Source organism: Uloborus diversus, chromosome 10, assembly GCF_026930045.1.
Source record: "Uloborus diversus isolate 005 chromosome 10, Udiv.v.3.1, whole genome shotgun sequence".
NCBI lineage: Eukaryota > Metazoa > Arthropoda > Arachnida > Araneae > Uloboridae > Uloborus > Uloborus diversus.
The window spans coordinates 113731814-113875992 of NC_072740.1; the positions used below are offsets into that span (position 1 = coordinate 113731814).

Here is a 144179-nt window from a genome sequence, read left to right on the forward strand (position 1 = left end):
GCTTTTGGTTTTAAAATGCATTTCTCCAGTTTTTGCATCTATTGCAAACAAGTCCGCAATATTTTAATCTATAGTTTCAGTTACAAAAAAAAAAAAAAAAAAACTTTGTCTTTGGAGCAGAAATTGAAGGTCCAGGACTAATATCTTCTGTCTCTTCGTCAACATCAGAAGATGAGTCCACAGTCAAGTTGTTATCGTCAAAGGTTTTTGAATTGTTCAGAAAATACCGAAACTCGTGAAACCAGAAAAGCTTCATATTGTATATGTTCAAAATCAAAAATTCTGTCCAATAAAATTTGTTTGAAGTAAATTCACATTGAGATCGGAGAGAGAGAGAGAGAGAGGTTCGTTTACGATTAAAATGTGTGTGTGTGTGTGTGCGTGTGAGGTCTTTCTCATTTTTTTTTCACCAAATGAAAACAAGCTTGAAATTTTAGAAATTTTTGGATCGTTATAACCGATTCTCTAGTATTTGGAGATGGTTACAAGCGTCTGAAATGGCATTAACGATATACGACCGCAGTTCGGACCATTTAAAAGGTTCACTAAATCCCGGGTTCGCTATAGCGGGTTTCAATTGTATTTCACAACTTAATGTTTCTATTTCCAATGAAAACAGTTATTTGTTGATGTAAAGGTCCAGAACCATAACGCCGATTCTGCGATTTTTCCGAAAAGGGGGAAAATCTTGAAATTGCTGCCCCTACCCATCTTTCTTTTTTTATACTCCATTTCAACGAAAAAAAACTACCCCAGAAATAGGGTGGATTTGCCATCCCTCAGTAGTTTTCGAATAGATTATCTTGAGAATTCAAAGCAGTTGAAACTTAATTTTGGACGTTATATTAGAATGAACGATTCAGTTTGGACGTTTTAACGGATATTAAAATACTCTTATGCAGCATTGTAACATAAAATTGAAAATTAAAACGAGCTGATGTGTGCATCACATGACTTCCTTTTAATCCAATTTAATGTCATTTTCTCATTATTGGCAGTTTTAATATGATTCAATTGTTTACTCTCTAAATATCACCAACAATGGCCAAATTTAAACCAGATTTAAAAAAAAAAAAATAATCGTCAAATATGTCGCCAAGTTGGCGACAAAACTTGGCGACAAAAAGACTGGCGATATATCGCGAAGTGTCTGCCATATTATAACACCACTTGAGTTTACATCGAAATTAACAATGATTCCCCCCCCAAAAGGGGCGAAAGACCCCCTTTGGAACATCCGAATGCAACCAAAAGGGAAGGTGCACAACTAGACCCCACTGGGAGTCTACGTACCGAATTTCAACTTTCTAGGACATTCCGTTCTTGAGTTATGCGACATACATGCACACATACACACATACGCACATACGCACATACAGACGTCACGAGAAAACTCGTTGTAATTAACTCGGAGATCGTCAAAATGGATATTTCGCGTGTCTGTACGTTCCTAGGCACATATCCACGTGTGGTCGGGTTGAAAAAAAAAACTCAACATTCGTTTGGGGGTGAGCAAAATGGAAATTAAGGCCGATTTTTGGGTGAAATTTTTTTCGCGAATACAATACTTCCTTTTTTGTAAAAGGAAGTAAAAAAGAAAAAAAAAACAACGTTTCTTTTCTTATTTTACCAGTTTCTCATTGATTCGGAATTAACATTTATCATACAGTGTAAAAATAATTTATCGTTTGTAAATATGACTAAAAACGTGTATTTTCTTGTTCATTTGCGTATAGGGACCTTTCGCTACATCAGCGACCGACCGTAATTCTCTATTTTTTCCTAGCACAAAAAATATTCCTCTCTCTGTCTCCAAAACATTCGTTTCCTCTGTATTATTGAAGCAGATACAATTTCTGAGAATACTACTAGTACTTAGAATCAGATGCTCTCTCGTGCCTCATGTTCAACTTGGCTCTAGAAAAAGCAGTTCGAGACTCAGAATTAAATCCTTTCGGAACTATCCTACAAAGAACAGTCCTAATGCTTGCTTTTGCGGATGACATTGATATTATTGGGCAAACTAAGCAAGCGGTTGTTGAAACTTTTATCTGGCTTGAGAATGCAGCAGGTAATTTGGGTTTAACCATCAATGAAAATAAAATTAAATTTATGATTGCCTCAAACAGAAATGTGGATAAATCCCTCTGAAGGTAAATAACTACACATTTGAGAATGTTAAGCAGTTTAAATACTTGGGCACGATGATCTCAAGCTGCAATGACCTATATATTGAGATTTAAAACAGGCTATCCGTGGCTAACAGGTGCTTCTATGGCCTTAAAAACGAATTAAATTCAAATTACATCAGCATTAAAACTAAAATTATTCTATATAAAACGTTGATAAGAACTGCTATCCTGTATGAGAGCGAATGTTGGGCTCTCAACAGGGCAGAAGAAGAGCTTTTATTGATTTTTGAGAGAAAATTTTTGGACCAATAAAACAAGATTGTTGGAAAACAACTGTTGGAGAAGAGCTTATAACTATGAAATCTACAAAAAGTATGGTGAACCTAACATCTTAAAAAGGTTTTAAAGGTGTCTTGCATTAGGTGGCTGGGCCACATATTTCGATATGCAGATGCATTCCCCACAAAAAGAGTCACCTTCTCCAACATTGAAAGAAAACGCCGAAGAGGGAGACCCCCTGTCAGGTGGCTGGATGGGGTGGTAAAAGATTTAGAAGTAGTAGGAGTGAACCGATGGAGGGCCATTGAACGGGATAGGGTTGGGTGGGAAAGACTTCAAGAGAAGGTCTTGGCATGCAACAGGATGTAGCACCAGCGAAGAAGAAGGAGGAGATAGGGTTGCAAACACCAGGGCCGTGTCCAAGGGGAGGGTTTTAGGAGTTAAACCCCTCCCATCGGGACTAAAATAATAAGCCAAATGAAGAAAATGTATAGTTAACTTTAATTAATTTCAATTTGAAAGTTTAGTGTTCTTAATAAAATGAACAAAATGAAGGAAAAAAACTTTTTCTCTGAAGTTTTTCTGCAATTTACGACTTTTAGAGCTTTACCAACTGGAATAATATTCTGGAAAAACTATTGTTGAAGAATATTTCAGTGTAGTTTGTGTCTGCAATAAGCTCTTTATTGCTTCGTTTATCAAGCATTATTCCAGAACATAAAACCTGATATACATGCTGCATTATAAAATAATCTGTGTACAGTTTTTCACACAAACTGCAATATGCCGCATAGTAAACAAATTTAATTTTAAAAAGAAAAGTAGAAAGTTTTTCAAGAAACGAACAGGTTTTAATTAAAAAGAAGCTGTAAAATGAAGGCATACTGCTGTCACTTTGCAGTCAGAATTATCCTTGGAGGGCAGGGAGGGGTCACTGCAGTCCTTCAGATATCGAAATGCCATAGTAGGATCGGCATTTTAAGTAAAAAACCTGAAGCCTGTGAGGGATTGAAATCTCCCTTCCCCCCCTCCTCGCTTGAGTAAAGATTTAGAAGCTTTAAAACCCCTCCCTTTTTGAGAATCTGGACACGGGCCTGTCAAACACAGACACACTGACAGACGCCCACAGAAATTAATAGTATAGACTAGAGGGCTCCGCCCTGGTGACCTCGCTAGCCAACCCGTACGCACCTGCAGTTGCTCAATACCGCATGCGGCGGGTGGCAATTGATGATTTTAATGCGTTTACCCATGGATGTCATGTAAACTGTTCTATCAATTCATATCTCTTTTTTCTTAAGATTTAGAAGGATGAGACAGTGCGGAATGGCTTCCCTGGATGTCCTGTAGCCAACGGTACCAGTATTGACCTAGTAGATATTGACAGTCCTGAGTGTTACAGACTCACAGATTTTAATAGTAGGGGACTGTGGGGAAAAGTGAAGTAGCGGGGCAAAGTGAAGTGGTGAAATAATTACTATGCTTTTTAGCGCCACCTGTCTAGCAATATCTCAACTTTTTTATAACTCATGTAGTCTATTCCAGTCAAGAAGAAATTATCTTTGAAAATCAAAAAATATGATTATACGAGCAATTTTCAAAAATTGATACTCATGCTGTAATATTTTAATGTAAGTCAAAAAATTAATTTTGTTATTATTAAATGATAAAGTGCTTGTTACTAACATTTTAAATATTTAATGAGACCTACCAATATTCAGTGCAGAATTAATTTGTTTAATGTTAAGCCTATTTGTGTTTTAAAGGCTTTGTACTGTTCATCAAGTGCATGCAGGGCAAAGTGAAATAGCTCATTTCATTTGCTAATTCAATCTTTAGTAAAATCACTTACGTATTCATTTATTAATTATTTCATTTGCATTCCTTCCTTTATTAATTCCTTTATTTATTCATTCTTTCACTTATTTTCTTATTCATTCACTATTTTATTCGCTCATTTATCTTTTCTCACATATTGACTTATTTTATTTTATTTATTTATTAGTTTATTGTTTCATTTCCTTTTTATTTATTCATAAATTCTTTTGTTCAAAAATTCATCTGATATCTTTAATAATCGAATAGAAAATATTTCAGTACAAAAATATTTTATTTCTCACTTGCCCCATGAAAAAAATAAGTCAAAAATTACCACCTTTTTTTCGGAGGTACAAATTTAGTGTCAAAAATAATAAATAATGTTTCAATGCAAGTTATATTATAATATATATTGCTCTTTCTTTATGTGCCGTAATTTTCAGAACAAATTTCCATCTTGTTCATTTTGAGAAAAGTAAGTTATCCCAACTATTTCACTTTGCCCCACATTCCCCTACATATAGAATATAGATGAATCTAAAGAACTTATTTATTAACGAGGAAGTGTTCTTGAGACATAGGGAAGCTCTCTGCACAGTCAATCTGAAAACAAGTTTCAAAAACAAAATTTCACAAGGAAGTTTACAGACGTGTTCAGATTTTAGAATTTTTTTATAAGCAAACCACAAACGACTTCTTTTTTTTTTTCATTAAATAAAGTTCTAAAACTTAATTTCTAATTATTGAAATTAAAAGTAAAAATTTGACTCATCTTCTATTCATTTCAAAGATTTTGCTTAGTATTTGATTATTTTATGCGTGACCACTTTACCCCACCTCACCCTATATGTGATTGTGCGTGTATTTGGGGAACAGAAAGTACTCGCGTTTTTTCCCCTTCAAACAAATGAATTTTTCATAAGGTTTTTTTTTTTTTTAAATCAAAAACGAGATTCAATTTTTATTATTTCATAGATTTATTTTTAACTAGCTCCATTGCCGGCTTTGCTCGGTCCACCTTGAAAATAAAAATTGTGTCAAGTGACGTATATTCAACAATCAGGTATAAATAAATAAATAAATAAATAAACATCCTGCAAAATCCCCATCCCCACCCTAACAATGACGACAGATATTAAAATATTTTCAAGAAATTAAATCGAGAAAGATGGATTCAAAAAGCGTAACGATGGAAACACAAAATGAAATAAGTTTGAGAAATTAAAATGTGAAAGAAAATTGTTAACAATTTGAATGGAAATGAGATTTTTTGAACTTGCTTTAAAAATGCTTGTTACTTTTTTTCCTTTCGAGATAGGAGCTTATTTCTTCGACCTTGGGTCGAAAAGAATCTGGAGTAAAAAATATCGCTTTTTCCAATGGTGTCAAAAAGAAAACTGTCAGACAATTCTTTCACTTTTTATTGATAGATTTAATAAAGAAAGTAGTGCCTAAATTTCAGCTTAGCCTAAAATAATTCGAGCTAAAAACGCAAATAACTCCCGCCGTAATTAAGTTAGAGCATTGAAACAAATTGCGTAGAACGCGGAAAATTTTAACCTTTCCAACGATACGTAATATTAATATATGCAAGTAATTTTTCACCCCCATATTTGGGAATTTATGTGAAAATTGGGCCTAAATTAACAGAAAAGCCTAAAAAAAAAAAAAAAAAAAGAACTATTCATCGATTTTTTTTTCGAACGGGTCTGCAAACCTTTACGGTGCTAAAAGAAAGATACTTTGAAAATTTCAGTGAAATCGGCCGGGTTGTTCTCGAGTTTTGCGCGTTTAAACAAACAGACGCTTTTTGGAGACTTCATTTTATACTATGTAGAGATGAATAGTGAACGGTACTGGAAAGGCGACGAATGCGACAATGACTTTTTTTTCCATGTTCTTCGTATTTAGTTATGTTTGACTTTTATCAATTTGTCAATTTCTCTGCCATTTGAAATAAATATTTTTAAAAAAATTAATGAACAATATTGGTAACACTCGTTATCAAGAACTTTTTGCCATCTTGTGTTTCAGTCAAAAGAAATAAGCTTATTATGAATGAAAAGACGTCCGACAAAAGCCTTTGTCGGCTGCCTTTTCATCCATAAACTCATTTCTTTTGCATTGAAAAAGACGTTCCTTGTAACGCCGAAACACGTGTCTGCAGTAATCTGCAATTTGTGCTATTTGACGTTGTTATTTCTTATTTTGTTATAAGAGCTATAATTGCAAGCTGTTTTCTCTGAATTGAAGCATGCTTGTATTATCTGTAAAAAAAATATAGATTTAAAGAAAATGATGAGATTTAGCCGCTTTATAGCGTAAAACGCATGTATCCCCTTAGCTCAAATTTTCAACCATTCATAAATGCTTTTCTTCTCTGTTTTTTTAACTTTGTTAATGCAAGCTAAAATAACTTAACTTCGCTGTACATCAAAATATCATTTGCTACTTTTCTTGCCGACACTATAAATATAGACACAGAACAGAATTAATGTATATATTATTAATGTTGGGTAATGAAAATGTTTAAGTAAAAATTTGAATATATTTTCATTTAATGTATTTCTGTATATGTACAGGTACACATATACACAGGGTGTCTCATTTTAACCTGCAAATACCTCTATTTTCGCAACCGTTAGTCTTAGATGCATACTTTCAATTTAAAAAATGTTCAAAATCAGATGCAGAGTTAAGATATTGAAAGTTTAAAGCAAAAATAAAAAAGGATTCAAAAAATGCAAAATTTAACTTTTTATACGGGCCCTAGGTCCCCTCCTATATTCAGGGAAATAATCTCCATTGAAAAATAATTCCAACACAAAACGTTTGACATTAGTACGACCAATATTCACCGATCACCGAGACATGAAACGCAGCGTTTTGTGACTTACACCACTTTACACTCGCCGTCAATAACAACTTTTGGAGGAAAATATAGCTGTTAACAAGCGTCTAAAATTATATGTGTGCATGAAGTGTGGTTTTTCTAATTGATTGTGGTTTTGCAGTGTGTTATTGCGCATCATGGCATTACATTTTCGTTTTTTTTTTTTTTTTTTTTGAATAGCAAGGAAAAATATAAATACTTTGTTTTTTTACTTCGACATCCTGTCAATCTTCTGAAAGGGCGATAAGTTCCAATCTCAGCTTTTATATGGTCCCTTAAAACTTTGAACTCGAATATCTCCTTGAGTTTTGGTCGCATAAATGTCAAATTTTTTGTGTTGTTTTGTTATCTTTCAATGGAGATTATTTCCCTAAATATAAGTTAGGGGACCCAGGACCCGTATAAAAAGATACATTTTGTATTTTTTTGACTCATTTTAATTTTTGCTTCAACTCTGCATCTGATTTTAAACATTTTTGCAATTGGCAGTATGCATCTAGGAAAAAAGATGGTTGCGAAAATAGATGTCTTGCAGGTTAAAACGGAACACCCTACATATGAATGCCATATAACAAATCTGAAAAAGAAAAGAGAACTTTCAGAGCTAAATCTCACAATTTGCAAACAAAAAAAAAAAGAAAATCTCCGCAAAAAATTTGATTCAACATTTTACAAAAATCCTACTTTACTCAAAATTAATCGCTGATTGATGATTTGACTAATTTAGATAGTTTTTATTGTTTTAATCTGAACAACAACAAAAAAAAAGCTGCTGACTTTTGTCTTTTTTTTAATAGTAAAACTTTTATGTAAAATTACGTTTAAAAGATGAAAATAACATGGATTGCATGGATTGTTTATGGCTTCATAATTTTTTATGTTTGTAAAAAAATATATAGCGATTAAATACATTTTATTTCGCAAAAAAAAAAAAAAAAAAAATCAATTTTTCTATGTTTACCAATTTTTCCGAGAAAAAAAAGAAAAAAAAAAGAAAAAGTTTTTTTTTTTCTGCCGCCTCAGAATTTCCGGAAATTTTACATCTCTAACACAGGATCATTGACACAAAAAGGACTCTCACACAAAGGTTGTAATTAAACTCATTGTGAGGGAAAAATCTTTCACCGTGCAAAGAAAGAAGAAAACCTTCGTTCTTTTGTTTATATCATTGACTTTTTTTATTCCCTTAAAATATTTAGCACACAGTTCAAAGAAAGAAAAATTAAATAATGGAGGGTGGGGGTAGATTCGATTGCAAGCGTTCTATGTTACAAAGAATTTGTTTTCAGGCGTATCCGACATCCGATTAAAACTGGTAGGGAATAGAAATGATTGAGATCAGAGGTGAAAGTGAGAAAAAGCCTTAAGTTTTGCTTTCGGAAGCCATTCTTCTGAGATCTAGTCATTCTACACAGCCAGAATTATTTTCTGTACAGTTTTTTTTTTTTTTTTTTTGATTAAAACAGTCTTTATATTTTATATAAACGACTGTAACATGATTTTCACCGTTGTAAAAAACCAAGGCCATTGGGGAACATTTTACACCCAAAACTCCTCTTTCGCAGCGCCAATGCTTCAAAGACAACTTCAACTAAGTTCATACAGCCAGTTTAATTATATACATACAGGGTGTTTCAGTTAAATGTTTCAGAACTTCTACGAGGGTTAGGGGGCATCCCCCCTAAGGGGGGGCATTGCTATATGATGACTCGAAATCATATAGCAATGTAGGGTCGAAAATGTTGTCCTGAAATGGTGATGTACACAGAAGCATCATAAAAAAAAGAGACCGTAAGTAAAAAATCTGTAATTTTACATGAAAAAAAAGCAAAAGCTGCATGGGTCTAAGTAAGATTTCGAAGTTTTTTCCACAGGCCACAATGCACACCTCACATCTTCGCCGCATGCGACTCCGTACAGTCTGGAATACTCCCGGCATATCAAAAATTTCTTGAGTCGGAAAATCTCTTCCGACCCTCCATTGCTGTATGATTTCAGAGTCATCAGGATGCATCTTACCATTCTTAAGAGTTCCGAAACATTTAACTGAAACACCCTGTATATTTCGAATCCCTTGTGCAACCAGAATTTACCTTTTTAGAGGCGAAATTAGCCATAAAAGCTCATACATGTATCTAAATTGCCATGTTAGGATTGGCATTATGTGTTCAAGCCAAGAGTTGGGGGAGTGCCCTCTCCCCTCTCTTTGCCGTACCACTGTTTCAATTAATTACTAAATCTTTGCTCGTAGTTTAAACAAGGTTGTTTTTTTTAGTGAAAAAATTTCTTTAGGCGTGTTGAGCATTTTCGAGGTGGGGAAAAACCATCGCGACACCGAAAGACCGTCATCTCTCCGACATTTGGAATACAGCGCATGCACGGTTTCTCTCTACTCCTTTGCGTGTGATTTTTTAAACAGATTACGAGACTTACGATCGGCATCACGTCAGTTGTAAAGACCAGAACAAGCTGCCGATCGTGAGTTCGGTCCTCATCCTTATATAGTGTTTTTGAAGCGAAAACTTCTTTAGTCGCGCTGGGTATTTTTTGAGATGAAAAAAAAAACTATGTTTCTGATATCGGTAAGGCATTGTGTTTGCCGTTGCCACTCTGCAAATGGACAGCTAATTGGTTTGGTTGCGGTTTATATTTCACCGGAAAAGCCTTAATACGAGAATTTCTGTATGAACATTTATTTATTTATTTTAAAGACGATTTCGCATAGCTTCAAGCTAAAATTGGTAAGAACTTTGATGATTTGCTGATGATTTTGAATGGGGCAACATCAACTTTTTAGATGATAAAAATCTACTGTTACTTGAATTTTTAAATGGTGACTTTAATTTAACGATGTCCAATAATTGCAATTTTAGCACAACGAGACATAAAACTAGTTTTTTGATGCAGTCTTTAAAAGATATTTAAATAGATTAGGATGAAAGTTTTTTATTTCCTATTTTAGTTACCATAAACCTATAGTATCAATTTTGGAATGTAATAATAATAATAATTATAATGATCAGGGCATAAAAAACATGATATTGAATATGAATGATAATATTTGAATTTGAAAAAAAAAAATGGAATTTTTTGATTCAAATCACATTTAAAAAAATTTAAATCTGATTTTTTTTCTACGAACCCCAAATTATCTGCAACGTCTCAAAATTTGAATTTCCCGGCATGCTGGTCAATATCGCGGCATGTCGGCTCTTTTCGGCAAATTGCGTGGAAAGTTCAGTAGGTGCATTGTGTATTATTTTTATGCACGGAAAACTGAATAACACAAACTAAAAATTTATTTTCAAATATTGCCTATATTTGCATCAATATTCATTTTACAAACGAACTGAAATAAACCAACCAAAAGACTAGACTGTAACTGATATTTTGAATCTACAAATTATAAAATTTTAATTTTTGAAACTACAACTAATTTTGAACGAAAATTAAACACACACACACACACTTTGTAGTTTTAAATTTTCACTTCTTTCGGCAGTCCCATGACTGCTTTTTTTTTTTTTTTTTTTTTGACATGGCTTTTATTTAGTTTAGGATTCTTTAAGACTTCAACCAAAAGTTGTGGTTTGTCTGTTTCAAGCCTTTTTTTTTTTGTCTTCAAAGTTAAACACATTTAAAAATATACTTTAAAAGTTTAATTTACGGAAGCTTGTTTTATTTGTTATGATACATTTTTGTGATAAAAATAAACGTAAGAATATTTAATTCCTGTATTCTAGTTGATATTTTGGTTTTCAAGCTAGTGTGTTTGAATAGTTACTTTAAAGAAACAAGAATATTACACAAGGTTAAATCAGATAATATACTTTTAAAAAGAAAGAGTGCAGTTTAAATGGAAACGTAATCTTTATGATAAGAAAAAGTAACTTGTTTCCATATCAGATAAAACGAATTTGGGAAGAATTATAGTTTGTTCAGACAAGACAGATAATTGAAAGTAAACAAAGCCTCCTAAAAGGCACGAACAATAACATTAACATCCACAAGCATTTGATTGTAAAAATACAATAAACACGTTCAGTTATATCCTTAGGAGAGAGTGATGATACGCGATCCCTCAAGAGATTTGCTCCCCCTCTCAAATCTTGAAACTAGTACAATGGTGTAAGAAATTAAGATAATTTTCAACCTTCATCAGTTATCCAGAACTACTGGACCGATTTTAATGAAATTTGTTACGTACATACATTGAAGCAATGCAAAACAAACAACACCATCAAAAATTTAAAATACACATTCATGATCATAAATAACACTCGTTAGAGTCGGATGGCAGGAAACAACGGTTGCAAAATTAGACAAAAAAATGGGTTAATAGGAGATATGGTCCCCTCTAACAGACATATATTCCTTGCAGTGTGACTCCATACTTGAAATGAAGCAGTTTATGGGATCCTGGGGCAATTGTTTCCGCTCGTTCAACAACGCTGTTCTCAGACTATGGATGGTCCCCGAAGGGGTGTTACGAGTTGCTATTGCCCTCCCGAGACCGTCCCAGACATACTCTATAGGGTTGGAGTCGAGAGATCTGCTTGGCCTATCCATCCAGTAAATATCCTCTCCTTCCAGAAATTCGTCGAACAGAAGAGAGCTCTATGGGGCCGTTCTTTAACATCCATAAAAATTAACTCAGGGCTTACAGTGCCCCTCAAGAGGTGAGCATAGGGCTCCAAGACCACATCCGTATACCTCACAACTGTCACAGAACCTCTGTCAAAGACATGGTGGGGTGTGCGGTCATCCAACATGAAGACTGCCCAGGCCGTCAAACCAACACCGTCATAATGGTCAATTTTGCTGATATTGGAGGGCAGGTAGCGGGTTCCTGATTCTATCCATACGAACGCAGGACAATAATAGTTGGTTAAGCAGAACCGGGACCCGTTACCTGCCCTTCAATATCCGCGAAATCGACCATTATGGAGGAGGAGGTTTGATGGTCTGGGCAAGCATAATGTTGGATGGCTGCACACCCCTCCATGTCATTGAGAGACGCTCTGTGATAGTTGCTAGGTATAGGGATGTGGTCTTGGAGCCCTGTGCTCACCTTTTGAGGGGCGCTGTCAGTCCTGAGTTAATTTTAACGGATGTTAACACAAGGCCACATAGAGCTCTTATGGTCGACGAGTTTTCTGAAGGGGAGGATATTCACTGGATGGTTTGACCAAGTATATCTCTAGACTCCAATTCTAAAGAGCATGTCTGGAACGCTCTCGGAAGAGCAATAGCAACTCGCAACACCCCTCCGAGGACCATCCATTGCCTGAGAACAGCATTGTTGAAAGGGTGGAAACAATTCCCCTCGAATCCCATAAACTGCTTCATTTCAAGTATGAAGTCACACTGCAAGGCCTATATGTCTGTTAGAGGGGACCAAACCCCCTACTAACCCATTTTTTTGTTCAATTTTTTTTGAAACCGCTGTTTCATACCATCCGACTGTAACGAGTGTTATTTATGATCATGCGCAGGGCCGTATACAAGGGGGGAGGTCTTAGGATTCCAACCCTCCCCCCCCTCCGAAAAATTCGGTGTAAAATTTAAAAATGTTCGTTTACACTTAAAAATTTCCAGAAAATATTGTTCCAAAACTCCAATGTCTTTCATATGTATATACTATATAACTGTATAAAACGCTTTCATAATAGTTAACCCGACGACTTGAACATTAGCACAAAATTCTTTATAGTTCGTATAATTTATCGAAAATCAGTTCAATATGAAGCTTTTCAAAATAAATTAGCGAAAAGCGAAGTCAGCACCGACTGCAGATAACTGGCGTCAATATTACGATGGCGCCATGAATATATAATGACGGATTGTTGGTAAAATGTCTGTCATATTCGTATTTCTGATACAGACTACCCTCGTATCTAGGTCTCAATCTAGGCAGTAGAAAATAATTGAAACATTTTTGAAGCGTTCTTGTGTCTAAATTGCTTCTAAAGCACTGAAAACAAAAACTAATAAATGCGTTAAAGAATTTCGAGGCTATTTGAGGCAAAACTTTTTTTTTTCAAGTAGATGTGTTTTTCTTGTTCTCAAGTTCAAGGTGCAATCAGTCTTAAACAGGGATCAGTCAGTATATTTACAGTACTAGTTCTCTCTAAAACTTGAGTTGGCTAAATTTAATTTAAATATTCTAAATTAGAAGAAACTTCCTTATAGTGCATTTAGGTAGAAGTGATAGATCAAAAGAGGGTTGCTGTTTGGCTCCAACATTTGCCACTATCATGAACTATTTGTTGGAATGCCTATTCTGTTTGATTATTGTGTTCTATATGATACATGGTCACCCCTAGTGTTAATTCACAGTACCACGATAGCTGAATGGTACGTTTGTGCCATGCTTCTGTCACATATGTTGGCTCCTATGGCAGGGCTGCCAGGAGCCATTTTTAACGGGACAATGCTCGGTCACACACAGCAAGTGTCAGCGGACTTCCTCTTCCACATTATCACCTTCTCTAGACTGCCTGGTTCCCGAATTTGTCACGAATTGGATTGAGCATATCTGGAATCACTTTGGACGGTAAGTTGGACTGCCTACGAGTTACATCGAATTAGTAGAACCTATACAGTAAATGTGGAATGAGATGACGTAGGATATCGTACGAGACTGTTATGTCTCAATGCTCGCCTGTATCCTGCATCGCTACGTACGTTCTTGCTAGAGATGGCTCAACAGGGCGCTAAACCCTCCATTCATTAAAGATTTTTCCAGTAATCAATACTCATTTACTTCAATTTTGTAATCACTTTCTTATATCAATGTTGTCTTCTCATATGTAAAATTTTGTTTTATTCTGAAAACTCCTTCTGGGTGAGGTCGATTATTTATTTATTTATTTATTTATTTTTTGTCACAGAGTGCGGAAGAAAAGTTGAATGATTTTTTTTTCCTTTCACAAAACTCTGAGCAAGAACATTGCGGAAATCGTACACATGATTTATTTTCCTCAGTTATTCCTACATTTTTAGATAACTAAACATTTTCAAATTGATAACTAAACAGAAAATGGATTTTATATGTTTTTAAAGATTAGCTGATTTCTACAAAATAGAAACTACTTTTTTCTTCTTCTAAAGAGCTTATTCGGAAACTAAAAAATATTTGGTTAGATAACGAGATCCATTATAATCTGTTTTTTGTTTTTTTATTAACACAGCGAACATGTTATCAAAAATGAAAATATTTTTTGCACTGAGCTTAGAAATTTCGGATAAAAATGGAACCGAAGAATTTTTTCTTGAGTTAATTAAACTGTTTAAAATGTTAAAAAAAAAAACAGACAACATAATCTAGATTTTTTTTATTTTTTCATACTTAAAATGTCTTGCGATTAGAATTTTCAGTTTTGTTGCTAGAAAATTAAAGAGAGATACCAACCGAAGTGTTAAAATGATTTTTTTTTGTTAAATTTTACCAGGATGTACTGGAGGCAAACTGTTTCAGTGCTGAAACACCAAACGATCTCACTGCGCAACCATTTGTGCTTAGTGCTTTACTCCAAGAACGCAGCAAAAATTATCACAATTTCCATATACATTGCGTGTTTTTGACTCAAAACTTTGTATAGACACCGTTAAGGATAATTAAGGCTATTCATTTGAGATGTCTTTGGATATATGTTCTAAATCCTCATGAAGAATTTAAAAATACGAGTACCCCATTTTTAATTTCTTTTCTCTAGCTCCAACCCACCAATCAACAGTTTTTAGTTGTTAGAAAATAAACAAAATAATATCATGCATGCTTAAAACACTTAGTTTATTTCAGCATCGCAATATTTACTTATACAAATGCACTAAGTACAAGCAGGAGGTTCTATTTATAAATAACAGCTGAACTCCGAGTTACAATTATGAGTTATAGTCGTATCGGCTTGTTTTCAGGCGAATTCCATGTGTGACTCACAGCAGTGGCGGCTCGTGAGTCAATCAAATGCAGATTTCCAAAACATATTTCCAAAATTAGATTTAAAAAAACTCTTACGTCAAACAAGAACAAGTTACTTTTTTAATGCTTCTTACTTTATTTATTTACTTATTTTCAAGTTATTTTTTTTCCTTTGATTCTCTGATTTCTGTGATTTAATAATTATATTTCAAAGCAGTTCATGTGTAGTGATATTAAATTACGTGTACGATTTCATTTGATAACAAAGACGAATCCAAAAATTTTTCAAGGAGGGGAGATGTATTTTTATCACTTCAACACAACATCCAACTTTATTATGATAACAAAGATCTAAAAATAACATATGATTTTGTGTACTTGGGCATTCATTTAGACCCAAAATTAACTTGGAAGAAGCATACTGATACAGCGGTTGATAGAGAATATTCAAGATTAAGGTTACTAAATACCACATAATACGTATCTGATGTACAAATGCAACGGGGGGGGGGGGGGCAGGAGGCGTACCAATAGCTTTTCTTACTAAGAAACAAATAAAGTACAGAAATGTAGCCACTGAGGGGGAGGAAGGAGTAATCTATACTAATAGAGAGTATAAAGCTGAAGAGTTTGTTTGTTTGTTTGAACGCGCTAATCTCAGGAACTACTGTTTCGAATTGGAAAATTCTTTATGTGTAGAATAGTACATTTATTGAGTAAGGCTATAGGTTTTTTTTTTTTTTTTTTTTAAATCAGATTGACCGAAATATTTGTAATTGCAAATTAAATGTTTAATTAATTCATGGAATACACCACCAGCTCAGTCAATTCCAGCCGAGGACTGCAGTTTCGTACTTATTAGCACTCATCAGCCCGGCATAGGAGTAACTGAGCTGGAGGTGGAAAAACTCTTAAGGAAGCCAAGAGTGCCAAACTAACTGGTAGCTAATACAGAATTATCACTGACCAGACGAGTGACCGAAGCAATGGTTCGGTTCAACTCGAATATTAAAGGCAAGGCAGGTATATTCAGTAAGTTACCGCCCTATAGCTAGGGCTAAGGCAGAAATACATGAAATACACCGCCACACAGTGGGGCGAAAACGCCAAAAAGCACTTATATATGTTTCCCCCCCCACCCTAAATTAAACCAATTGAGGATTAATAAATTTGCACAGGCCTACCTCTTAGGCAATCAGAACGGGAATTTTAGAACCCTTCGTCCACTCCAAAGCTGAAGAGAGCATGTAGAAAGTTGAAGAACCATGAGTGCGGGAATTCACAAAAAATGCTTTTAAGCAGTCTAAATTTTTTTTCTTATTAAAGGCGGATATATTTAATTTCTCTTGTGCACAACGATAGTAATAGGACGAAAAAATGAGTAATCGAATTCTCAAACCGAAAATTGGTTTTGACCAGCACCGAAAACTTGGGACTTCAAGGTTATTATTTTTTTTCAAAACACTCTACAAAAAAATGTCCTCTTATGTCCTCTTAGAAATTAATATTAATTAGTCATCCATGGTCTGCAGAAAGACCCCGAAAAAGAATTAATTGCGTAAACCTGCGAACTTTGAACCCTGAGCCCAAACAAATCGATAAAACTCCATAATAACATGCCTGTGTAAACAAACAAGCGAGAGAATTTTAAAAACATTGTTAAGTGCTTTTTGCCGTTTTCGCCCCACTGTGCGCCAGCTCAGTCAATTCCAGCCGAGGACTAATTATTTAGTTCTATGAATTCCTAATAGGCGTTGGGGTAAGTTTAGTTCTTTGAATTCCTAATAGATGGCGGAATAAGTTAACTCATTGAGAGGGCGCTGGCCAAGGATCATAAAAAGAGAGGGGAGACGCCGAAAGCCGCAAACTTGCCACGCGCACTTGTCGCTGCGGACAGAGGCGAGTAAAGGGAAGGGGGAAGAGGGAAAGTTTACTAAAGAAAGCTATGGTATCCAATGTGGAGCACTAGGAAAAGCGTTCAGAAAGAGAAAAAAAGATGTCGCGCTTCCATAATATTTGTTATCGGAGCATAAAATATGCTTTTTTTTTTAAAATCACAAACAATAATGTAAAAAACTTCATACTTAAAGGGGGTGTCTTCTTATTTTTATTCGTTTTTGTTGCTAGTGAATGCATTTTTGGAATGTAGAGTAGTTATTCAATTCCCTCCATTATCACACGTCTTCAGAAGCTCAAATGCACTTAATTTATGATAAACTGTGTCTAAAACAGTGTTTAATTAAAATTAGACGCAGTCTTTCAATAGTGTATAAACACGTAACTTATAAGTTATACTTAAAAATGTGGATTCTTTAAATCTTAAATTTTGAAAGAACTACAGAGTGCCTTAAGTACGGAAAATATCTTTATTATGCACAATAAATGTTGACATATTGAAAGTAAAACAAATGTATGACAAAAATTTTAATTTCTGTAAAACACCCTTAAAATAGCCAAATTTAAATAATTTTTCCATTACATTTTCTTTGTCAAATTGTCTTTAATAAGTTCTGTTCAAAAAAAAAAAAAAAAAAATCTGCATTTAGTTCAAGATTTATATTATATTGCTCAAGTTATTCGCATAAAAAAAGAATTTTTACGCATGTATTTGCACTTTTTTTCTGGAATTTTAGGGCTTGTTTTTTAATTGTGATATATTCGATGTATCATAATATGAATTAGTAACTTTGTACAATGTTTTCCTGCATTTAAAAATCATGATTTGTAAATCACAATTAAAAGCCAAAAGTTTAAAATTCCAGAAATAAAGTGCAAATGTATGCGTAAACCTTAACCACTGCAAATGGATTGAGCAATATGCCTTTTTTGATAGGGTTGGTCGTTTTGCCGGCAAAAGCTTATTTTTGCCAGGACAGTGGCAAAAACAGAAGTTTTTTACATTATTGTTTGTGATTTAAAAAAAAAGCATATTTCATGCTCCGATAACAAAAACTGAAAAATTGCCAGTTATAAAAAGTTACAAAAGAAAAATATAATTTTGTACATAATTTAATTGAAACTTAAATCAAAGCAGAAGATTGAGACTTAACTAGGTTTTCCATTAATATATAAATTTATAATTAAAACAATTTTAAGTAATGCTAATGAAAATAGGTACCGTAAAGTAGGACTATTTGAGCCTCTAGGGGCTACTTGAACCCATGAGAAAAAGTGTCAAATCCGTCCTAGTCCTATATATGAAGTATGAAGTGAAAAGGGGGCGCTTGAAACGAGCGCGAGCACTGAGACCTCAGGTCTATTGTACTGTTCCCGCTTAGACTACTAAAGGAGCCCAGTAACAGAAATAAATTTCAGCAGTTGCCTAACCGAAATTCTAGGCAGTTCCCAGGGGATCTGCATAGTGGTATCCCAAGTGCTCAACTCTTCGCACAGAGTAGAAGCCACATTCACATAGCACATGAATTGACCTTTTTAGCCATATGACATCCTCTACACGAAGGATTGTCGGTAACACCCATCAGATTAAGATGCCTATTAAGAGAGCAGTGTCCAGTTAGTAACCCAACAGACTTCTTGATCTCATTCCTACTCAAATTAAGCAGTTCCTTGGATCTGAGCCAGGGAGGCTGCTGGTTCAGAGTCTTGGTCTGTCTTTGAGAGTCGGACTGAAGACACAGACCATATGATTCATCCATAAGAAGGCAGTGGCGGATCCAGAGGCCTGTTTGGGGGGGGGGGGGATTTTATCCATGGGCGATTGGTCCATAAAAAAATTTGGGGGGGGGGGGGGGGTCAGAGAAGTCACGGGAGGGGGGATGTGGGCAGCGCCCTTATTTATTTATTTATTATTTTATTTTAAATTTTATAAAATTGGGCTATGGTATTTTTGTTGTTGGTTAAATGATCGTCTCAAAAAAAAAAAAAAAAAAAACCTAGGGACACGACCTGAAATCTCGAGACAAATATCAACAGTAGACTTCCTTCTTTCGATTCAAAGCTCCAATTTAATCTTCATCAAAAAACGTGACAAACATTTAAAGTACCCTTATTAAGTCAATTCTTCTTTCTTTAAACACGTGAATCGATCAGCACCAGCATTTTCCAGTCGATCTATAACTTTGAAGTTAGAAAAACGGAGGGGCAGTGCCCCTTTGTTTTTGAAAAGGAGGGGCAGTTGACCCCACGAGCCGCCTATGATTCCATCCCATCCGTTCTCACATGCGCTCAAAAGTATCGGACGCACAAAAGCTATTTCGTTGCGAAGATCATTCATGAGCTTTTAAATTGAGTCTTACAAATAAAGGAAATACATTCCCTTATATCGCCATTTTTTATATATTTTCTCTCATCCTATTATGGAATGAAAAAAAATACCATTCTAATGTAACGTGGGATTTTCAGAGATCGATATGACATGGATTTATGAGGCATTTCTATGAATCTCCTCGGTAATACATTTTTGAATAAAAATAATGTCTAATGATTGCAGAAAAAATGAAAACAAGCAACTACCAAAGTTCACTATAACTACAAATAGCGGCAGTAAAAAACGCGAAACAAAAGTTTAAATAAAGATATATCGAAATAAATCTTGTAACAAAAATTGCTTTTATGATAGAACCAGAAGCAAATAAAGCGGTTAATTTTCGTTATACAAAACATAATTTTCCACTATTTAACCAGTATTAAAATAAATTTAGGATCAAAATAAAACGTTTTAAGTGTAGTTTACTTTTGTTTGAATAAGATTTTACTAGGAAATGCGAAATACAAGAGACAGAAAAGATCTTTTAACAATTAAAAAAAAATTGATCTGTTAAAAAACCATATTCTGTTACAGCATTGTTAAATTACACTTAATCAGTGGCGTAGCAAACTTGGATGTCAACCGGGGTGGTAATCTGGGCTATCACCCCTCACCCCTCCCCATCAACCGAAGGCGAAAAAAAAACCTTATTCAATGTTCGATGAAAGAAACGAAGTTCATACAATATTCATAAACAAAACGAAATTGTGTCCCCCCCCCCGAGAGGGATATCATCCGAAATAAACGTTTCCCTCGTATTGATACCAATGCATTTGGGAGATTATAAAAACATATGCGAATTTCTGTTGGTATTTACATTTTTCCGGAACTCTTACATGCGTTTTTGGGTGTCTCCGCCCTCCCCCGCCCCACTCCATATGAGTACCAGCCGCCTCAAATGCCCTTCTAGTGAGACCAATATGTTTGATGGAAAAAAAATATTTTTTTTTCATGTTGGAAATAAAATTCAGAATTGAAACATCGAAATTTCTCATATTCATTTTAGTGTCACACTCTAGGGGGTGTCACCCGGCTTAGCCCCGCCCTGCAAAATAATTTTTAATATAAATTGAAATGTTGGGGAATTTTTTTTAGAATTGAAGCATTTAAATTTTTCAAAAAAAGTTGAAGATCAATTTCAGGTGCCACCTGGGGCAAACCCATCCGCGCCACCGTAGCAATGCTACTGACTTCATCAACTCACATTTATATATAAAATAATTAAATTTATCAAATAGATAAAGGAGAAAAAAAACCCGTATTTTCATATCAATCAACTAAAAAACCGCAAATTAAGGGAATATGTAATACCCCCCCCCCCTGGAGCAAAAATAAAACGTATGTATGGCACCAGTTATAAATATGCAGGAATGATTACACCTTCGAACGATATAAAACAAACGCTGAGAAGGAAATACGCTTTCAATTTTTAACATTTATCATTTAAATTTTGAGCATAAATGAAAAAAATTTAATGTATAAATTTTGAATTTGAAAAAAATTAGATTATTCTTCAGAAAGTGTTCAAACAAAAACGATTTATTTTGGTATGCAACCTAATAGTAAAAAAAAAAAAACCCCACAAAGTCTGTTGGGGGGGGGCGATCGCCCCAATCGCCCCCCCCCTGTGGATCCGCCACTGTAAGAAGGTTCTTTGCAGTAGTCCTTACTGAATTGTAGGGTTGGCAGAGGGCAGGCTCGGGTGCCATAAATGGTGCATTGGAGCCCTGCTTAGCTAACTGATCTGCCAATTCGTTGCCCACAATGCCATGATGACCAGGAACCCAGTAAAGGGAAACCCTATTACTGCCAGCTAGTCTTACCAGAGCCGTGCATTATGACACTCCCAAACGGTTTTGGTAGAGAAGCAGTCTCGATTGAGAGCTTTCCACACAACTTGGTTATCAGAGAATATTCTGATAACGTTCCCGCTTATGCCTCGCTCTAGGCAGTTATTTACACAAGCCAATATGGCTAAAGTTTCTGCCTTTGGTAAACAGTAGCAAGCTTCCCTAATGAGAAGCACAGATTTGTGTTATAGCTGCTGCAGTATGCACCAGAACCAGTTCCAGATGCAGTTTTGGAACCATCCGTAAACCAGATTTTGTACGCTTTTGCCAATGATATCCTGTACATCCTTCCATTGCTCTCTGGACGGAAACACAATATTATAATTGGCATTAAAGCTGAATTGTTTTAACATCCAGTCTGAAGGCATCATAAAGTAAGGATGCTTACTAGTTTTTGCACACAGTTTATCGAACAGAGACAGGTAATGAGGGAACTTCCAGAGACCCATGAGCTTGAGGCGGTACGCATACAGAATCGCCTCCATTTCCACTTGCTCATATAGTGGAAGTAGGCTAAGAAGAAGCTCAAAGCTATGGGAAGGAGTAGTTCTCATGGCACTAGTGATTGCAATAGTGGTCATCTTTTGTACTTTGGTGAGGCAATCCTCAACCGTTACAGTACATGTTTTACCCCACCAGGCAATTGCCCCATACGTAACCATAGGTACAATTACTACAGTATAAACCCAATGAGCGATTTTTGGTGAAAAACCCCAATTATTACCAATGGCACGCACGCAAGACCAAAAGATCCTCTTGGCCTTATCGGTAATTAGCATTATATTTAGGTGAGGATTCCATGTCAAAGTTTTGTCAAAGATCACACTCGGGAACTTGACCTCACTAGAGTAGGCAAGAGGAGAACCAAAGAACTCAATTATCTGCAAGTCTTTGAGACGTTTTCGAGTGAAGGAAACCAAATAGGTCTTATTGGGATTGACCGTAAGACCTGCCTCCAAACACCACTTTTCAGTTTCCTTAAGGGCAGACCTCATGAGATTTGTAACAGTATCATGGAACTTACCTCTTATAACAAGGGTTGTGTTGTCCGCATAGCCAATGCAGTGCAGACCTCTGCGACGAATTCTTTCCAGAAGTTCATCAACCACCAGGCACCAAAGGAGAGGGGAGAAAACACCCCCTTGTGGGCCGCCACGGCAGTGACTTACCATCATAGTTTTGCCCAGCATGCAAGCTTTTGCCATACGGGTTGTTAGCAGACTATTAACCCAGGTACATATCATGGGATCAATTCCCTTGCGTGCGAGAGAGTTATTAATAGTCTCAGTGGGGACCTTATCAAAAACTCCCTCTATATGTAGAGGAAAGCAGCGACAGCTACTTCTTGTCCATTTACTGCACTATCCAGAGCTGTTGTCAGCTCATAGAGTGCAGTCTCAGTGGACCTTCCAGGCTGACAAGCATGCTGGCACTTAGAAAGAGGATTGGTTTTCAAAACACTATCCCTGATGTGCCTATATCAATCAGTTTCTCCAGGGTTTTTAGGAGAAAAGAGGTTAGACTGATGGCTTTAAAGTCTTTCGCCTCATTGTAGTTTGGCTTACCTGGTTTGGGTATGAAGATTACCTTGCAAGTTCTCCAAGCATAAGGCACATAGCCAAAAACAAGACAGGACCGGTAGATCCTACAAAGATGTGGTGTGATAACATCCACACCTTTCTGCAGGAGAGCAGGTATAATATCATCTGGTCCAGCAGATTTAAATGGCTTGAATGAATTAATGGCCCACACAATCTTACCAGGGGTCACGATTTCACCCGCTAGTTTCCACCTTTCCTTACTATCACGTAAGGAGTGTAGCGGAATATCAGTATTACTTTCGTCTTCTTTAATTATAGAGCCAGGAAAGTGTACCCAAAACATTTCTGTTAAAGTGCTTTCCCTGTTTTCAGTAAAGGAAACAACTTCCTTTTCAATGGAACCCAGTTGACAAAATTTGTCTCAAGAGAGTATTTTCGTGAGTTTAGCAACACGAGAAACGCTGTCCAAATGGCTACAGAACTGTCTCCAGTTATCCTGTTTACTGGTTCTTATTGCCTTATTGTAATAATTGCGAGCTTCATGGTGCGAAGACCAATCGCCCGTTTTCTTGGCCTTATTAAAAAGTATTCTGCAATTCTTTCTTAATCCTCTAAGATTTTTACACCACCAAGAAACTCGTCTAGGTAAACTAGTGGAGATTGCATTGCAATTATGTTGATAAGATTGGAGTATGGATTGTTGAAGTGAATCAACAGCTAGTTCCAAGTCTATCAACGAAGTAAGTTTAAAATTCTTTCCTGCTAATGAGATCCTCAGATCTTCCCGATAGAAATCCCAAGGTGTTCGTTTGGGATCCCGTTCCTCCTGCAGTATGCTTATTAGTGCAGACCTGAAGAAGTCATAAGGATTAGTCTATGGTCAGATAGGGCAATCCGGTCCGACACCTGCCAATAACTTACGCAGTTCAGTGCTATGTCATTACATATCGTTAAATCAATGACTTCACGTCTGTTTCGGGTGATATAGGTAAATTTATTACCTCTGTTGAGAATATTTAGGTTGTTACCTAGCAGGTACTTTAAAAGTTCCTCACCTCTCTTGTTGCAATCACTGCTTCCCCACACAATGTGGTGAGCGTTAACGTCGCAGCTAATAATAAACTTCCCCTAGCATGCACACAGAATTTTACAAAATTCCTGGCTGAGGTCGCTAAAGGAATTTTATCCTCATAGGGTAGATAAGCCGACATGAAACATGCCGAAGCACTATCCTCATTCGTTAAATACTCGAATGGCGACGTTGTCACCGTCAAGAAACTTCGCTAGACAGAGAGCATTCAGGTGCTTGTTAACAATTACGCAGGCTCTCGGTCTACTACAAGTTAGATCATGGAAGAGATTTTCACAGCTACCCAGACCGAGGATTTTCCCATGGTTAATTCAGGTTTCCTGTACTAGGGCAATGTCAATCCTTCCTTCAGTCAAGTCTTCACTCAGAAGAGCAGTAGCAGACTGGCAATGATGAAGGTTAAGCTACGCAACAATGATGCCTGGCACCGCCATTGCTAAGAGCGGGGACCCGCTAAGGGGCAGCTTCTTTGTTTATATGAGTATCCTGTAAGAAGGTCTCATCCGTTAGCGTGACGTCGGAATCTGCATCTGAAACGTCAAAATTTTCCATAAAGTTCGAAATCGAACTGGTAGTGGATTTAGGAGAGTTAGAACCATTATCTTTGCTCTCAATACTTACAGTAGGAGTGGATTCAGATGGTGTCCTAACCACCGAAGTTTCCATCCCTTCCATCTTTGCAGGATCTGGAATATTGCCACTAGCAGGAGTTTCAATAGCCTCCACATTATTCTTGGACTCCAATGAAACATCGAAGTCCTTGGATGAGACAGTTTCTACACAACGAGAATTTTGTGTCTTCGGATCGTGCAGGATCTTACACAGACCCTTGCCAAACCCCCCAACAAACAATGGTCCTATTTAACTCAATGTATAGACTTGAGAAACTTTCTTCATGACAGGTAGCAGTACTAGGTAGAGGCTGGAGCGTGAAACAAAATTTCTGCTATTGCCACCTTTTTCTGATCAAGGTTATGATTGCAAGTTGTATAAACAGTAGTTTTTTGTGTGTGCAAACTTTCATATGTAAGTTCATGGAAACATCTGATATCATCAAGGTCAAGATAGTTTTATGTTTGCATTCCATTTCTTAATAAAATAATAGTGCTTCAACGTTATAGTTATATAATTAACACAGTAACTAATATGAGTTAGTAAAAGTGATTGGTTGCCTTAAAATGGGGTTACTTGAACCCAGCGTTCAAACAGCCCCAAACCACATTTCATCAATAAATTATGTTAAGTAAGGTTTGTAATCTTTTAAAATAAAGAGGTTAGTTCCTATTTATACCCGTTTTTTTGCAGATCTGGGGATAAAAAGGGTTCGAAAGTAAAAGAGAACTCCTTGAAGTAGGAAATATTGCGGATGATTATACCGTAAAAACGATTCAGAAACGTTCCTGGAAAACAATGAGCAGCTGATGTGCCCAATTTCTGCCGGTAAAATACCTTACAAAAACCAGGAATGTTTTCCGCTAAAATTCAGTAACCTTCATGAAATTGTCCCAGAAGCTTCCTGAAAAGTTCAGAAATCATCCTGTTATAAGCCAGTTGTGTCTCTGTAAAACTTTAGAGCAGCGGTTCCCAACCGGGGGTTCACGAGAGGTTTTCAGGAGGTTCGCGAAAAAAATATTGTATTGGCGAAGTTTTAAAACTCCTGCTTTTGATGAAGTCTCATTTTCAGTTTTGGTCTCCTTATCTTAAGAAAGATATTAATGTATTGAAAAGGATTCAAAGGCGGGCTACAAGGCTAATAAATGGACTTTCTCATTTAGAGTATGATTCCAGGCTTAGAAGGCTAAAAATGTAGTCTTGAGCAAAGAAGAGACCGAGGGGTCAGTTGTTTAAATTTATTAAAATGAAAGATGTTACGGGGCTGAAGTTTAGCACTGAAAACAGGAAGGGGTGATTGTTTTAAGCTATTTAAATCTCAGGCTAACATGGATATTAGGAAAAATTATTATTTTAGCAGGGTAGTGGAACCTTGGAACAGCTTACCGAAAGAGGTGGTAATGAGCAAGGGAGTAGATAGTTTTAAGAGGACCAGTGATCTTCACTGGGGATTGTAAATTGACTAGGACCAGTCTTGCTGGGCCCAGAGCCTGTTGCTGGTCGTCACTTCTGTACTTGTATTTATATTTGTATTTCTCTTTTTAACTGCCGCTAAAAACCCTATGGATTTTACTTGTGGTTTTTTTTTCGGGAGGACGGGTCGGAGGGCCGGCGGACCAGTCCGCCCCGGCTCGTAGGGGTTTTCCTCCCTTAAAACAAATTATGAAAACCGATCTTTTTTTCCTAAGGGTATGTTTAATAATTTTTTCATTTATTTTTCGGCATAAAGCAGAATGTAGGACTCACTCCTGAGCACCATGTTCGCAAAAATTTTCTCGTTGTAAAAATATATACATATATATATATATTGGAAGATGGAAGCTTCGTATTTTGCATAGTCAGAGTTGCATCGCAGATCTTCAGTAAAGAACTTTTCTGCATTATTTAACTTAAAGCCCAGTTCGCAGATATAATTATGATTAAAAATGAACTTAAATATGCTTATAAGTAGTATTAATACATATAATTTATATTTATAGGGGGGTAGCAACAAAGTAGTGCAAAATCTCCCTTCAACGTGTAGAAAAAAGCAATTTTGTGACTCGAAATTTAAATTTTGACCTCTTCGGATTTTTTAAAAATTCTCCACTCAAAGCTAAAACGTGGGGACAAATTCCTAAAATGGGGACATTTGGTGGCCTTCGGGTAAATTTACGAAATTTAGCTGCTTCCTCCATGATTCTCTATTACGTACTTCCTTTTACTTTGCAGACTAGCAACTTCTGACCAATGGGAGAAGTGTTTAGGAATGTGTTGTCCAGTAAAATTCTGTTATGTTCTTTAATCGCTGTTAAACAAAAGCACCGTACGTTTTTAACATCTGTTCGACGAACTTGTTAAAAAAAATGTTTGGAGAAGAGATGGTTTGATGTTATCTTTATTATTATAAAATAAAAGTTTTTTATGCTGTTCTTTCTGTACAGTGACATTCTGTGAAAATGATATCAATTCTTCTTTCAAGACTTGTTCTGTAAGTTTTTAGCTATGTTGTTCTTTAAATAAATAGAGCATAATATTGCGCTTCCCTTTTTCGAAAGTTTGTTGCTGTCTATTTATTTATTTTGTTGATACATGTATTTAAAATTACGCGCTGGGATAAAAAAAAAAAAAAAAAAAAAAACTAGTTGAAAATGCTAAGTTTTTAATCTTCATTATTATTGATGAAAACAATGCATTGATTTTACTTTATCTGAGTCGTAAATTTTGCAAATCAGTTATTATTATTATTTTCAGTTATTTTGACTATCGCATTTACTTGTGTAGAAGGTATTGCATTATCAATTAAAGAAATTTAAAGGTACTTTTAGATTATTGTTATAAAATCTGTGACATAATATCTTTATAGAAATAATGTTTTTTTAAGCATATCGTCGCATTAGAGCTACAGTAAACAATGAAACCCAGGAATAACAGTAAGATATCCTACTGGTGCTCTAGGGCGATGATATATTTGTAAAAAATATTAGGGGAGATTAGGGATGGATGGGACACTGGGATGGATGGGACTCCTTCAATTATTCTTAAAATAAACATTGTTATCGATTTCTGACTCTTCCACTAAATGGAGCAACCATAAAACCATGTTTGTTGCTATAAATCATTTTAAATGCAGAGTTCTATGAATGTATACCACAAAAAAGCTATTTTACAACACCAAAAGTAAATAACTACTTTGTTTTCAAGGTAAGTTTTCAATCTTATTTATTGATGTTAACATAATTCTTTTTGCTGTTTTATACACCTAATAATACAGCTTTTATAAAGTAATAGTTAAGTTAAACCTAAAAGTAGCATGCTTCTAGTAACAAGATATTTTACTGAAATGTTGTGTAAAGGGAGGGATGGGACAGTATGGTTTAGGGAGGGATGGGACATCCTTCCCTTTTAATATCTGCAGCTAAATAATTATACTGATTGTCCAAATTTTTTAATATTTTATTTTTGGCATACTATCTTGTTTTGGAATTGAATTGCAGAATAAAAAGGCCATTGAAATTATCAACTTGATATATAAGAATTGTATCAACTTCTATGATTTTTTTCGAAACTAATTTCTTTACATTGAAAGTTTACAGTAGTATGACGAAGTTTTCCTTACTCCTGTAATATTTATCAATGTAATTATTACTTTTATGTACTATATAATATACTTTCAATCAATTGGTTAGCTGTACTTCTTTGTAAGAAGTATAACAGTGGTTTCATTACAGGTTGTTTTCTCATGAAGCACATTATGCGAAGAAAAAACATATTGTTTACAAAAATGTAGTATATTTTTGTAAAACGAAAAATTTTATATTGGAAAATAACATCCAGTTACTCAAATATAAACCATAAAATAAGTACCTTTTTAATGACTAGTGTTAAAGTTTCAGAATAATTTCATTTTGTTTTTCTGATTAGACATTTTAAAACATTAATAAATAAAAATAATTGATGAATGTATTTTATGAACTGAATCGGGCCCTGATAATAAAACTCTAAGAATTTCAATTATGTTGGAAGAGTTGAAAGCAAGGATAATGATGAGACCTTTCAAGTACTCTTTATGAGGAAAAATGAAAAAGGAAACTTTATCTTTCCACAAACAACAGATAGTTCTGTGATTGATAAAATAGACATAATTGCCAAGTTGCTCCCACCAAATATGGTTGGTGGAACTAGTCGAGCACAAAAATTTTTCATTTGATGCTGATTTATTAAAGTATAATGTTAGATAAAATAGATGTTCCCAATGTTCAATAAACCTTACATAAATAAATGACATACTGTCTTTGTCATTTTTCATAATATTTTTGAAAACTATGTATATGTATTTTAACTTCCAAAAATGTCCCATCCCTCCCTTACATGAGGGAGGGATGGGACATTTTTACTGCTATTGTAATTGTCTTCAGAAATGACCATTTTAATAATTACCATGAAATTTATATTTTTTAAATATATTAAAATGTTTCAATTTGTTATTCTGAAACTTTCAGTGTTATACCAGTAGAAAATAATTTATAAGAAATATTTTTGTGAGAAGTGTCCCATCCATCCCTAATCTCCCCTAAATTGTTTAACTAAGAACTTTTGAGAATTTGAAGAGCTCATAATTCTCTTGCATTATTTATTTAAAAAATAGGATATTATGTGTCAATTGTTCAATAATATGCATTTATATTTTTTAGAGGGTTTTTATGGTATGGAACTCGAGAATTGAAAGTTTTCGGTATTGTGACTGATATCTATCTTTTTGAAAAAGTGTGAAACGAAGTGAGATGGAACAAGATAAAAGTTAAAAAGTAACGAATAATCCGAATGAGTTAAAATATAGAGAAAACTCCGCAAATGAGCATTTTATTTGAAATGCATGATTATACAGTAAAGAACCTCTCTATTCCTCATCTAAAAAATAATAAATTGTTCTTGATTAAAGTGAGACAATTACTTACAATTGTATTTCTTAAGCAGGCACCATAGTTCTTCAGTGTGTTGAGTGATATTTTTTTTATTTTGGTACACTTTTTGTAGAAAATTAGTGTTAAGGTTTTAAGTATGATGTTCTATTCAATTCTATTATTTACTTGAAAGTTAAATTTGGGATGCCCCTTTTCTAGTTTGAAAATTTCTGTCTTGAGAATTTTTGCAACTTTCACCCCGATGCAAGGGTGCCCATATGGGGGGGTAAGTGGGGGCTCAAGACCCACACCTAAGAAATGAGAACTTCTTTGCTTTTAATGCTTTTTTCTGTGCAAAAATGTATAAAAATTTCTTTTAATGAATAAGTTATTAAAAATGTCAAATTTTAATATCTCTAATCTGTACTGAAATCGGTTTCCATGGGGAAAATATTCTGCTAAACCATGGGCAAAATTTTTGAGCTGCTCCCCCCCCCCCCTTAAAATTTTGCATATATGGGCGCCCTTGCCCCGATAGATAACTGGAACTGCTTTGAATTATTTTGACTCTTTTCCGAAGTAAAAAGCTACATCTCCATGGTATTTGGCTCTGATATTGCGCTGAATTTATTTTTAGTTGAAGATTACTATGCCAGTTTTTCATCAGTTTTATAGCTATCACATTTTATATTTATCATTTACTATTTACATTTTGTGATGAGTCATATATTGTAATCAGTAACTGCAATACGGGAGAAAACAAAGCAAATACCAACTTTCAATATTTGTTGAAACATGATACAGGAATACCAGTGTTGAAATTTTTTTCTCCGCAGTTAAAAATACACAATTCACAGGTCCCACACAGTTCAGACGGCCAATCTTGGTTTGGGGAAGGGGGAAGAAGAAGCAGTAATAAAATATCAGTGTAGCAAATCCCCTAAGAGCATTGAAGCACCCTCTCAAATGTTATGGATTAGCCTCCAAAATGAAACCCTGTCAAAAGGAATCTAAAACACCCACTCACACACATGAACCATTCCTACCTCTTCCTCATAGGCTTCCCTGCTAACAAGTTTAGTTGAGTAAGTTTTAAAAGAATTAATATAAAGCAACAGTGCAATTAAAAGCTCTAACAAATTATTCATAGAACAAATGCATTTGTGACTATACAGTAAACTCCTGATTATCTGTGGAGTAGGGTGGCACAATTCTGAAGATAAGTGAATTTGTGGATAATTTTCAAAATAGGTAAAAATGATCTAGTGTATGTAATTGCTTAAGAAGATCAAAAACACTCATGCATTTAAACTAGCATAGCCGAAATAATTACAGCGTGTATAAAAATTAATATAAAAGCTAAAAACTGATTGCTCATTACTGCAAATGAATTATATACTAGAGCAAATGGTACAGATCAGGGCTCGAAAATTAGTGCCCAACATGCCCGGAGCTTGTAAAAATTCTGATTGGGCATGATTTTTTTAACCTTCACATGCCCACCTGGGCATGTAATTTTTTAAACAAATATTTCTTTATAAAACTTTATTATTTCATATTTTATTGAAAAATTACTGCTTCCTTACCGAAGCTCAAAATTTATTTCGAGCGGTACTGCTAAAACCATACTTGGACAATCATATTGCATAATTGCTGTCTCCAGTTTGTTGGAAGCGATCTTCCCCTTTATATAATTTAAATTTTATAAATTTTTAATGACTGCATATTATATTATTTAAACTATTAAAATAGTTCTTGGTTCAGATACAAAGCTGTAAAATTAATATTTTGTCTGATTAATTCTATATGGCAAATTCAAATGTTTTTATTAATGTCCAAAAAAGAAAACTGGGCATGTAAAATTTTATTTGGACATGTATTTTTTAGACAAACATGCCTGGCAGAGCATGTAAAATTTTAAAGATTTTGCTAGCCCTGGTACAGATTAACTGAAAGAGATCAAGCTAGGTTATGCCAAAAATGAATAGAGGAGAGGAGAGGAATTTTTTTGAATCAGACTCGACTTTGTGGTCACTCATTTACCCACATGAGTAATGAAAATCTAAAAATCAGTTATGTAGTACATATCTAAAGCAATAAGTAGAGTAGATATAATAAGCAGGTTTCAACTTCTCATGTTTCGATGACCACAGAAATTTTGATATCATTGAAAGCGAGTAAAAAGAAATAGAAATGTCTAAAAAGTTTTTGCACTGATTAAGTAAAAATATGTGCATTTATTCAGTTGATCATCACCGGAAAAAAAAAGAATTAAAATTAAGATTCGAAAGGCTGTAGATAATCGGCCCCCTGGATAAGTGGTTGTCGGATATTCAGGAGTTTACTGTACTTGAAATTCCATTTTTTTGAAATTGCAAAACAGCTAGAAATACTGGTATACTGAAATCATGGGTGAATCCAGGGAGGGGGTGAAAGGCCATGGCCCCCTACCAGAAAATTTCAGGTATAGTTAAATCCTCTTTTTTAGGGCAAAAATGCAAAAAATTTCCCTTATAATGCATACAAGTCTAACAATAAGGAAAACAATGAGAGGAAAGCCATGGCCACACTGAGAAAGTTTCAAAAGTAGTTAAAAACCTTTTTTAGAGCTAAGTATAAAAAAATCCTTATTATTCCTCGAAGTTCCCCTCGCCAGGGAGCCATAAAACCACACTGAGGAAGTTTCAAGTATAGTTTTTCAAACCCTCTTTTCTAGCTTAAGTTGGAAAAAAAAATCACTGTAATTCACTTTAAGTCTAACAAGAATGGAAACAATGCTAGAGGGAGGGTATGGCCACCCCCACAAAAATATCAAGTGTATACCAAATATTTGGGCTCATTTAGCATAATGGGCTCATCTTGTTAGATGTGGTTACTTCTCCCATGCAGGAAAGAAAATGGATATGTGTTAGTAAATGTCCGATAAAATGTTATCCATTTAATGCTTGGGTCATTCCACGTCAAATCAACCACAAAAATGGGATTTTAACACCCACCGTCTCGGAATTTGATAAAACTTGGTATACTTCATCCCTTTATGGTTACAAGCAACCCCCTAATTTTTTTTCTTTCAATATCAATTCGTTTTGATTTTATATCCTTTTGAAATCTGGCGATTTTGCATTTTTTTATCATTTTTGAGACACTCAAACTGAGAAGATGTTGTTTATTAAAAAAATTGTTTCTTGGTAACTAATGCTATAATCTTTTTGAAAATTTTTGCACACAAAGTAAAGACTTTGAACATGTTGATACAAAATATCTTAATAGTTTTAGTTTACATGAGAAATTTTTAAAAAATTACGAAAGTGAAAATTTTAAATTTTTTTTTGTCAAAAAAAGGTGCTGACATAATTCTGAATTTCAACAAGAGGGTCAGCTTTAAAAATCATAATTTTTTTAAAAAATGATCATGAATATGTGTTCTAACTTATCCAATGAAAAACATTAGGGGACTTTGAGGGATTCTGCCCCCCTCCCCCATTCTGAAAAAAAAAGCAGGAAACATCATACAGACAATCTCTTCCATATTCTTAAAAACAGAATTGTCAGCAATTACGACAAAAAATCGAATATACAGTGTGTAGAACATTGAACTCAAATGTAAAAAAAATCTAAGCTTCTTTTTCATTTGAAATAACTTAAAATATGGGGTAGTTCTACCTCAAATCTACCGTAAAAATGGGATTTTAACACGTACCATCTCAGATTTTGATGAAACTTGGTATATTTCCTTATTTTGTGGTAAAAAGCAGCCCCTTAGTTTTTTTTCTTTCAATCTCAATGTATTTTGATATTATAGACTTATCAAATTTTTTGATTTTGCATTTCTTGTCATTTTTAAGACATTCAAACTGAACTGTTGTTTAATAGGAAAAAATTGTTTCTTGGCAACTAATAAATTTACCTTTTTGTAAATTTTCATAAAAAATGCTTAGATTTTGAATATTTTTATTAAAAATATTATAATAATCTTGGTTTATACTAAGAATTTAAAAAAAAATTGGAAAAAGAAAAATTTTGATTTTTTTTTTTTTTTGGTGAAAAAAGCCTTTGTCAAATTTTTAACATCAGGGTCAGTTTTAAAAATCATTTTAACAATGAAAAATGATCATGAGTATGCGTCCTAACTTCCCCTATGAAAAAAGTTATGGGTCTTTTTGGGATTCTGCCCTCCCACCCCTTCAGAAAAAACGAAAGCATCATAGAGAAAAGCTCTTCTATGTCTTTGAAAACAGAGTTCCCAACAATTAATTAAAAAAAAATTAAATATAAAGTGTGTTTAATATTGAAGTCAGACATATAAATTTAATATTCAAGCTTTTTTTTAAATTTGAAATAATTAAAAATTGTTTAAAATATAGACATTCTGAAAATAAGATATCATGAAATTTAAAAGCTACAGACAACAATATCTGCATACAGATTACTGCATTTTAGTTAAGACAAAGGAAAACAAAAATTAAGTCTTAATACCAATTCATAATCATGCAGTTTCTAGCACTTTCAGGATCCCCCCCCCCCCTCCCACCGCCACCCTTATGTTTGAGAAAAATTGCTATAGTGGAACTGTTTTTCATTTTAGTGTTACTGATGTACAGCAACAAATTCATCCTTTTCCTTTCTTGAAATTACAGTTGACACCCCTTAAAATTTAATAGTCTGATTGCTTACTAATAATACGTTCGAAATAAAGTAAATTACCTTCCCCCCTCCCTTCATAGCAAATGAGGAAATAAATTGCATCGCTCATATTCAATGGGTTTTTATATATTTTTTAATGTGAATAAGAAACCAAATTAGTATTTGCAAGGGAAAAAAAACAATATTTGTCCGGATCCCCCCCCCTCCCCCAACATAACTTGCATCTTTTCCTCAACTGCTTTTGGGGGTGTACACTAGTGCAATGCAATTAAGTGCAATAAATAGAATAGAGAAAAGAAATTGGTATAAAATGTGCTAATTCAAACTACAACGGAACCTCCATAACTCGACAAACCAAGGAAACATGAAAAAATTTCGACTTAAGTGGATGTCAACTTACTGGGGTTCCAAAATTTTAATTCCTAAAGAGTTTCTGTGAGAAAAAGTTTTAATATGAAAAAATGTTGGTAGCAAAAATTGAACTAGAATAGCAATTGGGTGCAGACTGATAGGGGGTTCTCGCAAATGTGTGTCAAGTTGGATAGATTTTCAGCCATTGAATTTGCACTGGGCCAACCCTAAGAAAAATAAATGTCCAGTTACAGGGGTTATCAGTGTGTCCAGTTACTGAAGTTTCACTGTATTTAAACAGGAATATTTAGAGTAGAATGTTTATAAATCATTTGTATAAAATAAAAAGTGGCTTTAAACAACATACCGCCCTTCAGGGGCGAATACAGAAAAATCTTTTGGAGAAGGCACGGGAAATTGAACTTTTCTGGGGTAATCTGTTTGATGAGCGGAAAACAAATCCATGTTTCAGTTTGATATTAGATTAATGAAACAAGTAAAAAGCTCTGCGAACTAGAAGTGTCTAGCTTCGAATTTGTCTTTTAATCCGTTCTTTGCCCAGTTGGTTAGAGAAATCATTACTGGACAGATATCAAATTTTTACTTGTATTTGGCCTAGATCTGATTACACATAACACAACAATTAGAATGACATACAGTGGCTCCCAAAAGTGTTCGTACACTTTGAAATTTTTTAGTAAAACCAAAATAACGAGAAACTGAATTCGAATATGAAGTCCAATATTTTATTTATATCATTCCTATGTCATTCTAAATAAAACCCTGTAGTTTTTAAAAAATATTGACGGATCTTCTTTTTGAAATGAGTCAAAAAACGAAAAGCAGAGAAATAATACGCCAAAAAAGTCATCGTACACTCAAACATTTTCGAATGTATTCGTGATTAAAACTATCATATGTCGTTTTTTTTTTTGTTATTTTTGCATTGTGTTGACCCTTAAAAGTCATTTGACTTGAATTTTTTGTTTATTTATTCCTTATTATTGTGCTTATTACTTCAAAATGGCTGGTATTCGTAAAAAACCACAAACACCATTCGAAATTTGAATTTTTTAATCACAGTAGCGCTAAATTGGTTTGAAATGTCTCTAAATTAGTTATTTTATTCCATTCTATAGTAAAGTGCTTGATAAAATGCTATAAAGAAAAGAATCGGACCGAAAATAAGGTAAGAAAAGGTCAACCAGCAAAATTAACAAAGCGTGATCGGAGATTTACAGTTAAAAAATTTATGAAAAATGCACATTTGAGTGCTGTAAAAGTTTCTGCAGAGTTAAATGAAAATTTTTACATGTTTTACGAATGTAAAACACAATTTACGAATACCAGCCATTACTTCAAAATGGCTGGTATTCGTAAAAAAACCACAAACACCATTCGAAATTTGAATTTTTTAATCACAGTAGCGCTAAATTGGTTTGAAATGTCTCTAAATTAGTTATTTTATTCCATTCTATAGTAAAGTGCTTGATAAAATGCTATAAAGAAAAGAATCGGACCGAAAATAAGGTAAGAAAAGGTCAACCAGCAAAATTGACAAAGCGTGATCGGAGATTTACAGTTAAAAAATTTATGAAAAATACACATTTGAGTGCTGTAAAAGTTTCTGCAGAGTTAAATGAAAATTTTTACATTTAATTTTCCCCTAAAATTGTTCGCCAAGTTCTCTGATTAGCTGGATTAAAGGGGACCTCTTCCCGCAGAAATTTGCTTGGCCGTGCGAAAAACAGAAAGCTTACGCTTTTCGTCGCAAAATCAATGATAAATACGCTCAAAACGATTGGGAATTACGTCGTACTTTCATATAAAAATAAATTCAACATTTTTGGTGAAATTGTTGTATAATTGCAAGTAGAAGAAAAAATTAGGAACTTAATCTTATGAACTTAGTTGGACCAGTTAATCAGGACGGTGAAGGAGTTCTTGTGTGAGGGTGCATATCAGCATTAGGACTTGGTAGTTTAGAATTTTTTGATGAAATAATGAATTAAATTGTTCGTTTAAATGTTTTAAAAACCAATTTTAAACTCTTAGCCAAAAATTTGGTTATCGGAAATTACATTGTTTTTTATCAAGATAACGATAAGAAGCACACGGTTTTCAACGTTTGCCTCTAGTGCCTCAAAAATTGTCCTAAAGTTAAGAAAATACCCCTTCAATCTCCAGATTTGAACTTAATGTAACATATTTAGAGATATCTGTAGGCTAGATTACGAAAATACGTTTTTGAAACGAAAATAGAGCTAGAAACAGTAAGACTCGAAGTGTGGTTGAACACTTACTCAGAAATTATGCAAAAAAAAAAGACATAAAAAAGAATGAAATTTATTCCCAGGCGGTTAAAAGGTGTTGTTGATACTGCATGATATTCTACTAATTAATAACTTTATCAAAAGTTAGATTATTCAATAATATATAGACATTTTATAAAGTGTACAAAGACTTTTGTGAGATAAAATTTCCGGCAGTTTTTGGTTTTCGATTTTTAAAAAAATAAGTTTTAATGTTTTTAAAAAACTTTTCATGTAGTTTTGTTAAAAATTGATCATTAATCTTATAATTAAATACCTATTCCGAAATATTAATTCTAACCAATGGATTGGGGCCTATTTCGTTGAAAGTCGTAGGTGTACGAAGACTTTTGGGAGCCACTGTACGTTTTTTCTAATCTTCTTAGTAGGAAAACAGACGTAATTTAGAAGGAATTTAAGAACTATGAGCTGGTATTTATAGGATTTGTAATACTTTGTATTAATTGCTTAGCTATAAACTAGAATTAGATGATTTTTTTTTTAATTTCTATGTTGTCTTAATGCATACTAAACAATAATTTTTAGTATACATAAATTGTTGTAGGAAAATTTCGAATTTCGCGATAACCTGTTTTTATTGTTTATTATTAATTTATTTAATTAACTACTTTCAATTCAAAAAAATCTTGAGCATTAAAATGTTTAAATTTGGGTTCAAACACCAATGTATGTCATTATTCAAATTTTCTTTGATGCTATTAGTAATTAGCTAAGATTGTAAGATTGAGATCGATTTTTTTTCTTTTATCAAAATAAGGGGGGCAAGGGGGCAGAATCCCTCAAAGTCCCCTAAAGATTTTCATTTTATATGTTAGCACACATGTTACTGATCATTTAAAAAAATATATAAATTATTTTAATTTAGACCCTCATGCCAAAAAATTAAAATTTTAAAAATCATTTTTTTATTGAAAATTCTTTAAAATTTTTAGTTTGTTATTTTTTTTTAATTGCTGAATATAAATTTAGATTTTTGATATATTTTTTTCTAAAATGCTTGAAGTCTTAATGTATAATGTGAAAATTTTCAAAAACTTTTTATCTTTAGTTGTTGGGAAATAATTTTTTTTGCAAACAGCTGCAGTTCATTCTGAGAGAACTGTGAATGACAACTAACGCAAAATCTCAAAACTTTGAAGGGTCATAAAATAAAAACTATTTTTAATAGAGAAGAAATACTTTAGGAGGTTACTTAACACTATGAACCATAGAAGTATACAAAGTTTCATTGAAATCTGAGATGGTGGGTGTTGGGGTGTGGTTGAACTGACATGGAATGACCCGCGGGTCATTCCACGTCAAATCAACCACAAAAATGGGATTTTAACACCCACCGTCTCGGAATTTGATAAAACTTGGTATACTTCATCCCTTTATGGTTACAAGCAACCCCCTAATTTTTTTTCTTTCAATATCAATTCGTTTTGATTTTATATCCTTTTGAAATCTGGCGATTTTGCATTTTTTTATCATTTTTGAGACACTCAAACTGAGAAGATGTTGTTTATTAAAAAAATTGTTTCTTGGTAACTAATGCTATAATCTTTTTGAAAATTTTTGCACACAAAGTAAAGACTTTGAACATGTTGATACAAAATATCTTAATAGTTTTAGTTTACATGAGAAATTTTTAAAAAATTACGAAAGTGAAAATTTTAAATTTTTTTTTGTCAAAAAAAGGTGCTGACATAATTCTGAATTTCAACAAGAGGGTCAGCTTTAAAAATCATAATTTTTTTAAAAAATGATCATGAATATGTGTTCTAACTTATCCAATGAAAAACATTAGGGGACTTTGAGGGATTCTGCCCCCCTCCCCCATTCTGAAAAAAAAAGCAGGAAACATCATACAGACAATCTCTTCCATATTCTTAAAAACAGAATTGTCAGCAATTACGACAAAAAATCGAATATACAGTGTGTAGAACATTGAACTCAAATGTAAAAAAAATCTAAGCTTCTTTTTCATTTGAAATAACTTAAAATATGGGGTAGTTCTACCTCAAATCTACCGTAAAAATGGGATTTTAACACGTACCATCTCAGATTTTGATGAAACTTGGTATATTTCCTTATTTTGTGGTAAAAAGCAGCCCCTTAGTTTTTTTTCTTTCAATCTCAATGTATTTTGATATTATAGACTTATCAAATTTTTTGATTTTGCATTTCTTGTCATTTTTAAGACATTCAAACTGAACTGTTGTTTAATAGGAAAAAATTGTTTCTTGGCAACTAATAAATTTACCTTTTTGTAAATTTTCATAAAAAATGCTTAGATTTTGAATATTTTTATTAAAAATATTATAATAATCTTGGTTTATACTAAGAATTTAAAAAAAAATTGGAAAAAGAAAAATTTTGATTTTTTTTTTTTTTTTGGTGAAAAAAGCCTTTGTCAAATTTTTAACATCAGGGTCAGTTTTAAAAATCATTTTAACAATGAAAAATGATCATGAGTATGCGTCCTAACTTCCCCTATGAAAAAAGTTATGGGTCTTTTTGGGATTCTGCCCTCCCACCCCTTCAGAAAAAACGAAAGCATCATAGAGAAAAGCTCTTCTATGTCTTTGAAAACAGAGTTCCCAACAATTAATTAAAAAAAAATTAAATATAAAGTGTGTTTAATATTGAAGTCAGACATATAAATTTAATATTCAAGCTTTTTTTTAAATTTGAAATAATTAAAAATTGTTTAAAATATAGACATTCTGAAAATAAGATATCATGAAATTTAAAAGCTACAGACAACAATATCTGCATACAGATTACTGCATTTTAGTTAAGACAAAGGAAAACAAAAATTAAGTCTTAATACCAATTCATAATCATGCAGTTTCTAGCACTTTCAGGATCCCCCCCCCCTCCCACCGCCACCCTTATGTTTGAGAAAAATTGCTATAGTGGAACTGTTTTTCATTTTAGTGTTACTGATGTACAGCAACAAATTCATCCTTTTCCTTTCTTGAAATTACAGTTGACACCCCTTAAAATTTAATAGTCTGATTGCTTACTAATAATACGTTCGAAATAAAGTAAATTACCTTCCCCCCTCCCTTCATAGCAAATGAGGAAATAAATTGCATCGCTCATATTCAATGGGTTTTTATATATTTTTTAATGTGAATAAGAAACCAAATTAGTATTTGCAAGGGAAAAAAAACAATATTTGTCCGGATCCCCCCCCCTCCCCCAACATAACTTGCATCTTTTCCTCAACTGCTTTTGGGGGTGTACACTAGTGCAATGCAATTAAGTGCAATAAATAGAATAGAGAAAAGAAATTGGTATAAAATGTGCTAATTCAAACTACAACGGAACCTCCATAACTCGACAAACCAAGGAAACATGAAAAAATTTCGACTTAAGTGGATGTCAACTTACTGGGGTTCCAAAATTTTAATTCCTAAAGAGTTTCTGTGAGAAAAAGTTTTAATATGAAAAAATGTTGGTAGCAAAAATTGAACTAGAATAGCAATTGGGTGCAGACTGATAGGGGGTTCTCGCAAATGTGTGTCAAGTTGGATAGATTTTCAGCCATTGAATTTGCACTGGGCCAACCCTAAGAAAAATAAATGTCCAGTTACAGGGGTTATCAGTGTGTCCAGTTACTGAAGTTTCACTGTATTTAAACAGGAATATTTAGAGTAGAATGTTTATAAATCATTTGTATAAAATAAAAAGTGGCTTTAAACAACATACCGCCCTTCAGGGGCGAATACAGAAAAATCTTTTGGAGAAGGCACGGGAAATTGAACTTTTCTGGGGTAATCTGTTTGATGAGCGGAAAACAAATCCATGTTTCAGTTTGATATTAGATTAATGAAACAAGTAAAAAGCTCTGCGAACTAGAAGTGTCTAGCTTCGAATTTGTCTTTTAATCCGTTCTTTGCCCAGTTGGTTAGAGAAATCATTACTGGACAGATATCAAATTTTTACTTGTATTTGGCCTAGATCTGATTACACATAACACAACAATTAGAATGACATACAGTGGCTCCCAAAAGTGTTCGTACACTTTGAAATTTTTTAGTAAAACCAAAATAACGAGAAACTGAATTCGAATATGAAGTCCAATATTTTATTTATATCATTCCTATGTCATTCTAAATAAAACCCTGTAGTTTTTAAAAAATATTGACGGATCTTCTTTTTGAAATGAGTCAAAAAACGAAAAGCAGAGAAATAATACGCCAAAAAAGTCATCGTACACTCAAACATTTTCGAATGTATTCGTGATTAAAACTATCATATGTCGTTTTTTTTTTTGTTATTTTTGCATTGTGTTGACCCTTAAAAGTCATTTGACTTGAATTTTTTGTTTATTTATTCCTTATTATTGTGCTTATTACTTCAAAATGGCTGGTATTCGTAAAAAACCACAAACACCATTCGAAATTTGAATTTTTTAATCACAGTAGCGCTAAATTGGTTTGAAATGTCTCTAAATTAGTTATTTTATTCCATTCTATAGTAAAGTGCTTGATAAAATGCTATAAAGAAAAGAATCGGACCGAAAATAAGGTAAGAAAAGGTCAACCAGCAAAATTAACAAAGCGTGATCGGAGATTTACAGTTAAAAAATTTATGAAAAATGCACATTTGAGTGCTGTAAAAGTTTCTGCAGAGTTAAATGAAAATTTTTACATGTTTTACGAATGTAAAACACAATTTACGAATACCAGCCATTACTTCAAAATGGCTGGTATTCGTAAAAAACCACAAACACCATTCGAAATTTGAATTTTTTAATCACAGTAGCGCTAAATTGGTTTGAAATGTCTCTAAATTAGTTATTTTATTCCATTCTATAGTAAAGTGCTTGATAAAATGCTATAAAGAAAAGAATCGGACCGAAAATAAGGTAAGAAAAGGTCAACCAGCAAAATTGACAAAGCGTGATCGGAGATTTACAGTTAAAAAATTTATGAAAAATACACATTTGAGTGCTGTAAAAGTTTCTGCAGAGTTAAATGAAAATTTTTACATTTAATTTTCCCCTAAAATTGTTCGCCAAGTTCTCTGATTAGCTGGATTAAAGGGGACCTCTTCCCGCAGAAATTTGCTTGGCCGTGCGAAAAACAGAAAGCTTACGCTTTTCGTCGCAAAATCAATGATAAATACGCTCAAAACGATTGGGAATTACGTCGTACTTTCATATAAAAATAAATTCAACATTTTTGGTGAAATTGTTGTATAATTGCAAGTAGAAGAAAAAATTAGGAACTTAATCTTATGAACTTAGTTGGACCAGTTAATCAGGACGGTGAAGGAGTTCTTGTGTGAGGGTGCATATCAGCATTAGGACTTGGTAGTTTAGAATTTTTTGATGAAATAATGAATTAAATTGTTCGTTTAAATGTTTTAAAAACCAATTTTAAACTCTTAGCCAAAAATTTGGTTATCGGAAATTACATTGTTTTTTATCAAGATAACGATAAGAAGCACACGGTTTTCAACGTTTGCCTCTAGTGCCTCAAAAATTGTCCTAAAGTTAAGAAAATACCCCTTCAATCTCCAGATTTGAACTTAATGTAACATATTTAGAGATATCTGTAGGCTAGATTACGAAAATACGTTTTTGAAACGAAAATAGAGCTAGAAACAGTAAGACTCGAAGTGTGGTTGAACACTTACTCAGAAATTATGCAAAAAAAAAAGACATAAAAAAGAATGAAATTTATTCCCAGGCGGTTAAAAGGTGTTGTTGATACTGCATGATATTCTACTAATTAATAACTTTATCAAAAGTTAGATTATTCAATAATATATAGACATTTTATAAAGTGTACAAAGACTTTTGTGAGATAAAATTTCCGGCAGTTTTTGGTTTTCGATTTTTAAAAAAATAAGTTTTAATGTTTTTAAAAAACTTTTCATGTAGTTTTGTTAAAAATTGATCATTAATCTTATAATTAAATACCTATTCCGAAATATTAATTCTAACCAATGGATTGGGGCCTATTTCGTTGAAAGTCGTAGGTGTACGAAGACTTTTGGGAGCCACTGTACGTTTTTTCTAATCTTCTTAGTAGGAAAACAGACGTAATTTAGAAGGAATTTAAGAACTATGAGCTGGTATTTATAGGATTTGTAATACTTTGTATTAATTGCTTAGCTATAAACTAGAATTAGATGATTTTTTTTTTAATTTCTATGTTGTCTTAATGCATACTAAACAATAATTTTTAGTATACATAAATTGTTGTAGGAAAATTTCGAATTTCGCGATAACCTGTTTTTATTGTTTATTATTAATTTATTTAATTAACTACTTTCAATTCAAAAAAATCTTGAGCATTAAAATGTTTAAATTTGGGTTCAAACACCAATGTATGTCATTATTCAAATTTTCTTTGATGCTATTAGTAATTAGCTAAGATTGTAAGATTGAGATCGATTTTTTTTCTTTTATCAAAATAAGGGGGGCAAGGGGGCAGAATCCCTCAAAGTCCCCTAAAGATTTTCATTTTATATGTTAGCACACATGTTACTGATCATTTAAAAAAATATATAAATTATTTTAATTTAGACCCTCATGCCAAAAAATTAAAATTTTAAAAATCATTTTTTTATTGAAAATTCTTTAAAATTTTTAGTTTGTTATTTTTTTTTAATTGCTGAATATAAATTTAGATTTTTGATATATTTTTTTCTAAAATGCTTGAAGTCTTAATGTATAATGTGAAAATTTTCAAAAACTTTTTATCTTTAGTTGTTGGGAAATAATTTTTTTTGCAAACAGCTGCAGTTCATTCTGAGAGAACTGTGAATGACAACTAACGCAAAATCTCAAAACTTTGAAGGGTCATAAAATAAAAACTATTTTTAATAGAGAAGAAATACTTTAGGAGGTTACTTAACACTATGAACCATAGAAGTATACAAAGTTTCATTGAAATCTGAGATGGTGGGTGTTGGGGTGTGGTTGAACTGACATGGAATGACCCGCTTGCGTATTGAAGTTAAAGTTAGATCTAAGTTTTAACCTGGCTTTATGCAGTGCTATGTAATTATTCTTCATTCCCTTTTTAATATAGGACCCTAGAAACCACTCCTCTTCCTCTTGTTAATATTAACAAAAATCCTCAACAAAGCACGTTTTAAAAAATAACTTGTAAAAGTTTCCAGAGGAGGGACCCCACCTCTCCTTTTCACCAAATTCGTTCAAGATCGCTCAAAATTTTGTTTTAAGTGCTTGAGTTTCAAAATATTTCCGGAGCAGAACTCCTTCCACCCTAACATCATTGGAAGTCTTCAAGAATTACATTTCTGGAGCTTCAATTTCGAAAAATTGCTGATCCTCTAAAAGTTATTCATGAATCATGGATTACCTACATTTGCAATTTAAAGAGCTTAATTTTTAAAAAAAAATTTGGGAGTGGACCTTAGAATCTCTTCAACCCCTAACCTTACCAAAGATAGTCTAGAATGCGTTTTTAAGTCTATAAATTAGTAAAATTTTCTGGGATGGGCCTTTTAATCTCTCCTCCCCTTAACATCACCAAAAATCGTCTAAAACAGCCTTTTTAGAGCTACAATTTCGGGGGAGCGTTCCAAACCTCTTCTCCCCTACCATTACCAAACACAATTAGAATGCATCTTCAAGACCACAAATTAGAAAAATTTCTTGGTGTGGGACCTTGAATTTCTCCTCCACGTATCATCACGAAAAGATCATAAAACTGTTTTTGGCTCTACAATGGCAAGAAAAACAATCCGCCGGAGAAAACCCGAACCTCCCCCTTAACATTATTGGAGATAATGTTTGCGTTTCTAAGGTTTTTAATTTCAAAAACATGGGAGGGGGGGGGGGGTCGCACCAGAGCCCTTAATATTACGAATATTGTAATTTAGGAAATTTCAGGGTGTTAAATAAAAGCAACTTAGGCATGCTTAAAGTTTTCTATACCAATGCTCGCAGTATTAGGAACAAGATGGATGAATTGAAGAGCATAGTTATGGATGAGAAGTTGGATGTTATTGGAATTACAGAGACATGGGCTACCGAATATGATGCAGAGTTATTACATATTGCTGGGTATAATTTGTTCAGACAGGATAGAGTAGGTAAAAGAGGTGGTGGGGTTTTATTTTATGTTAGAGACAATTTTATCTGCAATGAATTGGTCATAAATGATAAGCCTACTGATATTGATATGGTTTGGCTGGAGTTGATGAGCAGTAAGGGCAAAAAGCTACGCTTTGGAAACATTTATAGGCCACCTAATTCAAACCAGGGACAAGATGAACAGATGTACCGTATTATAAGTGACATGTCCAGTAAAGGATCCGTTATCATAATGGGGGATTTCAATTTTCCGGGTATTGATTGGAATAATTTTTATCCTGGTAATGGCAAAGAAGAGGAATTTTTAAAAGTAATTGGTGACTGTTTCTTAGATCAAGTTGTAACTCAGGGAACTCGAGAGGAGGCCATTTTGATCTAGTTTTTTGTGACATAGGTAGTTTTGTTCAAGGGTTGAGTGTAGGGGAGCATATTGGAGATAGTGATCATAACAGCATTAGGTTCCGTGTTAAATTTGAAGTGTGCAAAGATGATAATTTTAGGTTTGTGCCCAATTTCAGAAACACCGATTTTGTTGCACTTAGGCAGAGCTTGAAAGAGGTTTTTTCGTCAGGGTTGGAAAATAACGACGTAGATCAGCAGTGGACGGAATTTAAGGATAAACTTGCTAAAACTGTTGGGGACTATGTTCCATTTAGGAGAAAAGGTGTTAGTACCAAAATTTGGCCCATGTGGTTCTCCAGGGAGACTAAAGAAGCTCTTAATTATAAGCAAGCCACTTTTCGTAAGTTTAAAGAAACTGGTCAGAGTGCGGAGAGGCTCCAGTATGGTAAGGCAAGGCGAAATTTTAAGTATTTGGTACGGATTCAGAAAAGGGAATTGGAGCAAAGGCTGGCAGATGACATTGATGGGAACCCTAAGAGGTTTTTTGCTTACGCTAATTCTGGGAAAGCTCGAAACAGTCAAATTGGGCCTTTGGTTGATGAGTATGGAAATTTAATCCAAAACGATAGGGATATTGCAAATGTTCTAAATAACTTTTTTTCCAGTGTGTTTAACGATAACTGTATCTCAACAGTTGACACTAACAAGACACAAGCTATTATACAGCTTGAGGATTTTGTATTTTCCAGGGAGGAGGTCTTATTTCATTTGAAAAAGATTAAAGCAACTAAAGCTCCGGGACCAGATAATATTTATCCAAAAATTTTGGTTGAATGTGCAGATGAATTAGTGGATGTTATTTTGATTATTTTCAATGCTTCTTATAACTCGGGGACGGTGCCAGAGGACTGGAAGCTGGCTAACATAACGCCACTCTTCAAGAAGGGGTCTAAAGGTATTGCTGGGAATTATAGACCTGTAAGTTTGACTTCGGTGATTTGTAAGATTTTCGAAACTTTGATCAAAATTAAGATCATGAAGTTCTTAGAGACTAATAGTCTGTTGACTAGTTTGCAGTATGGTTTCAGGAAAGGTAAATCCTGTACTACTAATTTATTGCATTTCTACGACAAGGTTACCTCAGCTTTAGATAACAAAAAATGTGTGGATGTTGTTTATATTGATTTTCAAAAAGCTTTTGACAAGGTACCGCATGTTGCGCTTCTCAGCAAGTTAGCTGGCATAGGAATAGGAGGAAAAACTTTACTTTGGGTTAGAAATTGGCTCACTGGTAGGAAGCAAAGAGTAGTTGTGAGAGGAAATCATTCTAATTGGAGTGATGTTTTAAGTGGGGTTCCTCAGGGATCAGTTTTAGGGCCTCTTTTGTTTATTATATTTATGAATGACATCAATGAAAATATTTCTGGAAGCATGAATTGTTTTGCTGATGATGTAAAAGTTATGGGGATTGTCGAAAATGAAGAACAAGTAAATCAGCTTCAAGAGGATTTAAATCATATTACGAAGTGGGCAGATAAATGGGGTATGGCAGTTAATGTAGGGAAATGTCAAGTGCTACACTTAGGTCATGGAAATAAGCGTATGAGATATCATTTACAGGGTTCAGTCATAAATCAGGCAGAAAATGTTATGGATCTGGGTATCTTAATAAATCAGGACTTCAAGTTTAGTCAACAGTGCAGTATTGCTAGTAACAAAGCCAACAGAATGCTTGGGTTTATCAATAGATCTATTTCAAACAAATCTAAGAAAGTTCTTCTGCCTTTATATAGGAGTTTAGTAAGACCTCATTTGGAGTACGCTGTTCAGTTTTGGTCGCCTTATCTGAAGAAAGATATTTTTGTATTGGAAAGGGTTCAAAGAAGGGTAACTAAATTAGTAAGGGGACTCTCAGATTTAGATTATGATACCAGACTTAATAGGCTTAACATGTATAGCCTGGAGCAAAGGAGAGTCAGAGGGGACATGATTCAGTTATTTAAATTTATCAAAATGAAAGATGTAAATGGATTAAATTTTTGTGGGGAAAGCAGGACAAGGGGTCATTGTTTTAAGCTATTTAAATCTCAGGCTAACTTGGAAATCAGGAAAAACTACTACTTTAGCAGGGTCGTGGGCACTTGGAATAGCTTACCGGAAGAGACGGTAATGAGCAAGGGGGTGGATAGCTTTAAGAGGGCCATTGATCTTCATTGGGGTCTAATTAATTGACTAGGACCAGCCTAGCTGGGCCCAGAGCCTGTTGCTGGTCGTCACATTTGTATTTGTATTTGAAAGACAGTTAAAAGCATTTCTAAGATTACAAATCAGAAAAAATTCCTCAGATGGGCCCTCAAATCTCTCCTCCCTCTAACATCATCAAAGATCATCTAAAACTGCATTCTTAGAGCTACTATTTTGAAAAATAGACATTAGCGCCACCGAACCTCCCCTCCCCTAACATTACCAAAGATCGACTAAAATGCGTTTTTAAATTCGAGCATTTTCTGGAGGAGAAACCCCTGGATCTCCTTTACTTCAGAGTTAATGTTATATTTATGATTGATTCATATCGGCTTCCTCTTAAATCATAAATCCTATACAGTCGCCTCAGAACACAGTACTGATTACAGGAATACCAATTTGAGACAACGATATATGCACATGTTTGTTAAGAAAAGAGAAAACTTATTGGGAAAGTTACAGCCTTTATGTTAAACTTGCGTTGCCTAGTGAAAATTCCTTAATAAATGCTCTAGTTAAAGGTATTTGTAAAATTCAAAATTTTTTCAAAGCATCATATTTTTCGAAATGACTCCCTCCGAGTATTCTGTCTGGATCCACCCCTGACTTAAATTATTATCAGCTAGGTCAGGGGGTGGTTCCTTGGGTCCAGACTCCTTCCTTTAAGTCCTTGAAATTGGAAAATTAAAAATCATGTTAGGAAGCTTTGTTATTTTTTTTTGTTAAAAAGTTGTTTCTCATCCCTAAGTTATTTTATTGTCCATACATATTGTGAAATCTTCCAAACGGTGTGACCTTGCGAGTGTCTGGATTTGTCTCTGTGTCCACTTTGTGGGAGTGTGTTTGATATGAAACTGACAGCATGCCCGAGACTGGTGAACGACCGCATCTTTTGTTTGGTTGAGTTTGGAGCCATACCTGATAAATAGGAGCAGATGGGATGGCACCTGGCTGACAGTTTACAAAATTGGCATGTCAAGTTCCTGTTCACAGCCTCTGACCACCCGCTCCTTGATGTGGGCCGGCAGTGCCCTTGCAAATGAGGCGCCAATTGATCCTCGAATTCGGGCTTGGCTTTCTGATGCATCCCACCTTTCTTGAAAACACGTGATTGTGTTACAACCAATTCGAAATTTTAAGGGGTCTAAGTTGACAAGACCCTTTTCTTCGAGAGACTCTTGAAAAAATCTGGCTTTGTGAGATTGCTCTGGTACTACTGTTGACCCTAAGACATCACAATATGTTGTAAAATCAAAATCTAGTTATGTTCCCAAACATCAAAACTTGCAATTCTTAATCTGGACATCCTCATTGGGAAGCTTCATGCCATAACTTTAGATGCATGATTGTTAAAATTTACAAATTGGTAAATAATTGCATGATAATAATATATATTCTTTTGTCACTGCTTGATTAATTGTCATGGGAATTTTGTTGTTGTGAAATAAAAAGTAAATTTTTGGTAATTTTTTATTCCATGCATATTGCACATATGAGGCAGTATGAAGCAAAGGTATATTTTTTTCTCTTCATTTTAATATTGGGCTGCTGTACGATTTTGGCCCTTTGTCCATTTCCATTTTCTATCGCAACTGAGAAAGCCCTGCATTTTTGTGTAATATATATTGTTCTGATGCGACAGAGTGGTTAGACGCTGGTCTCTTACACCCAAAGGCGCAGGTTCTATCCTGGTTGCAGTCTGGATTTTTAAGATGCAGAAAATTGACAGCATTCATGTCGTATGATTATGTGGCATGTAAAAGATCCCTCGAGTACTCGTTTGGCATATAGTATCTCTTGGAAAAATTTAATTCCTTGTGCTGTTTCACATCAAAGAGTACTCAGATGCCTCCATCTAGTGTGGAAACTGGGCATTAAAATTCTCATGGCAATGGCATCCCACCGATGGTGGTGCCACGTGAAAGGGTGGTTGCTATGTCGGGGGGATCGCATTAGGTCTGCAAAAGGCAGTACCTCTACTTCAGCCCCATTAAAAAAAATATATTGTTCTGATGTATTCGAGGAAAGAGAGATTTGATGTGTTCAGAAATAGAGGATGTGCTCTTGTACTTCCTGATAGACCAGGGCATTCAAGAGCTTAGCCATTCTCTGGTACAAAATGCTTTACAAAGATATTTTCAACTCCTTCACAAGCATATTTCACACATTGAAAATAGGAAATAAGTTTCAGACATTTAGTCAAGTGCGTTTTCACACTTTTTATTTTAAATTTTTTCATAGTGTAAAATTCAAAAAAGAAACTAGTGGAATTTTTAAAATATTGTATTTATTTACTAAACCCAAAATTTCAAGCATTCTAATTGTTAACAAAATAGTACACCACATCTCTTCTTTCCCCGGTATCTTCCGTTTCGTCCTTAGGAGGTTAGCTTTTAGTGGACACTATAGTGGTTTCTGGTCATCACTGCTGTTATCTATTGTACACCTCCAAATTGAATTTCATATCTCTAATATGTTGCCGAGTTTAGCTCAGTTGTTTCAAGCATCAAAATATTTTGTTACTTTTTGTGGCATTGGGAAGGGGAAGGGGGCTTATCAAATGCAGCTGTTACCAAATACAGCTTGTGCCCAGTGTCATCACAATAGTCAGACCCTGTATCTGCTTATAGACTGCTACCCAATACCTGCATAAAAACCTTTCTGTTTGGCTGTTCTTGTTCGGAATTCTGGGCATACTAAACTACAGAGCATGGCCCTGTGTTTTGTTTTCTCAAGGAAAAATATATTATTGGTGTGAAAACTTCAGTTTTTCTATCCTAGTATGTATGGAAGTGATACTTGAAGTGGTAGCTCTGTAAAAAGCAACATGAAAACAGATATGAGGCACTAAAACTAATCTCAGTGCAACAGCCCAATGGGGACCGAGGGCCTACTGTGCCTATCTCAGTTTCCATGACTGAGAGCTCTGGGTTGCAAGGCAGATGTTCCCATTAAGTGTTAGCCAAATGTAGTGTATCAGTATTTAATCCGAAGCACGCTTGGTACTCATTTTATCTTCCCACTGAAGAGATGAAAGGCTCGAGTCGACCGTGCCCAACCTGAGAATTGAACCCAGATCTGCGGCTTGGAAGCACCAAGCGCTGTCACAGGTGTTCCCAAAGTCCGTTTATTATCATGCATTTTTAGCGTAGTCACCATATTTGGTCATTTGGAAGTAGACAATACTCTTAGTTGAGTAAAAATATGATAACGTGTATAACACGTTCAAATAAAAGCATTAAAAAGAGATAAAAAGCAGCTTAAATGCTTTTATGTGTACATATATATATATATACGTTGTTATATTTTTACTCATTTCATTGTACAAAGTTTTTGACTGCTTCTTTTACAAGACTCTTAATTACCTAGTTTCCAAAAACAGAATTCAATGATTATCGCTAAGCAAACTATTGAAATTGATAAGGCACTATACTCTGCCAAATAAGCCTGGAGTTATCATTAATTTCGGTCAATTAATCTTAAGAAGTTAGCCGTCACGTCATCTTGTTTAGCTGGTACTGGCAGCTGCCTGTGTTGCTATACCAAACTGCATTTTCATTATCTCGTATGTGAAGCAAGGGCGCCAATATGCAAAATTGTAAAGGGGGAGGGGCTCAGACATTTTCCCCATGGGTTAGGAGGGTATTTTCTCCATGGAAACCAATTTCAGGACAGATTCGAGTCATTAAAATATTTCATTTTTAATAACTTATTCATTAAAGGCTGGAGAATAAATGTTTTTATATTTTTGCAAAGAAAAAAATATCAAAAGCAAGGAAGTTCTAATTTCAAGAGGGGGGGGGGGGCTTGAGCCTCCCTATTTGGGTGCCCTTGGTGTAAAGGTGTTTTTGTGAGGTAACACTAAATGAAAATGTAACATCAGTTTTCCGTTTTACTATTGTTATATAAATAATTTCGGTTTTTCCTGTTTTACTATTTATGATGCAAATTTTTCATGATTTGTTTCTGTTAATATGAGTTGAAAACTATTCAGAGTAAAGGTGGTGTATAAGAACTTGTAACATAGCTTAGCAATTAATAGCCTAATGCATTACTACTGCAAAAGATATTTTCTAAAAATGAAATATTTCTCACATGATTAAACTTTTTTGTATCTATTTGCTAATCTTATTCTAACTTTTATCCTTTTCCTTGCTTTTTGTAGTCTTGTCTTTGGAACATTATATCCTGCTTATGCATCATACAAAACTGTAAAGACAAAAAATGTTAAAGATTATGTAAGTCTTCATTTTGTCCATGTTTGTTACAGTAAACAAATTTTTAAAGTGTTAATGTTTTATCTATGTCTCATAAAAGTAACTAGCATTTCCTGATATTTGAATGTTGTAATTTAAAATAATGCTTTTTTTCTTTTCTTAAGAATTAGAATCATAAAACCAATTATGAAGAAGTTGAACTGCATATACTAGCATATAAGTCTAGAAAATTAGTACTAAAATTAAAGTTTAAAGCAGTGACAGCTTTGGGAGTCGGCGACTGCCATCTGCCTTGCGCAGATAGGGCCTCGCAAAATTCTCAGACATTTTACGAAAGTTCCATCTTTTCAATTGAAGCTTTTATTAAATACAACAGACACAAAAGTAATAACAATGATGTGTGAAAGGGAGACTGCGCAGAGCCAGCCTTAGCAGATGCGGGGCCCGATTGGAGAATTTTGTAGTGGCCTTTTACAAAATCGTAGTGCAAATTTGAACAGTGCCTCATCGTCGATTTTTCTGACGTAAACTAACATTTGAAACTGTTGAAATTATTCGTCTTCCTTTAAGTTTCTACATCACGTTTCATTTATTTTATTTTATTTTTTGAAAGAAATCAATGAGTGAAATTTTTTTTAAAAAGAAATCTTTGAATTAAATATATTCAATAGTGAGAACTTTTATTAATCAGCTAATTCTACTCTCCCACCCTCGTTCTATTTCTTTTCTTTTTTCTCTTTTTTCCTAGTTCGTCTAAGAATAAGAAAATGTTCAAAATGCTGCTCCTCTGAACTCCAACACCCCTATGCATATTGAAAGAACTATGAAGCATTTGAAATTTCGTTTCCAGATCTTCAATTTCCCGATATTTCAGCTGAAAGCCCCCAAATACCCAACAACGTTGAAACTCGCTTAAAATTGGGTCTTTGGAGCTTTAGTTTCAAAAATTACTGAGCCTAATATTACAAAATATGGCCTTACAGTCGCGTTTTTAAAGCTTGAAATTCAGAAAATGTTCTGGCAAGGGTCCTCCTACCGCCTTTCTTTCATATTATAAGCAATTAGGTTTATTTAACTACACTAACAAAAAGTTTAACCGGAATGGCTCTTGAATATAAAATATTGCTTAAGTTTTTAGGACCATGATTTCCAAAAATTTTCCAGGAAAAAGCTCCCAGAACCTCCTTCCCGTAGAAATCTTCAAAGTTTGCCTAAAATTCTTCAATTTCGAGAACTAGCGGGGGGGGGGGGGGAGAGAAATTGATTTTGACCTTTTTTTTTTAGGAATCAATCGGGGACAGTCTCTGACCCTAAAGTCAATAAATATGACCTATAATTGCTTTTTTAAGGCTTCAATTTCTAGAAATTTCTGCTGAGACCCCTGTACTTTTCCCCAAACATCAGCAAAGAAAGCCTAAAATGGTGTTTTTAAACTACAAATTTCAAATTTTTTCCCCGGGAGAGCCCCTGGACCCCCCTTTCTATCAAGTCATTTTTTTCTCCTTCAATGTGCCCTCCCCCCACCAAAAAAACTTCTTTTTGATTGCGCTACTTGTTGCGAAATGTTTTTGTCATAGCAATTAAGAAGTGTATTGGTAATTCTAAGTGCCAATAGTTAGTACAAAAGGACAGTTCTCAAAAAGTGGGAGCAAACACAGACCTCAACTTTGAAGCTTCATCGCCAAATAACTTTCATTTTAATTGACTCAAAAATTTTTGAGTTAAATAATAATACTGTATAGAGACAAGAATTGACATAAATTATGGAAAACATGCTCTTCAAATACCCTTTAAAAATATTTTCTTTGCTAAAAGGCACAATTTTGACTTTCAAAATGTTAACTGAGCAAATGTACCATCAAAAAAAATTTTTTTTTTTTAATTATTTCCAAACGTTTTTCAAAAAAAAAAAAAAATAAGGGTATGAATCTGAAACTGGTTAATTTTTTGATAATATTTTCCACAAGTTAAAAAAGTAAAGACAGATTATTTATTTTGTAAACAATTTTAGAAAAAAAGAAAGTTGGAAGTTTCATGTATGTCCAAAAGTTACGATCTGGACAATACTATTATTTGAGTACTAAACATATGATTTATATGTTTTAACGGTATTTTTCAATCCTCAAAATCAATTGTTAATCATTTTAAAGTGTTTTCATATGTTTTTATGCGGTATCTTTGAAGCAAAATCATTTTTCTTAAACATATATGTGAGATGTCCGAATTGCGTTACGATCTAGACGCCAATAATTCTGTCCATTTATTCAATACTATAAATGATCTTCTGTCTTGTAACCTTAATAAAAAAGGCGATTATAATGTTAATTTCTTTAATCCATTGGTATTTTGCACAATTAATACGTTAGGCATTGAACATTACATAAGTAACAGTAGAAACACAAGTTTCAATTGTAATGAATAGTAAACAAAGGCGGCAAAAATCACCAAGCAAACCCCGATTGGCAACAACTCACAGTGTATGATAAGCGAAGGGTTACCAGAGAGGAATTCTGGTTTTTGCCAACAGCGTCGGTTTTGGTCACTTTATCACCTGCGCTGGCAAAATGGATGGGGTTTTTTTTTTTCGGATTCTACGAAACCATAACAAAATTTTAATATTTAAAGACCAGTATATAAAGTCATTCATGTACTTCATAAATCCTCTATTTTTCATTGCAGAATTTAAAAATAGATAAAATATTCACTGGAAAAGTTCAAAAACTGAAACTTTCATCATGATGATGTTCAGAATCTGTTACCTACTGGACAACTGTATGTCCAAAATTTGTTACCCCCAGACCGATCATTAAACTTGCTATTTATTAATTTTTATAAATACCTGCTGTCTTTTTATGTTTGTGTATGATGTTCTAGGTGTACAAGCTATGCAATAAAAGCAAAATTGATTTCCAATTCCAAAATTTTAAAAATGGCTCAAAAGTAACGTTTTTGTTCCCACCTTTTGAGAACTCCCCAAGAACTAATTCTACGAATTCGGTTATTTGTCTGATAAAGTTTTATGATTAAAAAGGCCTCACAAAACTGCATTGCAGACGTCTACTTTTTCTCTCGCGCCGTCACTGGTTTAAAGCAGGGGAGTCAACTTAAATACGTGAGGCTGAATTTCTGAAAATTTTCCCTAAATAATTCTTTGGGGGAAAAAAATCAAAAGTTTGAACATTTCCTAAATTTTTGTCCAATCCTTTTAAACAAACCCTAAAAATGTAAATCTTCAAACATTCTGATTAATTTTTACTTAGTCCGACCATAAAATCTGGACTAAATAGCTTGAAAAATGCCAGATTCGTGAATTTTCCCGACTGTTGCTCAGTTGGAAATTTATGCTCTTTAAAAAATGAAAGTATCATGACTACTACACAAAATTTTATTGACGTTTAATTCAAAATAAAAGTAACAATTAACAAAAATAGTAAAGGACAAAACTAATCCTTAACAAAAATCGTGAGTGCAGAAATGAAGTCTTTTGTGCAAAAGTGTAAAGAAAAAGCATTTTCAGTCCTAAACTTGTTCATTACATTAAATTTTCTTACTTTTCAAATCAAAAGTCACTGCAAAATTTCACACTTCAAAAGTCACTGCATACCTAATTTTTTCTAGGAAGTAGGGACTTGACTCACACACAGGTTTTCAATCCCCCCCCCCCCAACCCTCCCACTTGCACCAATTTTTTCTAAAAGTAGGAGGGTCTACTCATATATACAGTCCTCTTTGACATTTACTTTCAAACTGATACTAATCTAGAATTTAGATTTAGTGTGCCCCCCCCCCCCCCCCGGACCAAAAAAGGGGCAGGGCAGGAACTGATTAAAGCACTTTAATTTAATTAAAAACACACTTTTTGATAGAAATATTTTAATATAAAAGGTGCCTTTAAAGTTTTTTATGTACTAAATGCATGCAAACCCCAAGTAGTTTTTAATAGTAACTATTTTTGTAAATAATGAAAAGCCTTTTACTGTTTAGTTAAAAAATATTAATTACATTAAAAAAATTCAGATTTTTTTTCTAATCAAATTCTTGTGGGTGAAGGAAAAAACAAGGAAGTTACATTTCAAGGGCTGAATTGTGTGAACGTTCACCTTTCAAGAAAAGATACACTATGAAATGATGCATCGAATGTTAACAAATCCTTATATCTGATTATTTCAAGATAAGGAACTGGTTTCTTTAAGTTATTTGATGTATATTAGTACTTCATTCAGGTTAAACACATAGCAGGGTGCTTTCAGATGAGAAAGCACTGTAATCCAATTAAAAGGGATCTTTTTGATAGAAGTTTCATTATATAAAAATTGGTTTATTTACATTTTGGTAATAAATGCATACAAAACTCTTGAACTTTTTAATAATTATTTTTTTAAATTATGAAAAGTTTTTTAATGTTAAGTTTTTAAAATCGTGATAAAATTATTTAAATTTTTATTCTAATCAGAATCTAGTGGAAAAGTGATTTAAAGATGAGAATGATGTTTCAAGACCAGGTTTGTAAATCTATACTTTTTGAAAAATGTTAGCTTTTTTTAATGAAGTTTCTTTGAAATTTCTAAAAAAACAAGGAGAGTACTTCATAGGTGAGATTAAAAGCAGCAGGGTGCAGTGCCCTCCTAATAAAACCTCTGGGAGACACTATACCCAATTATTCTTTTGCTGAGCCATTCAAGTATAATATAATGAACCAAATTTTAAAAAAAGTTGCCTTTTTTTATCCCTCTAGATTCTTAATTCTGTTTAAAACTAAAAGCTTAGTTTTGTTGAATATTTTCCAGTGTTAATTATTGCTAAATAATACCTTGCCAAAACAAATGCAATAAATATTTTGTAGCCTCTTGTTACTGTGACCAAATATGTTTGAGCAATTGGAATTATTATGAAGAGTCATTTCTTTTAACGTCTTGCATACTCCCTGCATTTGGCATAGTAAAATGTGTTTATTTCAAAGTTAGTTGACTTGTCATGGTAGAATCTACCTGCTGAACAATGTTATCAGATAGATTCTTCCTCTCCAAACTCAAAAAAATAAAAAAAATCCAGCACTTTTTTAAATTTTAATATATCTCCCTATTTTTTGATTTCAATAAATTATGCTTGTAAGATGTTCTAATAGTAGAAACAGCATGATGCTGCAATACCTTTGCAGGTTCTTGAGGAGGTCTGCAGGCTTTATGAATTGAAAAGATTTTTTTTTTTTTTTTGCTTTCTGCATTAATCTGTTGAAATTAATGAAAGATACAGTTCAGTATGAAAAAGAAGGAAAAATAAAACAGAAAAAAGGTGGCTGAAGCAATAAAGGGATTCTCAGTGGCTGAAAGGGCAGGGTTGCTATTTTGTGCTTTTTTTTTTTGTAAAAGTCCTTGACGACACCAGAAGAAATTTAACAAAATTGGACAAAATTGATGAAACTAGACAAAATTAAAATCCATCTCTTTTCCATGTGTCTGATAAATAAAAATTATTGCTTTGATGCAAAATATTTATTATATAATTAAACGCAAATGCAATTCTATTGGAATACCTATGGGGGGGGGGGGGAATTACACATTATATAATTAAACTAAAATGATAATATATTAAACATAATGTAATAAATGTTTAAAAAAAAGACGTTAATTAGCTTTTGATGGCACTAATTTTTGGTAAATTTTTGCTGAAAAATTAGTCAAATTCAACAAAATTAGTGTGCAAATGATAATGAACATAATAGCGTTACATCTACAATATTGCTTACTGTCAGAAAAAAAAGTAAATTCTTATAGTATAACTATTTGAAAATAATAAATGTTAATAAATGTATTTAAAAAATGCAAATGCTTTTGCATTAGTATTTATGAATCACATTGAGTCTAATAGATTGTGCAAAAATTGTAAATGTTTGTATCATTGGTTTTATTATTGAATTATTGTTAGCATTTAAAAAATATAGATTTATTATTATTTTTAATTTATATTTGCTTTAAAATACCCTAGGATGCCTCAAGAAATTTTGGTCCAGTTTGCTTTAGATACTAAACCAAAAATGAAAACATACATATTAAATTAAAACTTGTACTATAAGAAAAGAGATCAGCTTTAAATTTATGTTAATGTCCTTGGCAAGCACATGTTTCGTTACAGTGCAATATTTTCATTATTAACTCCAACTTGTTATTTCATCATATGACTTTAGATTTGAGACTCGAAAACTTCAAGACTTCTTGCTATTTAAATTTTGTAAATGTGATCACCAATGTAAAAGCCGTACGACTTATGAGATTGTTAATATTTACAGAAAATGCACATGTTTCATTAATTGCTATTTATGCTTATAAACAAACTATCAATAAGTCATTTCTTATATCTGCCATGGGAAGGTAAAATGCAGTGTCTGCAGAGATGAGATTTTGAGATATTTAAAGAAACAAGTTTTTGGATTCCATAACTAACAATAGGGAAATGTTGAACATTGGAAGCAGAGTTCCCACAGGTTCTTGAAAGTGCTTCATTTCGATAAGCTGTTACAAAGGGTCTTTTAACATGCTTTAGTTTGAGCAAAATTTTTCATTTTCTTGACAAGGTGCTTTCATTTTGATTTTTTATAGCAAGTCCTTAAAAGTTAAAAGTTATCTTTTTTTTTCTCAAATATCTTTTTAATTTCAAAGCCAATTCTTTATTTTTTTACAGAAGTTTTAAATTTCAATTAATTACTAAAGAAAGCTGCTCATCTTTGTTAATGTTTTGATTTTTCCCGTCAAAGTTAGTAATAATTAAATTATTTGATATATTTTTGACTGCAGGAAAACTACCCATCTTTGTTGAGGTTTTTATTTCATTGAACAGTTATTTTGATAATTGTTCAATTACCAGCTTTTATACATCAGCAAGATCAGCAGCTACTCCACATTTTTCAGAGTATCTGTACAATAACAGAAACTCCACTGAGAAGTTATAGTTTTGCTTTGCATGTCTCGTCAAAATTCATGAAACAAGCATCTTCAAGTAATCACGAAAATCCCTCCCCAAAAAAGTCTGACGTTATGTTTATCAGGATTTTTGCTGACATAATTGCTCATCTTTTTCTGGTAACTTGTAATATTATGATTTTTTAATAATGATTTTAAGTTTTTAAACTTTAATAGTATTTTTCATTTAAACTCTTAAAATTCATTTCCACTATAGTCCTAATATTTTCATTCCATTCATCTAAAATAAGTAAAAAAATGAAGTTTCTTTTCTTTTTAAAAAAAAATATGCTGCAATTGTAGAAACTTTCCGGATTTTTCAATTTTTAAAAATATATATATGAATAGTAATGTCTACCATTTGTGTGTGGTATTTATCCCTTTTTTGACTCAAAACCAACAAATAATTCTTTTCAATGGAAATATTTTACATTTAAAACATAAAATGGTCAAAGATTAGTTTTCGAATTGTTAGTTCTGAGGATATTACAAAAATTGAAACTTAGTTTTGGATGTTGTATTGGAATGAACGGTTCAGTTCGGATGCTCTAATGGACAGTAAAATAACATAGCATATCTATGGAATAGGAAATGGGACTTCATGCATTGGTTGCTATAATGAAAGGGTCGCAGTAATAGGAGGTCGTTCTGAAGAGCGTTGACTGTAGTATGATATTACAAATACATTGCTGTGACTTAGAACAGTGGTTTCCTACCCTGGGGGTGATAGTCCCAAAGGGGAGATTTGACACTTAAAGAGGGCGATAAGTTCGTGAGGGGTGATAGAGGACGATTAGTAGTTAAAAGACAGGATAAAGGGAGGGGATTGTCTCCATGCCCCCTACATGACGGGTTTGGAGTGAGGAATGGCTTTTACGGTTTTCAACCGCCACCCCCCTTGAATAGACTGTAAATCTGCCCCTGCACTATTGCATCTAACTCTTAGTTTTAGTGTCTGAAAGGTGTCAAACATTTAAAACTCTCTGTTTTAAAAAGTTCAAGCATTATTGTTTTGTACATCAATTAAAAAATTTTTTATTAAAAAAAAGTTTTTTTTAAGACCTTGAAGCATTTACTTCTTGCTTTCTATTTTAATATGTTGTCGTTTTGCTATATTAATTCTCTTGCTTATGTTTTCAAATATTTACATATGTTTTTTCTTTTCGTTTTTCTAGGTTAAATGGATGATGTACTGGGTAGTGTTTGCTATGTATAAATTTATAGAAATATTTGCTGATATTTTTATTGCTTTCTGGTATGTTTTTAAGGTAATTTTATAATAGCCGAAGGAGAGAAAACTTTCATGTTTTTAATTAGTATGTCTGTTGGTTTATTCTGTAGGTTTCCATTCTATTACGAGTTAAAAATAATGTTCGTTCTTTGGCTTATATGTCCTGCAACAAGAGGATCTTCGTATATTTTCCGAAAGTTGATTAATCCACATTTGAGTAAACATGAGAAGGTAAATACTTAGCAGTTTTAACTTTCATTTTCACTTAATATTGTTATTAATTTACTTGACAAGTGCAAAATTTGTAATCAAAAATAAGTTAAGTAATGTAGACTTTGTTTTCCTGAAATTGCTTTCATATAATTTAAAAAATTTCCCATTCAAGTAAGGGTATGTTTTCTTTCAATTTTTCAATGGGAAAAAAACTCACTTAACAGGAATAAAATTACAATAAAGTTCAATTTTACAGAAGAAAGAACTTTTCTTTAAATTTGCAATATTAATTTTTGAGAATATGCTGTTTGTGTCATCCACACATGAGTTTTACTCTCATCATATTAGCAAAACTAAACTGCACCTAGCGTTAGACTAGTCATAGTAGTATACTGATCTTACTAGTGCAGGGTTTCTGCTACAGTCTCATGTTATGCAAAAATACTACTTCAATTATGAAAATAAAGCAAGGCATTACAGCTTTTTTGCTCAAAAATTAATTGGTAAAAAAAAAACTTGCAATCAGGCAGAGAGAGCGGAAACAAGCATGACGATTTCAACTAATCTTATTACAAATCATACCTAAGATAAAATTAGAAATAACAACATCAAAAAGCTCAAATAGTAGATTACTGTAGACACGTATTTTGGCGTTACAAGGAACGCCTATTTATTTAACTTAAACCTAAGATGTTTGAATTACTAGTAAGTTCAACAATACCTAGTCTCAATGAGCTTTATGTCTACCTAATAAATGCATTATTAAGAGGAGATGACTTATACCATTTGAAAAAACAAACTTGTGTTCTTTCAATGATTATTATTATTATTTTTTTTTTTTTCAAATTGGAAAAAAAAAAAGATAGCTGCTGTGTATTTATTCTTCAAAGATGTCATGGTTGAATTTTGAATTTAAGTTTTCAACTGGAGATGGAACGCATTGAGAATTTAAAAAGATATGTGAACATATTCATTGACTTCCCACATTTTAGCATTTTGTTAAAGCTTTTTTTCTTCTTTAGTTTTTTTTTTTTTTTTTTGCTAAAGAACATTTGAACTTGGCTTAAATCCTGTACTAATGCATGAACACACATAAATAGGTTGGATATACCTAACTAAAATGTAAGAAAGCAAATTTTCTGTGTATGTGTGACCTATGAGCTCTGAATATCCGTGCACACTTAGTGCTTCTATTGCTGACAATTTTCTTTTCTGATGTGCTATTTATTAATCCTTATTTTGCCTTTTCAAAACTGAATTTTAACTGTTTTAAGTTGTAAAAATCTGCAATTTTACATTTTTAGGACAGTCATAAATATTTCATAAGTAGGCATTCTTTTATTTGAAATTTTTTTAATTGATAATTAAAATCTACTTGTAAGTAATGATTAAAATTACCTAGGTAGTTATTTTTGAGATTTAATACCCAAAATGGGTATTTGCCTAGGTTTTCATTTCCAGTGAACTCTATTCACACAAAATACCTACATTTATAGAAAACGAAATTGCAATGCGTGTAAATGTATGTATTGAGTGTATAGAAAAGTGAAGCGTTTGAACCTTTTTTACCCATTTTTAATTTTATAGACATAAAATAATCAACAAAACAAATGTTACATAACATCAAGCATTTTCCCAGCAATATTTCATTTAAATAGCTACCCTTTTTAAGTAACAATGTAACTCCTGACTTTAAAAAATGAAAACAGCTAGGATTTACTAAAAAGAAAAGGAATGTCGAGTTTGACTTTAAAATTAGGATGGTGAAAACTGGAATGAAAGATAGCAAGAATTTAAGGGGGATTTGCATTGCTATTACAAAAATTATTAAACTCTTTACAGGAGCAATCCTGCTTAAAAAATTCTTAAGATAAACATTAAAATAAAAAAAATAAAAGATTTAAATAAATGTAAACTTTACCTGCATTTTGTTTGCTTAGTGTGCCCCCCAGGCATTTTTAGGAAGGTGATTCATCCTGCACCTTTTAAGTTAATCTTTGATCCGCCCTCTTTGCCTCTTTGAAATTCTTATAAAACTTCATCGCAAAAGTAAACTTTTTTTTGAGCAATCACGATTGCTTATTGTTCTCATTTGACTGTCTTTGATGTCCGTGCATTTTTCAACCCCCACCGTCACCTGCAGGCTTGACTTTGTCCTCCAGTAGCCGCTCCTGGTTAGTGGTGTCCATGTCCTACACACATGCAGGCTCATACACATATGCACTCACATATATACACATTCGTGCCTTTAGACACATGCCAACGTGCATACACACAGGTCTACGCATGCACAAAAGCCTACACATACACAACTAATACACACGTCTCCGTTCAAGAGGAGGGGCAGGCTTCGAGGGACAAGAGCCGTGTCTAGAAACAAGTGAGTAGGGTAGTAACCATCGAGTAGGGTCCTGTCGCAACTCGTGATTGCGAAAGATGTAATTTGAATTCAAAATTTCAGAATTCGTATTAATTTTTCCTTTTTTTTAATGTTAAAGATTCATGCTAGTCTGGCTTTGAAACGTAACGTAACTCTCCTCTTTCCAGAATTTAAGTTGAATATAAATCTGATTTTTTAAAAATGCTTTTAGTATAATTTTTTGAAACTAAACATTTCAAAACTTTTCACTGTTTAAAAAAATTACTATCAAAAAATACCTCTGTTTTGTATACATATAGCATACAAAAAAGTAAAATAACACATTTAATTACGAAATTTCTATCGGAAAGTGCCCTTTAAGTTGAGTTAAGGTATCCTTTTCTCTGAAAGCCCCCTGCCCTTTTTTTACTTTAAGTAAACATTACACAACTTAAAATGTATCTTTCTGAAAGTAATTAAAAACACATACATGGATTTATTCAAACATTTCAGTCATACTTGGATTTTTAATTGTCATCTGAATTGTACATGTTTTAGGCTAAGAACTTCATTTATAAATAATCGCTCAATTTTTCGTGTAATAGTTCTTTCATTCATTTCTAGTTCTTATTTCTTTCTTTCTTTCAAATCTCCCCTTCTGAAGTTATTCCAATTACATGTATAAGCTTCCAATTATAAGATGGATGTGTGAGCTTAGCTATTCTGTCAGTTTTTTTTTTCTGTGAATCTAACTGAAAATGCTGAAAGTTTTTTCTTCTGCAGTAACTGATACACTTAAAATATGCTAAGCTTGTTTAACATTAGTTCCTTACAAACTTCTTCACCCTCATGCTTTCTAATTTTTCCTACAATCTTATAATGAACTATGTCTTTACCTGAGAACACTCTAATTTCAAATCCTTCTGACCTTCATAAAGAAAAGGTAAACCATCAAGAAGGTTGACGTGTTTTGAATTATATCCGTGCATCATTGGATTTAAAATCTACAAGATGAATTGGATAAACAATTATTTTTTAGATTGCGAGTAAAAATTTTTAATTCACAATTTTTTTATACTAACAATTTTATCAAGTCTTTCAATAAAAAATAGTATATACTGTATAATACACATGTATGTATCAATTTCCACAATTGCATTTTATTTTGTATTTAGATAAAAATTTATCATTGATTCACTTTTTTCCCCAAAATGTTTTTGGGTTTTTACCCAAGCCTCTGGTAAATACTCTAATAAACACCCAACACATATTTACCTACCCATTGAATATTTTACCCGATCCGCATCACTACCCGCAATACATTGTTAAATTTCTTGCTTCGATTATTTGAAATTAATTAAACTTAGTTGGATGTTCTTGTTCAAAAGGCTCTGTAACTAAGTATATCAATTGTCTTTAAAACTAAAAGTGCATACTCAAATTTCTTTCATTGTACATTTTTATTTGTAATTACCAAAGTATTTGTGTAATCTAGAAACTAGAAGGGAAATCAAGATGGTATGGGATGATGAGACAGAACAAGGTAGCTTTAGATTTCATAAATTATCGTAATTGTGGAATCGCTGAATGGTTAGAAAGAACAAATAGAAATAAAAGTGATTTTATTGTAAAAGTTCAAATTTTTCTATTATATCCAACATTCTTCCGTATTGTAAAAAGTATTTTTGTTGCAGGTTATTGATTCCTATTTAAATTCTCTATGGGATCATGGGTATGATTTCATAAGGAAATTAGGAGCTCAAGGAATGGATTATTTCATTGAACTCTTATCAGAATTTTTACGTAAGGTAGGTGTTGTAAACTTTTGTACATGTGCTAATTATTTTTATATTTGCACAATTTTTGTTTTAACATCTTCAGGCTTGTTGCATGACAGAAAGATACTATCCAATTTCAATTTTCATCTTTTCTTCAATAGCAACTTTTCTGTTTTATAGCATTAATAAAGTATTGAAGCAAAAATGTGGAAAAAGCATAAAGGAACTGAAATTCCTCATTGAGGCTCATTGTGTTATTAGCAGGGTTGGCTTTCTGCCGGCAGAAACTAGTTTTTGCTGTGCCAGTGGCAGAAACTGATTATAACCGGTAAAAACCGGCAGAAACTGGCAAAAACTTAAAAATGTCTTTAATAACTCAAGTAATTAGTAAATGATATTTGTTTAAGTAAACTAAAAAATTAACATCATTTCATCATTTAAAAAAAATAAAATCCCATGCTAGTGCCCTTGATTTAGTTGAAAGGGAACTTTCCAATTGCAGAGGCTCGTAGTATTTGGATTAATTTAACAAAGGATAAAAAATCATACATGGGTGCTTAGGAAAGAGAAGTGACATACAGAATTAAACAGGCATTACTGATTGTAATTTTTGCTTACTTATATGTTTCCTCTAAATTGTTTGTGATTGAAATTATCATGTCATGTGCTTCAAGAAGGAAGTGCCAGAATTTTACTTGCCTAAATTTTGTACCTTAATGTCACAGCTTTACAAAACAAATTAGCCCCATTTCTCAAAACTTATTTTTCCAGTCAAATTTTTACCACAAGCCCAGTTACTACATGGTGGACCAGTTATACAATAGATGAAAGTTTCACGAACATTGCTCGCTCCTTCAATTATGTCTGTTAGCTCTTCTGTTTTCGAATATTCTAAAATTTTTCATTTGTGCGTAGTAAATTGAGAACCTGTTTAGATTTTTGAAACCTCCTTTTCTAAGAGACAATTGCAGGGTCCAAACAATAACATTTGATTTTCAATTGTGATAATTTTGTAATAAAATTACAGTACTTTGTTTAACAATTAATTATTTTTTCTATGCATTTTCTGTTGTATATCAAGAGTTTTTCATTTTGTGAGTTTTTGCCAGTTTCTGCCGCAAAGTGGCAGAAAATAGGTTTTTGCCATGCCGGTTTTAACCGGTTTCTATCGGTGGTTTTAACCGCCTTGGCAGAAACTTGCCAACCCTGGTTATTAGAAGATATTATCCTATTTTAGTAATATGCGAGTTTATGAAACTTGCATCTTCAAATTTTCCAATTTCTCTTCTAATTCTATTTTAAATCATCTTAATTTTGAAGCTACCTTCTAATCTACTGATTAAAAGTTAAAATATTTGCATTAGTAGCTGTTGTTTGCTTTAAAAAAAAATGTAGTTGAATTCACACAATATTATCAACATTAATTTGTTAAACATGTGAAGGAGAGCAAGCTAATCCTTCTCATTCTTTCAAAAAATGGAGTTGTTAAGTAATCTCACTTTAAAAATCGCAAATATTTGAATTTCGAACGTTGAATGTGTCTTAGGTTTGCAATAAAATATAACGGGAAAATTTCTTAAAAAGGAATCAATATTTTCATCACTGTTCAGGATTTTTACCCCTTTCCCATGAGGAGGAAAAATTGTAAAAAAAAAGTCAGAGTCGGACGTTTCAAAATCTAAGTTTTCATATTAACCCATTAATGCCTGACATTTTTTTTTTTCAAAGATTTTTTGTTTACGGGTTGCAAATAGTGTTTAATAGACAGGAAAAATAATTAAAAAAATCTAATGCAAAAAATAAATGTTTTATTAATAACAGAAAAATTGTCCCTAAAAAGGGACGCTAGGCATCAGAGGGTACATGCTTTTTCAACGACAAATATTTTTTTGCCGACGATTTAATACGTGAAAAAAAAAAAAAACTTTCCGACTTTGTCATTTTTTTTGAGTTTGGTGTCAGCAAAATGTAAATACTGCATAATTTGCTCAAATCGATTTCTACTCATTGCAGAACTAATTGCTATGTCGTTGACATCAGTTGATGGACTCCAGTAGAGTCTCCGCTGGAGCAAGCATGCATATCCACTTGTTAATAGGATAGCCAAGAATAAACGCAGCTCCTCTCGCGTTATAGAAGAGTATGTATTGTTTTTTTTGTCGAGCATAGAGGGTGCTCTGAAAAACAAATTCATCCAGTATTTCATCTGTAAAATACTCTTCAAATATTGACACTGGTGTCCATTCAACATTCAAAAAGCTTGGTGTTTCCACATTCCATACATTTTTTTTTTATTGATGGATATATCTTTCTTAACCCAATTTCTTTCTGTATTTTTTTTCTTTATTTTTCTGCGTTTGCTTGGAAGATGCTGCTCAACATCATCACTGTCACTTGACTGACTATCTCCAACACATAATACCTTACCCTGATTAACTTTTCTAATGGTCATTGTAGCAGAAGATTTCAACTGTTGACCTGATAATTGATTAACATCAACTGAGTCATCCGGCCCCCTGTAATCGTCAGTAATTTCACTAACTTGTGAAGGTGGACAAATGCATATATCAGCCTCCTTGAATTCTTTATCATCAGAGAGCTGTTCCAGAAGTGCTAAGGCTTCTTCAAAGTCAGACAAAACAATGAGAAAATCTCAATGAGTTACTGAAGATTATTAACGTCAAAAAATAACTCAGGTTTCAAAGAAGTTAATTTTTGAAACAGTTAGCTTTTCAAATTTACCTAAGTATTTTTCGAAATTGCAGAAAAAATTGTTACTGAAATATCTTTAAAAAAGGTAGTTTTATTATTAATTAGTCTTTTTAATTTTTAAAAATAAAACATATTGCCTATTTTTTAGTCTAAAAACATTTAATAACTTCTTTTGAGGCCAATTTTGAATTCTAAGCAAGAAACTAGCAACGATTCAACAATGCAGCCTTTACTGCCTAGCGTCCCTTTTTAGGGACGCTCTTAAATTGCTATAAAATCCATAAAATTTTTAAAATCTACAAAAATGCAAGAAAAGGTAAACTGAAATATTGATCAAAGTAACATATGTATCAAATACAAATTGATTTACTTGTTAAAAATTTTGAAAACTTACTTTTTTGTTCTTGACATTGTGAACAATGAAATTCTTCACGAAGATCATAACAAAATGGTTACAGAACACACTTAATAACGTTTATGTGCTACCGTCTGCTAGTAACGAATTGAAACAATACTAAAGTAATAAATGAAAACAATTATTGAGTTGAAATGTTAACTTTTGGGAAATTGAGACACAATTTTTGGACCGTCCCTAAAAAGGGACGCTAGGCATTAATGGGTTAACGTATGGCTCTTACTTCTTATTTTCTCTTATTGTGGTGTAAGAAAACAATTTATTTGAGGATCAACCTTCTTATTTAAATTTTTAATAAAAATGGTAGCAGTTCACTAATCTTTTGAGAAAAGTTTTTAAAAAAAAATATGGATATATTTAATATTTTTTATTTATCTATTTTGTTCAGCATTTTTGTGCAGCAATAAAAAGGAACTAGTCAAATATTGACAATGTCTTAAGAAGAAAAAAAAGACTGGAGAACCAAAAATTACAGATACTTTCATGACTTTATATTAACTAGAAATAAATTGTCCCAGATTTTTTGAGTGGTCTTCATAAATGGTTTTTAGAGTTTCTTACTTGCTCGTGGTGAAAATTTGAAAGAATACAGTTTGGCACTAATGGCACTAATGCATTTTTCTCACTGAAGGATAACACTGTGTAACACTTAAACAAAACAAACTGCAGTTGCTGGTTCGGGTTATTAATGTTCGATGTCACAGAAATACAATACAGTACCTTTTATGGATGATTCAGAAAACCTGAAAAAAATTTCCCGATTTTCCTGCCGTTTTTAAAAAACAATTTTTGAAAAAGATGCTTTTCCCCCTAAAATATCTTTAAAGATATGTACACTCTCTTTTGAATACCACATAACACTCACGTATAGTTCGAGAAATTTAGTGCAGAAACAAGATTCAAATTTGGTCGGTTGACTTAAGCAGTGCAAAATTTTTTACTCGGTAAACTTGAAAAGTATGCTCAAAAACTTGATGTTTCTCCTAACATTTCATTCAAATTGAACTAAAATAACAAATAGTTCCCTTCAGAAATGTGCGATTCTTATTCATTTTCTTTGTTTTAAAATTTTATTACCAGATAATAGTGAATAATTATCATTTGATTTTATACTATTTTGCTTTTGAATGTTTCTTTTTTTTATTATTATTTCCAAACTTTAGGCATTTACTTACTGTTTTCTTCTTATTTTGAAATGCAGTATTGTTTATTATTGTAATTTGGTCTTTATAAGTAATCCGCATACAGCTTTTGTTAGTGATCGAGAGAACTAGGAAATTTAGATGTCCGGGATCCTGATGGTCCCGACCATTCCTGAAAATTGCTTCTCTACTGTAATCAATTTTCCAAGAATTAAAATGAATGGATATAGTGGTTTCATGTAAGACTCTCATGGCAATGCAGAAAAACACTGAATTTGTTTTTTTTTTTTTTTGTTTTTAACCACTAAGTAAAAGTTATAGGTTTAAATGTAACCTACATCATTTTCTACATCCTACTACTATACTAAAAAATTTTGAAAGTTCTTTGACAGTGGCTACATAGCCCTAAAGCCTTAAAAGATATTGTTGCACAAAGTTAGTGAATTTGAAGGCATTCCCTGTTTGTTAAGTTTTACTGTAAGGGAGATTTTGTGTAATTTCATTTGAAAACTGGCGTTTTCACTTTTTTTCCTGTTCTAATAGTCTAAAAAATATGCTGTTTTAAATAATAGTAAAAACTGGAACTTTATATCTGAGCACTTGTTATGAAAGATGTTTGCTGTTATCAGTGGCTTGTTTACATTGCCACAATTACCAGAGTATATACAGGGTGTTCAGTTTTAACCTGCAAGACCTTTATTATCGCAACAGTTAATTCTAGGTGTATACTTCCAATTGCAAAAATGTTCAAAATCAGATGCAGAGTTAAGATATTGAAAGTTTAAAGTGAAAATAAAAAGAAAATGTCAAAAAATACAAAATTTAACTTTTTATACAGGCCCCAGTTCCCCTAACTTATATTTAGGGAAATAATCTCCATTGAAAAATAATTCCAACGCAAAAAGTTTGAAATTAGTATGACCAATATTCACTGAGATATGAAACACAGTGTTTTGTGACTTACACCACTTTTCACAGGCTGTCAATAACACCTTTTGGGGGGAAATATAGTGGTTAACAAGTGTTTAAAATTTATATGTGTGCATAGAGTAGTTTTCAAATTGTTGGAAGTTTTGTAGTGTGTTTGTGTGTATCACGGCATAACATTTGTTTTTGAATAGCAATGAAAAATATAACTACTTTGTTTTTCTTTGACGACCTGCCATTCTTCTGAAAGGGTGATAAGTTCCAATATCATCTTCTGTATAGTCCCTGTTAAAACTTTAAACTGGAATATCTCCTTGAGTTTTGGTCACCCAACTGTCAAGTTTTTGTGTCAGTAATAATTTTCAATGGAGATTCTTTCTCTAAATATTAGTTACGGGACCTATGGCCGTATAAAAAAGTTAAATTTGGTACTTTTTGACACATTTTTATTTTTGCTTCAAGCTTTCAATAGCTTAACTCTGCATCTGATTTTGAACATTTTTGCAATTGGAAGTATACATCTAGGACTAACGGTTGCAATAATAAAGGTCTTGCAGGTTAAAATGGAACACCCTGTATGTACCAGGAATAAATAATTCTCCCACTTATTTAGGGAAAAATAGGTCAGTTTTTTGGACCTAATCACATTTAAAACTTACAGAATTAAAAGCTTATTTTAATCCAAACTGCTTCCATGGATAAAGAATGACCTTCTTATATCAAATTCATCCATTGTCTATATACGTGCTCCGTTGGGGGGGGGGGGGGTCTATTAAGGCTTCTTGTGATTTTCTTTTAGTGAGTGAATGAACCTCAGAAGAATCATCTTAAACAATAATTTTTCTATGTTTTATGATTATCATCTATAAAAATTAGTTGCATATCTGCCAAGCAATATATCTTTTATTATCCATGTTAAATAGCTATTATGGCTCTAGGTAATAAAAAACGTGTAGATGTTGTTTGTATTGATTTTCAAAAAGCTTTTGATAAGGTACCACATGTTGCTCTTCTCAGCAAACTAGCTGATATAGGAATAGGAGGGAGAATTTTACTTTGAGGGTGAGGGGAATAATAAGCTGACTGAAATGAAATAAATTAGTTTAAAAGGGAAATCACACATTCTAAATTGAGTGATGCTTTAAATGGGATTCTTCAAAGATCAGTTTTAGGGCCTCATTTGTTTATTTTATTTATATTTTTTATGAATGATGTTCATGCGAATATTTCTGGAAACATGAATTGTTTTGCTAATGTCATCAGTGTTATGGAGATCATAGAAAAGGAGGAAGAAGTGAAGCAGCTTCAAGAGGATTTAGATCATTACTAAGTTGGCAGATAAGTGGGAGATAGTAGTTGATGTTGGTAAACGTCAAGTGCTACATTTAGTTTATGGAAATAAGCGTACAAGTTTTTATTTACAGGGTTCAGTCATTAGTCAGGCATAAAATGTTATTGATCTGGCTGTCTTAATAAATGAGGACTTCAGGTCAAATCAACAGTGCCGCATTGCAAGAGCCAACAGAATGCTTAGGCTTCAATAGATCTATTTCAAACAAATCTAAGAGGTTCTTGTGTCTATGTATAAAAGTTTGGTGAGACCTCATTTGGAGTAAGCTGTTCAGTTTTGGTGTCCTTAATCTCAAGAAAAATATTTTTTTATTGGAAAGAGCTCAAAGAATGGCTAATAGGCAAGTTAGGCAGTTTATAGGTTTTGATTATGGCACCAGACTTAAAAGGCTTAATTTATAGAGCAGCAAAGGAAAGTCAGAGGGGACATGATTCAGTTGTTTAAATGTATCAAAATGAATGATGTGTTGGGGTTAAATTTTTGATAGGAAAGCAGGACAAGGGGTCATTGTTTTAAGCCATTCACATCTCAAGCTAATCTGGAAATTAGGAAAAATTACTGCTTTTGTTACATTTGGAACAGCTTACCAGAAGAGGGAGTAAGGGGTGGATAGCTTTAAGAGGGTCATTGATCTTCACAAAGGACTAATGAACTGAATAGAACTAGCCTAGTCGACTAACAGCCTGTTGCTGGTCGAAACATTTGTATTTGTATAAATATTTACTTAAAAAGTTGTACTTGGTGTCGTTGATTCAAGTTTTGTTTTGTAATTAAATTATTTAATTTTTTCTGGTTTAGGGACATATTACTGCATTAAATCTTTTGCCAAAGGTGACAGAACCAGTTGAAGAACATAATAAGGAAACAGTACAAACTGAAAAAACTATAGAAGAGAAGACTGCGGGTGCAGATATTTTTCGTTAGTAACATTTATATTATTCAGTATTTTAAGCTAAAAATATTAAAAGATGCTTTAAAATCATTTTAATCATTCTTTATAATTATAGAACTCTGAGCTCAATAGCTAAGATGTGAAGAGTGTGTTGAGAATGTCTTAAAACCTCATTGCTCTTAAGTTGTATGTCAGCCTGTTTCATATGACGAATTCTATCAATTTGTCAAATGGTTATTCGCTTGTTCTTTATGTTTACAGTAGACCGACCAGGGAATGAGCACACCACAGGAGATAAACAATTTATAGTATTTTTTAAAAATAAAGTTTCAAAAGATTTTTTCTAGATTAATTGGCTACAACAGCTTTCTTTCTTAAAATTCTGAGCTATCTGACACCTGTTTGGTTACCTTGATTATATATATTTTTTCCCTGAAGAAATTTTTGACTGTGTACGACTTAGCCTCACATTTTCTCTTCTAAAATACTAAGGCTGATTTTATTCATGCTACTACTTTGATAAATATTAATTTTATTTAAAAATTTTATATTTTAGTTCTACAAAAGATAAAGTATGCATTTTTAAACTATGATTTTAATTGTTTCATTAACTGCAGAATGTTTAGATTTTCATGTAGATGGGTGTTCAGTCACTGGTTAGAAAAATTGTGAAAAACCAGGGAAATAACACATGTTCATTCTGGGGTTATTATATTTTGCTGAAAATCAAAGAAAACTGCTTCTTTTTTCACTCCTTTAAATTCATCTTGTACATTAACAGGAGAGTAAATGTCCAGTGACTAAATGTACATGTTTATTTACTGGTATTGCAACTGAATGCTGTTGTTCCAAGTGGGTCAAAGTTCTGTTTGATATATTTGCATCACTCAAAAAATTTGAAAATTGGCCTATATCTCCACAATTTTTTAGACTGGAATAGTTCTAGATGGTTTTATGGAAAATTTGAATTTGTCTCTGACAAATTAAAAGTTTCTGCAATAAAGGATTGCAGTTCTGAAGTGCTAGTACTTCTACACTTTATACAGGGAAGGAAGAATAGGATTCAGGAAATTTTCTAAATTTTTAGGGCTTAACACCTTTGGAAGTATGATGAATCTATTTTGATCAGCTTTGGAAAATGCTTGTGTGTAGATTTTCAGGTAATATATATGTGACCATTTCTTGTGGCCATTGGTTTTTTTCTTTGGCATCAATTATTCCAAGGGTAGAGCAATTTGTTTCTTTCAATGTGCTTAGCTGCTGCATCTCAAGACATAATGTAAGAATTCAGACAAAAATGGTCTGGTACCCACCTCAAAATGTACATGATTAGATATTGGTACCAAATGATCCAAAGGAGAGTTTTTGTCACCAAATCAACCATTTTTAGTTGTTATATTTGACTTTCATCCCTTTAGAAGTAATGAAGCCTTTCGCTGCAGTTCTGGATTGCTTTCAAGCATAACTGATATTGTTCATGAACTTCTAAATTTACAACAAAATCAGAACTTAAACTTGATCAGAGTTAGTTTATTCAAAGACCATAACCATAGATTCAGAAGTCCCGATCTCAACCGCTTCAACTAATTGAGATTTTACTGTTTAGGGGAGGGTGGGGGCACATTGAGATAAAGCTATTTTTAGATTTTTTAATTATAATCTGTAAATGATGCTAAGTACCTATGAATCTGCAGCAATCAACCTTGTGGATTCTGGAATATTTAGTTGTTGCTTGTGTTTGTAATCAAATGATCGATATTTTTCTGATTTCAGGCAAGGAAATTTTTTTTAGTTCTCGCATGGCATCAATTTATAACATTTTCTTTTATGAGTAAAAATTAGATCGCATTCATTGTTCTACCTATGTAACTAATTATCTATCAAAACATTTAGGATAGGCCTTAAACTCCTTAAAATGTTGAATTAGAAGAAGGTGGAGTGGGGTACAGTGAGGCAGTTGTAGTTGGGGGCAGAATGAGACAACCTCACTGTGCCCCATTACTGTTTTTTTCACACAAATTGTTTTTTTAATAACTTTTTTTACATTTATTTTATAGTTTAAAAGTTTCCAACTTGCTGTTTATGTACTTTACAGAAATGTTTATACCATCAAAAATGCAAATGAAACCACGAAAGGCGAAAATAAGGACATTTTCTGATGATTCAATGATAAATTCATTTGTAACTAACTTACTGATTCCAAGTGGCATTTCAGATAAAGTAGATGATAATAATCTGTAAATTATGGATAAAACTGATACAAAAGAGCTGTTATCATAGCAATGAGTGTTTTCTTAGGTTCTTAGAGTTTCAAAGGATATTCAAAAAAAAAAAAAAAAGAAGTGATACTTTTGGAAAAAACTTTTTAGAAGAAGAAAACAGAAAAACAAGAGAAATGAAAAAAAAAAATCAAAAGTATAGAAAAAATGTAGACTTATTTGACACAACTGATGAGGTAGAAAAAATTAAATGGAAGATCTGGTATTTTACCAAACTATGTTAAAGTGTGCAAAAATCTATCTTCTGGGTTTGAAGAGTTATATCGTGAAACACTTGAAGGAGACTTTGTTCTGATAGAATTTACCACCAAGCAGAAATACTTTTATGTTTGAACTACTCTAATGGTAGCTGATAACGATGGAGACTTGAATGTTAGTGTTTGGCGCAAAAATAAAACCACATTGACAATATTTTTGACCATCTGTACCATATGATGCATCCATTCCGAATAAATATATTAAATTGTTGATGATAGCTCTGACGAAAAGAAATGATATAGAGCAAAATCGATCTTTTTTGTGGTTTGAAAATTAAATTTTTGTTTAGATGTACGATGAAATTGGAATCTTCTTTCATTATGATTTAATTTTGATTTTAAACGTTGAACATATTGCGTTCCACTCAACCCTATTTACTATCTCTCTGTGCCTTGTGTGTTGTCTCACTGTGCCCCATATGCTGTCTCACTGTACCTCAAGTGTGGGGCACAGTGAGACAAAATTTTACATTTCTGTTTTTTATAATTATCTCAAAAGTTTGTATACTTAAGCTGAATTACAAATCCACCTTAAATTTTTTTTTATAGAATCAAAGTTTCCAAATTTCTTGAACTTTATATTTATTGTCTCACTGTGCCCCACCCTCCTCTATACCTTTATTCTTTCACCTCTAAAATCATGGGAATATACAATTAACTTAATAGTAGAAATTTGAACATAGCTATAGTTAACAATATAATGTATGCAACAGGTTAGATGAACTGCAACTAAACCTAATACAGCAAAATATTCAAACTTTAGCCAATGTGGAGATTTTTTTTGTTTGATATGTTTTTATCATCACAACCCAAAAGAAATTTGATTACTTGTAATGTGTATCATTTAACTTAATCTTGGTATTTTGGAGAGTTTGAATATTTTATTTGCTTCAGTAATATTGATATTGTGTTTTTTCTTTCTGAATCAAAAACTTACTTTGTTTCAATCATGCACACTCATTTTATTGTGTAAGATTACCAAAGTAAAGATTTTTCAATGTTTTGATTAGTTATACTTATGCAACTTTTTTGTTCTCAATAGATGATGAAGAATTTGATATATTAACATTAGAGAATTCCGAGCTATGTGAAGACATGTCTTCTAATTTATCTGTGTAAGTATAGCAAAGGAATTTATGAATCAGAATAGCCTTGATAAGACTGAGGCTATTAAATCAGTAGGAAAATCATCAAATACACTTAATTTTATTTTATGTTGGCACTATGCTTTATTTTAAACAGTTGGATAGTAAAGCTTTTTAAAATAAAAAAATAAAGTTTAAAAACTTTTCCCTCTTGGATAAATAATAATTACACTGTCTTGAAAAGAGATAAGATGAAATGGGAGATTATGCTTAGTGGTGAGTAAGATCTTTGCCAGGTTAAGGGTTTGAGAACTTAAACACCCTTCTGAGTTTTCATTTTTGTTTAAAACTGCAATAATGTGTTTTATTGTCTGTTTTCTTCTTATAATAGTAAAATTTACATAAAATTTACAGTGAAAACTGTCCTTTATTAACCTGTCATAAAATTAGAAATCATAACGTATAGGGAGAAAATGACTCTTAATAGTTTTAAGATTGAGGGAAGAAAATGAAAAAACCCTCCCAAGATTTTCTTCTGGTTCCATTTATGTTTAGTACCCTGGCTATTTTGTATAATTATACTTTTTAAACTTTTAATCAAACCTGAAAATTTTTTATTTAATTTACTACATTATAAAAATATTTATTCCTGATCTGATGTAAAATCAAGTGTGAAATCTAAAAGCAGTTTTAATTTGTTTCAAAATATAAATTATCTTTCTGAAATTTCACTCAATAAATATACTTTTTGTTAGAATTTTCAAATATTGCATCATAAATAATAGGAGCTTATGTATCAATCAAAGCTAGTGGCTTAGAGGAAGATCTATAAGACTAGAGCAATAAAGTACTAAGTAAAGGTTTAATCATCTGTTCGAATGATAATAATTTATGTCATAACAATGGAAATGCCATGTTTTTGACACAAAATAGTATTTTAATGATAAATAGATTCCATTCTTAAAATAAATATTGATTGATGTACTTGTAAGTAAAAAATATACATATATAAAGTATTTTTGTTCTGATTTTAACTGCATTCTTTCATTGTTCTAAAGGAGTAATTTTCATTCTGTTTGTAGGAAGGACTCAGAAGATTCCGAGTCTGAATCTGAAGAATTTAAATCTGTGAAAAGCCGGCCACTGAAACTACGCACAAGAAGTCAAGTAAAGGTTAGTCTATGAAAGCAAAAAAAAAAAATTAATATTTCAGCTTTGTTGGCTGGGTGGCATATTGGTAAGGTATCAGCCTTCTACACCCTGGTCATGGTTCAGAATTAAACCCCTAGTGCAATTTTACATCAAAAAGAGGCCAGGTACCTCATCTGGTGGAATCTGGGCATCAAATCTATCTGTGTCATTGATATCCATGCCTTAAGGGTGATACATGAAAGACTGGATGCTAAACCAAGGTATCTTTCTAGGTCTTCTAAAGGCTTTGACAACAAACACAGCTTCTAGCAGGGGGAAAAATCAGTTTTTAATTTAGTGTTTAGTTTTTTATCAAGGGGAAACCACTCTTGGAATAATCATTTGTTTTGGTAAAAATAATCTTAATTTTAAGGGAGTATTGATGAAACAACCTTCTGCTTCTATTGTTTTACTGTGTGAAATTTAATATTTTATTCATTGCTTCACAAAATGAAGAAAAATGCCACTGCAAAACATGTCTGCCTGCCTGTGTTAAATGTAGTTCTACTGTATTTCGCAAACATTTTGGCGCCCCCTGTGTAAAGAAAAAATCCTACCTTATCCTAAATATATGCACAACTTTTTAGGATGTGACCTCCAGTTACTTAATTCACCTTTTCTGTATCAGTTTAGTATGTGTACTTCATTATTACAAAATGAGCTGTTGCTTTTTCATAACTATTTTTTAAGTTATAAGTTTTTGTCAAAATGTGTTAGTGAAATGGGCTTATATGCTTCTTTTAAGTCCAAAATCTATCCTTAATATTTGATTTTCTTCTAGAAACTTTTTCTGCTGTTGCAATTTTTTCATCCAAAAATCTATTTCTGAAGCAGACAATAGGACAACATAAACCACCTTTTTATGTCACAGAATTCAATGAAACAAAAGAGATTTTAAAAGTCTTCATGTATGATTAACATTGTTTTACTGATGTGCGTTGATATTTCTAAATTTCTCATGAAATGACAGGGATTGTCAAGGCAGCAATGACATGCAGTCCACCTAAGCAAACCGAGCCTGCTTGGATTGGCGCCATGAAACGCGCTTCTGCCTTAGTTTCATCCCACTGGATAGAAGCTTGGGTTACGTACGTTATCATGGCAACAACAATTCATATTTCTGCTTGGACTAGAAAATCACTCTTCAAGGTATGACGGATGCAAACTGCTTCTACATTTAAATGAATGCAATTGCCTGTTTGGTGATAGTCGGATAATTAAAATTTTATCCCTGACTCCAGTGGATTAACCCTAGGCTCCAGTAGATAGCTTTAATTGTTGACCACTTAGTCAAGTGTAGGAGTTGTCCTAAAATTCCTAAAATTTAAAATTTTGTCCTAAAATTCCTAAAATGTTCATTATTTTATTCCCTACTTGTGCAGAAAAATAAAATTCCATCTAAAAATGAAACTTTTCATGATGAAACGTCTTTATTTTAGGATAAAATGAACTTCATAGATGCTAAGAAATTTTCTCTAAGAAAGGAAAGCGAAAAACCTATGCTGCAACTGCTTTATTTCTGGAGAAGGTAGGAGGGGGGGGGGGGGGTGCAGTTAACCAAAACATATGCTCAATAAAAAGCTGTTTGTTTTATCTATGCTTTAACTTTTGCAGTCATTCCTTTTCTGTGAAAAATATATATAAAAATAAAATAATAAAGAAAATAAAAACAGCTGTGCATCCAATGTTGCAGAAAAAGAGTTTGGGGAAAAGAATAGGTTCTGATATTTTTGGTTTATTTCCCCTTTGAAAAGAAATGAAAAATATGTAAACCTAGGGGGGAGGGGGGTATTCTGTCTTTCTCTCAAATTTAGTAGAGGGGGGGGGAAGAGATGAAAAGTATCATAGCTTATTGAAATAAAATAAATACAGTGTGTTGAGTTAGAACCCAAATATAAACACTTGGTTCAAAAAAATATATAGAGAGAAAAATTTTAAATATGTTCCCCAGGTGGGAAGTGATATTTTTTTTACAGTATAGGTCTGAGCAATAGCTTGTTCTTCCAGTGCAAAGAGTCGGTTTGCTTTGTGTTAACGTTCATTGAAGTTGGATTATTACTTGCACATATGATTTTTAAATTTAGTCACTAACTTTTTACTTTAAAAATGTAAATACTTTTTTTTATCAAAATGCCACGGAAAATGAAATTCGTTTCCTTGTAATTGGAAAAAATGCAGACAACAAGAGCAGCACATGGTGCCGTGCAAAAAAGAATGAACTTAAAGCATTTTGTTCCGCTTGTACATTATCTTTCCAATATTGATAATCAAGGATTTTCTCATTATTGTCTCATGATGATGCGAGACATAAGAGATTGACAAGTAGCTTGAAAAATCAAGCTGTATTTTTAATTCCATTCTTCATCTTCTACTGAAGGCAATGGTTATGAGAAACTGGTTATGATGAAGCAATCGAGAGCTTTTGTTCCAAATTCACTCCAAGATAAAATTTCAAAAGCGGAGGTTTTCTTAGTTTTAGTTGCCGTAAAAAACAAATTTTTCATTTGCATCTTTAAATTATTTATCTGTAATTTTCAGGGATATTTTTGATTCTTAGGTAGCAAAAAATATCAAATTATCTGATAAAAGTTAAGTACATAATAAATTTTAGGTTTGCACCATACTTGAAATCCCTCCTTATTAAGGGTATTTTTTTCATCATTCTTTGTAATTCACTTTCATGAAACAACAAGGCAAGTAAAGAAGCAATTAGACATTTATCTGACTGGTATGTGGTATATATTTCTAGTTCATAATGTGTCACTGTGTTGAAGAATAGGAGATTGAATGCATTCTATTGTAGCAAATATTTTATCATCCTCTAGAAAAATCAAGCTTATATGTTGCATTTAAGTTAAAAAAACTTGATATTTGTTGTTCTAAAAACGTCCTAAAATGTTATCAACATTGTGTCCTAAATTTTTTGAAATCACCACTCTGACCTCTACTTATTCCTTTCTTCATTCTCCTAAAAAGACAGTCTTACCAGGAAAGCAGTTAAGTTATCAGATCCAGTGCAGCCTTGTCAAAATAAAGCATCTTCCTGCATGTCAAACATTTCCAAAAAACATTATCAAATGCAACGGGGCGAGTTTCATTGTCGGAGTCGGACTGATTTTGAGGTAAAGGAGTCGGAATTGTTAGACAACATGCTGACTCCGACTTCGGGCTTCTTTTTTTCTTTCCTTTTCACTGACTTTCCTTGCATTTTTTTAAAAACTGACTACCAATTGGTTCAATTACATGTATAAAAAGATACTAATGAGAAAATAACTGCCATTATGGCAATCAGCTAGCTTGAGTGCTTACCAAACTTTCTGTAGCCGTCCCCTAGTTTGCTTGCTTTTTAATTTAACTAATAGCAACTGTCAGCAAACGGTTTTGTTGCCAAGCATTTTCAAGTAATCACTTTCAAATAAAAATAGAAATATAGTGTTTTGTTCTATCTCAATTATAAAATAGTAAAAGAAAAATAACAAATTAGTAAGTCGAGGCCCGTACCTAAGGTTGAAACGTTTAAGGGTGATCGGCAAATTCAAAAAAGTTCTGGCGCGAAAGCACGAATCCAAAAGATCCGATGAAATAATCTAATGTTTTTTTCTTTATTAAGACTATTTCTATAAGCTTAGTTCTCACTAAAAAATATGGAACAAAATAAGTGTAAGTGATTTCTTGATTACAACACTCAATAATTGCAGTTAATCTTAAAATCTTTATATTAAGGTTAATTCTAAAGCAGCCAATAAAATTTAATTAAAAATTTAGTGAAGAAGAAATATAGGTATAGTAAAAGCTATTCGTACAAATTTGTATACCACCGCATTTTGCGTAAAATTAGCTCCTGACGTATATGTGACCTATTTTCGTTGCAATTTTATTGATAAAATATAATTTAAAATATATTCACGAAAATTTTCAGAATTAAAATATTTATATTTTTTATAAACTCTGAAATTAACTTTGAGTGTCATTTACCAGATGGGTGTCACCCGGGGCAAACCACTCCCTCTCAAGAACTTGGATTTAGAAAAAAGGCTTTTTTTCTCTCAAGTTACAGCTTTCAAAAATTGAAAGCACACGATTTGATCAATATCTATTTGTTAAACATTAAAGGGGGGGGGGGGGCAAATTACAGATAATCCTTTTCAAATTTTTTAAAAGGTATTTTTAAGTCATCTTGATTTTTAACTCGTAACTATTGGAAAATTTGATTTTTAAACTGAATTTCTAACGTTGTATGCATCTTGGGTTTACAATAAAATAAAATGCGAAATTTTCATAAAAAGGAAATAATATTTCAATCTCTGTTTAGAGGTTTTCCCCCTTCCCCTGAAGAGAGAGAGGGAGTTGAAAAAATACAATTAGAAAAAATTAAAAAATCCGGAGTTAGAGTCGGAGTCTGGCGTTTCAAAATCCAGGAGTCGGGGTCGGAGTCGGCCATTTTCCTTCCGACTCCGCAGCCCTGGTCAGGAGCGTTACTCGATCAGTGAATTCGCTATTATATATATTCAGATTAGGCTTGTTGAATTCTCGTGGTTTGCTTGCCAGATGGGAGAAATATGCACGAGATCTCGGTCGATCTACTTGCATGTTTTACTTTTTTTGAGGAACAGAAAATATATACCATATTTATATTTCGTGTCCTTAATGAGCATAAAAATAGCATTTTTTTTTTCAATCACAGGCTTTTGAGAGTTCTTGTTTGTTTTCCAGGTGCTTATTTTTTTCTGTGGTCTTTTTGCAAGTCTCAGTATTTTCTTGAAGTGTATTATCTGGTAGAAACATTGCGCTGTCATAGAACAATGCAAAGTCTGCCATAATGTCTGGTATCCTGATATCCCCGCATTGTTTGCTTCTCATCTTAGAAATACCAATTATCTTTATTTTGGAGAGACTCCTGCTTTACTACTAAATTTCTGGCTTTACCATTATATTTTACTCCCAATTTTTCATTATTCTTATTAATATCCTGATTAATGAAAATTATAACTTTGTGTTCTGAAAATTTTTTGCAACCTTTCTTAAGATTTTACAATCATTTGTTGCTGTATTTTACCATGTGAGATGATGAGCTTTGAGTACCCACTTCACACACACACTATTATTCAAAATTTGTATCTTGTGAGAAATCCCTTGGAATTTTCACCCGAAAATTGACAGTAAGTCGGTAAATTGAAGAAATTGGCCATTAATTGGCCTTTCACGTTTTCTGTCCTCATATCTTTTTAGACCTTCAGTTTTAGAAGAAATGCAGAAATTAATCCAAGCTCGTGAATGTTTATCCCATGATGTTATGTGTATGTCGGAGCTAAAACAAAAATAAATTTTTGGGTCTTTCGACAAGTCGCAAAAATAAGACAAGGGGTAAGAAATAGTCAGTATTTCAAACTTTGAAATTAAATATCTCTGCACCTCTTCTAGCTATACTAAAAACAAAAACACCTTTTTTAAAATGACTTTATATTTGATGAATAATTTTACTTTCAAGTAAATAGTTTTTGCGATATGAAATAAAAATTGAAAGAACGCACTTAAAATCGAAGATGACGGCGCAAGTTTTCTCTGCATGAGACCATATATTGATAGACAGCATGGTAAAAACATGTATCTAATTAAAATTATGTATGAAAAGTGTGTTTTGTTTAAAAAAAAACAGATGGAAGCTGAAATTTTTAGAAGAATTTTGTGTAAAAGGTCTGTGACACCTTTGCTGTCCTCTTTTTTCACAAATGCTGGTTTTAATGTTTCAAACAAAAGGTTTGGATTCCACCAAACTGGAATCCTGATATTATTGATTATGGTAATATTTGAAAGCTAGTGGGATGGACTAGTTTTTGGTAGTTTGCCAGATTTGAATACTTCTAGTGTTTCAACTTCGCTAAAACATTCAACTATCTTGTTGAAAAAAGTCTCATTTTAATTAGGATTTGTCTACCTCATTTCTATTAGGATTTTGTCTGCCTTTTCAGAATATTTTGTATATAAATTTTCCAATAAATTCAGGGTTTTTTTTTTTTTTTTTTTTTTGACTCATTTTCCTTCTATCTACCATAATTTATTTGCAGTTAGGGCTTGGACAAGGTAACAGATGCTTCTCTGCCCCACTTGGGCTCTTCTAGCACCCCCTGCCATTCGGCAGATTAGGTCAAATATATTACTTCAGAGCATTTTTAAGGAACTTTTACTAGGCGACACAAGTTTATCATAAAGGCTGTAACATTCCCAATAATTTTCTTCTTTTCTCATCAAACCTGTGATGTATCGTCGCCTCAAAGTGGTATTTCTGTATGTAGTTTGTTCTGAGGTGACTCTATAGGACTTCTGACTTAAGAGAAAGCTGATATGAACCTAACCGTAAGTACAATATTAACTCCAAAGTAAAGGGGTCCGGGGAAAGTTTCGAATTTATAGTCTTAAAAACACATTTTAGACAATCTTTGGTAATGTTAGAGGAGAAGAGATTTGGTGGCACTCACTTGTCTATTTTTCACAATTGTAGCTCTAAGAATGCAGTTTTAGATGATGTTAGAAGGAGGAGAGATTTGAGGGCCCATCCCAGGAAGTTTTTCTGATTCTGGAATTCTTTGAAATGCATTCTCTCTTTTGTAATATTAAGCGCTTGGGTGCGACCTCCTTCCCCTGCCCATTTTTCGAAATTGAAACCTTCACATAAATTCCCGAATATGGGGATGAAAATTACCCGCTCATATATTAACATTATATATCGTTGGAAATGGCAGATTTTTCTGCTCTATGCAGTTTGTTTCAAATCTCTTACTTAATTACGGTGGGAATTATTTGCGTTAACAACCCGAATTTTTAAAAGCTTCACTGCACTTCAGGCACTACTTGGGTAGGTTACACTTTTAAAATCCTTCGTTTCTTACTTTCTTAAGTATTTTATTTTGTAGCAATCCATAACTCAGCCTTAAAATTGTGAGTTTCCAAGACACAGCCGACAAATTTGAAACATTAAGATAGTATTTCAAGGTTGGGGACAATTGAGAGAACATCGTTAGCACACGTTTAAATAAATGACTGATTTGAAGAACACTAAAAAACATTCAAGAAACCAATTTTCTTCATTTTGCTTGAGGTGTCTAATCATATTTTTGTAAAATATTTAAATTCATTTTTGAATGCATAAATTTGTTTTTTTTCCTGCACTAGGTAGTCTGTGTGAACAAATAGGGACATTACCCACCATATGGGAAAAAATCTATACAAAAAATTGTTTTCATGTTAAATTTGTGATCAGCGTTAAGCTTATTCATAGTGATTTTTTTTCTTAATTTTATTTCATAAATTTTAATGACTCGCTCTAGAAAGAGTTAAGATGTGACTCAATAATAGTATGCTTTATTTAATTATTATGACAAACCTAAATAGTCTTACTTTTTAGGCTTCAACTGCAAGAGGAAGAGGAAGAGGAAGATCAAAATGAAAAATACACCACTTTTAAATTTCTGCTTTAGGACTGTTTCTTTTTTATATTGAAGTATATTTTTTAAAAATGAATTTCTATGTCATGTCTGTTATATGAACTAATTCTCATAGCTAAGAACAGTTTCTTGAAACAGTAAATATTTATGTGTTGACTAGATTTAAATTTTATTGCCTTTAGTTATCAAGTTTTTAAGTTCTTTTGATTGAATATTTCCTTTGTTATGTTATAAGATTCAAGAAATTTATGTTTGTTTCTAGTTTTAATTCCTAAAAAGCAAGCTAGTTATTTTCAAATAACAACTTCAGCTGTTTTTGCATTCGAAACCCCCTATAATATATTGGGAAGGAACATTTGAAAAAATTACTATATTCTACTTGTTTTCAAATGACAAAAGCTATTTTGATACTTATTATGCTTTTGCTATAGCATGTCTTCGATTGTTCTATAATTTTCTGTTTCGCAGTGTAATGTTGTCTATTTTTGTATATTGCATTTCACTTTGCTATTTTGAACCTTCTTTGTGTAGTTAGCAACATATATATTTAGCTAATATTCATGCTCTTTAAGAATACTCATCTTTCACTCATCCCCTTATATTTTCTAGATTTCAATTTCCTATACCTTGGTTGCTGAGACAAAACTTGTGCTAATTTTTTTTTTATACTAAAAATAGCATTAAAATGTTTTTTTAATTTTTTTCCTTTTCTCTCTTTCTTTTGTCAAGTTTTTGCTTGATAGGAGAATTTTACATTTACTTCTGAACATAACCTCACAAAGAAGAACTATTGTTTCCTAAGTGTTTGTGAAAACTGGGTGGTAAAACATATGAAGAGGTGCATCATTTATACCAGCAAGAATAGGAACTATTCTTTCTTCTAATTAGAGCATTTCTTCAAACATTGGTGAAAAAAATGTATACATTAGTAAATGTATTTTCATGGAAATGGATCATTCAGAGGTGAATTGATGCCGGAACACCATTACAGTACTACATTTCAAGAAAAATATTCCCTTTTCACATAAAATTGGTGATGCTCAAGATTCAACTATTTTCGTTGGCATCCTGGTTCTAGAATATGTACGAATATATGTAGACAATGCAAAAAGATGTGCATTAATAATCTTTAAAAAAAAACTGCATTAAAAATATCTTCTGACAAACCCTCTTACTCTTAATCAATGTAAGTATTGATTACTTACATTAATTAAGAGTTGAAGAGTGCATCTCAAAAATAATGTACATTATTAAGATGCACTCTTTATACAAGTGAAAGGGAAGTTTTCAGAAAATTAACCTTATGCAGTATGTATATATAAGACTACTTGTCCCTTCAGTATTCATAGGTTTTCCTCGGATTTTCTTTTCCTTTTTTATTTTTTTTATTGTTTTTTATTTATTTTATTTATTTATTTGGAAATGCTCATTTTAATATTTTATATGATACAAATATACAGTGTCCGTAAAAAAATTGCATCACCTTCACATTTTCACAGCAATGGGATTATGTGAGAAGTTTTGGTCGACCGATTAACGATGAATGTATGTGAAATTCTGCAAAACTTATGAAATAAACATTTAACAGCAGGAATCCGATAATTGTTTACGTAGATCAGGGCTGTTTCCTAGCCAAAGGCGAACTGCTGACCCCATGCTCATTTTTTCCGTTTCTGAACCTGCATGTGAGTTTAGAGAAAAAATACCTAACCCCATGTCAATTTAAGTCTAATGGCAGGATAAAGGTTTTTAAATTGTTACTTACCAGTTTTGCCCTGTGGCACGGAGCAGAATCATCCTGGAAAATGACGTTTGGAACTGAAGTAAAGTGATCCCGGATAGTAGGAAGCAATTTCTCCTCCAAAATGCCAATATACACCTGAGCGTTTACTGTTCCTTGCACAAAGTGAAGCCCACCAACTCCTTGATCAGAAATACATCCCCAAATCATCTGGGATACAGGATGCTTGACTGTGTGTTGAATGCAGTCGGGATGATATTCCTCTCCTTTGCGGCACGGGTGATGCAATTTTTTTTACCACCACTGTAACATATATTCAGTCCGTACTTCTACTAATACATTTAGATTTTTGTAAAAGCTATATAAAGAGAACCTTGTTAACATAGCATATTAATAAGTGAAACTAATCCAAATTTTTAAAAATCTAAGTTAACCTAGATAGATAATGTATAACTTATGGGGATAAAAAAAAAACTTGCTAATTTTGATTTCAAACCAATCAGAGAAAGGAGACGGTAGATAAGTAGATTGTAGATAAGTTTTAATTGCATGATATTGGAATCTAATGGAATACTACATTTTGTTTTAGTGATTTGTAGCTCTTTTTTTTTTAATTTCAAGGGTTTAGTTTATTTATTTATTTATTTTCAATTTTTAAACAACGTACATTATTTTAAAAACTTTTTAGTGATTTGGTTTTGATAATATTGGTAATGACTAGAAGCAGTTAGTTTCTGGTTTGGTATAGGTCAAACAATAAGTTTTTTTTATTGTAGATAACATGCAATTTTGTGAAGTAAATATTTTGTTAATTATTGTTTTACATTTTGTATTTCTGCTAGTTGTTAAAAGTTGCTATTGCTGATCATAAGCATTTTGGTTCAATGCTTGAAAAAAAATTTAGGTATTAGACAAGGGTGATATGTATATAAAGGCAGTCATTTGAGTATTTATAAGTCCTCAAAGTCCATATCAGCTCTTAACCTAAAGTACTTGTTTTAAATTTTTCTCACTGCTTTTTCATTAATTTGCCAAACAATTTGAGAGGGGCTTGAAAAGTCATTAAAAAGCTGATGTTTATGTGAGTTTTAATTGCTTTACACTCATTGGTTTTGCTTTGTTTTTAAAATGCACTATGTTCAGTATTAAGTAGTCAAGTCAATTTTATGTGCCACATAGGCAAAAAATTGATTTTTACTCAATTTTTATCGATATAACTTGCTGTTTTAATAGCATGCTAATGTATTTTCAAACTACCTGTGCAAACATTTGAAAAATCAGGCAACTTAGCAAGGTTTTTTTTTTTTTTAACTAATTCATAAAGCCGTAAAAATATATTTAAATATTTATGGATCTTTCTTCTCTTTTACCATGCATATAATTTCATTTTTTAGAGAATGCCATGAAAAATTATGATATTGAATAAAATGTTTGCTCAATATTATGAGCAGTTTCATGGAACTTCATCAAGTTTCTTTAATATTATTAAAACAAGAACCTAGGAATGACTTTCTACATGCAGTTAGAAAATAAATATCTAAAGAATTGCTTTTTAAAGCATAACTGAAGATAAATGCTCATCTTCTGAATATATGGACCATAGATGTAGGAATAGAGGAACACAGGGAAAAAATTTTTTTAGCTGTCACTGTAACTGTGCCGCCATCTTAGGTGTTGTAAGATACTGAATTCGTCATTTTATTTTATCGTATTTCAAAGGGATTTCACCTTGATCCCGTCTTGTGTAGCATTCAACTGTACTAATTGTCATTCAAAAAAGATTCCAGGACTAATATTTCATAGATAAGTCGACTTTTATATTATTAACACAAATTTCTGTTAGTTGTTTTTGTGAATGAAGTGACATGATGAACATTTACATTATTTACTGATTTATTTGAGTTACTATACCTAAATTTCATCAGTGACTGTTGCAAATTTGATATTAATTGTAAATATGACTCAACTTGATCATTGTTTTTTGTTTTATTGATTTATAGCATAATTATACACTATAATGAAATGACTACTTTGCTGAATGAATTTTGCTCTGTTTAGTAAAGCAATTTATTTCGTTTGTATTTATTTTGATTAGTGTTTTGAAAAAAACATTAATAGGGAAGAAATTCAAAATATTTTGTGGGTTATTATTTCAGTTGTCTGCTATCAACAAAAAAGCTTAAGTAGGAAGTATAGCTGTGCTCTCATTTTACAATTGTTAACATATGATGTGTAACTAAATGCTTTATTTTTTACAGACAAACCTAAAAGAATCTGCCTCCCAACAAATACATTCTTTTAAATCTCAGACATTTGGAATTGTAAACCATAATAATGTTTTGTTCTCTATAATCATTAACTGAGTGTGATAGTTAGATTTAACGGCAGACAATACTTAATTTTAAAAAATATGAAGGGGAAGAAACCATACAATCAATTCTTTTGCTGAAATAAGTCAGACATAAATATTGTATAAATATCATAACTTTAAGAAATTTTAAAACAAACATGGATAATTATAAATTTTTATATGATCATCTATATTTAAAACAAATCTTATTTCATAGATTCATTTACGGAGTGTCAAAATAATTTTCACAGCAGATGTTACTTAAACAAAAATATAATTAGCTGTAGAATAAAATGCTTTCTTTGTAGAATAGAATTATATACAAATAATTTATGTGCATTATATTTTTAGTAAATTGCATTTTAATTAAACATTTAAAAAGAAAAAGCTGAATTTTTACAGGTACATTTGTGTTAGGTCATATTACTTTATATTATTGACGCACATAAACTACTCAATTTGTAGATAAATTAAATTTTAGGACTGACTCTGTGACAATAAATTACTATATTATTTAATGTCACCTTACTAGAGTATGAAAGCTGTATCACAAATCGGCAAAACGCTTGATATTTACGCAGATTTACTAAAAACTTCTCAGTGACAACAGCTTAATTTTGCTACAACATGCAAATACCACACCTGTGCTTAGCACAGCAGAATGACTGATGCAAAAACAAGATGCTTTCTTTTACATTAGAAAGAAAAAACTTTTACATTACAAAAGAAAGAGAAAGAAACTTGAAATGTCAATGATGTATTTCTTTTGTGCAAAACGTTTGAAATAAGTGCAAGTAGTATGAAAGAAGTATTTACAGTAATATATTTTCAGCAATGTAATGCAGCGTTAAAAATCTTTAAATAAAATAAGAAATAATACAGGTCCACTTAATATTTTTGGCATTATTTTTTAATTTCTTGGATGGGAAATAAATACAATCATTATCAATTTAAGAGAAAAAAAATAACCTGCACAAAATTTTCACCTGTCTTACAAGAGTCTCTTTCCCTTTTTTTTGTACACCCAATAAGGCTGCCACTCCTTCACAGTTACTTCAATAGTATCAATGAGAGTAGAGATACACTGTGTTCCCTCCTGTACTTCTACCTCCATGATATGGGCTGATTGAAATGATAGTTGTGCTAGTCAAGAAATTTTCAAACTGAACTGAACAACAATTTAGGTTCCTCTTTAGTTCCTCTATTAACATAAAACTATATGAAACACATAAAGAGAGTAAAATAAAAATGTTCACTGACCGGAACTGCTCTTGAGGTGAGAAATGTTTGACTTTCTTTTAGTAAACCCATTGTTAGCATACAATGACAGTGGTGCACGGGCACCCATATAGGGGGGGGCAAGGGGGGCTAGAGCCCCCCTTTGAAATTAAAACTTCCTTGCTTTTAGTACTTTTCTCTTTGCAAAATGTAAAAACATTTCTTCTCCAGCCAGAAATGAATAAATTATTAAAAATGTCAAATTTTAATGACTAATCTGTCCTGAAATAGATTTCCACGGGGGAAATATTCTGCTAAACCACGGGGGAAATATTTGAGCCCCCCCTTGCCACTTTGCATATGGGCGCCCATGCAGTGGTGCAAGTCATTTAAAGCTACAGCAGAATATCAAAAATCCAAATTAATTAAGAGCACAATTATCTCAGATTTTTTAAAATAGCCAATAAAATGCAGTTTAGAAAAATAGTATGCAATATAATTAAATAAAAGTGGTTATTCAATATGTATGTAAATAACATACAATACAGTACATAACGCTACAATATGTAATTACATTTCTTAATAAAATTTTACTTTAACTCTCATTGTTTACTGAACAAAATGGAAAATTGGTTAACACTTTGTGGGAGTGCGTTCAGATTTTTGATGTTCTTATTTTGGACATTCTACTGTACTTTAAAATGAAAGATGCTAGTAACTGTTAATATTCAAAAAGTACCTTTTATTTAAAAACAATTCTTTTGAAGTAGTTTTTTTTTTTTTTTTAAGATGTTTTCAACAAAACCATCAATTATTTATAAATAAGTTAGGATGTTTCATATATACACCTTTCTTATCATAACCCTTCTATACAGTGGTTTAAATTTAACTTAAATTATAAATGTGCATGTTAATTTGAAGATTAATAAATTAGACATTTTGTTTAATGTAGGGTTTATGGTTTACTTGGACATTTTTTTTATTCATAGCTTTGCTGTTGGATGCAAATAAAATATACCCGTTAGAGAATCTTCTCAGACTACTAGATTTTTTGTGGTCTCAAGCAGTGTTTTACTAATTGTAAAATATATAATTGGATAACATACATGTATGTACTTTTTCATTTTATAGTAGAAAAATGCCTTGTTGTGGCAATATTTTATATTAAGTTATTACTTAAGACAATCTATTGGGTTTATAGTCAGTAGTGTGTATGCAAATTTTTCGCTTTTAAAAATCACAATTTTTGTTGTTTTATTATGTGTTTTTTTTTTTTTTTTTTTCACAATTTGTTTGAAGTTCAAATATAATTGTTTCAATTCCAACAGTTATGCATAAGTATAATAAGGGTAACTTAAATATGAATTGAAATAATTAGTTTTGCAATAACTGCTACCCTGACAACGCCTGTCAGACACAAATTTTCAGTAAAAATTACACATGTTTTGAAGTTTTAAGGATTTTTTAATGAATATTTTCCTGTTTATTGTGAGGCTATAGATTTGCAACATAGATTTCTTAATTGGTGTTTCTGTTTTTTATGAGTTATATGTTCATTCTTCTCTTGATTGTACCAAATGTATTTGTATACCCTTTTTATTTTATACATTTATATGTAACCAACAAATGTGATATTTGTCCTCAAGTGTCGTATAGATATCTATTCCTTTTTACCTTGGATATGAATTGCTCAAAAATTTTATGTAATGTGGAATTGATAAATAAAAAAGTTAATTTACCATACAACTGCTTTTATTTGGAATTTGTATTGAATAATTTGAGAAATATTTAGAAACTGATAAATTATTCTATAAATTAACCAAAAACAATTATTCCGCATGTCATTTTTTTTCTTTAATAAAGATAATAGCATGAAACTCATGCAACCGTCATCACAAGATTGCAGTGTTAGCTCTTTGAGGAATCCTAGTCCTTATAAGATCTAAGTTTTTCTTTTTAAAGTTTTGATTTAGTTTGCTACTCATTTTTATTGAATCTTATTCAACATTTGGATATAAATGCACATATGCTAACTTGTCCTGGTAATTATTCCTTTATAATTTTAAAAACATAAGATTTAATGTGCTTTCAATAATTGTTTTCATTGCTTTTGTACAATGTAACGTTATGTGTTGTTACAGAGATTCTAGGATGTGCATGAGCCAGTTTTGCAGTTAAATACAGGACCAACCTTGATATTTTATTGTAGCAACAATCTAATCTAATGCTAGAAAAAATCAATATTTTGTCATATTGTACAGCTCTTTGAAAGCAATAAAACTTAGACTGAAATAATTTTTAGCGCTGTTGATTTCTAGTGGAGTTAACTATTTCATTTCAATTTATTAGTTTTCTGCTCACCCATTCATTGATCACTATTATTTTCAGTTTGCTTAATATTTTATCCAGTTCTCTCCGAATGGGTTCTTTTGCGTTTAAAAATGGTTTTTTCTTAATGTGTAGACAATTATAGAGACACCACATGCATACATTGCGAGTTGTGTGCTTAGGATTGTTATCTTTATTTTAAAAAAAAAAAATGTTTCCAATACCCAAATTGTGGGGTAAATAAGATTTTAATGCAATTTTTCAACCATCTTTTTAAAATATAATCTCTTCAATAATGGAATGTGGGGCAAAGTGAAATCGTTCATATTACTTACCTTTTCAAACTAAATAAATTCAAAAGTTACTTTGACAATTGCAGTGCATAAAGAACAATGTGTGAAAAATAAAGCTTGTATTGAAATATTATTTTTCATTTTTGGCACTAAATTTGTAGCTTTAAAAAAAATTGGAAAATTTTAACTTTTTTCCCCATTGGCCCGAATTGAAAAATCAATATATTTTTATAATAAAATATTTTTTACTTGTTTTATTAAAAATACTTCTGATCAAAATGAATGAGTAATGTAAGAATGAATAAATTAGTAGATAGTGAAACATTAAACAAATAAATTAATGTATGGGAAAAAACAATGATTGAATGAATAAGAAAATGAGTAAATGAATGAATAAATAAGTGAATTATTTACTGAAGGAATCTGAATGAGTTAATTAATAAATGAATATGTAGGTGGTATAATAAATGATTGAATAAAGTAAAGAAAATTAATTATTTCACTTCTCCCGCATGGACTTGCCTAATTGAGGCAGTAAGAAGCAAAAAGATGTAGGTAGACATTTTCAAGTTTTGAGTAAAACGCGTTTAAAGATATGGTCCTTGGTAGGCTTTCATTAAAATTTTTTTCTAAGTCATGCTGTATAACAGCACCTACTACTAGTACCATCTATGGCCTCAAGACAGAGGAGAGGTTCACCTACATTGAAGAACAGTAAGAGGTGCCTTCTACAGATTGTGGCTAGTATATTTGATCCGGTTGGGTTGAATGCTATGTCTGTTGTGCATGTTCAGTTATTTTTGCTGGAAATTTGGAAACAAGCAATTTATTTGAAAGAAGAATTACCAGAAGACTTGCGAGAAAAATGGGTGAAGTAGTGTGGAGGAACTGACAAAATGAATGAAATAAAAATTCCTTGGCAATGTGTACTGGTAATCTCCAAATTTTTAATTTTGTCACTTACATCCCTTTGCTCTCACTGCCTCGATTGTACGAAGCATTTAAAATAAGAATTCGCTTAATATTAAATAAATAAATACCGCAACAAATGTTAGTAGATCCTCAAATAATGTTTCAAATGTTAATAAGTACTTTTTCATTTTTTATAGCAAAAATAATTTTTAATTACAACAAAATATTACAATATGAGTGTCAATTTTGGAAAATTGCTTGTATTAACATATGCTTTGATCTTTACAGATAATTTTTTTTCTGACTGGAACAGACTATATGTCTTACTACATGGTTAAAATATTGCTTGATTATGATTGGTGTTGCTGAAAACAGTAAATATTTCAGCACTTCATTTTGCCACACTATTTCACATTTCCCTACTTAATATTTAATATTTGAATTTGTTCCGAAAATTTCACTTTTGTCATGGAAGATGAAAATCTAAGTTGTTATTGGATTAATGCACTGCTAGAATGATATTCTTTTGCAATTTATCGCTGGGATTAAAATCTAAATTATATGAAATGTAAATTATATTAATGTAAAAGGAATTTCAGTATCTGGAAAATGGTTGTGTTTATTTCATGGTATTACTTTAGTCTTGAATACAAATTAATTATGAAATATAAATTGCCCTCTCTCATCAAAAGAAATTTATCTTACCAAACTAAAATTAATTTTTGTACTTAAATTATGCAATTTTTACATTTAAACTATTAATTTTATACTAACTATTTTAATAATAAAATTAATTCTTAGTACCTAAGCTATTAAAACCTTTGCTTCTCTGTCTGTGTATATGTGTCTGTTACCCAGACCCTAAAGAGTTCCTATTTTTCGTACTTTTTACTACTCTTCCAACTTATCCCTTTTTACCCCTACTTTTTCCTTTGGCATAGTGCTTCTAATTGTGCATTGATTCTTATTTTTACTATACAACATTGAGCATTTGATTGGTTGACTACTCATGGCATCTGATTGGGGGGGGGGGGCAGAAAAAGACATATGCAAGCATCTGACACCAGGTGCTCAACCCTCATTTGTAATTTCATGAACAATTTCAGTATGAATATTTATGCTGTGTGGTGCTGATTGATAGAAGCTATATTCCTTCCTTATATGCATAGGAAAACTTTTTTTTATCATTGTTTTTGATAAAATGGTTATGTTTGCCATGCATGGATATTTAATTTTTTTTAGAACAAAAAAGTTCGGAAAGGGGCGGGAAAAAAATCACCAAACCAGTGAAATGATATCTGTTTTGGTTGTTTAGAGTTAAAACTGGCTTGTCATTTCAAATTTTCTCCCGGGGAGGGAAGGGGCAAAGGATATATACTCATTGTAAATTTTTTGGGAAAAACAAGAGAAATCACACAAACCAATATGGTAAAACGTAAAGCATAAATTTTCCAAAGCCAGATAGGGGAAAAATCGACTCTGCTGACACCTATAAATGAGGGTGATGCCTAAATAGCACACTTGGCAACCCCAACCCATCAATCAAGCCTTTGTTAATTTCTAAGATATTAAACTGGAAATTAATTTGGAGTTGGGGGATCTACTTGAGTTTTAAGTTTGAAAGTTATAAATTGTGATTTTTTTTTTTTTTTGAAAATTGCAGTGAAACATTAATTGCTCTAAATGTTCATTTTTCATCAAATTTTCAATATTTTAATTTCAAATTTTAATTTTTATATTTCTCTTGTGTGCCATCAATTTTTCTAACAGTTTGTTAAGGTTTGATGGAAAACTTTGTGTGTTATGAGCCAAAAACCTTCAAATGAAATTCATAGTTTTAAAAGACATTCTTATATCTTCAGGAATATCAGTGATAACTTTCTCAAAATTAAATAAAATAATTGTCACCAGTAAGCTAACTAATTTCTGAAATTTACAGCTTATTTCCCACTATTTACAATGGGGGATGATCAAAGCTCTTTGTTTCCCTCAATTGCTGATCTATATGCATGGGTGATTTAATTTTTATTGGAAAATGACAGCCGCAGCATACTTTTTATATGAAAAAAAATTACAAAATAATTGGTTTCTTTTTTTTTCCTCTTGAGAAATCCTTAAAAATGTGAATTTTTGAAAGTGTCTCAATACTTTTGTAATATCAGTGGTTGGAAAAACTACTCTTTTTTTTTTTTTGCGAACTACAACTACTTTATTACAAATGTAGTTAACTACAACTATTTTTTTCAAAATGTTGCAACTACAAACTACTTTTGAAAAGTAGTCGCTACTTTTTAAAAAATAAATAAATGAAAAGCATACACACCGTTTGAGAATTGAACAAAAAAATTCAAGAAGTGGTTTAGATTAATAAATTGGCTCATTTGAATATAGAATATTACTAAGAATTATTTATTATTTCATTCCTTAACTGGGCCAATTTCATTCCAAACATTTTTTACGAATATTCGCTGTGAGAAAAGATTGAAAAAGTTGAAGAACTTCCACCTTCAAGTTTTTAATCCTTAAATGACTGAATATTTTGTTCAAGAAGTGCAAAGAAAGACATACATATACACTGGTGTGCAAAAATTAAGCACAAAGTCGAAATATTAGCATATCAGCTGAACGAAGAGGCAGAGCGGACAGAAAGACCAATAAGAAGATTAAGTAAGGTGATGTATGGTAGCACATGCGCAGATATGCAGGCAGACGTAATGGGGGAGTGTCTGAGTAGTATAAAGCATGTTGTCAGTGTAAGATCAGTATTTCTGGCAAAGAGATTGCACGCCGTATAGCAGTTAAAATCACACCGAGTTGCTGCCTCAGCGAGAAATGGGGAATAATCAATCTGTTAGACGACATCTAGATGCTTTTACCCAAGATCTAATCATTGGGAGAAAATTGGAGGAAGGCCGCAGTGTGACAAGTGTGGCTGCAGAGTTTGGAATTGCTCACAGCATCGTTTCACGACTTTGGAGACAATTTCAAACTACACGAACAGCTATCCGGGGGTTCAGTAGTGGTCGTCCACGAGGAACCACAACCGCAGATGACCGGTATATTGTCTTACAGGCCAGAAGAAACAGGTGACAGACAGCGGGAGAAATTGCTAGACACACGACACAGGCGACTGGACGACCGATATCGCGTTTTACTGTGGCCAGAAGACTGCACGGTGGTGGTCTGTTTGCACGACGCCCTATACGGTGTGTACAACTAACGCCTGCCCATCGGAGAAGGCGTTATCTGTGTTGCCGGGAACACCGGAATATTGAGAGACAATGAATGGGGACGAGTACTCTTTACAGATGAGAGCAGATTCAGTCTGAGTAGCGATTCTCATCGCATACTCATCTGGAGAGAGCGGGGAAGCCGCAATCATCTCTCGAACATCATTGAAAGGGACAGGTATGGAGGTCGCGGTGTTCTTGTTTGGGGAGGCATCATGCTTGGTAGTCGTACAGACATCTTCAACGCAGGTTCAGCCAACGGGACCCGTTATTGTAACGAGATTCTTCTTCCATATGTGCGTCTTTTTAGAGGCGCTATGGGTCCGCAGTTCCTTTTCATAGACGACAATGCACCATGTCATCACACAGTAGCTGCCGAACAGCTCTTAGAGAGTGAGGATATTGAACGTATGAATTGGCCGGCACGATCTCCGGATCTCAATCCCATCGAGCATGTATGGGATTTTCTAGGCAGATGCTTGGCAGCTCGTACCTTACCACCAGTAACGATTCGGGAGCTTCGATTGGCGCTGCAAGACGAATGGGCAGCAATGCCTCAACAACTCATTGACACCCTCATTCTCAGCATGGGCAGACGCTGTGAAACCTGCCTAGCAGTCAGGGGAGATCATATCCCCTACTAAAGACCGGATGTTTCTTGATGGACACCCATCACAGGGATGTTTCGGCCTTCAGTCGCATTGAGCTCCATGCTACTTTTTCAATAAATCTTCTTTTTATCCCTCTGATTTCTCTTTTAGTAAGTGTTGCTTACATTACACATGTCCTTACGTATTGGGAATCTTACGGTATTAAATGTGTTGATTTGGAAAGCTTTTGTACAAAGTTATATTGAAAAAAACAGTCTGGTCCTTAATTTTTGCACACCAGTGTATGTACATAAAATGGATTTAAATGGTGAAAAACATCTTTTAAACAAAGGAGAAAAAAATTTAATTTTCATTATAGGAGTTAATTTTATAGGAGCTTATATTTTGTAGGAACTAGTTAATTGATTTTGAATTTCAAGCTAGTGGTCGGGACCTGAACACCATTTCCTTTCTTACGCTACTGATAAAATGAAATAAGAACAGTTTTCAATTTTACCGAATGACCTCAAAAACTAACAATATTTAATAATTGACTCTTAGTTTGTTGATATATTAACACTCAATTAGTAAAAAAAAAAGAAATAATGAAAATATCCGAAACGGTACTAGTATTTGTAATCAAATATTAATAAATATCCGAAATATGAAACGTAACTAAGAACGCTTACTTTACTTCAATGTGCAATTTTAAACTACAGTGGACTTGCGCTCCGACTTACGCGAAATGGCTAAATAGAGAGCTTTTTTCGAGTAACGAATTTTGAAGCTTACGCAAATTCCTAATCCTGCAACACGAAAGTTTTCAGAAGGGAATCTCAAGACTTAGGTATCACCTTCTTTATTGGGTACTAAATATTAGTTTCGTAAATGGACTTTCCCTTTACCATCAATGGAAGTAAAGTACCCTGCACTGTACTAGTCGAAACATCGCTTTGTTAATTTGCAAATCGCCACTCCGCATGTTTTTCATTTTAAATATGAAGTTGACGAAGAATAATTTCACATAAGCGGGCTTTTAATATGAATTTTTTTAATGGAAGTAAAAATAGAAAGTTTCAGACAACTAAAGAAATTTAAAAATTGTCGAAATGTTTGAACAATTAAAAAGTGAGTCGAATATGATTACTGTATCTTCTATACAGTATTATTGTAATACTGCATTTTATTATTGCTACATACTAGGTGTACCGTCTGTTTAATTTTGTGCTATGCTCTCCCATTGATTTTGTGCATTCGAACCATATTTTTATTCAGTAACAGAGCTTTTATTTAAATACAGTACAATTTCAATTCTCTATGTTTAAATTTGGTAATAGGAAGTTAAGAAATGGGTTAAAACAGTTTGAAGGATGTTTTCAAATGTCTGAAATAATTGGTATGTTCAAAAAAATCGTATAGATACCCTTTTCCACAAAGCAAAATTTCAACCTGCGTGAGAAGTTTTGGAACTCATCCCTCACCTCACCTAAGCTGAGATTGTAAGCCAGCCAAAGCAGTTCAATATCATCCTCTTACATAACATTTACAGTAGCTTCCATATTAGGAGGATATTGGCACAATAATCTCATAGACATCTAAAATGTTCATCCATGGGACAATTTCTGCTCACATAAAACACAAACGTGGTACCACTTGGCAGTTATCGCTTTTTTTTTTTTTTTTTTCTAAGTCATTCTCTGCTCAAGGCATTGGGGATATGTGAACATTCAGTGTTTCACGAGTCTGATTGATGCAAGTTTTACTCACGTTAGACTTCAACTAGTCAAATTGTTTGGAACCTTGTTTTTTTTTTTTTTTTTAACTTGATTTAAAAGTAGTTTCCAGAAATCGCTACAAACTACTTTTTTTTTTTAGCGAATTACTCGCTACTCGTCTTTTTTTAAAAAGTAGTGCGCTACTCTACAACAGTAACGTAACTTCAAATTTTCGGCCCCAACACAAAATCTGACTTTGGGCCCCCTACTAAAAATCGTATATTAATCTACATTTTTTCTAACATTTTTGAGTTTTTCGAACCCACAATTTTTTTAAACAATATGTATTGTTTCAAACAATATGTGATTGTAAGCCATTTTTTTTTGTAACGCAATGAGAAGGGATCAGTGACTCTCTTCATGCAATTTTTCGGTATTGAAGTTTGAAAAACGCAATTTCAAAACATCTTCGATGACATTAAAACAACGGAGTGAGGGGGGGGGGGTATCCCTGAAAATTTTTCTGAAATGAACTTCTAAAAATGTAATAGGCCGTTTTTGGTGAAGTGAGATGAATGGATGAGGTTTGGAACTCTGCTCTGGATTTGTTTTGAATTTCCAAAATAGCGATTTAAAGCTTTCTTCAGCAACGTTTATTTTTTAAAAAGAAAACAATTGGTTTTTCATGATGGAATTTTCGATATCGACACTTCGACCCTAATATTTTAATGTGTTTCAAATACACGCGTCTGTGACTCCTGTAAAAATACTCTTAATGTTCTAGACTGAAATGGTACCGGGGTATTTTTTCCACTTTGTTTGGTCAATAGCAATTGAATTTACTAATTATAAAAAGAAGAAAATAGCAATAAAAGATGGGGAAAAAAACAATCAGTTTTCATAACCTTGATTTATTTTATGTTTTACATTATCATTTTATCAATTACTTTATATTTGTTTTCTTACTTATTCATTCGCTGTTTTTTTTTTATTTAAATTTACTTTTCTACTAATTTGTTTATTTCTTTGAATGTAACTTGGTAGTATTCATTGCTTTTACAAAATATAATGGAACATAGTCTCTAACAATATCTTCATAAGTTATTATATGCATACATGTACAGTTGATATCACGTTTCATGTAATCAAAATTTTCAACAAATTGATGGACAAAATAGTTTTAAAAACTACTTACGATTTTACAAAGAGTTGAAAAGAGGATTTTAGAAAACTAATTTTGGATGACTAGTTAACCATAGTAAAATTAATTTGGTGATTAGTATAGGAGGATCATTTTACTGCAAACAACTTAAACCGAGTAACCACTTATCCGGTAGGCTATTTATTGAGGTTTTACTGTAGTTATAAATAATCCTTTCTATCCACACATAATATCAATTTTTTCTATAATGCAATAGTCAAAATAAAGTCGCTGAACACTTTCTGGTCAAAAGGAATAAAGACTTTTTGTTGCTAGTTTACCAAATAAGTTGTTTTGAGAATATAGAAATATTGGATTATTATTATCATTAAAAGATTTTTAGAAGTGGAATTTATTCAAAAAGAAAACACCTGTTATGAAACGGCATGTTAGGATACAAATCAGAAATCGATTCTTTGAAAACAGGATAAATGAAATGTTACCATGGTCACCTATATAGGAGAGTTAGTTTGGGCTCAATCCCCCCCCCCCTTAGAATTTAGAGCTTCCTTGCTTTTAGTACTTTTTTCTTTGCAAAAATGTTAAAACATTTCTGCTGCAGCCATTAATTAATAAGTTATTAAAATATTCAAACTTTGATAACTCTAATCTGTACTGAAATTGGTTTCCATGTGGAAAATATCCTGCTACACCAGGGGCAAGATATCTGATTCATCCCCCCCCCCCCCTTTTAAATTTTGCATATGGATGCCCATGAATGTTACAAAGACCCTTAGTAACAGGTGTTCAAAAATAAATAATGTAGAGAAAAAATTAGATAATGTAAGATTCTTTCTACATTGCGATTTAATTAATGGTGAGCTAAAGTCACCATTTTGAACGGTCACTTAAAATAAAATGTATGTAGGTTTAGATTAAAAAGGAAAGCAACTCTGCACTTTTTACATGGCTTCAAGTTAAGTCAAGTCTTGCCAACTTTAATTTTTTCACTATCTACTATTGACACAAAGAAAGACCAACCCATTACTCATGGCGAACATATGGGGGGGGGAAGTAGGTGCTTGAGCCCCTCCCCCCTTTGAAATTAGAACTATTTTGCTTTTAATACATTTTTCTTGCAAAAATGTAAAAACATTTTTTTTCCAGCCATTTTAATGAATAAGGTATTTAAAATGTCAAATTTTAAAAACTAATCTGTACTGAAATTGGTTTCTATGGGGAAAATATCCTGCTAAACCATGGGGAAAATATCTGAGACCCCTCTTAAAATTTCGCATATGGGCACCCATGCCATTACTCCCTACAGCAAGGTTAACTATAGGGGAAGTGGCTAATCACCTTGTTCCCTGGGGGAATTGTGCAAGTTTGGAATACTCGGGGAGATTCAGTGGAAAAGATTCCACCCTGTGTTGCCCTCCTAAACATTTCAGAGCCAGACATCCAGGAATGTCCTGACACACTGAAATGCATTAAAACTATCAATTGTCATCCTCGACTGGTGGCCAGCGGGGGTTAGCGAGTGAAGACCCTACTACACTATTAAAACCTGTGTGTCTGTAACCCTAGCTCCTACGAGCTGTGAATGTCTACGACGTCAATACAGGTGCCATTGGATGCAGGACATCCGAGAAAAGATATTCCACCTTGTCTCATCCCTCTAAAGTTTAAGAGGTTGGGCATACAAGATGTCCTGAGAATATGAGGGGTATCGTCACCCGCTGCAAGCATCATCGCGTTTTTAACAATGAAAACATAAGCACTTTTTATTTTCTCCATATGGGGCACTCCAAGGTATTTTTGACATTTATATAGAGTCCGTAACGTGACCTTTTTTGCCATAACTTTTTAATTTACTGTTTGATTAGCATATTATTTTATTTTGATCTTTACCAACCAACATACCAGCTCAAATTAAAATAATTTGCAAATCAAACGGTAAATTAAAAAGTTATGGCAAAAAAAGGTCACGTTACGGATTACACATAATGTCAAAAATACCTTGGAATGCCCCATATCCATTCCAGTTGTCCTACCTTTCAAAAATAAGCAAATTATTTTTTGCCTTGTATATAAAAAAAATCATATTCACACATTTTTGGTTGACGGCATTGATTGCAGGGGCAGACTGACCTGTCTGCCGACCGATGCGCCCTCCCGCCTATGCACCCTCTAGCCCAGCGTTTCTTAATTACTTTGACAAATGGAACCGTTTTGTGCATCAACTTTATTCGTGAAACCCCTGTGTTTTTCTCAATACTATAGTTTTAATGCAACATTCTAGGAACGGTTTATTTGCAATAAAAGTCCTTATTTATTTTTTAAAAATAATATTTGACTTAAATAGCGTAATTTCAAATTTAACACAATGTTTCTTAAACATCTGTAAACCAACTCGTTTCAATATTAATGATACGACTGGTATTTATTTTAATTATGCCAGCAACATCCTTAATACCAGGCTTTATAGATGATGGTTGCGCCCTCAGATATTTTTTTTTGTCTACTGATAGGTTGAGAACATGTACGTACATGTATGTCGCCAGGGCCGGATTTAGCTTTTGAACCGCTCCGTGCAAAAGGGAAAAATTGCGCCCCTTTTGAACTGCATGTATAAAGACCCTCCCCCCCCTCAATAAATAAGTAAATACATGCTCTTTTTTACATTTTTTGGCAACCGCAAAAAATTTGTCAAAGTAACTTGGCAATTAATGTAAATATTAGTAATAATTTTCCAATCAGCTAACAGATTTGATTCTGGTGATTTCCAATTCTCTATTCATAAGACAGTGGTCTGAGAGAGAGCGGATCTAACGTCTGGTTTAATAAGTGGAAGTCCTTACTAGAATATGAGCACACAAATTAGGGGACTTGTGTTATCTATGTGGAATCTGGAATTAGTAGAATTATGCTTATGCATGCATAATTACTAATCCTTTTTCCATGTGCAAATAAATAAAATAGTTTGCGTTTTGAGATCTTGAAATCAGATTATGTTTTTTGCAATTACGAATTGCGATAGGATCCTAGTCGTTGGGTTTCTTGTTTCTACTAATGGCTCTTATCGCAACTATAATTGGAATTCAAGACTTTAAAATTCAAATGAATACCAGAGCTGGTTGTTATGTGCTGAATGCTGTGTGCTGGATATTTTTTTCGCGAAAAAAAATATTGTGTAAAGACGATAAGGTCTAAAAATACAGTGAAGCATCTTTTATCGTTTTTGAAGGAACTGCATGAAAAAAACGTACGAGTGAAAAAACGTATAATAGGCATAGGTTAATGTGCATTAGACTCTGCAGGGACCAATTTAAAAAACGTATAATTGATAAAAACGTATGAAAGAGAAACGCATAAACGGTGTTTCACTAATTCGATTCCGAGGCACGTGGACGCCTGCATTATAATAGAAAAATAAAACCAAAGGACGGACGTCGTTCAACGGTCAAGTGAAAACAATAAGCAATACGTGATTCCTCAAAAAAAAAAAAAAAAAGCAATAAAAACATTGCGTCATGGGTAAATTTTGTGCATAACTAGAGGGTCCAGGGTTTACACTCTGGAAAGTTTTCTAAATAGTAGCTCTAAAAACGCTATTTTAGACAATCTTTAATGATATAAGGAAGAGAAGAAATGTTAAGGGCACCTTACTTTGAAATTTTTCAAACTTGAAGGTTCAAAACAAAATTTTAAACGATTCGAAATTTTAATTCTGTAAACAAAATTTGAAAAAGGGAGGGGAAGAAGGGGTGATCGAAGCGTCTAGAGAGGAAAATTTTCCGAAAAAAAAAAACTGCAGTTGTTACAATTTTTGTCTTTATTTATTTATTTTTAATGAGGCTGTGTTAGAGGCTTTCACTTTTGTTGGCCTAGTGCGAACTCCCGATATAGCATCCATTCTTTCATGTGGCTCCGTGCCACGATAATATCGACGCCCAGTTTCCGTATCAGATGGAGGTACCTGCGTTCTCACGATGCGAAATAGAGCTGGGAATTTTTTTCCCAAGAGTACTTCAAGCCAAACGAATAATTCAAGGGATCTTTTACATGCCGCAAAATCATACGACCCGGGCGCTGTCTATTTTATGCATCTTGAAAATTCATCGATTTGGGGCCAGGTTTGAACCTGTGTCTTCAAACGTAAGATGCCAACGCCTAACCGTTACACCGCTCGATCGGCAGGCAACCTTTGTTGAAGTAAGAGAACGGGATGGAGTCTGGGAGCATCCCCCATACATTTTCCGTCCAATAAATTTTTCGTCCAAAATACGTAATTGTAAGTCATCTTACTTGAAGGAATGGGATTGGAGAATTCTCCATAGCAAATTGCCAGAAGTTTAATTTCCAAAATCGCAGTTTTATACGATCTTCGGGATGTTAGGATGAGGAGAGTTAAGTGCCTAAACTGAAATCGTTTAAACAAAAATTGATCTTTGATGGTGGAGAGGGAAGGTTCGGAAGAGCTTCCGCGAAAACTTTTTAAAATGGAAATCATAACTACGCAAATTATAAGTAATTTTTGATGACATTAGGGGAAGGGGTAAGATTCGAGGAAATTTCTTCGGAAATTTTTCCAAATTAAAGTTTTGAAAACAACTGTAGGCAATCTTCGATGATGTTATAGGGAGCAGTTTCAGGATTCTTGGAGTTTTAGAGGGTTTTGCCTAACCCTACGAACTGTTTCGAAATTAGTGTCCTAAAAACGCAAATATTAAAATTTTTAATTTTCACCCTTACCTTACATTTCAACATGTTTTAATTCAAACGCTTACAGCCCCAGTAGAATATTTCATTGTTTTGGACGGAGGTGTTTCTATTTATTTATTATTTTATTTTTGACTTTTGTCTTTTGTGTGATAACTATGGTCATTTTTTCTACTTTTATTTTAGATATCGTGCCTCATTAATCTCCTGCAGAATTCTTGTTTTAACCTTCGTTTTTTCCCTTCAACCATTTAACAACCTCTGGGGCGACTTTTCATTACGATCGTTTAACTATCATTTCTCTCTCTATCTACTTGAACTTTTCATCTGTTTAAACCATATTTCGGCGGCACATACATTTTTCAGCATTTAGCTGTGAGATTTTCATTATAAGAAAAAAAAACGAAAGTAAGAAAAACAAAAACAGAAAAACGCTATCTTGTTTATTTATAAATTTATACATTTTTTAGTCTAAAGCTTGCCATGAGTTTCTAAATTGCACTGAATACTGTAAAAGCACTTATTTTCAGGAGGCTTTAATTTTTGCAACCCTGTCATAATCGAAAATTTTAAACCTGGCAAAATATCGTTTTACGTCGGATTTTTCAACTTTCGCTTCTGTTTATAAAAAAAATCGCGAAATTTTCAACTCTCAAAATTATCATTATCTTCATTTTCGTGAAAATTACGGCTCGCAAAAGTTAGTCCTATTACTGTAGCTTTTTTTTTCTCCTATTTAAAGATATTTGAAGCGTTCATCTCAGCGGCTCTTAGTTGGTTTTTCTTATTAGTACAGATGTTCTCTGATATACTACTAAATATATGTATATATTTTTTAATTTGCATTTTGTTCTCAAATTTTACTGAAAACAAATGGTATTTTTCGTTATTGTTTTAAATCTTTAAATCCACGAAGGATTTCCTTTCGTTACATAACTAAAATCAAATTGGTTGCTTGCTTTCTGATAATCTTGGATGCTTTCCCCGCTCCCCTCCTGGTGACTATGGGCACCCCGATGGGGGTCACTCTAATCTCTCAAAAATTTCATAATTCCGCAAATTTTTCCTGACGATTCTGCAAATTTGAAGACATAATTGAAATATTTAAATGCCTGAATGTAACTATTTACTAGAGGTGTAAGTACATGCATCATATCCGCATTTTATCATTCTGCAAAGTTTGGATTTCCGTTCGACAGAGAATTTCTCTCATCCCAAAAATTTAAGTTCGTAGCGCCCCTGCTGGTGTTGATCCTCTACTGATGATTCTCCTTCATTTAAAATGATTTTAAAGTCTCTGTAATTAGGTAACGTTCGACAACAACTAACACATTTTACTTCAAACTTGCGCAGACTACGATTATAGACTACATAAAGGGTTATCGCGATGCGCCATCTTCATTTGTAGATGGTACCAGTATTTTTTCCAGAGAACTTAGTTTTTTTTTCAGCCGCTCAATTGCAAATATTTTTCTCATTTTGATTTGCAAATTTTGCGCCCCTCAAATTTTTTACTCCGTGCTGGGGCACGGACTGACGGAGTATTAGTCCGGCCCTGATGTCGCAAGTGATAAAAGTGCCAACATGCAATATCGTGATAATTGAGAAAGTTCTTCATTTAAATTGCACCATAATTTCAATGAATGGCATCAATTTAAATTTCTGGTGCAAGGTAAGATCAAATGGTATTTCAATAAGAATCAGATTCTTAGAAGTGACATAATTGTAGGTCCATACATTGGTAATATACATGTTCTTTTAATCCACTAAACTAATGTTTTCTCCGCTGTTTATTTGGAAAATGACTATTTAACACTTCACTCAAACTTTATTTTTAAGTGACTAATTTGAGCATTTTGAAAAAAGACTGCAACTTTTCTAGAACCCTTGAGTAATCTCCATGGAACCCTGGGGTTTCGCAAAACACAAAAGAAACGCTGCTCTAGCCGGAACACTTTTTCCTGTTTATTATTATTTTTTTTTAATAAGAAAATGCGTGTTAAGTTTTCGCTCATAAACTTGTGCAACTTTGCTTTTTTATTCTTTTCTTTAAACTTGTGTACCATCGTATTTCTTTCTTTTTTTGCACTTTTTCTTTCTGTACTTTTTTTTCGCCCTTTGGAGGTCAAGGTTGGCACATTCTAACAGAACCCAGTCCACACCTGGTCAATAGGGGGCTCCGAAAAATAGATTTTCTCACTTCGAATTTTCAAGTTTGAAAACACGTAATGATAATTATAGGATAAGGTTCCCACTGTAAAATGGAAATCAAAATAAAGCACTTTTAAAGCACCCTATTTTTTCTCTAACTACTCTTACTTGAGATTTTTCTTAAGTCAGCTTTGTAAAAAAACTATAATCTCTCACCTTTATTATCTGAAAGGCTTATGTGATGCATACGCTTGTTCTCGCCACCCGCCCTGTATTGTTGGCGATTCTCCCGAAGTCCTTTTGTCCTATAGAACTTACTCTCTCTGAAAACCCCGATATTCTGAACATATTTGAAGGTCCTATAAAATACATATGCATCATCCAGTCTCCCTCTAGAAATGAACATCCCATAATCCAGGGCAGCAGAGGTGGGCCCCTTGTCAGATCTGTCGCCGGGCCCTTCCCGCCCCCCGAAATAAGAAAAGAAAAAATGTGGGAAAAAAGGCGGGGGGAGGGAGAGAGAAATTCAAAACTGTTTACTAGAAGACAATTGACTCTTATTTTAAGTGTCACAACAATAAAAACCAGAATTGTACTGAATTTTAAGTTTTCTCTTATTTGGAGTCCCCCCCCCCCCTTTTCTTTCTTTTATTGCGTCAGCGTCGCCGGCCTCGGGCCCCTCGTTTCCGACTCGGCTGACATGGCCTCTCATCGGGCCTGCCATAATCCAAACACTCTTGTTCGGCCTCATGAATTTTTAGAATAGAGAGAGTCGACTGTATTCAGTATTATAGATTGCCTAGAATAAGATAGTTCTGTTAACACAATGCTACCTTACTCTGTCTAAAACTCAATATAAAGTAGCCACTAAGAATGGCAATTATATTCCTCTGATTTAAATGTCCCCTGAAATGCTTTCCTACTAAATTATATTTGTTAATAAACCCAATTATTGACACAGATCATATTCATAGCAGAATGGGCGCCTTCACCTCATTGGCTGCTCAATAAAACTATCAACTTTTCAAAAAGTGTGACTTCAGATAATAGAAAGTTTTTTTATTGAAAGTATTTTATTTCTCCAGATCTTTCAAAAGTACATCCATTTAAAAATTCAATACATATGTAAACAGTTTTCAGATATGAAAATATAGTTTGGACAGGAGTTTTAGACTTCCAGGATTCGTCAAAAAATAAAATATTTTCCAGTACATAAATATGATAGAACCTTATGTTACTTATGAAAAATTGAGAAAATGTATCACACGAGCATTGCTTGGAAAGTATGCTACATTGTAAAAAATGTAGCATGTAGGTCTAACTTTATTTCAAAAATATGCACAACTCTAGGGTTTCAACAACTACTTGGAAAAATTTAATTGAATTTTTCAAATTGATTTTAACTATTTTTTCACAAAACTAACAATATTAATTTTAGACATCGACATCAAACTAAAATCTTTCACTATTCAATTTCTGATAACACAGTAAACATACTCTATGAGTAGTAGAGCTACACAATGTGGTAAATATAAAATAAAGGCAAAACTATTCTCTGCCTTTGGAAATTAAGGACTGATTTTCTTTTTTCAGTTGTAGAAGGGGAATTCCACGGGTAACTGACTGGAAATTTTGAAGCAAAACAATATGTATTTTGTAATATTCAACACAAAATATATGTTGTGCGAACAATCTTTTCCCCTGAAATATTTTATTTTTTAAGCTGATGTTGTAATTGAATTCCTGAAATACATTTTAGATGGTTTTTAAATATTTATTAAAGACATGGTAACTGACTGACATTTTAAAAATAAGTATGTCAGTCAGTTACCATGCTTTAAACAATTTTTTTTAATCAACCAAAATGTATTTTGAGAATTTAATTATACCATTGAGTTCAGCCTAAAAAAATAATATTTCACGGCAAAAGACTGTTTTTAATGTATATTTTGCGTTGAGCAATACAAAATACTTTGTTTTGCTTCAAAAATGTGAGTCTGTTACCTGTGGAACTGCGCAGAACAGAAGCTAATTTAAAACGAAACAATGGGAGAAAAACCTCTCAGAGTTATGCAAATCATTGAAAAAACATTCACATAATGAATTACTTGCACTTTAGCTATGGAAGGAAACAAGCATCATTTGGATACAATTTAAAAATAAGGAGAAGGAACATTAAAAGATTCTACTACTGTCTGGCTTTCATGAGAAAAGCTCCCGCCGTCAAGTCTGAGTCCGTCTACTGCCATAGAAACGGACTTCATTCATTTTCTGCAAGGGTTAGCAGAAAGGCTTTTTGGCGCCATTTCGCCACTCGTCTGCTTGCCTTTGTGCAGTCGTACGGGTTTTTCTAACATTAAGCTTCCCTTGGAAAAATGAGACGAGCCTTGTTGCTACAGTAATAGACAGGCGCAGACATTTCGGGGGGTGGCTTTTCTCGTGATCGTCAGACAGTAAAAGAGCAGTCTAAATGGCCTGCATGTTATGCATTATTTTTTTAATGTTTTTTTTAAAATAATTTAAACATTAATTAATTAAAACAGGTAAAGTAACATGGCATGGATTATAATATGGAGAAACAATAATGTAAGAAAAAAAGTTCCATCTTAAATGCATGAGATGCTTGTTGACACAGGATTTTTTTTTTTTTAAACATCATACTCCTTGACTTAAGAAAAGTGCTTTGGACTGCATAACAAAGAAAAATAGAAAAATCAATTTACCATATGATCAGTCAAACACTTGCATACTAATTAAAAAAACTGATATTTTTTAAAATCAAAATGTATATAAAACAGTTAAGTACAGAGCGACCAACATTCAACATGGAATGTGAACTACTTAATTAAACTACAGATAACACAATTAGATGGCATAGAATATACTAAAATTTCACCATGATAGAAGATACAACCTAAAGTATGAAAATAAAGCATTATTACTTCCCCAACAGTGTATAAAGCAAAAATTAATACGCTATTCTAACCATAACTTTCATCTTAACGTAGATATTCTTGATTGCCTTCAAAAAGTAGTGGCTTTTTCTTTTTCTAGAGGCTAACACAAAAACTCGTGAATTTAAGTAGAATGCTTGAGAAAAAGCTCACGTAATTATAATGGAATCTGTTTATTTGTTACCATAGTAAGAAACAATTTTTATAAGAGAAAATTTTAAAAGTAATGAAAAAAATTATAATGTTATTAGAAGTGCTATGTAATAGAGCTACGTATTAAACAACTAATTACTCATAATTTTTTACAATAACAAAACTTAAACAGGTAAAGTAATGTGCATGATACCATAAGCATAAACTTGGGGGGGGGGGGGGGGTCATAGGGAGGCAAGTGTCTTTTTACTTTTTTTGAGCCACGGATAGAGTCATTATTTTGCCACCCTAGTTTCAAGCAAAGGATTTTTTTTAATTGTTTGTAAAATGATCTATACCTTATTTTCAAATGATAAAAAATGTAATTCGTTTTTTACCGATGACCTTATTAAGTATATGTAAAAATTATATACTTGTATTCAGCTACCAATTAGTCATTTCAACCTCTAGTTTGTTCATTTTTAAACTACACCAGCACTATCAGAAGCCCAAAAGAGGCCCGTGAACCTGATCCTAAAGTGACGAAACAATATCTATCAAAAGCCGATGTGAGCACATGACGATGCGATGTCTTTTCTCCTTTCTCTGTCAATCAATGTCAACGATTTGTCGAATCAAAAACAATTTTGTATTTTGCATTATCTTAATTTGCAAAAGAGTGTAAAACTTATAAAAGGTTTTGGTTTGCCTATTTTTTTTTCCTGATAATTTTTTAGTTCAATTATGCTTTATAAATCCTCAAAACCCAGAATTTTATATTTATTTTTCAAAATAATAACCATGGGAGAAACCCCCGGACCCCCTTAAACTAAGTATATATTAAATCGTATAAAGCGTTCCTTGAATCACTCTCCTGATAAACTTCCTATGAGGTCAATCCTAAATGTATGTGAGGGATTGTATTGAGAAAAACATGTTTTACTGTTAATTAGGTAAAATTAGTATTCAACTACATTGACGTACGTTTTTGTATTTATAACTAACAAGGGGGCATCCCAGGCTGGAGGTACGACTGAAACTGGGTCATTGAAATCTGCAAGAGGTTGTTTCTAAGGCTAGTTTCCCACTCTTTTGAAAAGTTTCGTTCATGGGGCGTTGGGACATCGAAACCTAAGGCACTGTCATCGATGCATTTGCTGCAAAAAGGAGATGAGAGGAAGGCACCTTATAACTCTTCATTAATGCCTGGTTAAATCTGTGTTGTCCAGATGTATGTGAACATTACTCTCTGCAGCTCTGTTCTGTTTAAACTGAATAGCATACATTGTGTTAAAAGTTATTATAATTTTTTAAATTTATTATTTGAAAAAGGTAATTTTTGCAATATTTTAATTTGATGGCAGAGTATGAATAAAATAAATTTCTTTAAAAAAATTTGCTCCCCCCCCACTTCACGTCGCCAAGTTATGCCTACGCATGACACATAAATAATAATAAAGATATTTTAGAAAACAATAGTTTGCATGTGTATTCGCATAAAAAGGAAACAATATATTTTATCAAATTATACAAAAAGCAATTACAGAGAACAATACACCAATCGTAAAAAGTACACTTGGAACATGTAAATTGAATAAAACTAAAAAAGGAAACAAGACATTAAAAAAATGGCAAATAGAAATAAATGGCATATGATCGACTATCATCTCATTACCATGAAAGACATACAATAATATATAAAAATGACTAAAATGTAGTTATATTTTGCAGAGCAGGTTCAAAACAAAAATTATTGATAATGTAACCATAACATCCAGTTTAGGGTGGATTTTTGCCAACAAAATTGATTTTTTTTTTTTTTTTTTTTTTAAATCTCAGTAGCTGAGATTAAAAACTCAGTTTCATTCTTGTACCATTACAAGAAAAAATGATCATTAGAAAAAAGATGAAAAGTAATAACAAATAACATTCTAATCATCTTACTGGAAGTGTAACACAAAGGTATTACATATGGTACAGGTAATTAAATATCGTTTGTTACGTGTATTTACTTATTTCAAGTTTTAAAAAAATGGTAAAATAACATGATCAATGAATAAGAATACAGACACATTACACTCAAAGAAATCAGTTCAGCTTTAAAAAGCTAGTCTATGAGATATTTGTACACCTCCAAGACAGTTTGTATTTGAAGGTTTCTCATGCATGGGTTAAACACCTTTTATAGACCATAAGCTTTGCAGTAGAGGATCCATTACAGATGCAAAGTTTGAACTGTTTTCTAAAATTTGATTTAATAAGCATTCATCTCAGAAATATTTCGATATTTAATCAACTAACATTTAATTTTCAATGAAAAAGTAAACTTGGGTAAACAGCTAGAAAAATGACATGTGTGCAGATGCTCATTTGTGATGCTTTCAAAAAAAAAAAATAAACTTTCCTTCGCAGTACATTTGTTATAGCTAGTATTAAGATGCCTCAACAAAATAGAAAAATATAATTTATAAATAATTAATATCCAACAATTTAAAAAATTAATTTGGAACTTTGGGTGAACATGTCTCATGGTCTATTAAGTGAAAATTTGTTCTGCAATAATAAATTTTCATAGAGAAAATTCAATTTTATTTGCGTTACATATAATACTACATTTGAACATGGCTTAAAAATATATTTTATAACACACACAACAGTAAATTACATAAAATATACCAACTGCAAAAAGTACAATTGGAATATATAACATTTGTAAATATTTAAAATAGAATATGAATCACCAATAAAAAATGCAAACTACATCCAACTTTTTCCAGGGTTTATGTAGAAAACTAGATTTTCCCCAGAGAATGAAGGAACAGGAACTTTTGTTTGCATAATAAGTAAATTGAAGAGCACCAACTTAACCAATTGTAAAAAATACAATTGAAATATTAAAATCTATAAAATTTAAAATAGAATATGAATTACCAAATAAAAATGCAAATAACACAGTGAGATATCCTAAAATATACTAATATTTCACTATCATGGAAGACACAGATTAAAGTTTGAAACTAATCAAAACACAAGCTCAAATTAAGCTTTGTCTAAATTTGTATGCATAAAATAAGTTTAAACATTGCTTACATAATGTTAGGATAAAATTTAACTGCTTTATCATACTTCACACTAAAACGTTAAGAATAGCATAGATAAAAAAATATAAGATCAGTGAAAGTTTTTTAAAAAAGGACATAAGAAAGATTGAAAAACATAAGGATGTAATGTTTGTCAATGGAATAGTTGAAAATGTAGCAGAGCAAGAGCACACTCAGTTAGTAATATCAGAATTTTCTTGCAATGGCAATTTCTCATCAATTAATTCACTACTTTCTTGCGCTTGTAAATTCCCATTGATTTCTTCACTGCTCTCTTGCACTTGTAATTGGTCATTATTTTGTTCACCACTCTCTTGCTCTGGCAATTGAACAATATCTGGTTGAGAACTTTCTTGCTGGGTATCAATATCCGGATCTTCACTAGAATAAAAAGAGATCAAGAATATAATTAAAAATATTAAACAATACTGTAAAGCAGTTAATCATAGAATACTTTATGAGTTGATGTATGGTTTTGGGCCATATCGAAAAAATTGAAATTTCCCAGACTCTTTTGCGGCATTATGGAAAAGTTGTAGTGATGGGCATAATCAAGTTCTCGAAGATTAACCGTTTGAAGTTCGTTTTTGTAAACATTTTCCCCAGTTTTACGTAAGTAATATGGTATCTATTAAGAAACAGTTCATTTTCTTTTAGGTATTTCAAAAAAAAAACTTAATTTTTCAGAAATTGCCAAAAATGCATATTTTTAAAAAATGCGAGAAAATCTGCAAACAGTTGCCGGTTTTCTGGTTTCCCGTTTTTTTTGGTTTTCGGATAAAAGGTTCAGCACTGTATCTGTTTGTAAAAAAATAATGGACAAAATCTGAGACATGACGGCACATTGCATTAGGCAATTTGACGTGAAAGGACCCTTATAAGTATGAAATCAATTATTCGTATGTATGTATTAGTTGTTCAGCCAATAAGGCATTTCAACTGTCCGTGAGTAAATTTAGAAATTAATAAATAAGAAAAGTTAATGAAAGAATGAAAATACACATTCCAGTCTCCACACCTCAAAATATACAAAAGCTGCTTAAGAAGTGGTAAATATTCTGAATGTAAACTTGAGCCTATTCAGCTTTCACTGAATAACTTGTAATAGTAAATAAATGTGCAAGTTCAGATTCATAAAGCCATATTTCAAAATTGAAAAGATTCACAAGAGGTTGACATATATTATGACAAAAGTAGTTTTCTTTTGGGAACAAATAAATGGGTTATAGTTGAAATTAGAATTTAAATTTAGAAAGGCAAAAATATTCTGGTGTGATTGTGATTTGTGAGTTCATAAAAAATTACCTGAAAGTTTCAAAGAGCAAATCGGGGCGAGGGGGGGGGGGTAATTTTTAAAACTAAGACCCCTATTACTTCAGTACATATAAGTACAACAATAACCTTCGATATGCATACAATTCATTTCTTATGTTAAAATAGTTTATTAAGTCAAAATATTCTTCATAGAAATACCAGGCCCAGTGCCTGTTGATAACCAGCAAGAGGCACTGGGTCTAGCTAGGCTGGTCCTAGTCAATTTATTAGACCCAAATGAGGATCAATGACCCTCCTTACGCTATTTACCCCTCTACTGATTACAGTCTCTTACGGTAAGTTCTTCCAAGTACCCACAAACTTACTAAAGTAGTAATTTTGTACATTTGAGGTAAAAGGGAAAATTGGAGATATAGGGAGGTAAAAGCCATTGAATTATAGGTTACTTGGAATGACTGCTGAGGGAGAAAACGACGTCTGAAAAAAGCTCTCATTCTTCCTCACCGTTTGACAGGGGTCTATACGGCAAGACAATCTGGTTAGGGGAATCTGCTTTGCTCAAAATACCGAGGAGTTTATTAATATGGAACAACTCCAGTATTTAAAATAACATCCCTCTTAGGTTTGCACAAAAATTCATCTTGATTTCATAACAAACTGTTTGTTGAATGAACCAATTTACTCCAATTTTTCCTTTAGAATCACTATTTAAACACCTTAAATACAAATACAAAAGTGACGACCAGCAACAGGCTCTGGGCCCAGCTAGACTGGTCCTAGTCAATTTACAATCCCCAGTGAAGATCAATGGCCCTCTTAAAACTGTCTACTCCTTTGCTCATTACCACCTCTTCCGGTAAGCTGTTCCAAGGTTCCACTACCCTGCTAAAATAATAATTTTTCCTAATATCCATGTTAGCCTGAGATTTAAATAGCTTAAAACAATGACCCCTTGTCCTGTTTTCAGTGCTAAACTTTAGCCCCGTAACATCTTTCGTTTTAATAAATTTAAACAGCTGAATCATGTTCCCTCGGTCTCTTCTTCGCTCAAGACTGTACATTTTTAGCCTTCTAAGCCTGGAATCATAATCTAAGTGGGAAAGTCCACTTATTAGCCTTGTAGCCCGCCTTTGAACCCTTTCCAATGCATTAATGTCTTTCTTAAGATAAGGAGACCAAAACTGAACATCATACTCCAAATGGGGTCTTACCAAACTTCTATATAAGGGCAGAAGAACTTCTTTAGATTTATTTGAAATAGATCTATTGATAAACCCAAGCATCTTATTGGCTTTATTGCTAGCAATGCTGCACTGTTGGCTAAACTTTAAATCCTGACTTATTAGGACCCCCAGATCAGTAACTTTGTCTGCCTGACTAATGACTGAACCTTGCAAATAATAACTTGTACACTTATTTCCATGCCCTAAATGTAGCACTTGACATTTCCCAACATTAACAGCCATACCCCATTTATCAGCCCACTCCGTAATATGATCTAGATCCTCTTGCAGCTGATTTGCTTGTTCTTCATTTTCTACAGTCCCCATAACTTTGACATCATCAGCAAAACAATTCATGTTCCCAGAAATATTTTTGTGAATATCGTTCATAAAGACAATAAACAAAACAGGCCCTAACACTGATCCTTGAGGAACCCCGCTTAAGACCTCACTCCAATTAGAATAATTTCCCCTTACAACTACTCTTTGTTTCCTTCCGGTCAGCCAATTTTTTACCCAAATGAAAGTTTTCCCTCCTATTCCTATATCAGCTAATTTGCTAAGTAGAGCAACATGCGGTACCTTATCGAAAGCTTTTTGAAAATCAATGTAAACAACATCTACAGGCTTCTTATTGTCCACAGCCATGGTAAATAAACAATGAAAAGGGAGTAACATTAATAAAGTTTTCATTTTTATACTTTAAGAAGATATTTAAGTACATAATTACAAACTAAGTTTCAAAAAAAAAAAAAAAAAAAAGGACTGAAATGTTCAGAATCCTTGAAAGAAAGACTCTACAGAAAATATTACCAAAAGAGTTTTGTAAAACTGATTAAATTATTACAAGGCAAGTTATTTATAGTGTCAAAAAGTTTTCATTCTGTTTGGTTTGATAAATAAACTTAAAATAAGTTCACGTTTTAACTAAAATTTAATATTTTAATATTTTATTTCTTTTTAGTAAGATATTTAAAAAATATGTTTCAATATAGCTCAAAATGGAGTATTGAAATAGTTTGCAAAGCACTCCTCATTTTAATCAAAAGGTCTGATCTTTTTCTAAAATTTTTCAATATATCGTCGCCTCAGAGCAAAAGTAGGATATCTTAGTGTCATTCCTGGCATTAGATGTCTCAGTGTTGCTCTGAGACGACGATATTTAGAATGGGTAAATGATGTTTTATGCATTTTATGCACTGTTGTCAAAAATTTTTAAAAATGTGTACCACACTCTGTAATTGTGAAATTGAACTTTTATACTTTAACAATAAGTGAAACAAATAATGAATAGTAGTATTCACAATAGAAAATTTTTAAATCCATCTATCTCAGTGTACCACCAAGGACAATATTAGCAAATTTTCTGTTTCCATAAAATTAATTCTTCATATACAAGATAGAAATTACAAAAATTTATTCGACATTCAAAAGATTTCTCTTAAAATTTGACAACATTTTTTTTAGTAAACTGGACACTATATCAGGCGGGACTCTGTAGAAGGAAGATATATCAGACAAATCAGGATCAGGGTTGGTATTTTGTCCACTTTTTTTGCAAAAAGTCCGGGACGCCAGAAAAAACTGGACGAAATGGACAAAATTGGACGAAATGAAAAATCAACTGATTATCCATGCATAAATTAATTGTTATGGTGTAATAAAATTAGTATATAGTTCTAATACTTATATATTATGAATTACCGTAATTTCGGGTAGATAAGTCTACCCTATCGTATACGACGCTCATGCAATAATTTACTAACTAAAAACAAAAGTTCATCTGATAAGCCGCCACATCGTATACACAGCATTAGAGCGTATCAAGACATGGCGTCCCATCCCCTCTATATATATATATCTCTCTACATATACATATGCACGGATGCGATCATTTATTATATTTAGAATAAAACTGTAACAAGCAACTGCACTTGTTGACAGACATAAATGGAATAAACTTCGTGTAAAAAAAAGGTTAGAAAATGCTATGGTTATACAAAAAAACTAGTGTTGCCAGATGACATCTACATTTGGTTGGATGAGAAGTTTTCAAATTATTGTGCTATACTTAGCAGTTCATCAAAAAATTGTTTACCCTTTATCAATTGATTCTTTTTTTTATTTTTTTTATTATCATTGAGATATTTTAAAACATTACTCAGACTATAAGGACTCGAACTCAGACAAGCTAGCTATTCCTCCATTTTTCAGTCTTGTGGAAATGTATGTTACCATCACGAATCTGGCAACACTGGAAAGAACAACAACAGCGAACATCGGTAAAATAAAATCAAATCTGCACAAACTAATGCAGGTTTCAGGGTGTGAGAAATTAAATTTGATGAAAAACCTGTTTCATGGTGCAATTTGATAGCTCTACTAGCGCTTCTTAATGAATTTTAACATTGATGCTCGACTGGGCGAACATGAAAAGCACTGTTGGAACTCGCGTACTACCGTGGATGAAATACCCGAAGTTCGAGGAACTAAAACGGGTTGTTGCAAGCCCAACAGAAATTGTGGTGTGATCTGCTCGGGGGAAAAATGGAATTGAAAAACACATTTAACAGTCAAAAACAATTTTATTCAAATAACGATAAATATATCTTAAAATTTGTAATATCAACAAGGGTAAATAAACTACTTTTAAAACCCAAACATTTTGACTGAAAATAACCCCCCCCCCCACAAGAACATTTATAGGAATACATTATATAATACTGTATCGTTCGATTCCAAAACTTAACGGACTAGTCAACGCTAGTCCACCTTGAGTCCATTGCCTAAAAATAGAATAGTCCTGATAATATTCAAGATGAAAGTTCATACCATTCAGGATATTCACTCTTTAATACTTGGCATATCAAAACGTGAAGGCCTGATCCTTCCATAGGATCCTACGTGAAAATTGATTGCAGCTCGTACCACACGTGGCCAGCCGCCATGCTGGACCTTCCATAGACTTGACCTCTCGGACACCAAGAACCGCCACATCCGGTGAACATAGCACCGAACTGCAGTTACGGCGACATGAATCAAAACAGATAAGATAACAAGAGAGGATTGATTGATTGGATGCACTCTCTTAAATACATTTCCCAATTCCACCACGTGATGATGTGACGTTTATTGAATCACATGCATAAATTATCGCTGTGAAACAACACAACACCTTTTATTTTCTAACTGTGAAACTTTTAAAACAGTTGTTCACCTACACTCAGCAAAACGTTACTCAACTCGGTAACAATGACGTCACATCATCGCGTTGTGTAAACAAATGCATCATTCTGTTGGAGTTTCTACTTTGGGGAACAATTCGTCCGCCGGTTAGGTAGTGGGATAATTTTCAATGTTTGTAATACAATGAATTAAGTTACTAGAACTTTCTTAAACCTTTGGGAATTGTCTTCAAGAACTAAAATTTCATATTTTTGCTATCAAGCACTAAGAAAGAAGGGTGGGGGGAAATTTCTTCACATACGCCGCCCTGGCAGATACGCCGCAGATGTTAAATTTCAACTTTAAAACAAGTATAAGCCACGGCTTATCTACCCAAAATTACGGTAATCATTTAATTTAAATAGAATGATTGTTGACTTTAGAATTTAGTAAATCCAAAAAATTTTTAATTACACATTAGTACAACTAATTTTAGATCATAATTTACTTAAAAGTAATAAAATTTAACAATGTGAATAAGATATTGGGCATGATTACACTATTATGTATTACAATAAAAAAAATTAAACTCAATGGAAAAGTCAAATTAAATGCTTGGAGACATGCATACAAAATGAAGATTTTTGGACTAAAAACATTTGACTGTTTTATGTTTTTCGAGTTTTATTGATGTCACCCCATAGTAAAATATTTATGTACTCTGCATGTTTTTACGGATATGTGAATGTCATACAAATTACTGCTTTAGTAGGATTGTGGGTACTCAGAACAATGTACCAGAAGAGACTATAATGAGCAAGGGGTAGATAGCTTTAAAATGGTCATTAATCTTCATTGGGGACAAAGAGACTAGAAACAGCCTAGCTGGGTTCAGAATCTGTTGCTGATCATCACATTTGTATTGTACAAGAACAGATTTCACTTCATGTCAACATTTCCTTTATTAATATCTAGTATAATCCCCCCCCCCCCCGTTTTTAAATATGATTTTTAATGTTTTGAGACTCCAACCTTTAAAAACTTTTTATTTCTACTTTTTAATTTTATAAATGCATTTATTATGAGCAATAAACCTCACATCACAAATAAACATCTTAAAATGTACAGCTGATGTGTTTGTTTTCATAAATGCTACTACATGCATTATAACTTATTAACACTCATTTGATTTACATACACACTTACATAAACTTCAACAGATCTTAATTTTTTTCATTTTCACTTTAAAATATTTTTCAATCAATTGTTTATATACATATTTATGTATGCTCTATTTTTATATTAAAATATTACTTGAATAGGAAGAATCTATATAATTACTTAGTATTTTCAATACTATATTTATATACTATATCATTTTCAAACTTCGAACTTTTAACTAAAAACTTTCAGTTTACCAAAAAAGTGGACGAAATGGACAAAATGACATTGTCCAAGACTGTTTTATCCAGGTTTTTTTACGGTGTGGACAAAATAGGAGCCCCTTGATCAGGATGGACCATACATTAGGGATGCACTGATTAATCAGCCAATTTGCCGACTATTTACAACAGCCAAGTACTGCCAATTAATCGGCAGAAAAAATATTCAACTTGTAAATACATTTCAATGAAATTTGTTTATATGGCATTTTATTAGGTATTTATTCAGTCTATTTAGCCATTTTTAAGTCAAACCGTCGTTCTAAATTTGCTGTTTTAATCATTTCGAGCATAAAAAGTCAAGGGCGGACTTACAGTAGGAGGCTAATTTTTTTTCCTGTTACAATTAATTTTGTATACTAAAAGTACAGGGAAAAAAATAAGCTGGTATTGGCTGCCCTTTATTATTATAAAAAAGGCTTGAAATTTGCTTATTGGTGCATCTGGACTATATATAATTAACAATTTTTTTCGATTTTTGACGCACTGTTGCAGTATTTATGGAATTTGTGAATTGCTAAGTATTTAACATGGGGGTGCAATCTTATATTTATGTAAATTTCAATAATTTTTGAAATCATTTGGGATTTGCGAAGAAGCTCACATCCAATTTCTTCAGTAACAGGATGAGCAAATTTCAAACCTTCATGTAGGTTGCATTCGTGAGTTTTTTTTTTTTTTTTTTACAGCTATGTTTAAATTGTTAGTTAAAAATTTCTGGTCTGAAAATGGATCAGGCAAAACTTCATGTGATAAATACTAAACTAGCATTTTAATTATAAACTGTCGAATGAAATCAGCATAGTTTTTGAAAGGCTCTTATACGAGACGCTATGTTTTGCCGTCTAGACTGCTGTCACCCCTCAAGTGCTCTCAAGAAATTGTTTCAAAACTGGACCACGTCTTTAACAAAAGGGGGAATCGGCAGCAAGTCATTCCACCCTACTTTTAGTTCAATGGTAAAAGCATAAAAAACACTATTGGATTTCCAGTGAATAATCATAACACAACCACCCCTGTTAATCATAACACAACCACCCCTGTTACACACCTTAATTATTTTAGCAGACATAAAAAAAATGATGAACTTATAAATTCAACTTGATATTTAAAATACAAACTTTAAGTTAATTTGTTAGGTGTTCAACTGCTTAAATTTTTTTTTCTCCAAAAAAGCTGTTATAACTGAAAATTAGCAAAAGATTATTAAATTCAAAATTGCAAAAATAAATAAGCATATAATTAAACAAAACCCAAGTAATTAATTCTTTAATTCTTTAGTTATTAAAATGAAAATAAAATAAGCTTATCTGATATAGCATGTGTCAAAACAACTTCTAGTTGCCAAAAAATGTAAAAATATTTACAAGATGCAAAAGGATTAAAATTTCAAACAAGGGAAGCAGATTTTCGCGATTAATTTCAATGTTGTCATGTTTCCCATGAAATAAATTTATATTTTACTAAAATTTAACAAAAAATACAGTAGCCCCTCGTTATATCGCTCATTCGGATATATCGCTCTTTTCTTCTGTCTCCGGAAACATTCAAGTCTGGAAATACTCTTGCTTTAAGTTTGGAACCGTTCATGAAAACATGTGGCATTTCTCAGAAAAGGTCTCTTCTTTATTTTGTCAATGAACAAAACGAAGATGCTCCTATTCTTCTGAATTCGCTGGAAAAGCAGCGGCAATTTCTGTTATCCCAATGTACATACCCATAGAATATTTCAGTTTAAGATAGCTTGGAAGCCTACTAGACATTTTTTTTTTTGTGTCGATCAGGCCTTTACAATGAGTGAGATAAAGCAGCAGGTGTCATACTGGCCAAAGTAGAAGAAAACACATGTCCTTCTGTGACTGCCTTTAAGAACAGAAAAGATTTACTCTTGGTTGCACAAATTGGGATTTGCATCCAAGAAAGGATAAATGGGGGCGAAAGAATTTCCGTAAACAATCTGGTTACTTTAACTTTTCACGTCCTTTTGCGCCCTTTCTACGGCAAATCGAGGGGATTAGAAAGTCTATTGGGAATAAGAGTGTATTGGAATGCTCACTCTTATCTCGCACGGTAGCTAAGAAAGATCATCTTCATTCGCCATTTGATAGTTGTACCTTTCTAACGTAAATTTGCTGAAATTTCAATCTTGTTAAAATTTTAATTACGTGCGATAATAATTTGAGTTGCTTCAAAATGATGACTAAAGGAATGAATGTTTCCGTCAAACTTAAATTAGAAGCCATTGATAAAATTAAAAAAGGAGCAAAACAAGTTTTGGTAGCAAAAGAACTTGGAGTTGGATCTGCTACTGTACGAGGATGGATTAAAGATGAAGCAAAATTAAGGAAATTTACTGAGAACATTGATGAATTTGAAGGTCTGGAGAGGAAAAGAAGTAGACTTGCCAAAGACGAAGAATTAGACAGAGCATTACTTTTATGGTTCCGCGAACAACGCGCAATTGGAACACCGTTATCTGGCCCAGTAATTAAAGAAAAAGCAAAACTTTTGGCAGAACAATTGAGACCAAATATAGAAAGACTTTGAAGCAAGTGATGGCTGGTTTCGGAGGTGGCAAAAAAGACATGGTATAGGCCAACTGCAAATTTGCGGTGAAAAACGATCAGCTGATGATACAGCAGCGGCATGCTTTCCCGATAAGTTGAATAAAAAAATTACAGATGAGCAAATTTATAATGCTGATGAAGCTGCTCTTTACTGGAAAATGTTTCCAGATAAAACTCTAGATTATAAGGTTTCCAAAACTAACTGCGCTGGCTATAAAAAGCAAAAAGAACGCTTTACAATACTCTTCTGCACAAACAAAACTGGAGAGCATAAGTTTAAACTACTTCTTATTGGGAAAAGCCAAAATCCCAGAGTTCTAAAACACGTAAATCGGAAGAATTTGCCAGTAACATATGACAATTCAAAAAATGATTGGATGTCGCAATTCCTATATAAAAGATGGTTTTTTGACCATTTTGTTCCCTCGGTTCGACTTTATTTGCGAAACATGGGGCTAGAAGAAAAAGCCGTTCTTTTAATAGATCAGTGCCATGCTCATCCAGAAGAAGAGGAGCTCATGTCATCGGATAAAAAAATCGTAGCTATGTTCCTTCCAAAGAATACGACAAGTCTTCTTCAACCCTTGGATCAAGGCATTTTTGCAACCTTTAAGAAGAATTATCGACGTGAGCTATTGCGAAAATTGTTAGGTGATACCGAGCCTTTTCCAGCCTCATTGAAAAAAATTAACTTAAAGGATGCAATGTACATATCCCAAGAAGCATGGTCTGTAATCATAGACTATTTCAAAATGCTGGTCGGCAATCACAAATGAAGAAAATAAATCTATACAGACAAATGATTCTGTAGATCTCTTAGTAGAACCAGTGAAGTTGCTGGGTTTACCAGCTGCTGAAGAGGAACTTTAACAATGGGTTCATATTGATGATGATGAACTAACTTTCGAAACACTCTCTGATGCAGATATCATTGCAAAAGTGACGACTGAAAAACCCAGCAGGACCGATACTTGCAGTGATGATGAAGATGAAACGCCCTCATATGAAGCTACCAGCATGAAAGAAGCGGTTGAGATGTTGGAGAAAGCGTACACTGCATTCGAACAATCGAACTCTAATCACATAACTGTAATGCAGCTAGTTCATTTTTGCTCATTAATTGCAAGTGGGAAACAAGTGTTGAAGGATAAATCCCGGCAAATAACTTTGGATTCGTATTTTACAAAAAAATAATAGGTTGATATATTTATTTTTAAAGACATGCATATTATGACAATATCAATATCAGTGGTAAGTACGCACAGGTATAATTTACTTGTATGTTGGATGGATAACTGATTTTAATGAATTCGGCTATATCGCGCCTTTTCTTTGTCCCCCGAAAAGCGCGATATAACGAGGGGTTACTGTATGCTAATCTAAGGTAGCATATATGAAAATAACATTTGATTAATCAATGTATTTAAATATTCGCAAGATGTAAAAAGATTGAAATTTCAAACACGAGAAGCGTTTTTTCGCGAAGTCTGAGTTCGTTTAACATTGGCATGTTTCCCATAAAGTAAATTTGTCTCTTATTAAAATTGAACAAAAAATATACTAATCTAAGGTAGCATATATGCGAAAATAACATTTGATTAGCCAAAATATTAGTAGCTCAGCTAAGTTCCAATTATTTTACTCATAAATTTAAAAAAATGAAAAAATGTCTTATTCACGGAAATAAAAAAAAGAAAAAAACTTTTAATGTTTAAAAATCGAGGCCAATTTAATATCAAAGTAGTAATTTTGTTAATTGTGCAAAAAATGAGCTATTTTAATGATTATTGAGAATCTAATATTAAGCTCTCCTAATTAAAGTACAACTAAATTAGCAGTTATCCTTTTAGTTCAAATGTGTGTTAAAAAATAGTATTTAGTAAATTTAAGAATATACTGGCAATTTATAATTTTGGTAGGATGCCTAAGATTAATGTATTTCCCCTCCATCAGTTATTTTCACCTCAGTAATAATGACATTTATAAGGTTGGTCACGGAGGTGAGGAATTTTCCATTAATATAGGCCTAATGGATACATTTTTCAGGGAAATATTTTTTTTCTTCGTTGCTACAATCTGCACAGGTTAAGCATATGAAAACATGTTCACTTCTTTTTTTACATTAATTTACATCCCCGAAATTCAAGTTCAAGGAAGTGAGAGTTCACAATAGCCAACAAAATCTATCATTTTCAAACAAAATCTATCTTCTTGTTTTTTTGACAAAAATCTCACAACTTTCTTTTTCATGGCTGAAAATAAAAAAGAGGGCTCCCTTGTATCATAGAAACTAAAATGTGACGTCATTGCTGCAACGTGTTAATGAGAAATATTGTTTTCTGTTTAGGTAACGGAGGTGAGAATTTATTGTGTGACATGATTACTTATCCTACTAAAACTGAACTGAAATATTATACACACTATTAAACAACTAAATATACTTAAACAATTAGTATTTGAGACAGAAAGAACTTTTAAATGTCTGATAATGTATGGAATACAGAATATAGAAAAGTTAAAATTTGCTTTTTAGAAAACAGGGATTACTACTTTTACACACAGCCACTAAATAACAACTACCAAAATCTATTTAGATGTGTTCACATTGCTCTCAGAGTGTTTACGTACACTCTTTGCAAACTTGGAATGATTGAAAGCTTATACAATTAAAAAATGGAACTTCTTAAGGATTGAATTGGAAAAAACAAAACTTTGAAGAAATTAATGCAATATTGCTACCCGGTATGTAATAAAAATGTAACTCACTCAGAAAGGAGCACAAGCTAAGAAATAAAACAAAATTTTCTGAATTAAGAGCTGTATTACTTATAAAATAGTTAACTCTTACTTTTCTCTATTCAGCCAAGGAGCTGGTTCTTGATTATCCAGTCTACGAAACACAAATTTGTAAACTTTAAAGCCAGAAGCGCCTGTTGCAAGAAAGTAGTTTTCTACTTTGTACAGACCTGAAATGTGTAAAAAAATATTTGAAGGCAGAAAAGGTCAAGGAATGGGAAAAAAAACCTAATCACTAAAAATTTAAGAATATAGATGACGCATTGGATTTTGTTTTAGAAGTGAACATCATCCTTAAAATGTGTGTTGCATAATCATATGTCTGAGAAAGTCATATTACAAAACTTTAATAAACTCTGGAAGCAAAATACCCAGAAAAAAGTTTGAAATCAATTTGATGATCCAAAATGCAAAGAAAAGGCAAACACAATTCCAAAAGGTTATATATAGTGTTCCCGCTAGGCCGTTTTTGAAGGGCGCAGCGCCCTGCCCTTTTCCATATCGGCAGAATGCGCTCTGCCCTTCTTTTAGATCGCAAAATGCGCCCCGCCCTTTTCAAAAATAACAATGTGCCCTGTATTTTTAAAAAGATGCCTCAAGCATCTTTTGAACCCGCAGTGATATCGGGGCAATTTTATTAGTCCAGCGATCGTCTGCAAAAACGCTCATGTCTTGCCACTGTCCCCAGAATTTCACCCTGAAAACGGCCCCATGAATAAAAGAAGATGCAAACACCAAGGCAAAGAGGGGATGAGATTCTCGGAATTCTAACAGACTTATCAGTTGGAAACAAAAGATAGATTTCTTCCTTCTACTGAGGATGGGTTTGGAAGGATAAGGGAAGGTGTTCGGTCGTCCACGATGGCGGGGGAGGGGGGGAGATTATTGTTTAATTCCTCCCCATCCTTGAGTTTCTGAGAATCAACAATGAGAGAGGGAGAGTGGTAGGTAGTCTTTCTATATTATTTTCATCTGTAGGACCAGGGGGCGCCAGTTCCAGGAAAAGTGGAAGGGGTACTACTTGTCAGACAAGAACAGATGCTGATGAACTGCTCCATTTCTTATCCGAAAAGTTCCGAGTGCAGACGCAAACGGTTCATGATTTGAAAATACACGGTTCTTGACGATGATGGCGGCCAAAAAAATATAAAGTCTACTGAAATATTTCAGGCTGTTCTTTTTCTTTTTTCCTGCCAAAGAGAACAGAAGCGGAGGGTTCGTATGCTCTTGATAATCCTTGTAAAGGGTTTGGAAAAAGCGTTTATTTTGAAGTGATTGATAAAGTTTTGAAAGCTAACATAGTGCTTGAATTCCTTAGAGTCTAAGGAATGCACAACCTATGGACCGCGGGCCAAACGTGACCCACGAAGGCTGTTGAATTAACCGCGAAAATTCTGAAAAAAAAGGGGGAAAAAATGAAATAAAGTTTGCAAATTTATCGTTTCAAAACTAATTTACTGTTCTAGTTAACAATTTAAGGTCCAATACAGGTCGATTTTACCCCATTTATAACTATCCCTTCCCCGAAATCGCACTTGCAAAATCGGAAGATTAATGAAAATAATGTAACAAAAACAGCACCTTCACCAAAATGAAAAAAATTTTTGAAATAGAATATTGAATTGAACAATAAACATTGTATGAATAGGCCATTTTCGTTTGCACGTGGAAATTAGGCTTAGTTAATTTTGGCGCATTGCTAGTGATTGTGAAGCAATCTTTTCGCATCTGTTTCTGATTGGTGAACTTTCTAATTGTTTTCTAAGTAGTACACAGTACAAAGCCTACTGAGCCAAAATACAAAGGTATTTTTCTGTTATCTTGAATTTTTAGCCCCCCCCCCCCCAAAAAAAAAGAACGTTTGAAATGGACATACTAGTGCTTTTTCCAACAAATGATCTTTCACTGTTTCTTTTTTTTATATGGAAAAAACTATAATATTGCTTTAAAAAAAATCACAAAAATAAAATGCTGATGTATTAAATTTTCATAAAAATTATCAGTGAAATTAAAATCTTGGATTGGCCCAGCTGGTTGGGTAGCGCATACATCTGCAAATACATTTGTGTCATGAAGTTGTGTCAAGTCTAACACTAGCCATTCAAATAAAGCCTTTTTTGTTTTGCACCTTGCTACGTCTGTATTTTTGAAGCACTGCACACAGTATTTTAATAATTATTCAGTTTGAAGTACAATATTTTTAAAAAAGTTAAATTTACATTCATCATGATTTTGATGTCTACTAAAATACTTAATGGCATAATGCAGATTACTATGCAATTTTTAGATAGGAAGGGGGGATCCGTAATTAAATACTGTTCATCTTACATTGAAATTCAAAGGACTTTGAAGTGTCTAGAATTTTTTATTCTTATAGGAAAAGTAGTCATAATTATGGCATGAAAAGTGTTGAAACAAACCCAAAGCAATGATTCAGCATTAGCTAAATGTTCCTACGGAGTTTTGATAATGCTTAGTAGGCATTTGGGGAGGGGGGGGGGGGTTCAATCTAACCCTAAAGACAAGTGCATTTTCTGGAAGGAATGATATTCAATACTGAAGTCAATGGTGGTGATCAGGAGGGGGGGGGGGGGCAAGGGTGTGCACAGAAATTTTGGGGCCCATCACAAATGACTTTTCCATGTTCCCCTCCATGTTTGCCTCGATATTTCACCCCGTTTAAAAAATATTGGAACCCCTTGAGGATCAGGCCCCGACCAACAGGTGTCCCTTCTCCCCCTCCCCACTGTGCACGCCCCTGAGGGGGTGTGTGCTCATGGTACAGAGGAATGGATGAAATTTTCGCAAGGTGTTTTAAGATGTTATTTTTCTTTGTTTTTTTTTTGGGGGGGGGGGTCTCAGTACTTTTTGAGAGGTGCGTCATTGGTCTTGGATGGGGGAAGACCACGTTGAAATAGTGCCCTTTTCATAATAAATAGTGCCCCCAAGTTCTTTCATAGATTCAAAAAGACAACTGAGTACTTACACACATAGGGTAAGTGCTATAGTAGTCGGCCACAAGGACATAAAACTGCTTATAAATAATATATTTATGGCTCAAAATCTGATATGACCCATTCCCACATTTATTTACCTATCCCCAATTATCATCCAATAACAGTTAAGTTGTGGGTACTTTTTCTTTAGTAATAACGAGTCATTTTATTTTAAACGATGTGCCTGCTATCCTAGTTTACGATTCTGCTTATTTTTTGTTAAAAAGACACATTTTTGAATGTTTACCCTTTTTTTTTCACTCTACTGTAAATTTGATTTTACTTTTGTTTTAATGGAATGTATAATATAGGGTTAGCATAAAATAATACCACAGTTTTAAAAACTTGTATTTCATCAGGGGTTGGAGTGGTGATTTCAAAAATTTTAGGATACAGTTTTGATAAAATTTTAGAACATTTTTAGGACAAAAAATATCAAACTATTTTTTACTTTCATGCAATTTATAAGCTTGATTTTCGTAGCGGATGATAAAACATTTCAAATTGAATCTTTAAAATTACAATAGAATGCATTCAATCTTTTATTCTTTAACAGTGACCACTACATACCAGTCAGATAAATATGTGTCCAATTGCTTATTTACTTGCCTTTTTGTTGTTGAAAAAATATCCTTAATAAGGAGGGATTAAAAGTAGGGTGCAAGTCTAAAATTTATTACATACTTAAGTTTTATCAGATAGTTTGATTCTTTTTGATATCTCAGAGTCATCAAAAATATCCCTGTAAATTACAGATGAATCATTTAAAGATGCAAATGAATAAATGTTTTTTATGGCAACTAAACCTAAGAAAATCTCTTCTTACGAAGTTTCATCTTGGAGTGAATTTGGAACAAAAGCTTTGGATTGCTTCATCATAACCAATTTGTTTTCAATAGAAGACAAAGGAATTTAAAATACAGTTTCATTCCTTCAAGCGAGATGACCATTCACAAAACATGTTGTTGCATGAAGTTTATATTTTGAAACTTGAATTTAACATTTTTTGAATTTACAAATAAAACTAAATGCTTTTAGATTTCTACCCTCTCTTATTTCCACTGCATAAAACTTTATAAAGATAAACTGTGAAAACTTTTTCACTCACAAATATTCGATGTATGCACTTTCGTAAAGCGACACACATGTAATAATATATGTTTTTGGTTGTATCACTGTCAATTTTTTGTAATGCTACACGTATGCAATCTTTCAGTTTTTGTAATGTTGTAGACAATGATGGTGTATAAACAATCTGATGAAACCTCATTAAAAAATCAAATAGGGTTAGGTTTGGGGATCTGGCTGGCCAATGCATAAAGGATAAATCATCATCACTTGCACAGCCAATCCATTGTTGCGGAATGTCAAAAGGCACTGCAAAGTGGGGGGGGGGGGGGAGAACCCTGAGGTCTTGATTTTAACATTGTTGCCAATCCTAATACAGTAGTTAATGCACACGAAAGGACTGTTGTGATCAACCGAGACATTAAAAAACCAGGATATTCTTTTATCCTAAACCTGTATAATGTTTCAAGGAAAAAAAAATTCTTTTTTTAATTCAATTGTTTTTACTGGGGTGGCCGACCGCTGGGTATGGAACTCTATTGCTCTTTTAGTAGTGGGCTATTGCAGTTCAACCACTGGTTTTATGCTGTTTGGTTGAACTATGCAGGAGTTGGCCAATTTTTTTTATATGGATTTTCTAATGTTTAGCAACTAGTAATTAAAACAAAGTATATCAATACAGCAACAACTTAGCTGTGTTGAGTAAAAATTCCCTTTGCAATGCTATTTCTTCTGAAGAAAATGTTTAAATTTTTTGCCGAAAGGTCTCCTAAAAGTCTGGGCAGGTATCATTTTGACCCTTTTGAGAAAATGAAATGCAAATACATTTACTGATGTTGAAACAAAGCAGAACCTAAAAGAATGCCTCTTAGAATGTAACATTGCAAGAACTTGAAACATTAATAATGTTTTTGTACATAAAAGAGAGCTTTAGTCGCTAATTTCTGAAATGCAAATGAAACAGCAGTTTATTTTAAGGGTTTTTTAACTTTTTATAAAAGAGTCGGTACACATCTTTCAAATCTCTGCAACCTTTAAATAAACTGCATTTTTTCCAAATAAGTTATTTTTAACTAATTTTTACAAATTCACCTTTATGTAGGAAACTAACTGTGATGACTAACTCTCAGGGGTCAAAATGGGCTTTGCCGCATTTTTAGGCCTATGAAGCATACCATAAAACTAATGTTAACCCAGGTCTTTTCCATTCATCAAATTCTACTTTCAGTTTATGATATCATTTTAGTTAGTGATGTAGAACAGGGGTTCTCAAACTTGCAGGCTCTGCACTGCCCTTTGAAGACTGACATGAGGTCACTCCCCCCCCCCCCATATGTGCTTAACACAAACAGCATATTAGGAAACTGGAGCTGATATGGCTAGCTGAAAACTAGTAAATAAGAAAAATCTGATAGTTTCACACACAGAATTTAACTCAGCTGATCAAAACCTTTTTTTGAACAGCTTATTGCTAGAACATATGAAATCCAAGATGAAAAGAAGTAAATACAATTTTTATGCAGCAATTTAGGATCCAGATGAGGTTGCCGTGCAGATCAGTCACTTTCACAAAGTTAACGAGAGGGCTAACAGGTATTAATTATTCACATGTGACCATAAAATAGAATGCCATTGCTTTAATTTTTATTTTATCTGATATACCCTCACGCCCCCTTGATATTCTTCTGTGACCCCCTAGGATCTCTCCCTGCCTCTCCCTTAGGTTGAGAACTGCTGATGTAGCAGATAATATAAAGACAAACATTACGAAGACATCAAGAATGCAGAACTCTATCCTAATAACTGGATTTATTAATTTTTTAAGTACACTGCTGAGAGAGCTGCACGTTTCGCATTCAATTTGCTTAAATTCATTCACTCACCCCATAAGAGTAATGAAAATGAAACGGCCGACTACTGGGTTCTTACATGGCCGAGTACTGGATTTCTATATGGCTGACTACTGGAGCATTTTCTCGTATTAACAATAGCTTTAGCGATCTCTTAAATGACCGACTACTGGTGCTTTTACACTACATATATATGATAGAAGAGGAACACTATTTTACTAATTAATATATGTATTTTTCAACACATTAAGCAAGAAATACTAATATTTCAATAAATCTGTAAGTAAATCAAAGTAAATTTGCTATCTAAAATATCATATAAAAATAACTGAACAGGGAAATAAATAAAAGAAAATGCTTTGAAACTGAGCAAAATGCTTCAGACTGTGTAACTCACCATCATAACGATAGCCAGATTCTGGTGCAAACTCACTCTGCAATTTATATCCCCGAAGCACTCTAACTGGTAAATTTTCTTCAAAATTTTTGACTAAAGCTAAATTACCTCTTTCTAACACTTGATCTTTAGACTGGGGCGCAGTTCTCAAATTCTGTGAAGGAAAAAAAAAAGGAACAGCACATTCAAAAAAATTAATGTAAAAAATTTACTCTACAAACAGATAAAATGTACGATATGATCCTTAAAAGGAATGAAACAAAAAAGATAAAATAATATTTGATTACTTGTCGATTTGCACAAAAATATTTTGCAGAGGGTGGGATGATAAAATAAACGTAAAATAACTAAAAATTGTGGGTAAAATTTTTACCTCCATTTCAAAACCGGAAATAACCTTATACTTTATGGTTATAAAACGAAAAATATCTTTTAGGTTTTTAAAGGAAAATGTATGCATATAATTAAAAAGTTGTTTGCATATTTCTTGGATGAATTTGCTCCCATCTCATGGCGTAACAATAAAGTTAAAATTGTTTAGGTACATTTAGAGTGAATCTGAAAAAATGGTCAAAACTATCGGGTGAGTGCAAAAGTTTGTGCGGAGTTTGTGAAAGAAAGTCATACAGTGATTAGGCAAGCAAAACTCTTTATTCAATCAATGATATATTCTCCATTGTTGTCTATAATCTTCTTCCAACGTTCTGGCAGCATACGGATGCCCCGATCATAAAAACTGCGTGGTTTAGATTCGAAGACTGAAGACACGACATTTTGTAAGGCATTCAAAGAGTCAAGTTTTTTTTCCATTTAAATGATTTTGCAATGACCGGAATAAGTGATAATCTGATGGTGCGATATCAGGAGAATCCGGTGGATGAGTTAGGACATCCCATTTCAGGCTGTTAAGTCTGCGTAGCGTCTGTCTTGAAACATGTGGTCTAGCGTTATCTTGATGAAAGACTACGCCTTTGCGATTTGACAAACTCAGACGTTTCTGAGATTTCTCAGTTCAGATTAGTTAATTGACGACAGTATTTGTCCGAATCAATCATTTGGTCGGCGGGGAGAAACTCAAAATAAATTATATCTTTGCAATCCCCCCAAACACAGAGCATCACCTTCATCGGGTGCAAACTGGCCTTTGCCATTTAAGGGACAAAAATGCATTCTTAATGCAATAGGAGCATCCTATGGAAGTTCAGTAGAATATTTGATGGCTTTTTTTAGTGTAGTGTATTCAATGAAATAGTTATTTTTAGATGATAAAATCAATGTTATTGAACCAAAAATGGGAAAGCTGTAGCAGACTCATATTTTGGGGAAGAGAGAAACTTATTTGCAATGCAGAAAAAGCTTGATGCTAAAAAAGGAGCTATAAAAGGCAAGTTTATTTTATTACCGTGAAGAGGTTTGTTTCCTAACACCTACAGGGGTATTCAACAAAACTCTAAATTATGAATGGATTTAAACAAGCACAACTTAAAAATTCAGTGCCTAAAGGAGAAACTTTTGTTCTTCTAAACTCCTGTAGAACTTCCTCGACCTCATGATAAAAGCTTTTTGAAGCTGCAGTTCTATGATTTTGAATAGTCTCGATATATAGACCATCACCTCTTAAAGTTTAGGTCACTTTTCAAATTCACCTAGTGTGAGGACAAAAACTGGAAGATTAAAGACCTAATTTGCCAATTCAGAATTAATAGAAAGACTGTACATGAATGAATGACTTAATTAAGATTCAGTTATGAGGCTAATAATGCAAGTAAAAGTTAAAAGCTTGTAAGGAGAAAATTAGCATCTAAAATAATGCATTACAAATCATCCAAATCACTCAAAAAAACTGGAAAGAAATGCATCAGTAGTAAATCCAAGAGGTCTGATTTTATAACTTCTAATATACAATGTACTACGAGATCAAGTTGGCAAGTAGGTTACAAACTAATGTGAGAGGTTGAAAACTAGTAGAAAACTATTTCCAAGTATGACAATAGGTGCATTCATTATTTAATTGTGATGTGTTCATTTCCAATTTATAAGACAAAAGTTTTACATGATATGCAACCAAAATGCAAAAGCTGAGACAAAGAATCCAAGTCACGTGAATAAACGACGACAAATGGTTGAAATGTTTTTTGTGAAATTAGCGAAGGAAACCTGCTTTCTTCCCAATGCTTTGCTGCAAAATATATCACATGACTTGGGGTCTTTGCTTCACGAAAGAGAGTCTTCACTCCCTCCATTTTAAAGATAATAACGTTTAAAGATAATAACATCTTAAAGATATAAACGTTACTTTTTACAACCAGTCGTCATTTTTTACAAACTTTATTTCTATGTTATGCAAAGCTATCTATGTTATTATTTTTGTTGGTAAGATTCAAACTTGCTTTCTCAAATTGATATCCTGTTTTTCTTTTTCAAGCTTTGAATAATAAAGAAAGTTCTCAGCTTTTTACAGAGCTCAGCTTTCTTCTTCTCTGAATTTTTAACACCTCTAAGCTTTTCTAAACCAGAAGTATTTTAACGAATAGCTTTCAACTGGAAGCAGACAGAAATTGCTAATAGAGACTTCCAACTTGGTTGTGAGGACTTGAGCTAATTAGCAGAATAATAGCAAAGAAGAGAAGAGTTGCATGACTAAAACATTAAACGTTAAGTCTAAGCATATCTAAGAATAAAAAATGTAAGGTGTCAATGACTTTCTGAGCCTGTATGCAAAGCTATATAAAAATGAAGGCTGCTTGAAGATGTAGCATTTCAAATAGCAAAGAATGCATTACTTATGGGTGATAAGACTTCAAGCAAAAAGCATCATCCACAAGGGCATGCTTCTCCTCAGGGATGAAAAGTATTTATTCTGTCCATGCAGTATTATTCTGTTGGCACAATGAATTTTCTGAAGGATGTTCAAAAGTATAATTATAATAACTGTAGCAGGCTTCTTCTTTTATGGTCATAGGATTTATATCGAGAATTCTAGGGAAGAAGTTAATCTTCATAACCCTTCTTTCTGTCCTCAGTATGACAAAAATTTTTCACAAGTGATTTAAACAGCATTAAACTATAATCATTATGTACTAAAATGGGATAGATAATTATTTTATTAATTATACATCAATTTCAGTGAAATATTAGTTACTTAACCCAATCAATGAAAAAAGAATATGGCAGGAAAAAGCATTTACAATGATTCAGTAAATTAATTTCAATAAAGGAATATTAAAACAGAGTACAGCTCTATTACCTTTGGGTTAGTTGCGGTTCCTCTCAAATTTCGACCTCCTTCTCCTGTATACATAAAAGAATATCCTGAATCAAACATCATCTTCATAACCACCTGACAGAGCAATCGAGTAACAGCCAGCTGCATTGCCATGGATTCCAGCAACAGGTGGTCTTTTCATAATGAATAAAATTATACACATAAATAAGAAACTTGTAGAAACAAATGATTATTTAACAAAAACATTCCAGAAAAAAAAGAGGGTTATGACATAAACAAACATGTCTCAATATCAAAGATCAGAACCAATGGCCTTCATGCCCATACATTAAAAATAAAAACTTATGGGCTTGTAGGCAGTGGTTCAATCAGGATATTTCTGGATATGTTTTACCTGACATGCCTCATGAAAAACTCAACACATAAAGTTCTGTGTGGGTGTTGATCTTACTTTTTTTATCTGACAGGATGTCACTCTGATATGGTATTACTTCAGATTGGATATCTTCTTTGCTCTTGGGAGAACACATGACATGTGTATTTTTAAGCAAGAATGACTCATAACTTGTTTATTTTTCTTCGTTTATATTCGATTTAGTAGGCTGCTTATGCTCCTTAAGTAATGTAGAAAATACTTCTTTGAATAGGGCTCAGAGATGGGTGGATTTACAAATGTGCTATTTACACACTGAAACAAATCCCTACATTTCTCGTAAAAGTTCAAAAAATTTGGTGAAATTGATTCTTCATTTCTAGTGGCCATGGGAAAAGTTACAGCATTTAAAAAATTTCTACCTTTCAAATTTTCATTGGTCCAGCCCTAGTCTTAACCAAGTTCAACTGTATTTCAGAATAATTATGAAATATTTAGGGGAATTCATTATTTCATCTGATTCCTATGGTTTTCCTCAGTGGTTGGTTTTTGGCTTCCAGGGATACGCGACCACATTTGAAATTCCACTGCCTTTTTAACAATTTGACATGGAAGAAGCAGAATCCCCATGAACTTTGTTAACATTGGATAGATATCCGTAAGGATTTATCCATACAATACAAAGAACTTTGTGGACAGCATGATGTTCCAGTTTATCCATTTTAATGAAATAACATGCAAGACGTGTACTACAAAAATTCATGCAAACATACTTAAGACAGCTTGAAACTTGTCATACAAATTTATGACAATCCAGCCAGGACACAAAGGTCTGCTGACTGGAAAAACATCTCTGTGTAAAGCTGAGAGCTTTTGACCTAACCCTCATATAGTACAGAACCTTTTATTCGGAATCGGTAAAACCAGAAAACTAGAAAATTTTTGTTCAATTTTCCCATTAAAAAAAACGCATTTTTTGGGTTTTTTTTCAAAGCGAGCATTTTTTCGAAATACCCACAAGAATATGAACAATTTCTTGTGAATACGATATTTCTAGCGTATAGTTCAGGAAATCTAGTACAAAAATGAACTTTCAAATTAAAGAGTCATATTACATGCAGGGCAAAGCTTCCGAAATATATTCCCGAACAAAACAAAACAGACATTCAAAAATCTGACATTATCTTCCAATTTTATTCCACTAAAAAATGAAGAAATAAATACTGACGGACTCCAAAGCAACCTTTCATTAAATGGCCATCAATTAAAGTCGTTTATAGCATAAGTAACTACGTGAAAAGTGCAAAAAACATTGAGTACCAGATTCGCAAATTTTTTGGATAGAATCACGGAATTCAAAGATTGTTACTGAAAAGACTAATAAGGATGCAACAGGAGACTGATTAAGAGGAAATTTTTTTTGGTACTAAGTCAATACAAAGGCAGTAATTAACCACTTTAGCAATCTACATAACAAAACCATTTTTTTAAAAAAAGTGCACGAAAACCAACTCTTTTCTAACACTAGCAAAAAAAAAAAAAAATTGCACATTTACATTCAGAAGCATGTATCTTTAACCTTAATTTTCTTTCTTAAAGAAAAAAAAAATTGAATATTTGCGATACTGCGGTCAATTTTATTTGTTTATTTTTAATTCATTTATTTATCTCTCTTTTTTTTTTTTTGAGGGTTTGGTGAATGTCTTACTAGGGTTGTTACAAAAAAAACGATTTTCAAATTTCTTCCGTGGCACCCCCCTAAAATGTGCCAATGAACTGGAAAACATGATTTGCAAAGTTTCAGCTCAATCCGATAATATTAACATGTGCCACAAAGAAGCTAAAGTTACGAAAAACAGTGCTTTCTAGCAAAAAATCATAGATTTTCTTCTTTAAAACCAAAAATTTTCATCCTAGATCATCCGTGATGAGTTATCTTATCCATTTTTTAAACGAAATTCATAGAATGTTACTGGGCATTTCTCAGGTCAGGTCATGGAAAATACCAACAATAAAGAATTCTCATGCAAAGATGCTGTGCCATTGACAACCCTTAAACTGTTTACTATCTTTTTAGCTTTAATATAATATTGTTTTTCACACTATTCATCAAGATCAGTATTTAAAAACTTTGTATTGATTTTGAATCTCTGTAAAAAAATGTATCTCTTAAAAAGTTTGAGGAGAAATGAAAAAATCTACTTCTTTGTCCAGTAAACTAAGCTTCTTTCAGATTAAGTTGTGCTTTTGTATCCCTATCATCTTCATCAGGGTTGGCAAGTTTTTGCCGGGAGCGGAAAAAACCATGGAAAAAACCACGGTTTTTACCGCCCGGCAAAAATAGTTTTTTTGCCAGTTTTTGCCAAAGTGGCAAAAATAGATCTTGTGTTAACTTGCGGACCGTTTTTTTCCTTTTTATATAAAAGTAAAAGCATGAAAAGATTTTGATAAAATTTTAATTCAATTATTTTTATAGTTTAAAAAAAATTAAGATTTAACTTACTTTTAAAGTTAAGGAGCATTTTTACTTTTAAAATTTTAAACATTAACATAAAATTTCAGTTAGTAACATCTAAGACAAATAATTAACTTACAATGAAAATGTAATTAGCTTGTTTATTATAGCATTTTTTACAGAATACTAAATATCTATATAAAGTATACTTAATCAAGATGCAACTATAAAATAAAAGAAATAAAAGTTGGCTCATTCTGAAAAAATTGTTTTAGCAAACATTTAAAATCTTAAGTTTTACAATCCAACATTTGTTTGTAACTGGAGAGACATAACTAAAATATTAAAGTGCATTATTTATATTATATTGTCACTATTTCTTGATTAACAATATAATGCTACAATGCTTATTTGCAATTAGGTTTTTGCCGTTTTTTTCCATTTTTTGCCGGTTTTTTTCCACTGTCCCGGCAAAAAATACCTTTTTGCCGGCAAAAAACCCAACCCTGATCTTCATTATCTCCTACTTCAGATTTTAATTTTGCAACCTTCTTTGTTTTGATCTCTTTTTTTTCTCCCTAAAGTATCATCAAAAAAGGGAAATGCAGCCTTCTCTGAGTTCAGGGACCACAAATGATTAATTATTCTACGAAGTTCTATACCTACATCATCTGCATAAATACTCTTGTATTGAACCAAAGATTTTAGTAACTGTAGATCTTGGTTGGGGGCCAAAGCTGGATCGCAAACAATAAACCATAAACTTTTTTATAAATATTGTAATATTGTTGATAAAACGACCAAATAACTTCAAGACCTTTTATCTTTAAGTCAATTAAGGACAGCTGATCCATGAAAAGATATATTTTTTAAAGCGTTATATGAGGCAGTGAGAAGCAAAGGAATGTAATTGACAAAATTAAAATTTTCGAAATAATCATTACAAATAATAGGAGAACGTCTCCTCTGCTTAGAGGCAAGAGATGGTACGAGTAACTCAGGTAGGGGCTGTTATATAGAATGATTTAGAAAAAAAGTTCAACGAAAAACCTACCTAGGATCTAAACGCATTTTATGAGGAAGTTTAAAAAGTACACTTACATCCCTTTGCTTCTCACTACGTCATAGTGAGGTAGTGAGAAGCAAAGGGATGTAAGTGGCAAAAATAAAAATTTGGAGATAACTAGCACAAAAGGTAGGTGAACCTCTCCTCTGTCTTGGGGCAAGAGATTGTACTAGTAGCACTGGTAGGTGCTGTTGTATAGCATGATTTAGAAAAAAATGTCAATGAAAGCCTACCTAGGATTTGATCTTTAAATCATTTTACTTGAAACTTAAAATAGTCCACTTGCATTGCTTTGCTTCTCACTGCCTCATATGGCCTTTGCCATCCATCTTGTGTGATGAATAGCACCAGATACTCTAAAAGTAACATTGTTTGGAGAAAGACTCCCTAAATAAGTTAAGCAAAGTGGAATGAACTTTTTATAGGCATCCCTAAGCTGCTACTGTTTTTATTTCTCAAAAAGAAAGCTTGAAATTTCACCTGGATTGCTTATTTTGTTTTTAATCTTCTATACTTGCTTTGAATTGCCTATTATCTATACCATTCATCCTGAAATTCTTGAAAAATATCTGGTTGAGGACTAGTGGATGTACCTATTTTGCAAATCAAAACTGCTTTCAAACCAACTTCTAAGATGTGGTAGTGACATGCTAAATACAAAAACATTTTCTGTAACAACTGTACTCACAAAATGCAGGTTTGTACTGCAGAAAGGAGTTATAAAATGACTGTCATTTTAATGAAAGCCCTAACAAGCCCTCATCTAAGAACACAAGCTACTTTCCTGGGAATCTTAGTTTTTCCTTTCTCTGGGGCGTCGAAAACCCTAACAAGATTGCGGTTTTTAAGCAATTTTTTAGCGTTGACCACCGAGAAAGAAAGCAACATTCCGCATTTATGGCCTCTACAGGTAGTTTCATAAGTTTTACATGCAGTTGTTTGTTTCAGCTTCGAGTTTTAGAGACATAACTATATTACAGTGAAATTCTGTTACAACAAACTTCAAATTACAAAAACATTTTTCTGTTGTAATGAGGTTTTAGTAGCAATGAAATTCAAGCAATGTAATGGAAATCAAATCGGAGCTGAAAATTTCTTTTGTTGAAACAGATATTTTGTTGAATCAGTATTTGTTATAATAGGATTTCACTGCATATATTTCTGATAATATTGCGGTTTTTGCTCTGATAGCTAAAAATTGTAAGGGGGTTACAACCATTAACGAAAAGAAGCAATACAATTTATAACGGGGTTACAACCATTAACGAAAAGAAGCAATACAATTTATAACGGGGTTACAACCATTAACGAAAAGAAGCAATACAATTTATATCGGGGTTACAACCATTAACGAAAAGAAGCAATACAATTTATATCATAATGATTTGTCTTTTTACACAATTTTGAGCATAAGCTACGACCTGACTTGAAAAATCCTGAATAATGTTCAATCAATTTTTAGAAAAATTTAGATGAAATTAGACTTAAAGAGAATAAAATTCCCTATAAAATGAGACCAGAACGAAGTTTCTAGAATGAATAGCTTGGGTTTTACAGATGAAAAACTACTTTTTTTTTTTTTGCTAAAAATTGCCATTTTTCACAACTTTAGTCTCTTTGCGGCACGTGTTAATTTCATTGAAATGACTTGAAACTTTCTAAATCACATTTTCTAGTCTATTGGCACATTTTAGGGGGCTGCCGCAAAAGATTAGTTGAAAAAAGTTTTTCCCCATGTACCTTGTGACCACCCTAATGTCTCACACTATTAGGTTTTTAAATGATAATAAGATTTAATATTTTTCTATATTTCAAAGTGTTTAAGCATTTTTGAACTTTTTTTTCATATTTTAAGATGCATTGCTATACATTACAGTAATTAGGGTTTCATAAACAATCGGCAAACAGCGTTTTTTAGTGATCCTGAAAACATGGAAATTCAGATATGCGGGATAACGATGGTCCCGAACATCACGGATAATTGGTTCTCTACTGTACATTAATACTCAATTCTATTGACATTGAGTTCCGAATTAATAATTGAATAAATGCATTGAATGTCCCAGCAGAATACTGTACATCATTATTTACTACCATCTTCTTTAAAAGATTTTTAAAAAATTTTCATCATATCAGAGAAAAATTATTCAATTAGAAAGTCACCATAAAAAAGAATATGACTATAGATGGTGACTATGAAATGTATGAAAAAGTAGAATCAGGTTTTAACGGTTCATTTTAAAATGATTCATTACCTATGAACACCTGCATGAGATGCTTCCATTCTAGTAACGAATTCAGTTCCAACTGCTACACCAGGGACTGGACCAAAAAAGTTTTCACGTTTTTCAACAATTTTGCTTGGCTTAATGCTTCTAGTTGGAGTATATTTTGCAGACTCATTATATTTTGCATCCTCATTATCAATTACATCATCATTATATTTTGGCGGATCCTGAAAATATTATTTAAAAAAAAATTACTTTTGATTAATAATTCCACATTCAAAGAATAGATCGAATTTCCTTAACTAAACAAAGTTTATTTTAAGGAAATATTAGATGTCTAGTCCAGGAAAAAACAATGGTAGTATATGAAGAAGAGAGTTAAATAAAATAGCACAGAGACACCATTTCTCCTCTCAATCAAACCACTGGTAAGAATGTTAAACAAAAACATATTTAATTTTTTTTTTTTTTTTTTTTGCACACCTCAAAATAATGTTACTTAAAAAATTTTTAAATGTCATTCAAAAATTTTCGGATTTGCAGTTTTCAGGCCTCAAAGAAAGAAACTTTACACCTTAAAATTGGAAAAAAATCAACAATAAAAGTGGCAAAATACAACGTGTGGTATAAAATACAAGTGGTATAAAACAATCGAATATTTTTAATTCATTTTAGAAAGTTTACAGTTAAAACATTCTTCCATTGTTACTTTTAAACATTTTAAGTCTAAAAGTAATAATTAAACCAGAAGTTTGCTCTGGTTGTCACAAACAAAGAATGTTGTTCCTCAGGGGGTGCCGACTTGCAAAAAATATTGGGGGGGGGGAGCAGACATCACTGGGGGTGTAGGGGATACGCAATCTCATGGAGGTTCCCCATCCCCAATAAAGGTCACATCTTTATACCTTGAAAATATCAATTTACATATTTTCTGGTGTGTATAATTTTAAAAAAACAAATAGTATGTGACATGGCGTTTTCAAAGTAAAACAATTTAAAAATTTTGGCATACAAATTTTCTAGTTCAACCAGATCATGTCACTTGTCTGAGTAAGAGACATTTTTACAGTTCCATTTTATGAGGAGCCATGCAGTGGCGTAGCTAGGCATTGATGATCGATGTAAGGTAGGACACAAACCTCAATGTAAAGTGCTTTGTGGTATTCCTTTGGGGTTTTGAAACTGTGCGGTAAGCTGGCTTCGTTGTTTTCATACTTCATTCGTATACTCGATTCCGAGGAAGCAAAGGATCATCATTTTCGGAAGGTTTTTCTTTTTAACACTATTCCTAAAAGTATTCAAAACTATCACGCCCTACATTTAATATAAAAATCAAATCAGCAACACTTAGATGAGCTGCCCACCGGCGACAAACGTTACCCACAGGTTTGCGCAATGGGGCAAATTCTAAGTGTGCTTGCAACACTATCATTATTCACACCAATCGTTTTCAGTTAACCTGCTTACTACTCTAATAATTATTTGCTTTAACTCATTACTGAATACAGGGTAACTATCTTCTCTAAAAAGAAAAAGAAAAAACAATAAGATAAATTTGTGAGTTTAGAAGCATAACTAATAATTTTTTTAAACTATTGGGGGGGGGGGGGGGGCTCTGTCTTCTCAAAAATTTTTTGAGGCGGCTCGGACCCTCTCAGGTCCCATTTAGTTGGCACTACTGTTGTTCTGAAAATAGGAGAGGAAAAATGAATGAGAGAAACGAGATCAAACCTTAAAGACATTAGTAGGTGTTAGCATTGGCTGCAAGGATTGGTCATTTAAAGCAGAATGGTCGACTTGTTTCACAGAATAATGAGCTTGAGAAGTTAGCTCAACTTCGTCTAGTGTGCGGCTAAATAATACTACTACTCTTCCACGAGCACGAGCTGCCCTGAGCCTCTGCAGGAAGAAAAGAAATCAGCAAGTGTAATGTAAGTTATTGAAAGTCAAAAGAAAAGTACTCCAGATCACCAAAGCTTGACCACCAAGAGAAGGCGCATGAACTCGAAACAGAAATAGAATAGTTCGATTTGAAATAGGTAGGATAAGAAGCAGAACAGGGTTATTTGACAAAGATGGGTTGATATTTTGTAGTGACAAATTAAAACATTGGAGGCACGTTCGAACATACAATTGGGGTCCTTACCCTAATTACCCTTTGTCTTCCATTATTATAATAAAATTTTTGAGGAGCACCGTACTATTAATAAATGATTGTTATTACAATTAATCTCAAATTTTTTTTAAAATCCAGTAGAAATCTTCTGAAAAACTTTAAGCTTGCACAGCTTTAAAAGTGTCGTTTTATTATGATACAGCTAGGCACAATCATTTCTTCAAAAGGAAGGGAAAAAAAATCTTAATAAATCCTTACCTGCTTATAATCCAGGCATATTAGAAATTAAGATTGCAAAAAGGCGATGTGATTCTGATTTTTTGATATGTTGTTAGGGGTTAGTTAGGAGTTACGTGAATGCAGTTTTCAAAAATCTGTTTTCACTGCGTAACACATGAAAAACTACGAAATTTTCTGTCATTTTTTAGTTTTTCCTTCATAACTTTTAAACAAGGGTTTCTCAACTTGTTTTGACTTGTGGTCCCAACAACTGCTCTGTGCTTCCCTCCCCCATGTATGATATAAATGTTTCATAAGAATGTGTGTTGTTGATTCTTTCTTTTTTTTTTTTTTTTTTGAGCTTGTTTTATTTGCAATGAAGAAGACATACGCACTGGCAGTTGTTCTTGTAAATATCAAAACAGATCATGTGTGATACACCAGAATTATGATGATAGAAAAAAAAAGAGATTGAATAGCTTTAAAGTCCAACTGATTGAAAATTTCAGCAAACTGCTGACTGGTGTCAAAAAATAAAAGCACAGCCCTGTGGCAGAATTTTATTTTACTTTCTGCGATAAATTTTCTGGACCTAATTTCTTCCTGCAAAAATGCTCCGTGAAGGGAAAAATGAACTAATGGACAAACTTAAGTGCAATTCATTTCAAAAGTGAAAAATTTATTAGCAAATTTCACACAACTTCTTGTTTAAGTAAATTCATTTATGCAAAAACAAAAAGCATTAAAGCTCAGTATCAGGGCTTCCAACAGATTTTCAGTTTTCGCTAGAGAAAAAAAAAGGGACCTTGAGCTAACTCTATATGGTTAAAAATATTAATACCATGGTATAACAACAACTGGTAAGTGGAGAAAAAAATCAAATCTAACCAAAAGCAATTTAAATTATTATGCTAGTTTATGTAATGCTAATGTAAATTATTATGTTATAGTAAGGGGTGATTGCTTTAACAGAGATGTCACTCTCATATTTACGTTTTCAGTCTTCATCTCCATGCACTTATCAAGTTCTTGATACCAGAAAAATACAGATGCAACATCTATACAATATTCAAAGAAATAAGATCCGAAGAAAAAAATTGTATTATAGTTCGGGGGGGGGGGGGGGGGAACCCTTCCCCAAAGAAAAAAAAAAACTAAAACAGCAATGTGATTTGAAAAAATAAATAAGGATCACCCCTCCTCCTCCCAGAAAAAAAAAATAAATTAAAATATGCATTACAGTTTGAAAAAAAAAAAAAGAATTTAAATCAAGTACTGGAGCAACCAAAACTCCCCTTTCCAAACAAAGAAAAAAGAATTTAATTAGAATACACATTTAGAAAAACTTCATAACTCCTCCAAAGAGAAAAGATTTTCATTAATATAAGCACCCCTATCTAAATAACGATTGGTCAACCCAA

General features: G+C 32.8%; 1 protein-coding gene across 1 annotated transcript; it reads left to right on the forward strand.

The window, feature by feature from the left end:
* Positions 1 to 26774: 26774 nt before the first annotated feature.
* On the forward strand, positions 26775 to 84329 carry LOC129231585 (receptor expression-enhancing protein 1-like). Its single transcript, XM_054865942.1, has 9 exons — positions 26775 to 26876; positions 51437 to 51509; positions 59620 to 59699; positions 59786 to 59906; positions 63942 to 64055; positions 71371 to 71491; positions 75043 to 75115; positions 76168 to 76258; positions 83679 to 84329. The coding sequence occupies exons 1-9, from the start codon at positions 26845 to 26847 to the stop codon at positions 83718 to 83720; spliced, it is 747 nt and encodes a 248-aa protein (XP_054721917.1). The 5' UTR covers positions 26775 to 26844; the 3' UTR covers positions 83721 to 84329.
* Positions 84330 to 144179: the final 59850 nt, after the last annotated feature.

Excerpts from the sequence above, each read along its gene's own strand:
- LOC129231585 (XM_054865942.1), top strand. The coding sequence starts at position 26,845 with ATGATATCAATTCTTCTTTCAAGACTTGTTCT. Across the intron at positions 51,510-59,619 it reads CAAAAAATGTTAAAGATTAT|GTTAAATGGATGATGTACTG; the intron begins GTAAGTCTTCAT and ends TCGTTTTTCTAG. Across the intron at positions 59,907-63,941 it reads ATTTGAGTAAACATGAGAAG|GTTATTGATTCCTATTTAAA; the intron begins GTAAATACTTAG and ends TTTTTGTTGCAG.